Source organism: Ambystoma mexicanum, chromosome 8 (assembly GCF_040938575.1).
Source record: "Ambystoma mexicanum isolate Mex_15411 chromosome 8, UKY_AmexF1_1, whole genome shotgun sequence".
In the NCBI taxonomy this organism is placed as follows: domain Eukaryota; kingdom Metazoa; phylum Chordata; class Amphibia; order Caudata; family Ambystomatidae; genus Ambystoma; species Ambystoma mexicanum.
The window spans coordinates 167,194,225-167,338,403 of NC_090929.1; the positions used below are offsets into that span (position 1 = coordinate 167,194,225).

The 144,179-nt window shown below is 45.0% G+C and overlaps 1 protein-coding gene across 1 annotated transcript; it reads right to left on the reverse strand.

The window, feature by feature from the left end:
• Positions 1–59,222: 59,222 nt before the first annotated feature.
• On the reverse strand, positions 59,223–105,421 carry TMEM250 (transmembrane protein 250). Its single transcript, XM_069609561.1, has 2 exons — positions 105,287–105,421; positions 59,223–59,911 (listed from the first exon to the last, which is right to left on the reverse strand). The coding sequence occupies exon 2, from the start codon at positions 59,788–59,790 to the stop codon at positions 59,356–59,358; it is 435 nt and encodes a 144-aa protein (XP_069465662.1). The 5' UTR covers positions 59,791–59,911; positions 105,287–105,421; the 3' UTR covers positions 59,223–59,355.
• Positions 105,422–144,179: the final 38,758 nt, after the last annotated feature.

The window sequence follows — 144,179 nt, forward strand, 5'->3', positions numbered from 1 at the left end:
TGGGTCTCCCTGGTGGTTTAGTCAGGGATTTGTGGATTTTAGGGAGGATGTAAAATTGGGGTGTCCTGGGTTTTTCGACTTGAAGGAAATCTGCTTCTTTCTTCATGATCCAACACCTCTCCTGAGCTTTTCATACTTTCTGCTGGATTATTAACTCCAATTTTTGTGTTGGGTTGTCCTCCAACTGTTGTTAGTTATTCTCATCACTTAGCTGTTTCATACATTCCTCGATGTAATCCTTTCTGTTGAGGACCACCGAAACTTTAAACAGTAAAAGCTATCTGGCTGTTGTACCCGGTTTAATAGGGCCCATTTGACGTCAGAGAGGGGGTAGTTCCCACTAGGTTGACATGTTGATAAGAGGCCTGTAATTCTCCTTTTAACAATAGGGCCAGATAACAGGGTTTCAAGCTTTCTTCCCAATTAAATTGCGTGGCTAACCATTCAAAGTTGACAAAGAAGGCTCCCAAGACTTCTCCCTCATGATATGGTTGTAATACCCCATATGGAACTATACATGGGAGAGGGCTCAACCTTGCGGGTTCTAACCATTCCTGGAGTTGCTGATCTACTTGGATCTGGTGGTTTACCAGGCGTTCCAGTAGGGATTCCAGTCTACTAATATTGATATCAGGTTTGGCCGAAGAGACAGAAGGCCTCATTCCGAGTCCAGCGGTACCCTGCCTGGTTGCCGCTGGACTCGGAATGAATTACCGGCACCTGACTTCCTAGTAACACCAGGGGATTACTACCCCGGCAGTCTGGGAAGTCAGGTACTGGCAATTTGTAAGTCCCCATTACCATACAGTCAACTAGGACTCTATGGGAATGGGGACCACGAAAGCACTGGCACTGTTGTCAACAGTGCTGTTGCTTCCGTGACGGCTTGCCTACCGTGGCTGCTGTGGAACAAGCAGCTCTGGCAGGCAAACCCGTAGTGTGCCGGTCTGGAAACAACAGTGCCGGTAGGCTTACTGGCACCGTTGTTTTTGTCATGGGCGCTACTCTCGAGGGGCCAGGACTGGCCCAGCGCCCTCGGAAGCAGACCCGTCTTCCACTACTCCGGACCCAGCAGACCCCTACAGGGGCCCTTTGGACCGTGTCCTGGCGCCTTTGGCGCCAGGCTCATGAAGGGCTTCAGTCCCGGCGCCATAGGCGCCGGGCTCATATTGATAAACAGTGTAATAATGCTTGGGTGGACTTACCTGAGGCAGACCATGCTGCATATTTACCCAGAACAATCCAGTCTGGTTGAAGTCCCCAGCCATCAGGGCTGGGAGGAACTATTCCCTCCATTCAGGAACTCTTTTCTTACCTGGGTGGAACTGGTGGAAGAACACACACTGGAAGCACTTCTCTGCTATTTAAACCACGCCCGATGGAAAACACGTGCTTCGCGTTATTCTGCTGCAGCAGCAGGACGCTCACCGAGTCGGCTCCTGCATTCCAGGTCCAGAGTCATCTTCAGCTTCCGCGCAGCAACCTGTGGATGAAGAAAGACACAGAACAATACTTACCAGATCCCGGAATCCAGTCACCGGCAAAACCTGCAAAGAATAAACATAAGGTTAGAAAAGTGCAACTCGCCCGCAGCCGCGCCCGCTTACCTGATCCATCCGTGATTGCAACGGAGCTAACCGCGGCCTTCTCTTCGGCAGCTTCTCTGCACCTGAAAGGCAAAGGACATAATTAAAAAGGGGTTCGGGTGAAGGCAGTCGCATTCATCTTAACTTACCAGTTTTTGCACGCGCAGAAGCGGCCGCATCAACCGCAGCATCCCGGCACCTGAAAACTAGAAAAAGGACATTATTAGGGGTGCCATTAAAAGCGGCCAACGATCATTATACTTACGTGCATCGGCACGTGCAGCGGCAACGGAAAACTACGCCCACAGCATCCCGAGGCCTGAAACAAAGGAAAAGGGACATTATTGAGGTGCCCATCTTTTAAAGCCTAAAGACTACAGTATACTTACAGGCATCCGCTCGTGCAGTAACGGCGGCATCGCTCTTCGGCATCCCAGCACCAGTGCCACAACTAAAGCCGCAAAAGACTTGAGCCTCAACACTGAACTCATCCAGTGACGTAACTGGAATCCACGCACCCCTGCACCAGACGCAGGATGGAGAGCTCAGCATTTATACGCCTAAGGTGAGAGCTCGCCGAGACAAGTAGAAAGCTAGGCTGTGGGAGAAACTGGCGATTGGTGGGAGAAGGAATCCCATCAAACGGTGATTAACCCTTTTTCTTCCACCTGCAGAAAACTTACCCTGCATGTCAGACATTCGATAAGAGGAAGCCCAGTCCTGAGAGTCGTCCGAGCTCTACACTTCTCAATTGAAGAAATGATAGCAGCCCAGCCGGGATCAGCGCCTCCGTGGGAATCAGGTGAGCGTTACAGTTTTACGGACCGGCACACTTGTAATGAGGCCCAGAATTATCTGTTTCGACCTCTCCCCAGTCATTTGAGTCTCTCCTGCTATCGGGGTTCTCTAGGCATTCCACTTTCATGTCGGAATCATCTGGCAATCGGGAAGTCAAGGCAGTGGGGGTTATAGCTTCCACTAAGGGAACAAGGGATATTTTCCCTAGGGAAGGTTTTATGCCTAAAATGCCAATGGGCAGAAGATGGTCTATGGCCGTGGCCATATATTCTACGAGGAATGTAGTTGGTCTCTATCTTGGCAGTTAGTATCCAACTCCTGACACCATATCTGGCGGGTCAGAAGAAGGACAGTGGGCCTCATTACGAAGTAGGAGGTAGCCATGGTGCTGCTAGCACCATGGCTACCCCCTTGCCGCATTCCAGGTCCGGGTTCCCGAAATAGAGACTTACCGGGTCATTCCAACTTTGGAGGACCCGGTAATTCCCCATTCCAGGAACCATTCCCCATTCCCATTCGAGACCCCATAGGGCTCAATGGGGATGGAGCTAATAACGGAACCACAATTTGCGGTACCGTTATTAGATCTGAAGTCCCTTCACGGGTCCCTTCCTTAACGCCTGGTTTTACCAGGCGTTATGGAAGGGACCCGCTAAGGGACCTCGGAATAGGGTGGTAAGGGATTACCGGCACTGGTGTTCTTACCCCTGCCGGTATTCCCTTACCACCTACCTCGTAATGAGGCCCACTGACTTTTTGAGGAAATTTCAAGGAAGATTGTATTAAAGAATAATAGTAATGCCTAGCTTTCCCTATCTCTATGTGGTATTGCCTGCCTAACAAACTATCTAAGGTGCTTGTCAATCTATTGAATGTCCCAAAGAAAGTGTCCACAGTCCAAACTAACTCTACCACTACTTTAACAACTAAAGACAGGAGAATTACTCCATTCTCCTGGAACTTGCTTCTTGGAAGTTTTTTCTTCTTGACTTTTCTTAATATGATATTTTAAAATTGTTTCTTGTGACTTCTTCAACCAATTCATATAACTCCTTCAAGACTTTATTGTATTTGTGTCCCTTCTCAGAGGTTGGTTTCCTGATCATTTTAAATAGTCTCTTGCTACTTCTTTAACAGTTCATATAACTCTTTCAAGACTATTATATTTGTATCCCTTCTCACAGGTTGGTTTTCCTGAACCCTTAAGAACCGCTTTGATCTTTGTTGATGGACAATTCACACTTTTGTTTCCTCCCATCCTTTTACTCATATAGGGTTGCTTTCCCCTTCCACAGGGTAGCGATACCGAGTCTCTCGAATTCTCTCTTTTTAAGTTCTCTTCTTTTCTGCTAAATTCGTAGTATTCTTTCGCCTGACATTCTCTCCTTTTAAATAGTCTCTTGTGGCTTCTTTAACAAGTTTATATAACTCTTTCATGACTTTATTATATTTCTGGCACTTCTCAGAGGTTGGTTTTCCTGAACCTTGAACAACCACTTTCATCTTTATTGATCAAAGATTCACACTTTTGTTTCCTCTCTTTCTTTTTACTCATTTAGGGTTGCTTTCCCCCTTTCTCAGGGTAGTTATACCCAGTAACTCTGCAATTATCTCTTTAAGTTCTCTTCGTTTCTCCTTAATTTGTACTAATCTTTCTCCTTATATTCTCTGTCTTTTGACAGATATTCCACTCTGCCCTTCTCCTCAGGCATTGCTCTCTTACTCTTAATTTCTCTCACAATTCCTGTTGCATTGTCATATAGGAATGCTTTCCCAGGTAGTAATGTCCAGTCTCCTCAATGCTCTCTCTTTAAATTCTCTTCTTTTCTGCACAATTCAGAATGTTCTTTCTCTTTATACTCTGTCTTTTGACAGATATTGTACTCAGGCCATCTCCTCAGGTGTTGTTCTCTTACTCTTATTTTCTCTCGCAATTCCTATTGAATCCGTGTTTCTCTCGTTAAACACTCAGTTTTTCTCCTTAGGTGTTTGATTCTTAAACTCAAGGTCTCTTTCAATGCTCACTGTATTCAGGTTTCTCCTATCACCATCATTCAATTTTCTTACTGTCTTGTGGATATGACTGGGATAAGTATGAACAGTCCAATAGCGTTAACTGGTCTTGCCTGGGTTAACATCAACAGGGCCTCTGTTTGCTCTGGGTTCATTGCTTTCCTCGCTTTCTTGACTTCTCAGTATATTCTGGCGTCCCGAGCTCTGTACTCTCTCTCTGTACGAACTGTGTCAGGAGTCTAGCCGGAGAGCACAGGGCAAAAGCTATATCTCACAGTATGCACTGTAGATTAGGGGGGATTCCTGAGGCAATGCTAGCATATTACAGAAACAGGGTACATACCAAGCTGATCTGAGTTGAGGCAAGTATTCACAGGAACGGTGGGGGCATGAACTGTCTGTAATTAAAGAGACACAGAGAAAGCAAAGACAAGCAAATATACTGGGCAACACAGATAGCTCAAAATAAAGGGCATACTGGAATATGATAAGGGGTCTCCATGGATTAGAGAAAGCCTTTGGGATCGGTACCAGCAGATTACTACTAACAACTGTCATACAGCAGCCTCATGAGTTAGGCGTGCCAAAGAGACTGTTGTACTCACTGTAAGGGTAAAACTGGAGACCATATACTGAAGCAGGTAAGACTTCAACAGAGTAGGCAAAGGTAACGGAAGTCTTTCCCTTATCTGATCTGAACAGAGACCAACCCAGGGGTCACACTGTAAGCAGATACAGAGTAGAGGCACAAAAGTGGACCAAGATGTAAAACAGGCGGAAAGCAGCATTGAAAGAAATAACCAGGTACAGGATAGAGACACAAAGTACAAAGCAGAGACTGGAATATCAGAATACAAAAGGCAAAGGAATCAGGCAAGACAGGTCGTTGCCAACACAGCAAATACGAGGGGTTCTTGAATCTCAATCAAGCCTAGCCCTGGCTTCAGTAGCTCGCTGCACTGTATTGTACCTAAAGTCTCTTTATCTCTCAGCAGCCTAGCCTGCAGTAACTTGGAACAAGTGAATGCAATGAGGGCCTCTGCAGCTCTTAAAAGCTTGCTGCAAACAAAGGTATTTTGTATGCCTCCTCCAGCCCTCTGCCTCTTGGACAGCATACATGTACCAGAATGCATCTGCTGGTTTAACCCAAAGCCCGGATTAAAACATGAAATTAGATTGGCCCAAAACTGCATCAGTAAAACAGGTAAATGAATGCAGAGACAGTTTGTAGGTTTTAACTTCACAATTATGCCATAATAAAGTTACTGAATGTGCGCATGTAGCGGTTCTCTGTGGCAGGTGGGTAGGATCCTGACAGGCTGACAGCTCTGCGGGTAATAAGACGGTAGGTATCTGAGCCACCTAGTGATCTCTGTTGTTCTGAGGACCACCGGTCCACCACGGAAACTCTGTGGTCATGCCACCACCATCCACTTTTCTCTTCTTCGTACATAAAGGACGTTCTGCATCCCGTGCTCCGCTATCAGCTTCTCAGCAGTTTCGAAACTCGTGGGCCTCGTCGCCTACAGGGTCTCCTCCCCTCAGGTGTGGCTTCCCTGTGGGGCTTCCTTGGCTGCCTTATGTCTCTCTATGCCTCTGCCTGCTGCAGTGTCTCTCTCCACTTCAGCCTCTTTGTCCTTTATTTAAAAGGGAAATAATAATTTTCTGGTTGACAATAATATATGTCAGTTTTTCTTCCTCTCAAATCTCTGTAATGCATGTCCTTTAAGTTGCCCGATATTCCCAAGTAGGCCATTTCAGGATATCCTTTTGGGAGTACCTCACAGGAACAGGAGTCCTTGCCCCCACAGGGGACGTCCCTCTTGCCTCCACCCATAGGGAGGATGTTGCTGAGCAGGCTCACCTCCCTAGCCTGACACAGGGGGCTCCCCTTTGGGGACACGAGATGAATTCCTTTGATTTGTCACACCACCTAAAATTCAGAAAATTACAAAATACATGGCTCTTTAACACACTTTGCTAAACAGGAAACACTGCCGAAGGGAAACAGACAACAAGAGAAACACCCAAAACAACCAAAACCTAATAAACATAATTTGAATCCCCCATCTAAAGAAACCATTTTAAGACAGCCCTCCATAGAAGGATATGAACCCTGCCAGACCAAAATAACCATTGCACAGAAGGGCACAGATCACTAACATCACTTAATTTGTATATATCCGTGCTGTGTGCTCTCCCATCTGAGCCCTCTGATTAACTATACATCTGTCCTGTGTGCTCTACCATCTGAGCCCTCTGATTGACTTTGCATCTGTGTTGTGTGCTCGTCACCATCCGATTACATTTTTTCGTCCGTGCCGTGTTGTACCTTGCCTACCTGCAACCAATGTAAGACTGTTATCCAGCGGTATGGCCTCCCAACCGCAGTTCTCTCATACCTGCTTTGCTATAATTGCTTGCCAGCCCCTGAGGCGAGGCATTTCTATTCTAAACTTAACACCCTTGCCATTGTCATTTTTTATCTGTTGCATGTGCTTGCCTATATCGCTGATGTAGCCCCTCATCACCTGAGGCGTGGCCTTTCCAGGCTTTAGGTACTCCTACCTGTGTGTCATAATTGCATTCTGGTCCTCCTTTAATGCAGTTTACCTACTTGTTTCTGCACTTGGGTAACTTTTTAACTTGTTTTGTTTTATTGCACCTCTCACCTCCTCCACCTCTATGTTCAGCACTTGCACGTTCCAAATTGTCTCACGACCCAGTCAGAATGTCTTTGTTTGTATTCTTACCCTTACCCCTTCCCGCACTTCCCCTCTTCCACGTCCCCCCTATACTCATGCTTCAGCACTTGCATTTTCTGAATGTTTCAAGACCTCTTAAGATCGTTCATTTTTGCTTTATCCCGTTCCTCTTCCTCCCCTGTCCTGATGCACCATGGAACACAATTTTATGCATAGCGTGCATTATAAATAACCAATAAATAAATATAAAATAAAATAACCCTAAGGAAAACTTTCCAATATCCTACAAACTCCCCCTCAAACACCAAACAGTACAGACACATACCTCTACCGCAGAAGAAACCTAAAACCACCAAAAAATGCACACACTCAGAAACACCCAACAAGACACAACACGTCACAGAAAATGTAACAAATTACACCAGATCATCCCATACAAATTCACAATAAACACAACCTACCCCTTACCAACTAAAAACAAACCCAGCACACAATGACCGGTTTTTCCAAACTGAAGCTAACAACAGAACATCGAAGTACTCTAGCGCTTTCCAACTCTATCCCACTAACTAAAGGCGCCCCCCTCCTTCCTTTTCAGATCCACCAGAGAGCATGGAGAACATGAAAATGGCATCAATATGCAGTAAAAATCATAATGACATCACATACAGATATTCGGCAAATATGGTTATCGCTGGGTATACTGTATCTCAGTCCCAAAACCGCCAAACATGGCAGCTGATTCAATCGTAATAACTTGAACTTGCATCTAAGCTTGAATGGTTGGACATTCATGAGATATTTTGGGGGTTTGCAGAGGGCATATGTCACAGATATTAGGTTGTAGTTGCTTTTACCTTTTTCATTAGCCGAGATGTTTTGGTTGTAATCCCAGTGGTTCACCCTGTTGATAGGTTAGTTCTTTTAGATCTGAAATGATGCTGGTCAGGTCAAGCTACATAATGCTACCAGCACTTTGATATGTTGTGCAAAACCTCTAGTCATAAGGCATGTGGAGGTCTCAAATATCTTAGTTAAGAAATGATTTTAAAGTAATTTGCTATGCACAATCATCTTCAACATGAAGAGTAATCTTTTTACCTTAGCCATAGTACTTAGAGAAATAATGCTTTCAACCTTATAGAGTGGATCCTAACACAATCAGAGAGCCCAACACCGTAGGCCAAAAGACAACTTCTAATCTGTCCAACCATTCCAGGCTGGACACATGGGTGCTTTCTGTGCCATATAGAAGTGAGGGGATTAGGCTCTGTTGGAAGATCTATAATAATCCACCAAGGCTATAGCCTCCATGACGGAAGACAAAATCTCGTATTCTACATGCCTTATTTAGGAATCTTGTACGTCTATATACATGATCATTTAGGTCAAGTTATTGCCAGCAAAAATAACACCCAAATATGGGTATACACTTGATTTTTCAAATTTGATAGCACGCAATGTCCCTTTAGCAGCAACATTGGATCAACCTTTAGTGATTAGCATATATAATTTTCCTTGGGTTGATAGATAACCTGCTGGCCTTTGAATAAGATATGACAGCATCTACGGCTCATTTAATCCCTACACCTGTATTGTCCAATAGGACAATGTTTTCAGCATAACCCATCCAAGTTATGTGCTGACCAGCGATTTTTGGGGGAAAAGCACAGTTAGTGATATTGTCTGGAGAAGATACACCTAATATGGTGGTATTCTTTTATTGTGGTTAAATAGTGGTAGTGTTATCGTGGTAATGCCCTATATAGAGTGATAATGCTCCCCTCGGAGTATACCCTAAAACCTGTATTTCATCCCGGGACCTCACTAAGTGAAAGTTACCCGACTTATTATATTTGGATTTTGACAGTGTCACGTTTTTACCAGCAACTTATCTACGGGACTGGGCTAATGCCTTGATGGCAGATCTGCACAGCTGTAAACATGCTAAATGAAATATTGCACACTCACACACTTTCTAACCACAGAGCCCACAATAGATTAAATGATATAACCCAAAGGCCATAAAGATGTATCAGAACACGTAGTGACTTTCATAATGTGTCTTCATCATGACAAATAAACTTACCAATCATGCAATGCAACATTTACATGGACACATTTCTCAGTGCGAAAGTGGAGAAGCAAGAAGAAGGAAATTTAAAACCCCGACCTTGAATCATTGGACTTAGCAGAAGTTATGCTTAATAAAAAAAAACCCTTGTAGTTTTAAAACTGCATTCACTTTCGACATTGAAACATTACATATGGAATGAGTGCCCCCTTGCTAACTAACCCGCATCCATCCAGGCATGCCCTCACTTATCGACTGGTATATTCACCTTGATCCTTGCTCTGCCATCTCTATAACACCCCTGTATGTTGGTTTGGCAGCCAAAATCCGGGTCACGACCTCTGCACACTGTCAGCCCACAGGAATGACACAAATTCTATGCCAGGATAGCTTTTCCCCAGTCTCCTGCCGCATCCAAGGAAGTTTCTGAAGTTCTGCTCTGACAGTCTGACTACACCCACTGCCTCCCTTGCTTTTAAATGCTAACCCTGTCAATCAACATGTCCTGCCTCCCTTTCTGACGTGCACCCATCATCCGAGCTGCCTCAGTAATTTTCACTTCAACACAATAGCCTTGCAGACATAACTGCAACAACTGCTTCCTGCAAATACAATGGTACATATTTCAGCCTTGCAGTTTGTGCCATACTGAAAGAAATGACACAGCACGTTTTAACTGTGTTGTAGAAAAGCACCCACATTCAGTTCATCTCATCTGAGTCCATTTTGCACTGATTTGTTAATAACAGGTTACCAGTTATGGTGCAGGGGTTGTTAATTGATTAGTTCATGGTAGCATTTATGTACATAGTGCAAACCAGACAGATGATCTGTTGCCATGAACTAGACCATTTTAAAATGAATGCCATTGCCCAGAATGTGTGCCTTTCATTTGTAATGTGCACCAGCCATTCATGATGTCTATATTCCCCACATGAACCCCCTGCCACTATTTACTGCCTCCTCTGAGTCATTGCTCAGTGTGCCTACAGCACACACCTGAGTTAAAGCCAGTGGCATGTTTGCTATGTAGAGGTTAAAAAGTAGATGTGTGAGAACTCACCCTTGCTTCCAACCTACATTAGTTGCTATAGACTTTTAGAGCTATCAAGACAATTGTGCACAGTGGTATTATTATAATACAAGTATACGAATTTGAGTAATCCCAACAGAATTCCCCAATTGACTCATTTGTTCTAAAGACAAGATCTGTCAAAGGGTAGACTGTAGTCCACAAAGGTAACATATAGTGGAGGGTAAATCCCAGCAACAGACCTACTGATTAAGGACTTCCATGTGTATATATTGTGGCTGGTACAACAGCCTTTACGAATGCCTGTCTGCAATAAGTTCAAATGCTTATTATTGTTAGCCCAGTGATAAAATTCCTCGTGGATCATAGATGGCAGTACTTTGCCCAGAATGTCTTGCATCACAAGCAAACCAATAATTATCAAGCTCCAGTTCATCTCCTTTTTTGCACACCGGAATTAGAATTAATTTATTCCAGTAGGCGGGCACCACTCCATCTGCTAAGTCTTTATAAAACAATGTGTGCAATAAGGGCCTGCAAACCTTCTGCTTAGCATTAAGCACGGTGTTGGATAGGCCAAGGGCTCTGTAATTCTTCAATTTCTCTATATAATATTCTATTTTTACTTCAGATAAGTCCAAGCCAAATTATTTAACGTAGTCCAATCTAATATGTCTCCAGAGCTCTGGTTCCCTCCAGGCTGGACTATTGTAACAGCCTCTACCTCAATCTGCCCTCTCCTCCCTCTAGCCAACTAATCCAGAACAGGATTGCAAGATTTATCCTTAGCTTCAAGCTCAGGCACCGCATCTCTCCAGCCCTAAAATCTATCCGTTGCCTCCAACGTTCAAATTCAAGATCCTCTGCATCATCCACAAGGCTTTCTGGGGCCTGGGACCACGCTATATCCAACTTCCCCTCCCTAAATACCTCCCTTCGAGAGTCCTTTGTTCCTCTAGCTCTAATTCTCTGCAGGTTAAACATTTCTCCAATCAGATAATGGGAGGTAGATCCCTTTCCTTGGCAGGAGCCCACTCTGGAATGGCTTCCCTGCCCCTCTAACACTTGAGCCGGATCTACTTAAGTTCCGGAAACTCCTCAAGACTTTTCTCTTCTCCTCCTCCTTCCCTCTCCCCTTCCCTGGTAACGCCCCCCTGCTGCTACGACTGGTTGCCTGGTCTCTTCTGGTTCCTACAGGGGCCAGGTCCGCCTCCTACCAGTCCTCTACAGTACCCCATTACCAGCACTTGCCTTTGGGCACCTTCACCAGACTAGCCTACTGAGGCTGGCCCACCCCTGCTCCCCGCCGGTATGCGGTGTTAATAACGAAAAATAAATAACAAATGACATTTATTATGAAACATAAATAATGAAAAATACTGAATGTTTAAAAGAAAATATATGTGGGGGTGGGGTAAAGGGTAAATCTTGTCAGGAGGGGTTTGCGGTGGGTTTGTAGCAAGGGGAAACACTGGTTTGGGGGGGACCCCCCAAAAAAAGAAAAATAAATGGGTCATTTTTGTTATACATTAATTAGTTATTTAGTTAGTCGTTTATGAGACATGGCACCCTCCCTGCCATTGCCCTTACCCCTGTCTCTCTTCACACTTGCCCTCCATGGGCTCCCTAGCACTTACCCTGCCTCAGCCCTGCCCCCCCCGGCACTTGTTTATTGCACTTGCACAATCCGAATGTCACAAGGCCTAGTAGGACTGCTTCTTGTTGTTTATCCTTCCCTGCTCCCCTTACCCCTTTGTCTTTTGGTGCCTCTAAACACTTTCTGCTGCATAGGCACCATACAAATGTCCAAAAAATAAATAAAATAAATAATATCAGATTGTTCCCAAGTGCTATAGTAAAAAAGACTGCGTTAAAAAAGATAGACGGCTTATTTCATCAATTGGGTTAATTTGAGAGTTGTTAAGATTATTACTATGTTTATTTACTACTTAGCAACATTTACGGCTGTCATTGTGTGCTAAGGTATAGTTCATGATCTTCCAGCTAACTTCTTACTGCTTTGAAAATGATTGGGTGAAGGGATGGAATTGATCAATTAAGAATGTTGCATGCAGAAGATGATTCATGCCATGAAAGCTAAAAACTCTAGAAATATATGGGGCCTCATTACGACCCAGGCGCTAATGGGTTAACAGCGCCGTAAAAGGGTGCGGCGCCATTAACCTATTAGCGCCTAATTACGAGGTCCCTTTGCGGGACCCGACCTTAACGGCTGGTGTAGACCAGCCGCTAAAGTAGGGACCCGCAAAGGGACCTTGGTGCCAATTACGGTGCCGCAATTTGCAGCACCGTACTTAGCGCCTTCCCCATTCCCATTGAGCTCTATGGGGCAAAAATGGGAATGGGGAAGGGCCATGGAGGAAGGGGGAATTACCGCCCCACCAACCTTGTAATGGGGTGGTAATTCCCCCTTTCTCCATGGCGGAGTCGGTAACTTACCGGCATGGATCATGGTGCTAATAGCACCATGTTCTTCCGCCAGGGTCGTAATGAGGCCCACAGTCCTTATTAGGACAGGCAAAGGGAAATAGTGGTAAGAATTTACTAAACCCAATTGATGAGGACAGCTGGCTTAGACAAAACAACATATCAGCAAGTTGAGCCAGATGGACTGTATTTAGACCCTTATACTTATTGGGACGGGAATGATCCCATCTGACCCCCCTGGGCGCTTTTGGGTGAGGCGAGTCCCAATAGGAGACCTGTGATGTGCCACGGGCCAGGGGGTGTACTAAGGGGCCCTGCATGGTCATAATATTACGTGAATTTTAGTTGTTTAGACTTTGTGCGTGCATATAAACAGCCATTTTGTAGCTATGGCAGAAGCACAGGCCTGCATGGCAGTGCATTAGACACTGGACGCAAACCTGATGTAGAAATCTGAATAGGCCCAAGCGCTGATGAGAGACCTGCACTGCTAATGTCCACAAAAACCATCCTCTGTTCTAAAACTGTTGCCAATATGTTTATGCCGAGAAAGAATGTATCCTGCAAGGCCATGAGACAGTGCTAGGCGTCTTGCAGCACGTGTTACACAAACAGGCCAGAGCAAGCCTCTGACCCCCACCCAACCAACTACGAGGTATAGCCCCTACAACTGTCTGAGTCCCAAGACCCCTGAATTCTGAGATACCAGCTGACCCCAGGCCACCGACCATAAACCAAATCAACCATAAAAGATCTAAGAGAATGGTCACCCTATCTTTATTTTATAATGACATGATTTGTAATGCGAGGTAAAGGGAGGGATAAATTATAGTTCAGAAGTGAGGGTGGAAGCCTTGGAAGCCAGAAGACGTGACCAGGATGAGTGCAATGTGTGCGGTTCAGAGTGACCTTGAGACTCCCCCCCACCAGCCTATGATCATGCCAGGTGCCCTGTACAATGATAGAGTAGCACTGTTAGTCTAACGTAGCTAATTGTCTGGTCCCTTGAGACGATGATGGAAGGCAGATAGACAGGGCTGGGACCAATGGCCTGGCATCCCCTATGGAGTAGGCCGACCATGTATAGGGTCGCACCAATCAACCACGGAGGTTTTTAAGTATATGAATGACGCTGCGTCCCCTTTTAAGCTTCTGCTTGCACCCTTTTTGCTCAGAACGTTCCTGGGCAACATAGTTCTTTGCTGGCACACTTATTTTCTGTATAATTAAAACATGTTATCCTTGCAAGAATCTCTTTGACTTTTTTCCCTAGCAGGTTGTATTTTTTCTGGTGTGAGCGCTAAAGGGCGTGCCTTCAATTTGTGACCCCAACGTGATCCCAGTGCCCCCGTACCTGCAGAGGTGTCCCGTGCCCATCTACAGCGACCAGTGCCAAAAAACGCATATTCCCCAGTGGCCTTACAGGAGCCGTCTTTGCAGATTTCCGGTCTGCTCTTTGGGATGGGGCGCGGCTCTTAGGAGCGTGCAGGCCAGTGTTATTGGGGACCCGGTGACGGAGGAGTTCTGGTGAACACGCACACGTGAGTATAGCCTTGCCAGTGATAACAAGTAGGGGACAGGTGTTTCGGAGAGTGTGAATAGTGTAAATGCGTGGACAGTAACATTCTTGGTGTGCTGTGGGTTTGGTTTGTCTTATTTTTTGGTATTATTCATTTTTTTAAGGAGAATATTAAGGAAAGAAACATGGAATGGTAGTGAGCCTTCCCAAGAGTGGGGAGAAGGTGGTAGCACAGACATTGTGTAACAGAGGAAAAAAGGAAATAAATAGGAGCGCTGCATAATTAGTGGCCTCAGAAATAGAAGTCGTTCTTATTTTAGCTTGTTTTGTTTGTGTCTTTATTGTGTAGGGTGGAGGGCCGCATAGGGGCGTTTTTTGAAATTATTGGTGTGAGTCGAGTGTGTGAAGTGTGAGGAGAAGGGGGAATCGTTTTTTTTATTTTTTTGATGGGAGTGAAGGGATGATGGACTGACTTTTTGGAAGGACAGCAGCAGCGTGCATGTTAACAGAGGCATAGAGACAGTGAGATGTGTGGACCATCACAATGGGAGGATAGACACCCATAGAGTATATGTATAAAGCCCTGCCACTGTATCAGGACAGAATTGAGAAGTACCATAAGCAGTGGGTGACGGAGACAAGAGGAGGGGGGATGCCCTGCTCATGGCCAGAGCAGGGATCCCATAGCAAGGTAATGTTAGAACATATGTCTATATTTCTAACAGCTAAGTAGAAGAGGAAACAGTTACAAAAGAGGAAAGAGATATAAGATCTATGGAAGATGTTTGAAGATACAGATGATTTTGGGGGAGGAAAAGCACAATGTGATAGCACTGATGATTGTACAGGACAGGAGAGCAGGGCACCAGCAGAGCGCAGATGAATATATCCATTGGCAGCTTGGCCTGCGGTAGGTTACACCAATCTGACCTATGTGACCACTGCAGCAACAGCCCCACCACCCCCATATGCATCCCCTCCGTAGGTCCCAGCTCATTCTGATGCCAATAAAAGAGACCTAAAAGTGGCACTGGCAGCAACATGAATAGAATTGAATAGATTACAGGCAACACATGCTGAAGAAAAGCCTGATAAGCCAGCAGAGCAAACATCTAACGTATGGAAAGCAGGAGACTTTTTGTTCAGGGTAGATAACACAGCTATTAAAAGCGTGCATATAGAGAAGGAAGGGGATGAGAGGGAGGGGTACGAGAATTTTGGATCCCGTCGAGGATGGGTGGACCACATTTGATGTGTACGAAGATTATGAGGATGAGGAAGATGAACAAGCACCTGAGCAAACACCTCGGGTGGAGAGTTTGTGGGTGGGCAGGTGAAGGCACAGGTTTGGCTGGATGGCAGTGTCAAGAAAGAGAGGAAGTGGGAAAGGACAGATGGAGGTAAGACGGACAAGGATGTAGAGGCCCCTTATTCATAAGGGCACTGGCAGACCGCACTAGGTGTCATGGCCACAGATGGATAAAAACAATATGATAAAGGCACTCCCGCCCCTCACTGCGGGTGTGGGAAAGTGGAACTACACATTTGAAAAGCAAACTGACGGAGCACCCCTGGCGGTCTGCGACATAAAAAGCTTATTGGTAGCGACCATTGGAGACCAAGCTGGGGATGTGTGGGCGAAAGCAGGATACCCGGGAGTGACTTTGGGGAATGATGCACATGATCGAGCAGTGTTTCACAAGATTCAAGCAAAAGTATGGGATGCGCTACAACAGGCATTCCCTGGCACACCCACGCTACAGTCTATCATGCAATGTACTATGGGCAATGAGGAAGACCCCTCTCAGTTCATTCTTAAGGTTCAGGAGATGCGGAGAGTAGAGATAGGTAACTCAGGGGACCAATCAATGCAGTTTTTCTACTTTATCATTAAAAAGGGCCTACCCAAAGAGATGCAAAAGACACTTGACAAAATGTTAGGTATTGAAGCAAAGGGTGGGTCAAAATCCAAAGCATAATAGTACACCATTGTACAAGAATAAACGTGTGTGACAAGGAAACAGCTCAGAGGTGGCTGGCAGAAAAAGCAAAACTAGTACAAAATAAATTAGCTAAGGCCACTGTGGAGGCATCAGCATCGACGCCAGTACACACAGAAGTGGCAGGAAGCACCCAAAACTTTGCAAATGCTAGAATAGTTGTGGTGTGGTCGGAAAGAGGACAAGGACAGTGGGACGGGAATACACAGTACCCTGGCCCACAGTGGCAACAAGGAGGACAGCAACGAGGAAGAGATGGGTTCCGAGGATCGAGGGGAGGGGGATTTGGAGGGATCGGACCCAGAGGGGGAGGAATGGGGCCTTCACAATGTTGGAACTGTGGGAAGTGGGGGCATTTTTCAAGGGAGGGTAGGAGCAGACAGAGGATGGAGTTCCGTTACAGCCAACAGATTTATGGTCCACCACCCCAGGAGCCCCCACAAGGGACAATGCCCAGGATGACCTCCATAACAGACGAAATACATCAGGCTTACACACAGTTGCCACTGCAGACCCCAGGCCCACCCTTGCACCAGCAACAACAGCAAGCAATGCAACAATATACACCCCAGAACACTTTTCAACAGGCAGGTGGCACAAACCCATTTAATGGAGCACCAAACGGTACGGTCACCTCGTTTTAAGGTGCAGCTGTGGTGAGGGAAACCCCTTCTCATTTCCTGGGACAAATGCATATCCTGACTAGGACAGCCCACAGAGAACATTTCTGTGTCTGATCCTGTCAATGACGCTTAACCCCGAAGAGGAACCCTTGGAGGGACAGAGGTAAGAAATAAACAATTCATTCTTATGGTTTATTCCGGCCTTGAGAAAGCATGCATTAGTGAGGGAAACTGCCCATTATTGAGCCAAACTCTCAACAGGCAGGTCTTCTCTGGGGCTATTTCTATGGTTCCTTATATTAAAGATTTGGATGTAAAGGTGGAAGGGAAGGTGGTGCGTGATCCTTTATTGGATTCAGAGACTTCTCCTGTCAACCTGCTGGGCAGGGACCTGCTCAGTAAGTTGAACATGACAATCTCATTCACTGGTTAGGGTATTGTTTGCGCCACACCAGGAATGTGCGCTATGAGAGCGATGGTAATAATATACGCAATTGCAGTAGAGGTGATGGTCCGAGGGATACCTGTAGACCCAGACATGTTTATCTACGGAATGACAGTGCATGTGGAGGCAGTGCCACAAATTGCCAAGGGCTGTTGGAGAGTGCGAACAGATTTCAGTTGTGACCCTGTGGTGTCCCCAGAATTGTTGGCAGGTACAATCTTGTCCCTAAATCTACAAGGGTTAAGGGTATCTGCAAAAAAGAGTGGTTGTGCTAGGAACAGAGAGGCACAGTGAGAGTGGTGTACAGTGCGTTGCATCGATCCAACCGTACCCCTTAAGGGGGTAACAGATTCAGAACTTTTTGAAAACATTGACAGTGATGGAGAAATAATCTTAGAGATTTGTATCTCCTGTGAGATCATGGTGCAATACAGAATGGTGCAGTGCCCCCTTATGGCCATTGTGGCATTGACCCCTTTCATTGAGGCAGACAGAGTATGTACCTGCACAGTTGTGGACCACCAACCCACATGACATTGGGCTTTTAAAAGAAGTGACCCCAGTACACATTACACTAGAGACAGGAGCAGTACTACCCCCGGTGAAACAGGACCCACTAGAGGAGGGAATAAAAGACATGATACAGGCCCTGCTCAACCAAGGGAAAATAGTGCCATCCACATCACTGTGCAACACAGCGATCTACCCTGTCAAAAAGCCAACAGGGGGCAATTGGAGAATGATCCAGGATTTACGCCCCCTAAAGGATGTGGTTAGAAAGAGTTTCTAGTGGTTCCAAACCTGGCCACCATTTTGTGCAGTATCTCCAACAAAGCGACCCACTTCACAGTAGACGACCTGAAAACACCTCCTTTTTGATACCCTTGTACCCTGGCTCACAGCATTTACCCATGGCAGACAGTGCTACAAACACATTCATTTGCCCCAGCGGTACTGCAAGAGCCCAAGCATCTTCAACAGAATATTGCACGCTGACTTGGGGAACATTCAGGCACCCATCATGATCATCCAGTACGTGGACGGCTTGCTTGTGTGTAGCGACAGTGAGCAGAATTGCCAAAGAGACTATCACACTCTGACAACACCTGGCCCGCAAGGGGTAGAAGGTTGACAAAGCCAAACTACAGTATTACCAGAAGGAGGTGCTGTACTTAGGTCAATTAATATCAACAAACGGCAAAAGAATCATATAAGACAGATCGGCATCTGTGCGCGCCACTCCCAAACCTAGAACAGTGAAAGACATGCCAACATTCTTAGGGTTATGCAACTATTGCAGAGCATGGATTTTGGACAATGCAGCATATACCAGACCACTCCTTCATGCCCTCAAAGAAGCAAAAAGAGGCAATCACAAACTAGACAGTAGACAGGATACAAAATGTCAATGATTTGAAGGAAGTAATATCCACAGTCCCAGTTCTTGCCACACCAGACTACACCCAGGAATGTTACATATTCTCACATTCCAACAGCAAACTTACGACTGCTGTGCTCAGTCATAAGAGTACAATGGGCCACCGTACATTGACCTATTACAGTGGTACACTCGACTCAGTTATGCAAGGGCAATTCACATGCGATCCAGCACTAGCTGCAGCTGCTTTCACGATCGAAAAAAAGTTCCACAATCGTGATGCGATGCTCAGTCACTTGGTATGTGGAGCATTCAGTATCCACCATTTTGGAGAGATCAACATCTACCCTGCCCACACAGAGAACATCGGCATATGAGATTATCCTCTTGAGCCCAAACATTCATGCTCTACGATGTTAAACAGTGAACCCTGCCACTTTTATGACAGAACTGTGCACAGACAAAGACTTGCAAATACATGACTATGCCACATATGAAGGGGAGGAGGATGGCATTCTCAAAGCAAAAGATAGCCCCTGGGAGGAGGAGAAGGTACTCTCCGTTGATGGGTCAATGACAATTGATCAGGAGACAGGACAAAAACATACGGGTTGCGTAGTAGTGTGCCTCGAGAGAGGTGAATATGAGAAACTAGTGATGAAAAGACTACCCATGCATTAATCGGCCTAAGCAGCAGAGTTTATAGCACTAATTGAAGCGCTACAAGGGTCACAAGGTTGTCACCTAACCATCTATTCAGACTCAGCATACTGAGATATACAACAGTGGATGCTGGGTTGTCGCGATGGAAGAGTAGGGGTTTCTGGAGAGCAGACGGTTCCCCAGTGCAACATGCCGCACTGCTAGATGCATTAATTTCCACGTTGTCACAACCTTCTGTGGTGGAGGTCATCAAATGCGCCGCCCATGTCCTGATGACACCAACACAGGATCATCAAACCACACCATATACAGCATTGTCTGTTTCACAGCTTATTGAGCTGCAAATCAGAGCGCCAAGTAAAGAAAACGAAACGTGGTCCAAAAGAGGATGCAAACAGTCCCCGACCAATTTGTTATGGTGCCACGAATGCTCTGCTAAAGCAGTAATGCCTTATGAACTACTGACAATAGCTTTTGACCAACTCCACTACCCCGCTGTAAGGAAGGCTTGGTATCAAACAGTGTTGACAGACACAATTGATCACAGTTCAAGGGTATTTATTGAACTTCAATGGGTTGGTAAAATGCCTATCTAAACCTAAATCCAACGATGGGAGCAAGCTACGACCATCAAATAATAACAACGCAGACCTAGTGGAGTCTGTCAAAATAAAAGGACTTGTACTAATAAACCTTAGTTCTAAATACAAAATGGAGAGGTATAACAATGTTTGCAAAGGAAAAGTGTTCAAGAAATGACATGTCAGGATAGTTGAGCAGTTAGCTTCCCATCCCCACGTTTTCAGCACAGGGCAAGGTGGCACGTGTGGGCTTTGCACACACTCTAGCTTCTTGACCACAAGGCAACTGTTCAACACATAGGCATCAGGGCCTTCCGTCAAAGTCTCTCTCCCAAGGACAGTCTCTTATTGCAGAGGGCCTGATGCAGAAAACAAAACACAAAAGTTCCTTTACTTTGTCAGGGTTTCAATTTCACAAGTTCAACTGGTCTCCCTCCTTCAGGCTCAGACCACAGGTCCCCCCTTGTCCGGGCTCAGACCCCTTTTCTACAATGTTCACAATTTGGTCTCCCTCCTTCTGGCGCGGACCATGGATGCCCCTTGTCTGGGCTCAGATCCCCTTTTGATACCAGAATCGAAGACTTTTGAATGTGTCATGGGTTTTGCTTGGACCATCGCAGGACCACTTCAATTTACTTCACACAATTTACACTTCACATCGATCTTCTGCTTTTGTTTCCTTTCCTCAAGATACCGTACAGAGGCCTTCCATTGAGCACATTCACAGTGCCGTGCCACTCTGTCAACGGTATTGTATCTAATGTTCAAATGTTCAAATATTCAGCAGCAATTTAGCTTCACTCGCGTCTTTCATCACATGCATTTAACAATGTTCCTTCCAGCGCTCACTTTACAATGTTGCCGGTTGCAATCTTGACTTCAACACAGACCGGTCTCCACAACTCACAGGCTGTGTTGTTCTCTGTCGCTTCTTTGTTCTTGGAGCCAAGGATGATACCACGGCATTTGCTGCTCCTTCTTGCCTTGGTCAGTTATGCAGAGGGCCTTCGATATCTCTGACACACAATGCAGGATTCATTAGCCTTGTTTCCTGGTCTTACGTTTTCTGCCTTGAAGTTTTCTTGAAAGTAACAGTATCCTGTCAACAAGGTCAAGGGTGTTGCCCCTTTCAGAAACCTCTCGTGCCTGGCTGTCTTTCTCCCCTTTGTTCATCTGCCAACTCGAAACTGCTGTTCTTTCATGTATTTTGCCTCGCTCAGAGTGTGCTCTCCTGCTCCGCCTTTTATCGGTTTGGGGAAGCGTAATGGAAGTCAGGTGTGAGTGATTGTCAATAATTGCCTGCCCTCACCTGACCATAGTACTGGGACATGTCATGTACACGGCTTGGGTTTGAGACTATTTTCTCCCAGAGCGGGCTGTCCATGTTTGTGCAGGAAAAGGGGCGGGCGGGTGAGTTTCTAAATATCCCATCGGGTAGGATGGGATAATGGTGTTACAGGGAAGAGAGGGATACAGCGTCTCACAATCTGGTCTCCCACTCCCAATCCCCGAGGACTCCTCACCCAGGTGATCCTGTCACACTGGTCCACCCCCAGGGTCTGGATCCAAAGGCGATGGCCGTGCCCTGCCACCTGAGAGAGAGAGAGAGATTGGTGGGGACTAGCGGGTGAGACACCTTCAGGTTTCTCACACACCCTTCGCCTATGCGATGTAGCCGCATCTGTTTCACAATGAAACTGGGAAAGGAAATTGACGTTCTCTTGGTCTTTGCCTTTTTGGTGTTCCTCAGTGAAACAGTAGGGTTGCAGGTTTAAGAACCATTGCATGGCTTGAGGTTTAGAGTCCTCTTGTTGGCTTATCCATACTAAAGGAAAATGGTCTGTGACAAGGGTGAGCGTCCTGCCCAAAAGGTAGCATCTTAGATGAGTGATTGCCCATTTGATGGCAAGGGCCTCTAACTCTAATACAGAGTAGTTCTTTTCACGAGGGAAGAGTTTTCGATTACTGAATAGGATAGGATGTTCTAATCCATCACACATTTTTGTTAAAACTGCTCCTAACCCTGTGAGAGAGGTATCAGTTTGTAAAACACACTCCTTTGAAAAAACTACCACCTTTAGGGTTGGGTTCTGGCACAATGTTTGTTTTAAGTGGTTGTAGCATATGTCATCCTCATCAGTCCAGTGAAGTGCCTTCGGGTCAGGGTTCTGTAATTTTTCGGTTAATGTAGCCGTTTTATCCAAAATATTAGGAACAAACCTACAGTAATAACCAATCAATCCTAGGAATGCCCTGGGGTCTCTCTTCATCTTAGGTGTGGGGGTATCTAGGACAGCTTTCACTTTTTCTTGTTGGGGCTGGACACTGGCATTCCCTACAAAGAAGCCAAGGCATCCCATGGATGATTGGGCCAGCTTACATTTGGCTGGATTGTCAGTTAAGCCAGCTTCAGTGAGGGTTCTCATGATGGTATATAGGTGGAAGAGATGGTCTTCCCAAGTCTTGCTGTAAATGACTATGTTGTCAATATAAGCCCCACAGAAATCCGAATTGGGCTGTAGTATTCTGTCCATAATTTGTTAAAAAGTGGCTGGGGCCCCATGCTGGCCAAAAGGTAGGACTTTAAACCGAAATAGTCCTAGGGGCATTGAGAAGGCTGTTTTTTCTTTATCATGCATGGGGTCCTGCCAATATCCCATGGCCAAGTCTAAGGGTCGATAAAAAGATGGAACTTCCTAGTTTATCAATTAATTCATCGATGCGTGGCATGGGATAGGCATCGAAGGTGGAGATGGCGTTAACCTGTCTGAAGTTTATGCAAAACCACCAAGAATGATCCAGTTTGGTTACCAATACAATAGGGGAGGACCATAGTATTAAACAAGACAATATCGAGGTGGAGGCAGTGTAAGGATTTTATTTCCACTCCTTTAAGAGATTTACATAGTAAAGGTGGTTCTTTTGCTTTTTATCAGTTTGGACTATTTTATAGGTACAGTACCTCCTATGGACCATGCCATTTTGAGACAAGTTTATTTTCAGAGGTAGGTAAGAGAACTAATACCTTTTGTTCTACTGAAAAGATTCTTAAATGTATTTTCTTGTCATCAGTGGACTTTTATTGGGCCTGAGCGTTTTCCATGTGAGTGAGAATTAAATTTCGAACAACGTTCACATGCTCTTGTAATCGGGTAGCTATTTGTGAAAGGGGAATATGTGCCTCTTCTCTTTCTTCCCAGGTTTCCCAGAGCATCTCTTGGTTCTCTACCATTAAGTAGCCCAAAGGGGGAGAAAACGGTGGATGACTGAAGGGTTTTCCTCACTGCAAATAGGGCCCAGGGGACGATACTATCTCAGTCCTTTCCATCCTGATCTACCAATTTTCTCAAAATCATCTTAAGGATTTTATTGAATCTCTTGACCAGACCGTCTATTTGGGGGTGGTAAACTGAGGTTCTTAAATTGGAGATATGTAGTAATTCCTTGACTTTACTCATCAGTTTGCTCATAAAATTAGATCCCTGATCCATCAGAATTTCCTTGCTAAAATCAACCCTTTAAAAGAATGGTAAAAGGGGTTTTAAGATTTGTTGGGTTGTATAATTCTACATAGGGAATGCCTGTAGGTATTGGGTAGCGTAATCAATAATTACGAGGACATATTTACTACCCAGTTTAGTGGTATACACTGGCTCAATGATGTCCATCCCAATTCAGGAGAAAGGGACTTTGAGGAAAGGTAATGGATTCAGAGGGGCAGATAAGGGAATATGTGCACTGGTTTTCTGGCATATATCACATGTCTGGATAAAGTTATTTATGTCTGCATGGATACCAGGCCAGTAGAACTTCCCACTGATGTAAGCCTGGGTCTTGGTTTGTCCTAAATGTCCCCCTGTCAAATGAGAATGTGCAATCTCCAACACGATCTTCCGATGGGTCTTGGGTATTACTAATTGCACTTTACTTCTCTAGAGGTTTTCTTTCTATACAGTAATCCCGGTTTCATGAAGAAAAAGGGGCTTGCCCTTTCTTGTCCTTCTCCCACAGGAACCATCTGTATAAATGCCTCTGCGAGTGCTGGATGATTTCTCTGGGTGAATGCTAAATAGGGAAGATTGGTAGTGTAACGCTCACCTGATTCCCGCAGAGGCGCTGGTCTTGACTGGGTGAATGCTGTATCTTCAAAGGTGATGTGTAACACACGGTTGGCTCTTTGGGCTGGACCTCTGTGCACTGTATGTCTGACTCGAAGAGTAAGATGTTTGCAGATAGAAAATATGGGATTAATGAACTGGGGTTATTGGGTGTCTCTCTCCTCTTCCCTTTCTCTTCTCCTGTAGAACCCCAAAGGTTAACGCCCTCACCTTAGGTAAGTGAATGCCGAGCTCTCCATCTGCCTCGGGGCAGGGTGCCGTAACCAGTTTCTTCACTGGATAAGGGTGCAGGCCTCTTGACCTCAGAGGACTGCTGTCCGTCGTTAACTGCACGAACGGTAAGTTCTGGGCACTTCAAATGTCTTAAAAGTCTTTTGTAATGATATCTCTTGTTTTGCAGGGTTCCGGCGATGGCGGATGGCGGGCTGATGAGAGTTGAGGATCGAACCCGCGTGAGGAATAGAAGCGCCTGGAAGCACGTAAGTAAGCGCTTGTAGCCTGCTTCACGATGCGCACTAACTGTCCATTTTATCTTGCAGGTACAAGTTCGGAGCTTTAGAGAAGCTGAAGGGTGCTGGAATACCCACTGGATTCGGCGTGGGAAGGAGTAATGGCACGTGAGTAATAAAGTTGCCCAATGTCTTTAAACGCACCTTCTTTTGTCTTTCAGATGCGGGATGCAGCGCCGAAGGCCTCCAGAGCGTGCGAAGAGCTGGTAAGCTTTTGTCTTTCAGATGCCGGAATGCAGTGCGAAGACCTCCGGAGCATGCGAAGAGTAGGTAAGCCTTTGTCTTTCAGATGCCGGAATGCAGCGCGAGGCGTTGGTGACAGCCGATGGACCAGGTAAGAGATGCGCTGCCACTGAAGACCGTAGTGCTAACCTGTTCTTTCTTTGTCTTTACAGGTGCTGCTGAAGACTGGATTCCAGGATGGTAAGCCTTTGTTCCCTTAGGCCCAGGATCAAAAGCAGAAGACACGATGAGCGTTCTGCTGCAGAGAATGCAGAATAACGCAAAGCAAGATTCATCCATCGGGTGTGGTTTAAATAGCCTCCTGTAGTGCTTAGGTGTCTCCTTCCACAGCCACGCCTAGGTAAGAAAAGAGTTCCTGCTTTCCAGAAGAGTTCCAGTTTTCAGAACCTAGGGAGTGGCTCCTGCCACACCCAACAGGAAAAGTAGTCCCAAACAGAAGAGGATCAGGGGTTCAACTGGCAGGTAAGTAAGCAGCATGGTCTGCTGCAGGTAAGTCCACCCAAGCATTATGAGCCCGGCGCTTCCAGCGCTGGGACTGGGCATCTTTATGGCGCCAGGACAGGGTCCAAAAGGTCCCAATTGGGACTGGCTGCACTCGGAACCGGGGTTATGGGTCTGCTTCCAAGGGAGTCGGGCAAGTCCTGATCTTTTGGAAGCAGAGATCATGACAGGTAGGTTCTTCTTCCCTCTTTGCCGTAATGGTAGATGATTTGTCTACCTCTCTCAGTTTCGTCTGGATTACTTTCTTCCTTAAAATGGGGAAATAGAGCCTTCTCAAGAATTTCCTGTGCAGTTTTGTCCCCACAACGTATTTCAAATGGAGTTTTGCCATGATTATGTAGGAGAACCTTTACGTCTCTCCAGGGGTCATGATCTATGGCTCCTGCTAAAACACCCAGTCCAAACTTCCAGGCTAGGCCAGATTTTGGGGCAAGTCTTGTATAACAACCCTTAGGGGATTTTAGGTCTAGGGCCATAGGAACCATCCCTCTTTTCCCAGGAGGCATGGTAGCTTCTCTGCTAATACAAATGTCAAAGCCTATGGATTCTTTCATGGCGGTGGAGGGATCTCTGAGTATTTTTCTGGAACTTTAGGGTCCCCCAATTTGTGTCAATTGAGTCACATCCCACGGTTGGATCAATGCAAAGCACTGCACACCACTCTCATCCATGCCCGTCTATTCCTAGCACAACCATTTATTTTTGCAGATACCACCAACCCTTGTAGATCTAGGGACAAGATTGTACCTGCCACAAATTCTGGGGACACCACAGGGTGGCAAATGAAATCTGTTGGCACTCTACAACAGCCCTTGGCAATTTGTGGCACTGCCTCCACATGTACTGTTATTCCGTAAATAAACATCTCACTCCACATGTAAGGAAGGCATGGTATCAAACAGTGAGGACAGACACAAGTGATCACAGTTCAAGGGTGTTTATTGAAGTTCAATGGGTTGGTAAAACGCCTATATAAACCTAAATCTAACGATGGGAGAAAGCTACAACCATCAAATAATAATAACGCAGTCCTAGTGGAGTCTGTCAAAATAAAAGGGCCTATACTAGTAAACCTATTGCCAATCCTTACTTCTAAATACAAAGGGTGTTGGATAACAATGTATGCAAAAGAAAAGTGTTCAAGAAAGGATATGTCAGGATAGTAGAGCAGTTAGCTTCCCTTCCTCGGGTTTTCAGCACGGGGTAACGCAGCACGTGCGGGCTTCGCACACACTTTAGCTTCTTGGCCACAAGGCAACAGTTCATCACATAGGCATCAGGGCCTTCCGCCAAAGTCTCTCTCGCAAGGATAGTCTCTTATTGATGAGGGCCTGATGCAGCAAACAAAACACAAAGGTTCCTTTCCTTTATCAGGGTTTCACTCAGACCCCTTTTCTACAATGTTCACAATTTGGTCTCCCTTGTCTGGGCTCGGACCATGGATCCCCCTCGTCCGGGCTCAGATTCCCTTTTCTACAATGTTCACAAATTGGTCTCCCTCCTACGGGCTTGGACCATGGATCCCGCTCGTTCAGCCTCAGATCCCCTTTTGATACCAGAATCGAAGACTTTCGAATGTGTGATGGGTGTTGCTTAAACCATTTCAGGAACACTTGGATTTACTTCACACAATTTACACTTCAAATCGATCTTCTCCTTTCGTTTCCTTTCATCAAGATACCTTACAAAGACCTTTGATGGAGCACATTCACAGTGCCGGACCACGCCGTCAATGGTATTGTATCTAATGTTCTAATGTTCAAATATTTACCAGCAATTTAGCTTCACTCGAGTATTTCATCACACACGTTTAACAATGTTCCTTCCTGCGCTCACCGTACAATTTTGTTGCTTGCAACCTTCACTTCAACACAGACCGGTCTCCCCAACTCACCAGCTATGTTGTCCTCTGTCACTTCTTTGTTCTTGGAGCCAAGGACAATACCAGAGCATCTGCTACTCCTCCTCGCCTTGGTCAGTTACGAGAGAGGACCCTCAATATCTCTGACAGACAATGCAGGATTCTTTAGCCTTGTTTCCTGGTCTTACTTTTCTGCCTTGAAGGTTTCTTGAAAGTAACGGCTTGCTGTCAACAAGGCCAAGGGTGTTTCCCCTTTCACAAACCTCTCAAGCCTGGCCTTCTTTCTTCCCTCGTTCAACTGCCAACTCAAAACTGCTGTTCCTTTGTTTGTTTGCTACGCTCAGAGTGTGCTCTCGTGCTCTGCTTTTTATCTGTGTGGGAAAGCGTAATGGAAGTCAGGTGTGAGTGACTGTCGATAATTGCCTAACCATGCCTGACCATAGTATTGGGACATGTCATGTACACGGCTCGGGTGTGAGTCTGCTTTCGCCCAGAGCGGGCTGTCTGTGTAAAAGTGTTTGTGCAGGAATATGGGGGGGAGCGGGAGGGTTGAGTTTCTAAATATCCCATCGGTAAGGATGGGATAGCGGTGTTACATGGAAGAGAGGGATACCGCATCTCACCATCCAGTGTCTCACTACCACTCCCCGAGGACCCCTTACCCAGGTGAACCTCCCACAGTGGTCCACCCCAAGGGTCTGGATCCTAAGGGGATGGCCGTACCCTGGCCACCAGAGAGAGAGATCCGTAGTGACTAGCGGGTGAGATACCTTTGGGCTTCTCACACAGCCCACAGCTCGAAGCAGCACATTGCAGCAGACATACATGACAATTGGTTTAACCCCAATCTTCAAATGCACCTCACAAACCTGATCATACATTGCACCACATGTCAAACTTTTAGCACAGGCATGACGGTCCAGACCTTTGGGCCGTTCCGCAAGATGCACATAGATTATACCGATATGGGAGAAATGTGCAATGGGTCATGGTACTTGATTTTGTGGTCTGCCCTTTTTCACGGTGGGTCAAGGCAGGACCTTGTGCACACCCGGATGCCAAATGTGCTGCTGCATTTCTTGTCCCTGAGGTTTTCCCCCGATGGGGTGTGTGCGATGTGTTAAGATCCAATAACGGCACACATTTTTTCAATGAACTTTTTAAAGCGATCACAGCACTACTTAGCATTAAGCACCAGGTGTGTTCAATGTATCACCCCCAGGCCAACGGGGGCAAACTATCTCAGCTCTGCACCACACTGAAAAAGAACTGGGTGCACTGTCTGCCTTTGGCCCTCTTCAGTTTATGCACACAACCTAGCAAGGACCCCCATCTATGACCCCATAAGGTAACTGGTTGGCACATAAACACACCCATATCTCCTGTCAGGAGAGCATCAGATGCCCAAAAAGCAGCAGCGGTCCCAGGTGAAGAATTTAAAGAGTATTTGACAACCCTAACACGTGCCATTAAGTGCATCTCCCGACAAATTGCACCTCCCAGAATAGAGGACACAACAGATATCACACACACAGCGGTAACAGGCTCCCAGCATGCCAAACGGCTATTGCCTGAAGAACTGATCTACAGACGTAGTTTTGTCAGAAAATGGAACAACCCTAGACTTCCTGGCCCCAACGAGGTCATATTCTCAACCCCTCTTGATGTAAAAGTAAAGGGGCTCTCCTATTGGATACATCTTTCTGATGCATGCAGAGCCCCCCCAGTCAGCACCCAATCACCTTAAGTTCCCCAGCCCCTGCTTCCCTACTTCAGCGCAATTATACAGCCAGCTAGTTAAAATTCTATTTAACCCTTAGTATATACACAAACATACCTAGTCAGAATCAAATTAAAGTTGTATAAAATCAATCTCTCTCTCACTCTCTCTCTCTCTTCCCTCTCTCTTCCCTCTCTCTTCCCTCTCTCTTCCCTCTCTTTTCCCTCTCTCTTCCCCTCTCTCTCTCTCTTTCTCTCTCTTCTTCTTTCCTTCTTTCTTTCCTTTGTGTGCATTATTTTTTCATTTCAGGGAAAGAAGACAATGGAACCAGCAGCATTGGATACATCTGTACATATTAGAAAGAATGTTGGCTATCAGACTGCCTCTAGATGTTCCTATTCATAGACATGTGGCTTGCAATTTGGTGCAGCACTATTTGCCATTTTGATGTTTGCACTGGGAATTTATTGGGGAGCTGTTTTTATATGGGGAGCTCATATAAAATAAGGGGGAGAGAGGAGCACATATACATAAGCCACCAACAGCACTCTAAATATGTATAATAATAGTAACAAGCTTAATAACAGCAACAACAAATCAACAAGTACACCTGCATATATTAGCAAGAAAATGAGCATATTATTATTTTCCATTTTTATTTTTTTTTTTGCATAACATAAGTATTTATGATATTAGTAGTGGAAGTGCTGTTAGTAAACCCATAAAACCACGTAAAAGAAGGAAAAGGCAAGCACGAAGGGCAAAGTATGACGCATTCCATGGCCTAAGCCTGGATGCCATTAAAGATGCACGAACCCCTGAAATGTCAAATAGCTGGTACAGAGACATGTGCGTGTTAGTGAGACAAATAGCAAATGGCAGCTGCTACGTGTGTTTCCTGATCCTACACACGTCGGCGACACCCAAGGTATTAGTACCACAGAAAGTTAGAGGCACAGTGCCTGGTTCATCTTGCGTTATGAATGGTTAAAGGCACCTTCCAGGCACACATAGTATGATTAGAGCTTGTTGATCCCAACCCTCTGCAATGTAACGACAACCAGAGAGACATTAAATGCCTGCAGCAGCCATATTTGGTCATTGAAGGACTCAAACATATAAACAGCAAGTGGCAAGAAATCACACTTAGTTGTCTGACAGAAATACTATTAGGATCCAAGGAGGAACTTCTGGCTCGAGTGGAAGCAACCTGCGCACAAATTTGGACAGAGCACATCGCAAAATTGACATGGATTGTGGCAATGGAAAAACTGGTGAAGGTGCACCGAGAAGAAACATATGAATTTTTCTTCCACAGTGAAGGAACTATCTTTATCGGTTCGAATGAAAAGTGCAAGAGGAACCTCCTGATCCCAGAGCTGAAGGAGGACATGGCAGCTGTGATGAATTACTGGATTACTACTGGGTCTATGGCCAACAAGAGTACTTGTACCTCCCACCATCATGGAGGGGCTATTGTTCGGTGGCTACGCTGCACTCAGCACTACCAGTAATCCTAGAAGAACACTTACAAGGGGGGCCAATACCTGATACAGCCCCAACTGTTTCTCATGTGTTCGAGGACCAGAATCCAGTGCCGCCACCAGAATTTCGCATCCTCCCTGGGAAAAGCCAGTATGAGAAACTGCAAAGGAAGAAGAGATCATCAAACTATCAAACAAAAGACTCGGCCGCATTGCTTAGGGAAATCCCTGATGAATACAAATTGTTCAGCTCGGCAGAGACCTTCTTTGTCTCGCTCTTGCTTCCCGATGTACAGGCAGCAGCTAATGCAAAATGGCAGCAGATCATATGCTGGGAACTAGTCCAGTTGGCAAATGCCACCGAGCACGGGTTCAACATCATAAATGTTGAGCTGCGCACCGTGAGGCTGATGATGATGCAGAACCGATATGTCCTCGATGTGGTGATGGCAATGGAAGGAGGCATGTGTCAAAAAATCCGGGATTCGTGTTGCACATTCGTGCCTCTTGAAGATGCAAAGAATGGATCATTGTCTCACATAATAGCAGCAGCACATGGTCTGGTAGCTTGCATGAAAAAAGAAGCTGGAATCCAAGGGGATGATTGGTACGACGTCACATTTGATTGGCCCCCATCCTGGCTAGGAGCCATTGTGAAGATGCTGGTACCTGTCATCGTGTTCATCTTGGTCATCTTCTGCACCTGCCAAATTGGCCTCTGGTGTTGTGCCAAAGCAGTACCTAATAGCGCAATGATGATGGTGTCAATTGGGGTTTCAAAAGTACCTCGCAGTAAAAATGATGTAAGCTGACCAACCCACCCCCATATGATCCCCACCCCTCATGGAGACGAAGTTGACTGTTTGTATCACACCATTATTGTCCCACCCCTTGACCTGAGAATTATGAGGTATTGGTGGGGGATGTATTTATATGACACGCATGCCGGAAGAATATGCGCAAACAGGAAAAAGTTTGCGGTCAGTGTGTAGGGAATGGATACCAATAAAGGGAACCCCACCATATGAAGAGGCAGTAAGACCAGAGAATGTGTGCATGCATGTGGGGAGTTTGTTACTGTAGAAGTAACAAAAGGTGGGAATGTTGGTAGACAGAATAACCCCATCCCACCCCCCTAGGCGCTTTAGGGTGAGGCGAGTCCCATTAGGAGACCTGTGATGTGCCGGAGGGGGGACTACTAAGTGGCCCTGCATGCACATTTTAGATGTTTAGACATAGTGCATGCATATAAACAGATGCAATTATGTAGATATGGCAGATGCATAGGGCCTGCATGGCAGTGCATTAGACACAGGCTGCAAACCTGATGGAGAAATCTGAATAGGCCCAAGCGCTGATGAGAGAGAGAGACATGCACTGCTAATTTCCACAAAACCCCTCCTTTGTTCTAAAACAATTGCCAATATGATTATCCCAAGAAATAATGTATCCTGCAAGGCCATGAGACAATGCTAGGTGCCTCACTGCAGGCGTTATCCCAAACAGGCGAGAGCAAGCCTCTTACCCCCACCCAACCAACTTTGCGTTATAGCCTTTACAACTGTTCAAGTCCCAAAACCCCTGAATTCCGAGATACTAGCTGACCCTAGGCCACTGACCATAAATATTTAACCAAAAAAGATCTAAGAGAATTGTCACCCTACCTTTATTTTATAATGACATGATTTGTAATGCGAGGTACAGGGAGGGATACATTATAAGCCAAAAGTGAGGGTGGAAGCCTTGGAAGACTGGGATGAGTGAAATGTGTGCGGGTCAGAGTGACTTCGAGACTCTCCCGTACCAACCTATGATCATGCCAGGTGCCCTGTATAATGATAGAGTAGCACTGTTAGTGTAATGTAGGTAATTGTTTTTCGACCTTGGTTCCCTTGAGACCTTGAACCCAGCTGACGCCACGTAATGGAAGATGGACGGACGGGGATGGTTCTAATGGCCTGGCATCCTCTATGGAGTAGGCCATCCATGTATAGGGTCGCACTAACCATGCAAGTCGGTTTTTACTGTATATAAATGACGCTGTGTCCCCTTTTAAGCTTCTGCTTGCACCCTTTTTGCTCAGAACGTTCCTGGGCAGCAGAGTTCTTTGCTGGCACAACTATTTTCAGTATAATTAAAACGTGTTATTCTTGCAAGAACCTTTTTTCCCTAGCGGGTTGTATTTTTTTTGGTGTGAGTGTTTAGGCCCGTGGCTTCAAACTCCCTCACCTAACACATTACAGATAAGAATGGAGGACATTGAGTAAAAGATTAAGAAATTAGGACCATCGAAAGCCACGGGCCTAAATGGGCTAGCGAGTTTCGTGCTAAAAAGCAATCCGGGTCCATGGTCGCTGATCTTGGAAATTCTATTTAGAAAAATAATATTGGAAGGCAAAATCCCTCTATTTTGGCAAACTGCTATTTTAATCCCTGTCTACAAGAACGGTAGCTGTAGTGATCCCAGCAATTACAGACTACTGGCCACGTTAGATACAACGGGGAACATTTTGTTCCTTATTATTAGACAAACTATCAACGGGCTTTAGAGTTGAATCATCAACCACTCATAATATAAGATTGATGGATTTAATAAGTACGAGTGCTAGATGCAAAAAAACACCTGGCGTCTATGCCCTATTTGTAGATTTTAGGGCCGCTTTCAATTCCATCAGTAGAATTAGACTATGGCAAACATTAGAAAAGCTTGGCTGCCCTAAGGATCTATTGCACTTTATAAAATCTTTGTACAGTAATAAATCAGTGCAAATTAGATTGGCGGGCAATGATACTCTTTCAGCTTCTTTGAGCATTTTTACTGGGATTAGACAGGGGTGTACATTGGCCCCTCTCCTATTTAACATACATCTGACTTTTCACACTGTCTGAAGAAGGTCTCGAATTACCCCCCTACAGTGGGCGATGACCATGTACTTTGCCTCTGTTATGCAGATGATTTAGTGATGCTCAATCACATGTTCATGGGCTCTATCGTACATTTAAGGCTCTATGGAAGTATGCAGACGAGAATCACTTGAGTATAAACTGCAATAAAACAGAACTTATTTGGTTTACTGGCAGTAGAATTAGGCAGCATAGATGGAAGGTGGATGGGCCAAGTATCGAATACACACACCGTTATAAGTATTTGGGGGTGGAATTAAGTTCCTAACCAGCCTGTCCTGATTGCATTGCTGCTAGACGTAGTAAAGCCACTCTACTTCCATTGTTAATAACTAAATATTCTAGGCAGATGACTGGATTTACTATTGAAGGCACTATCCAACTGTACAAACCATGCTTTTGTCTTCCCATACTATATGGTCTTGAAAGTGTTTCTCTGGGCGGTCTAAGATGGCTGTCCAATATAAAGGGTAAATACTGGAAGTCTGTACTGGGTTTACCTCAATGCATTCCTGTAGAGACACTGAGGTTAGAGCTTGGCTTCATTTCCATGGAGGCACTAGTTTTGCTAAGAAGAGGAAACCTGTATGTGAAGACAATGAGCAGTCCCAGATGTTCTGCACTGCAAGTTATTAGTAAGGAAATGAAGGCAGAGCGAGTTGACAGAGCCTATGTTAAGAAAATAAAGGAGATGTTTGCACTCATAGGCTGGCAACCTGATTGGAGCCTCACCTTTTCTGTACTTAAGAAAAACTTTGTGGAGAGGCTAACAAATTGAGATTGGGGTCGTAATTTTCATCATTTATCAAATTTAAAAACATACTCTCAGGTTGTGTATATTGTGTATTCTTATTGTAAGCCCCAACCTTATTTGCTTCAGTGCCCTCACCTGCACGGTGTCGTCTCCTACTCTGTGTCGTTTCCTACTACAATTGAACATTAATTGGCTTCCTCTTTTAACCATCACAGGTCCTAGGGTTAACTTGCTCCCTGAAAGTCAAACTTGCCTGTCAGAGTTCCCTTGGACTCCTCATTGCAAACATGAGGAGACATTCCCGGTTCCCCAGGAGATTCAGCAATTCACGTAATAATGAGAGAGTTACTTTGTGTCCTCAGAATCCTTGTTCATCCAAAAGGATGCGTCCTTTCAGAGAACGCTATGGGTTGCCCTGGAAACGCTGGTGCCCATTGTATACCGGCAGGCGTTCCAGCCTATCGTGGCGCGTTGTGCGTGCGGTCAGCTGATCGGTATATTAGCCCCGCCCCGCTGCACGGCGCTGCTTCTGAATTTGTCATTTCTAAGCTGCATATTTTGGTACCTTGTTCCCCTGTTCCTCGTTCCCCTGTTCTACCCTTGGAGTTACCTTGCCTTGTCCTTTTGTCATTGTTCATTGATCTCTGTTGCCGACCCGGAACGTCTCAGGACTGCAACCGCTTAGCCCTTCAAGTCTTACTTGCTCGCTGCAAACCCGGAACGTTATCTGGACTGCCTTCATCTCATCCTCCACGTCTTACCTGCATACCGCCAAGCCAGAATCTTCCCTGGACTGCATTCGTTTCATTCTTCCACGTCTTACCTGCATACCGCCAAGCCGGAATCTTCCCTGGATTGCATTCGTCTCAGTCTTCCACGTCTTACCTGCATACCGCCAAGCCGGAATCTTCCCTGGACTGCATTTGTCTCATTCTTCCACATCTTACCTGGTGGCTACTGAACCGGAGGACTCTAAAGAACTTTAAAAGACCTCAGCGCATCAGCGCTTGGATCAAAGTTAGGCGTCCTTGTGCCGGCGGGAATAGAAAACAAGACTGTGTTCCCAGAACTACGACGCAACTACAGCAGTCTTCTCTTCAGAATTACAACAGAACTCAACCAATCTCTTGGTAAGCTTCCACTACCTGGTTCCTTCTTGTTTTGCTACATTGTATTAATAGTCATAGTAATAGCTACATCTCTTGCTTCAGGGTGCTCACCTATCTAGCTTGGAACTTATCAGTCCCATCCACCATTCTTGCTTGTGAGTATCAGCTCATATCTTGCCTAAGTATTTAATTGTACTGAACCATACATATTAATACTTGGTTACTTTTTCTTGCAGCCAGCTGACTAGGTACTAGAGTGTACCAAATATTTTCGGGCAATACTCACCTCAATCTGTTCTTTCGTACTCTTGAGGGGTACATTGTCAGAAAGACTCAATTGCATCACGACGTGTCAAGCCACCACTGCGACATTAAGTTCTTGGGCCCTGACATTGCCGAATATGTGAGAACCCGAGTGTGTTGGAAACGGCAATACATGTCTCATCTGAATGTGCAGACCTAGGCCCTAAATACATTCGCTTTTTAGGCCCATTTGTTTATGATTTGTATTCAATTAAGGAGCCGCCATTTTGGATGTATTGTTCAAATTCAATGAATGTGAAATTGCACGTGGCGCTTAATCAAGTTTGGAAGATTGTATTCTCTAAACTCACTTAGGCGATGTGATGGCATGTACTGAAACTGAGCCAACCATCGTTTGCCTGTAATATGATGATTTGAAATGTTTTATCAAGTTTTTAAAGCTGCTTTTAAATGAGTCAATTGTTTTTAAGCATATTAATAGTGTACATTATTTTGTAATTGTGAATGTTATGTGTAAAGTTCTTATTATTAGAACAGTATCACATTATAATAAATAAATACATATGATTTGCCAGTTAACGTTGTATATGTCTCTTAAGCCCATTTCTGTAAGTAGTTCTTAAATTCTTAATTATTGATGCCATATTGCTATAAGGTCCCGAGAACCATGCCTAATGAATCCCTTCATACTACATCTCAGTGCTTGCTTTGTCTGGTGATTATTGCATCATATTCTTGTATGATCCATGCGGGCTCTATGAGAACCTAGCAGACCAAAATGCTTTGTAGGTGATTATATCCAATTGTAAATCACCTCTAATGAGCAAGTACCCGGTAACCGAAGTCCATCACAAAGCTTAACGGCCACATATTGATTCAGGGCCAATCTGTTATTATGGGTTCAGTCGATTCTATTTTTCCCCTGATTGATCAGAGTCTCACCTATCTTAGCAATGAGGGAATCAGGCTTATGGTATTGAAGATGTGAACATAATATAGCGTGATTACTTAACCAAGTCTTCTCAATATTCAAGGCAGAAACATTCATCCAGTCATTAAGGGATATAAAGAACCACTCTATTCAAGAACTCTTGTCTGTTACCCGCAGCCCTGCCATTCAGCATTATCAGTCCATTTGAGGCCATAAAATGTAGTCAATCGTTTCCTTGGTTATTTCCACTAGGCGTAATTAATTGGGCTTCAGGCAATCTGTTGTTCCCAACTAATGTATTTATAGTGGTACCTTCCGCCACGCCACAATGGGCATTTAGGTAACCTCCAATTAGGATGGTTACTTGTGACTGTTGTTATTTGCCCCTCTATATATTTCATAATGCTATCTGTAAAGGCCCCACCGGGGGGTTCATACACCTTTATTAATGGACAACAATTCGTACTGTTGGTATTCAATCATACTACAAGAGAATGTGGACAACAGGAAATAGAAACTTACTTGGCAGCAAGATGGTTTTGTATAGCCAATATAAGTCCGCCAGAGGGTCTACCCAGTAGGCCACGAGTCGCAGACCAAGGGAAAAGAGAAAAGAGTAAAGCCGTCAACATCCATGGAATTTACTAACCATGACTCCTGTGTCAATAACAATATTATAAGCCCTGAAAACATCAGGAACTTCATGTTTCGCAAAGAAATGGCTATTACTGCAAGAGTTCCAGGAGGCAATGCTACGGATGTCATAACTAGTGTTAGGGATGAGCCAAAGATTTATCCTGTAGAACATGGGGTCGCCAATGCCAATCATGTTGATCATTTTCGGCTACTGGTTTCACCTTAGGATTGGTATATTGGACTCTTATGCTTCTATCTGAGCATTTTATCTGGCTGTTTGATTTATAATTGGTATCTGCTAGAACCAATGGTTTGTTCTGCTTTTGACTAGAAGAGGCAGTCAGATGAATGAGCACTGGACTCATAGGGAATGTGTTAAAAAAAAAAAAAGAATATGTTAGAATGTAATCAACTACATGTGATATGTAGGAGCTCACTCTGGTAACACACTTGGCATTAGATTCAACACATTCTATGTAATCTATTTCTTTGGTGGACATAGCTCTCAGGGAGGGATGTTCACCTAACAATGATAATATATGAGCACATTTGAGATATCCAATATTAGGGAGAGCAAAGACTGCACGTACATCAAAGGATTTAAATACAGAGACGCTTTCCTTGGCGTTTGCTTTCAAATTATAAACCTCACATAAGTCATATAGGGGATGTTACAGGTCTACATGATTTGCTTATACTCTTAGTATTGACCAAAACAGATTTTAAATGTAACCCTAAGAAGAAGTTATCCACTGAGGGGTCTCCATCCATTGGGTCATTGATCACAGTTAATGAAGCTATGTCTTAATGATCAGGAAGTCAATACCCCTGTTTCTTCTATAGGAGCAGACCTTGCCTGTTTGGGATCCTTTAAAATCCAATTGTCTAAGTTTGCCGTTTGTTGTCTTTTCCTCTTTCTACTGAGAGACCTACCCGGATTACCGCCAACACCGGATTCAATTATGTCAAACGTCTCCGCAATTTCAATAAGAATACAACTAGTGTTCGTTTGAAGACTTTCTTTGTTAGCAGGTTGTTTTTTTATGCATTTAGTTTTTACTTTTTATTTTTAATGTTCTTTGTGTTGCCACGAGTGCTTGTTTTACCTTTGTTTTTTTTCCCCTTTCTCTTGCACCTTTGGTCAGCTGCTTGCGAATTACGCAACCAAGGGTCATGGTCCAGTCTACCCATTGCATGCTTGTGCTCCTGAATAATCAGACCATCAACCACATCCAAATGGACTAATCCAGTAGGTGTGCTAGGAGTCATGGACATTTCTAATTGAGAGTCGCTAACATTCTAGTGCTCCATGTGTGGTACAGTCATGTACTTCCTTGCTGCCGGGTTTCCTCCCCCAAGCGTTTCTACTTTTAAGGTGTTATGTGCAATGTTCTCTGATAATTTACATTGTCCTAATTGTGTATCGCATATCATGAAGTGCGGTTTTATAAGAGTATTCAAAGCCAATGTTATGGCATTGATATGCACACTTGTAAAGTAGAAGATTTTACAGCTGTAGAGGTGACATGGGAATCACCCTGGCGTCGATCGCAAGTACCTTGACTTCTCCAAACCTAGACCACTACGTGCGGTGATGGGCGCAGTACAAATGCTGCATAACATAGAATGTCGTATTAGCTTCATTGTGTGAAGGGTCATTACCGGTTGTACAGGGCAGTTTGCTATACAGATTTTAAGCCATATTAAGACAGTGTACGTTTAGAGTCGAATGCACTACTTATACAGCTACGTTGAGAGACTGTAGCTTCTCTGCAGTAAACTGCCAGCAACTGCAGTGACTGCACTCCCTGTAAGTGCTCTGTGGCCAGGGTCAGTATTTGAAGTCTGGTATCGAGAAAAGTTCTGTGTAGAAACCGGTACGCTTATGCCAGCCAGCAAGATCCGGGCTACAGTAACTGCACTCCCTGTTTACAATGCAGGGTTCCATGCCCAAGTCAACATTTGAAGGCTCGAAGTGAAAAAAGGTCAGGGTAGAAACAGGTACGCCAGCCGGCAAGATCCGGGCTGCAGTAACTGCACGCCCTGAGATGAAGCTATAGTGGCTTAAGTTTCTCTTTTTCACCACCCGGTGGTCAGTGCCATTACACTCCCACACTGTTAGGAATCTGAGGAAAGGCACAGGTCGGCGCTTCTTGCTTTGCAAGAGGCGATAAAATACATTTCCCATGAGGCGCTGGGAAGTGTGTAGTTCTGTCGCGCGCTACAACAGCTGCTCATTAGCAGCAACTGTTAAGACTCGCTGCCGCCTGTGCCTCGGTGCAGGTAATTAATGATTCTCAGCATGGGCGGCGGCAGTTTAGGAGCAGGCATGCGGAAATTCTCAGATGCCGAAGGACTGATGAAGCTTCCCCGGGCCGCAACGGTGATGAACAGCTGAATAAACACGGGCCGCGGCGGTGAAGCGGGCTCCGTCCCAAAAGCTTCAGGCATCGCTCTTCAGGGTCCGGATGTCCTTGTGAGACATCCGGACCATCAGTTAAGTGTTTTTGACCCCAGTGTTCATATTCTGGAGTTGCTATATGCTTACTTTGTTTATTAATTGATTACTTCAACGCGGCAGTGAGTGTGTGATGTAACACGCCCTAAGATACATGCCATGCATTAGACATGCCATGTGGAGAAAACATGCTATAAAGCTCCGAACTGATAAAACAGGGCACTGGAAAAGATATAGAGACTATTCAAAGCACACGTATGGGTCCACACAGTTCAAGGGCATGTTCTTGTGTGTCTTTTTTCCTAAATCATTGTTTGTGGCTTCATTGTGCCCGACGGGCCATGTGTCTCGTGTCTTCATAAAAAGGGACACCCCTTTGTTTGTGCCATTTAGCTTGTAAGCCAATCTATGTGTGTTCAAGAAATGACTGTCCAAGTCCTACGTTATGTTCAAGCCCTACGTTATGTTCAAAGTCCATGTTCTAGGTTATCCGCTTATGTTCTGTGAGGTGCAAAGTGGAGTTTAGAGAGCTCCTCTGGTTCGTATGTAGCAAGGTCATTACAGGTATAGGAGGTCAGGCTAGGTGTTCAGGAAATAGAGGTACAGGTTCAGGAATAGCGCTGTATTGTATGTATTTGCTGGTGTATGTTCCCCTCCTTTCCTTTGTCACTCCATCCCCTTTTCCCTAACTCCATCTTCCCCCCCATTGGCTGCCACGTGACTTCCTGTGATATCAGTTTTCAGGCGCCCGTGCCAACCACGGTGGGAGGGGTCAATCTATTTGGCTTCTGTGGTTCGGAAGAGGGGATTGAGACCCCTATTCCCTTATAAGTTTGACACACAAAGCACGTGCCTCAGTAATGGCGACCATTGAGACACAGGAGAATTTCGCCTTGCTGAGAGACACGTAAGCATCAACATTTCTTTGTGGCTCACAACCTTTTATATCACTGACGCAGTACATATTCTGTGTTGTGTTCTGGAAAAGTGTACATACATGTAACCTGTGTAGACCCTAGAGATAAGATAGTATCAAAAAAATAGAAATATAATTTCCATTTATCAAATCGACGGATGGCAACATTTTCTTCCCTCATGTTCTTTGATACCCTTCACTCTACATTACATTTCCTAATTTCCATTTATCCCAGAATTTCCAGGACACACTTGTATGCTTCATTTTGAAAATGGTTAACATTTTCAAAATTAACCATCCACGTGTGTCCTGGAAATTCTGAATACGCTGAATGCAGTGTAGGCTTATTCTCACATGGCTTCTTACCAAGTGTTCTTGAGAACTATATGGGGATCACTTGGTGTAATAGTTCTAGAACGTTTGAAAATTGCATTGCAGAATAGGGCACAGTACAATGGGCCAGACCGGTCTTTGAACGGCAGGGGCTTCTAAGAGATTTCTTTTGGTAGCGTCAGAAAGGAGCAGAGTGTGATCTTAATGTGAGACTCTCTCCTCTTGTCCAGCCATCAAAGGCTTCAAAAAGAAGGCTTGGTTTTGATGCGTTTATAGTGCAAAGAACACATGCACTGATTTTACAAGTTCAAAGAACACACTTGTGCATTACTTTAATTAGATTTGATTAAAGGAACACAATTTTAGTTCAGGTTTTCTTATTTTCTGTTTGTATTGTTAAACATTACTTAAGAAATTAATGTTGAACAAATTGTGATTGTTGTAGGGAAAGTGACAGATGCAATGGCCACAGTTAGGGACAGAGGTGGTATTGACAATTCACTGGAAAATGAAAAAAATGTGTAACTTCTACCCTAGAAGAAGAGTGACACAATATAGTATGAAGAACAGTTATTAATTAAACCAGAGTAGACATGTGGGACTCAGGGTACATTCTGGCTGCCAATATAATGGCAGAGGAGCACTAAGATCAGTCAGTACCACACATGACTATTACTAAAACCACTGTATAAAAATGGCTACAATGAGATGGGACATCTCGGTTTCAACTTCCATCAGTTTACTTTACAATCTCACAAAATAGACTATCTGATACATCAACTAGAAAAAACATTTGATGTGAAAAAGTAGCTAACAACAACTTGGAACAGTTATGTTCTACTGCCAAAATAGAGAATGGGGAACACATGCATATCAAAACACCAGATAATAAAATCAATGGTTTAAGAGCACAATTAGACATACAACTTAATAGGAGTATCGACCTTAAACAGCAAGCCAAAAGCCTCCATCAGGAAATGGTCACTGCTGATCGTTTGATCAGAGGATCGGAAACTGGTAAGTCAGAAGCACACTGCTAAGTTTCTCATTGCTAGGAAATTGCTGAGATAAAGGTTTCTAAAACAAATTCCGTGGGGAAGGTACTAAAACCACCCATGGGACAAAAACAAGTTAAAGGCTACTGAGACAAGGTCCCCTGCTGGTATTCGGGAGTGCCTAGCGGGGTGATCCTCTGCAGTACTCCCTCCTTATAGAAGAGGACAATCACCTGGCGGTCATGGCTCCACCATAGAGAACCCCACGGTCACTTTGCCAGGTCAATAGGGGAATTAATGGGATAAAACGCTACCACTCTCAGAATTCCCTACTGGGTTCAAGTTAAAACCTGGATTGGATGTCAATAATGCAACCAGGGAGCCACGAGAGAAACAATTGTAGGGAGTTCCATGGCCCAGAAGGCTACGAGAACACCAGGGAATACTTTCCGAACCCCGTCACCCATGCTTTCCCCTTAGAACAGGGGTCTGCAAAGCTGTGGTTCACAGCTATTCTAACAGTAGAAGATGGGACTGGGTGATTTATTTTAAGAAAGGGTTGCAACATTTGGACCTTGTGCCCTTACTAACACAGTCAACATACTCTGTCATAGGGGTGAGATGATGGAGAGAGGGGTTGGCCTGATATTGGAGAACAGAGCATTTTAGACAGCATGTCCAGTTAAACAAACTGGCGACTCACCCTGATCATAAGCCTCTAGTAGAAGTATTGGCATTTAAAGGAATGTTGCAGGCTATGCAGGAGGTACAGTAGGTACAGTAATACTATTTATCAGGCAAGAATAATCACAGAAAATGTTCCTTCAAGGATGCCAGCTAATGTGGATGGGATTGAGAAAGGGGTTTTGGAGAATGTGTGTTGGCAATCTGTGTGTCAAGGAAAGCAAACAGTGTTATGTGAATTAGAAACAGATTTTAAAAAGGAAGCACGCTGATTATGGAGAGTGAATTATTAGTGGCTATGCATAGATGTTCAGAATGAATGAGGATTGCATAATTGTTGGCCTTGTAGATATTTGGATTACAACCAAAATGTCAATTAATCGCCTCCACGTCTTCTTCGGCTTTCACCAAGCCCATAAGTCTAAGTCTGACTTTCTGAGCCCAAGAGATAAGGTAGAAGGAGAAAGTACTTAATCATATCAAGTGACCATATTTAAAAGGGGGCAAAGGCCAGTGGATTTGAGCAGGTTACATCTAGCAAGGAATTGGACTTCATGGATACCATATGTAGGATGAAAGGATATCCTGAAGAAGGAAAAAATGGTCTTCAACATGCATTGAAAGTTGATCCAGGTACATTGTATGTTGCCATTTGCATCCTTTTCACAAATATCGCTTTATTATCATTAAAGAAATTGCCTGGTTAGGTCTTTCAACAAGGTGACTTGTGATTGTATGCAACAAGCTGTTGAAGAAAGGCTTCGATTGGAAAATTGATAATAAGGATCTATTGTAGAGCATACAAATGTCCCCACACCGCACCACATCAGTCTCCCCATTTAAAATATTAAGAGCAAGAATGTTAATTCCAAACGTGCTCTGACTAATGAGAAAGCTGAGGAACGTGATGAGTTGCAATGGACAATCGGAGGAATATCCAAACTACATTAATTAGTTATAAGGAAGAGCATGACTGCAAACCTACAGAATGATTTTGAGGTAGTGAATGTCATTAAAGTTTGCGGGGCACAGAATGAACAAAGGCAGGGATTGAAATAAGGATTTGTTGAGGAGGAACTAAAAGCAGGTCCTGGATATCAAACTTCACCCACTAAGCAGGATCTACCTGTGGGAAGGAGGAGCTAGTACCTAGCAAGTTACACATCTAAATTCCAGACAAGGAACAATATAACCTCTTGTCCATCATATATGAACCATTTAAGCAACACGCCCCGAGCCGCAGGGGCATTACAGAGTCAGGTAATGCCCCGAGCCCATAGTTAACGAAGGCCCCGGGGAAATACCTGGCTCAGTAATGCCCCTGCGGCAAGACCGGGGTACTAATAGCATTCTTTTTCTGGTCCGAAACACTGCAGCGTTTCGGAACAGAAAAAAAAAGTTTTAAAAAATGGCTGGCGGGGAAGGGAAAATGGAGTCAGTTTTCCCTTTACATGGTGGCCATTGGGAGCGGACGCGCTGGGGCCAGAAGTGTTCCCAGCACATTCTCTCCCGAAAGAGGACCAAAAAGAAGGTAAGTGGGGTTGGGAGGGCGGGGAGGGATTGTTGAGGGTGGAAAGAGTTACCTGAGTCCCGGGGGCGGGGGTTGGTACCCTCCAGCTGTGTTGAGGCTCGGAGCGGGGATTACCCCATTACGAGCCTCCTCATTGGCTGAGGGGCTGCCACCCCCTCTTGAAGATTTGAGGGATTCTGCGTCAGGTAAAGCCCCGGCGGGGGCCAAGCAGATTGCATGCAATAATCTGATTGTCCCTCGCCAGGAAATAATATGGCTTAAATGACTCCTAGATGCCACCAAATGCTGCTTTAGGTACCTTCCAAATATCCAGCGCAATGTCACATAGGTATGTTAGGTATGTTTGTATGGTATAGGTTTTCCTGTGGATTCCAAAGTAGTTCCTGCCAGCAGTTGGTGTCAAGCTAGCCAGGTTCTTGTAGGTTCCTTCAGGAGCCAAACAGCTCTCTGCTCCTGCCAAAGATTGGTCAAGATTTGACTCCCAACCAAGAGTGCCAAAGTGTTTCAAAATATACTTGCAGTGGGGAATAAAGTAGTTGGGGCAATTAAGAGGTTGCCTAAGTGTGAAAAAGAAAGGGTATACGATGAAAGTTGCAAACCCACTTTTATGAGAAACAGTGTAAACTGACGTAGAGTGGAGTAGTCAGAAGTGGGTCAAGTGGTGACTGTAGTGGTAGAAGCTGTGGACGTGTTGGATAATGGAAGTACTCAACCAGCAGTGCTAAGCAGAATGAACGGTTGCAGAAGAAAGAATCTAACAAAGGAGCTCTTCGTATGAAAGTTGGGAATGCTGAAATGGAACATTGGAGTCAGTTATGTACAAATACATATTTTGTATTTATACACTTTGTAAATGCTGCAACTTCAAAAAAGTATATGGTTTATTCCTTCTTTGAGTTAGGAAGGATAAGGTGCCATAACTGGAACTATTATGCTCGAGCCGAACGCTACAATGTCAGGACTAACATGATTAGTCAAACTTGGACGATCAATGCCCCCCTGGGACACCATAGGAATGACCTTCTGAAGGGTTTCCATCTTGAACATCTCCCCTGATAAACACATTCAGAGCCTTCTTGTCCAGGATCAACCCGAAAGCCCCTGATGGCTTTGGGACCAGGAAGATGATGGAGTAAACCCCCAAACCCCCACCTTGCTTGGACCGGGGAACCAAGACAATCCCCCTCTTTGTGATCATTGCAGACTGAACAGGAGGGGCTGTAAAGTCTATAGGTCCCCCCTCAGAACCATCTGAATTGCCTAAATGTCCGCAGACCACCTTGCTCTCTAATCTTGATTCCAGCCTTCCTTCTGTCCTCATCCTCCTTGACCTTTCCTCTGCTTTTGACAGGTCAATCACAACATCCTGATCAATCGAAAACTTGGGCATCACGGATCAGGCCCTAGAGTGGTTGATATTGTTCCTCCTGGACTGAACCCCCCCCCCCCCCCCCCCCCAAGTCCAACTTGGGTCCTTTCTCTCTACCACCTCTCTCTCCATATGTGGTGTTCCTCAGGGATCTTCCTCTCCCCCTGGATATTCAATGTCTACCTGGCCCCTTTGGCCCACCTGTTCTCTACCTTCTCCTCCAACCTTCAGTTTTATGCAGATGACACTCCGTTCTCTTTCAGGCTTCCCTCAGCCTCCTCTCCTCTCTTGCTCATTCCTGTCTATATGCAATTCAGGATTGGTGGACCTACAAAGATCTCTGTCTTAACGCCAGGAAGACAGAGATCCTTCTCATTGGGACCCCGGCTCCTGCTTTCCCTCTCTCACTCTGGCCGCCCTCTTTGGGCCCTCTTCGTTCGCCTTCCTGTAAGGCAAAAGGCCTTGGTGTCATCTTCGATTCAACTCTCTCCGCACATCACGGACCTTGTGAAGAAGGCCCACTACCAGCAGCACCTCCTAAGAGGTATTCTTCATTTTCCTACTTTCCCCCCAGAAGCTCAATATGTTCAAAGCCCTGGTTCTATCTAGGCTGGACTACTGTAACAACCTCTTTCTCAATCTGCCCTTGTATACTCGCTGCCCTCTACAACTAATCCAGAACAGGACTGCAAGACTTATCCTCAGCTTCAAGCCCAGGGACTGTATCTCTCCAGCCCTAAAATCTCTCCACTGGCCCCCGGTGGCGGCAAAGATCAAGCTCAAGACCATCTCCATCGTCCACAAGGCTTTCTGGGGCCGGGTCCTGCAATATATCCAACTCTCCCTTCCAAAATACCTTCTTTCTCAAGCCCTTTGCTCTGCTACCTCTAATTCTTTCAGGGTCAGACGCTTTTCCGGGCAGAGAGTGTCTCCCTCTGAAATGGCCTTCCTGTCCCTCTGAAACTTGAGCCGGACCAGTTGAAGTTCCGGGAGATGCTATAGACATTCCTTTTCTCCTCAGCTTTCTCCCTCTCCCCCCTGCGGACCTACCTGCTGTGCCGACTGGTTGCTTGGCTACCCCAAGAGTCTCACTGGGTACCAGGCTCCTCCATTATCAGTCTCCACTCCACTGCCTCCGGGCCTACCGCGCACTTAGGGGCTGTAACTGCAACCTCTACAACACCCTGCCTCTTTGCACTTACCCAGAGCTGCACTGCCCTGGCTGCACTCACTCGGAGCATTTCTGCCCCGATTGCACTTCCCCTTCCCTCTCCCTGGCACTTCCTTCCTCCCTCTTCCCCCTGCACTTTTGGGCTGTCACACTTGCATGACCTGAATGACACAGTAAGATTGTTTGTCTTATCCTCCCTCTGTCTTTCCCCCCCTTGTCTTGTTGCGCCTAGAAACACATGTGTACAGGCATGTTATAAATTACATATGAAACCCCCACCCCACCCCACCCCCCCCTCCCCCCCCCCCCCCCCCCCAAGTCCTGAAAAAGAGCCGGAGTCTTCCTCCCACTGGCCATCTGTGGTGGTCAGGACCTCTGCGTCCAAACCAGTGATTTTGATTTGCCCCAGCCAGCCGTAAAAGGGTTTCTCCTTACTGCCAGCCGGGAAGTTTCAGGTCTTGGAGCCTAAACCTTTAAACTTGGAGGACGACAAACTCATCTTTCTCAATTTGTCTGCATGTTTGTTGGCACTAAACACCATTATGCACTTTTGTCTTCCAAGGCGTCACCAAACAAGTTGTTGCCTTCAAAATGGATCTTGAGAGCAATGGACTTCCGAGAACACTCCAACTTCCAATCCCAGATATGGATGTGTGGCCTGGCCGCAACACAAACCCCCATGGCCATAGTGGACTCTCTCACAATGTCCAATGCCAGATCAGACAAAAGCTCCACCTGCTTCTGCAGCTCTGCCAACACCAGAGCAAAGTCAGTACCTTCCAACCTAGCCTTCTGAAGATTCATTAAAAATAAAAAAAAATAGGACAGTTTCCGCCATGTAAGATACACAGACATTAGCCCCGAGAGCCAGATAGACCCCCCTATGAACCTTCTTCAAAGCTGCGTCGGGGGTTCCCGTCCACAGGATCCCGTGCTGCAGAGTCTTCAGCTGCCATAGAACTGCCAACCTGGCTGGCCAGGATGTCATCAACCTCGATAATACTCAGCAGGAAAGACTCTAGAGCATATTATTTTGACATAAAACAGGGCATAGAGATATGCTCAGGGTCCTTCCACTCAGAAAGAATATTGTCCTTGATATCAGAAATGAGGGAGAGCCCCATCTTTGGCATGTGTTGTACTTGTGTACTGCAGAATCGTCAGGTCAGTGGAACCTCTCGGGGCCATGGGATCGGAAAACCCCATTGAATCCCAAACCTGGGACAAGACCGTCTATACCTCCTCCCCGTCCAAATATTTTCCCTTAGCCTCTTCTTCAGAACTGGCACAGAGGAGGAAGAAGAGCCCTCTTAGGAGGAAGAGGAAGAAGGGGACCGCTTTCCCTTCCTGCAGTCCTCATGTTCCTTAATGGCCTACTTCCTAAGCTCCCCAATCTCCTTCTCATACTGGAAATACTGCAGGTCCAACTTCTTTTTGGCGGAACCCTTTTTCCTAAAGCCCGCCCTCATCAGCACCAGAGGACGAGTCCGGAGCATGGGGTTTCTTCTTCTTTCTTTTCCCCATGTGAAGTCAGGAACAACCCCATAGATGCCAAGCACAACAAATTGGGACTTGCAGCTGCAATGCACACGGGCCAGAGGACGCGGGAAACTGATAATCTAGCAACCACCAGGATACCGCTTTCTCCCTTATATGTGCAATGTGTCGACCATAGGAATATCGGGACAAATCAGATCAAAATCCAAGACAAAGCTAAAACCCTAGGAGTATACATGCACGCCACAGTGAAATCAGAGGCACACGTGGATGGAGTAATAAACAGTGCCCAATACCATCTAAAGCTACTGAGGAAGGCAAACCTCTCCCGTCTCAAAAGAACAGGATAGTCTTGACCAGGGCAATCACCCTTCCCCGCCTAGACTATTGTAATGCCCTTTTGATTGGGGCAAACACTTGCAGCATTAACAAACTACAGGCAATACAGAATTATGCTGTGCACATCATTTATGACATTCCTAGGAGAGAACACATCATCAGCGCCAGAAGGACTTTACACTGGGTACCGGTACAAGCTAGAATACGTTTCAAAGCACTCACCCGGTTGCACAGATGTATCCATGGAAACGGCCCAACATACCTCAAGGATAAAGTCAAGCTTTATATACCATCGAGACAACTGCTCTCCAGCAACTCAGGCATGCTGAATGTGCCCAGAAGCAACAAATGTAGAGGCATGGGAAGATTCTTTGATCTACTCTCAACACAAGCATGGAACTCTTTGCCAACAATGCTGAGATTAGAAACCATACAGCAACCTTTTAAGAAGCAGCTCAAGACCCTTCCGTTGACTAATCCCTCCTCATGCACCATCCCCTTCATGGTCACCTGGGGAATTATATGTCGTCCCGTTTTTTAGTCTGATGTGTATGTGCAGCACCCTGATGCCTGCAGGCTTTTGGTGCTAAACACACAAATAATAACCACAACATGGCGGTGCCAACCGAGGAACCGGCAGCATTCTAGCAAGCTGCCCAAGGGCCCCAACAAAGTGGGGCAGACTCCCCTTGACCCCCACCATGAGCAAAGCTGCTCTTCTCCTCACCGCTTCCCTGGGAACGGATCCCGAAGCATAATGCAGCTCCATCTGGCCCCCTCGCCCCACAAGGAGTTTGCCATCTCATATGCCCACATCCGCACAGCAAAAGGGAGCACAGAGAGGCCTGGTACAGTGCTCCCTGCTCCAGGAAGATCTCCTGGGTCCTGAAAATAACAGTGGGCTGTGGGTTAAAGGGAGGTAAGTAGCCTTGGGGGCGAGGGAGACATAGGATTCCTGTTGGGGAGGAGGGGCCTCATGGCATAAGTACTGTGATGAGGAAAAGGGACATGAAGGCAATTAATGCATGTTTGAACGAGTAAGTGTATTGGTGCGTGTGTGAATAAATGCTGTATGAATGAGCAAGTGAATGAGTGAGTCAATGGGCTAGAGTTGGGTGCCGGCCAGGCAGCAGATTTGGAGGTAGAGAAGGGGCATTTTATACTGGATATACATAATAAAGCAAGCATGGCACGTGTTATTACATAGTTAGACTGCATTTTGGTGAAGCCAGTCTAGTCGCCTCTTACCACTGCATGACATTTTTTCTGGGCATCTATGATAAAGCAAACATGATAAGCGTTATTACATGCCAAAAATGTTTTCTTATTATGGTATTGCGCTTTTAGTGACTACGCCAAAAGGAATACGTTCTTGTGTGTGGATACTGACATATATTGGCAGAGCCAGCTTTGACATGTCTTCTTATAGTATCCTTACTGTCATTATGCACAAAGCATATACGAGCATGTTCTTATTTGGAAATACTGGTATATATAGATGCAGCCACTGCTGTTTCCTACATCTATTGAATTGTTTTGATGAGTTACCCTATAAAAACGAATTAAGACTGTCTGGTTGTTTACCCAGTGTTTCACAGAAAGTGTGCCATTTTAACCCATTGTACAATGGTTGGGTCGCTCACGCAGATTTGTGGAAAATATTTACACCTCGTCCCCAATTCAAAAAAAATCCACCAGTCGCCGAATCCCTGCTCGCTCCTCTCTGGTCACTACCAGAGTCCATGGAGAAACAGAAGAGCAGCATGCTGGTAGCGACAGAAAAGACGTTTGGGTAGTGGGGGGATGCAGGTACGATGGACATTGAGAAAACTGGATCGAGTTTGCAGTGTCTCTGGCAACTTGCTAGGTAAGGATCTCTGGAAAGTGTCCCAGCAAGCATAGTGCCACTGCTACATGATACCAGGGCAAAAACAGCCATGCTTTAGTGATCCAGATTTTAAGGGCTGTCCTTCCCAGGGTAGGGAGGGGCTGTATGCAATTTGCATATGCACAAGGTGAGATCCATTTCCCACTGGTGTCTTCTGCAGCCAGAATGGTACTGCATCATCCATTACCTCTTCGTCCCAGTATTCACCTATGAGGCTCCGCCGCCAACACAGGAACTTCTTTTCATGGAGGTATACATACCCTCTACTTACTCACAATCTCCAGTTTTTTTTTCCTCCTGTCTCCGACAGGGACTGCTTCTCCTTGGAGTGGGACTCTGGGGAATGACGTTGAGAGTCCTCCTGGGCGACGTCTTCGGCTGGGTGTCGGCATTCACCTGGTGAGATGGTGATTCCTGATCCCCCTGCGGGGCGTGGGGTCCAATTGAGTGTGGGGTCAACCCTGGTCTCTCCTAACGACCTTGCAGGATCTTGGAGACGGCCGGTTGTCTGGGGAGGTGCAGGCAGCCCCTTCAGTTTCCCACTGGTCTGCTGATGTGCTTCTGGCTCCGATGGCACAGGGAGGGGGCTGGTATGCCCTCCCTGTTGCCGATGAAGCAGTGCCTGGCTTCTCGCTTCTGCCGGCTTTCCATATGGAGGGTGCTCCCGGCTCCCTATGGGGCTTGGGGCTGTGTTGGGTTTGTGTGTATGCTCCGGACTCACTGTGGGGCTTGGGTTCCAGTGGCGCTGTCGCAACGCCTGCCCTGGCGCTGTCACGTTGTGGAGGGGGATGGACAGACCTCGCTGCTCTGTGGTCCCCGGCAGGTGGCAGGGCGCAGGTGGGGGTCCATGCCCTGGGTCTCTACCTCTTGTCCAAGCAGCGGGTTGTATGGGCTCCTGCCGAAAAGCCACACCTGTAATCCCAGCTTTTAGCCGGGGTGTTGAGGCTGTGGATGGGGGTTCGCACCTGGTGTGCGCTGTCCGCTGGTTATCTGCACAGGCCATTCTCGGCATGATACCCGATGTGGTGTACACGGGCTGCTGTCGCACATGTCTCACTGTGGTGCAGGCAGAGTGGGTCGCATGAGTCCTGTCATGGTACAGGCAGGGTGCATATGTGGCCAGACCCGCTGCATGCTGCAAGCCCGGGTCATCCACTTCTGGTCACTCGTGCGGTTGCAGTGAGCCGGGCCAAACAAAATAAATATAAAAATGAACACATGGTTTGCCGATCCTTGCAAGTGAGCTTATGGCCCTTGAAGCAGGTAGCGTGTCATGCAGTTGGATGGGATTCAGTGCAACTCTTTACACCAAATAATCAAACCCCTCAGGAAGATACCAAAGGTTTCTTTTTTTCAGTTTTATTATCATTGTCTAAAACAGTGAGTTACAACAGACATCAACGGACGTCACACAACATTTTTATAGCAAAAACTCATACGTGACGTCATACTACGTGGCAAAAAAGCAAAAACCTACAGGGGGTTGTGGTTGGCTCAAGGGGAACATCCAAGTATACTTTCTATAAGGGGTCAGGTTGTGGTTGGATGTCTGTCAGGTGGCCATCTCATGCCCACCCCTAGTGCAAGTCATCTTGAACAGTTATTAGAAACGCAGTATATCATTGGCTCTCAAACTAGAAAACTCTTCGTTATATGGCATTCTACAATTGGTTGGCATGCTTGTGACCTACTGGAACTTTTGATTCACTAGCATCACGTAAGCTCATACCACAGGTGTCACGCGGTGGACTTGACTGTACCTACCCACCCAATTAGCCCAATATCTCTCATCATCCATGCCCTCTGCCATGAAGATTGCCTTTTAACTTGTCCTTGCAATGTATTCTCATCTCTGGGTATATAAGGGAGTACGGGCACACACTTAACAGTTCTGGTCTGCATGCCCAACTCCTATTTCCATCCTTGGCATACGTGACAGGAGACCACAATTCAGCCCATTTTGCAGCAATTGTCTTGAATTAATAACCTTGGCACCCATGGTGTTCTTTCTTTGCACCTCCACAAGGGATGATTCGGTGTCCCACGGTTTCTGTTCTTCAAGGATAGATAACCAGTTCTTGGCTGTTCCAGTCTTGACATCGGACCAGACTGCCCATGCTCCCAGCTACTTTTCTGCAGCAACACAGCCCTCAGCCCTTCTCTCCATGGGTTTGAACTTACTAAAGTTGTGGCCTCAATGTACAGTTTCTATATAATGGCAGCTTTGCCTGGAGTCTATTCATTACATATAGCCAGCTTCTATGATCACTTAGTCTACTTGCGTTTCGGCATCTGTACAGTTAATGAACAGTTTGCATTTTCTGCAGTGCTCTTCACACGTGCAATCCTCTTTTTCACATACAAAAGTTTACTTGATTCTTTACTTCATCAGTTTCTATAAAGGTCCATGCATCTCCAGCCTCTCTTAGGTGGTCACACTAGTCTCTTTTGACGTCAACACTTCTCATTTTCATATTCCTTCAGAGAGCTCCTCCAAGAGAAGTACTTCCTGAAGATGTATTTGGCTGCTCCTCTACACTAATATGCAGGGCACTGTGATAATATGGCCCTGCCCCTCCTCCCCCCGTAGGTGGACTTGTCATTTACATGGGAGGGGGCGGTCCCTGTGCCTCCACTGGAGGTGTCTCCCAGCTGCCTGGTCTGTGGTTCTGTTTTTGCTCGGACCAGTGTGACCCCTGGGAGTGGTTTGGTGGGTGGGGGAAATATTGCTTCCCTCTTGGAACTCCTGGCCTTCCTTCACTGGCGGGAAGCTGTACGGCGGACTGTGCCTTCCGCCAGGGTCTGAATGTGTTCTTGTTACTGCTTGCGAGGTCTTCAATTGCTCTGCCAATAGAGAAGCAGGATTGACCCGGTGTTGGTGTCGGCTACGCTTACCTTGTTGTGCCAATCCTGGGTCTCCACCGAAGATGTCCTGTATACATGAGGTTTTGCCTCGAGTGCTTTGCTACAGGAATGGTATGACAGTGGGTCGTTGTACTGCTACGTCCCATCCGTCTTCTTGTCTGCTGTGGATCAGTGGTTCTCTCTGGTTGATTGAGCCCTCTGTGGTTCCCGATTATCGGGGAGGGTCTCCCTTGTTCTTGTGGCATTAGCTGCCTTTGTCTCCATCATATCGCATGCTCATACCCTCTGAATGAGGGGACTCCCCTTCTGGGGTTGCATACTGTACGTGCATGTGCCAGATGTGTCATTTCACTGCCCTTGGTGCAGTGTGGGGGGGTGCTGGCTTCCAGTTGACACGGTTGCATGTCAGAGCTGTTGTGGTGTTCCTGTCTTTTGTTAACCCTGCAACCAGACGTTTTCCAAGTGTTGTACTTCCAACCTTCATTTTTAAATGTACTTCGTTTTAGATGTAATCTCAGTTTGACCCGGGTGTGCACACTCCCTCTGTGCGGATGGTCCTATTCCTCATGGCCAGTGATATCACTGTGGTGGTGAGGGATTGCACTGGATCCCGGAGTCCTGTGGTTAGGGCATGGGATTGCTCTGGGAAGGTGTGCTATTTTAACCCATTGTGCAATGGTTGGGTCGCTCAGTGTGTCCCAGTGTTGCGGGGGGGGGGGGGGTCCCCCTGCCCTAGTAGTACTGTGGGCATCAGGCATTGCATGTCTGCCTCTCGGCTGGCTGGGTGCCGGTGGGAGCCTGCCAGTTTTGGCCCTGTGGGGTGCCTGTCTGGGGGGGCCGCTTCTGTTGGGCCTTTCATTTGCCTGTCTTTTTCTCTCCCGGCATGTTCTCAGCTGGGGGTGGGGGCTGGTGCCCTCCCTTACTATCCTCTCTGCTTTCCAGACCTGTCTGGGGCGGGTCTCTGTGGGTTGCTCCTCTGAGGCCAGTGGTGGGCTCAGCCTGTGGTGCTTTGGTCTGCTTGGGGGTTTGCCTCCGGCTTCTTCTTCTTCTTGGGTCTGCCTGTTGTCTGGTTCAGGTGGTGGCTTCTGCTCCCTCTCTGTGCAGTTTGGAGGGTGGGGCTGGCTGTGCGTCCCCCTCTGGCTTCTGGCAGGACTTGCTGTTTTTCTTGTGGCCTTGTGGCTGCTTTTCGGCCCTGTCGCTGGTGTTTTGGTTGGCCTTTACCTCTCGTCTTGTTGCCGATTGTGGACTCTGGCCGGTGTTTCCATGCTTGGCTAAAGGCGAGGATATATTAGGGTTCCGTCCTCGCCCCCTTGTCCTTCCTTTGTGGGTCCGTGCATTCCTGACAGGCTCTTTCTCCTGGGACCGCCCCCTCTTCCCTCCTCCCTGCTGTCCGGCTTTTCTGGTCGTTCATGCCCTGCGGCTTGGTTGTTGGCTGTTTCACCCGCTTCCCTTGCCCGTCGGTGTTCGCCAGCCTTCCCTCATGCTGCCATGGGATTAGTTGGGCCTCCTTTGGTGCTGGGTTTAGAGTGGGCGACTGTCTCCTGAAGCCGGGGGTTTCTGGGTGCTCCCTCGGTTTCCCGAGAGTGTGGGAAGTTGGAGGGGATATGGTCCTCCCCTCTCACCTGCACCTGGTGGGAAGGGGCCTTTGTCTCCCTTCGGAGGCAGCAGGGTGTTGCCTTTTTTGGCTTGGGCTGTGGTTCTTGTGGTGGTATACTTCCGTCGGTCCTGTGGTTCTGCCCTTCTTCTGTTTTGGTATTCGCAGTGGTGCGGGGTGCCTTTCCTGTGGAGGGGGTCTTCCCGGCTTCTCCATTCTCCTGTGGTGTCTCCATTGGGTGGGCCGTCTGTTCCTGCACATAGGAAGTCTTTGGACTCGGTGCTCCGGGCTGGTGTTGGTTCCCTGGTTAGGGTTCTTTGTCTCCCGGCGTCCCTGGCCTTGCGTGTGTAGGGTGTGGCTGGGCGGGGTAGGTGAGCAGCCTGCGCAGTTTTCTCGAGGCCCTTCCTCTGGCGTTGGTTCCTGGCTCTGTCCGTCTTCGCCTTGGTGGTCTGCGGAGGTTGGTCCTTATGGGTGGTTCTCCTGGTTGCCTTGTCTATTACTGGGTCCCCGGTTCCAGTGGTATCGGGTAATATTGTCCCCATAAAAAAATGTTGCTGGGAAACGGCATAGGTGACATTACTTATGGGGACAATATATGGGGTAAATAGGAGCAGGGGTGTGCCCCGCGCCATCTAAAAAATATAAATTGGGGGTTGCAGGGGTGTCGCTGTAGGTTCCATATGAAAATGTTGCCAAACAAAAAATTGTGCCATTCTTGCACGTCAACATTTTTTGCGGGGATATTGTCACATGGAACCATTCCGGTATGGGTGGCTCCCTTCTGGCGCTGCAGGGTGCCTCCTCTCCTGTCTGTGGCCCTGTGGGTGGTCCTTCACGCTCTCCTGGAGGGTTGGGGACTGCCCTGCATGAGCTGTGCTTCGATAGGCTGTTCGTTGGGGTTTGGTTTTCTTCCCAGCTTCCTCTGGGTGGGTGGTCCTCATTGGTTTGCGCTTCCGACGTCGGTCCATTTGCTCCTTTTGCCTGTGTTGTTTTTAGGTGCGGGCTCTAACGGTTGCTTGTCCTACATTGTGGTTTGCGGGTTTCCTTGGGTCCGTTTCTGGCTTCCCTGGCTTCTGGGCGGCCTTGGGAGTTTCTGGACGTAGTTTGCCGAGTGGTTCACTTGGTCCTGGATCCTTGGTGGTGTTCCATAGGCTGGACTTCTTTTGTAAGGTGCGGGGGCTTAAGTGGTGCTCCGCTGCCTTTTTGTTGGTTCCTTTCTGCGTTCCGTGGGGTGCAGCGTTGGCCTCTTGGTTTGAGGGTCTCATTGTGGCCATTCACTTCTTGTTGGCTTGGGTATGCCTCATAGGCGAGTACTGGGACGAGGACAAGGGACATGGAGGTTATGCTCAGATTACTAACCGGTAATCTTCTTTACTCCTAGTCCTACTCTCCCTCGTCAAAGTACTGCCAACCTTCCGTGCCCGCCCGTGGTATGGATGCTCCTATGATCTGATAGGCTTTACAATGAACTAGGTATTGTGGCCAAGTAGGAGATATATAGCTCCAAAAAACACAACAAAGATTATGTCAGGGAGGAGGAGCCTCATAGAGGAGTACTGTGATGAGGAAGAGTGGGACTAGGAGTAATGAAGATTACCGGTACGTATTTTGCGCATTAACAGCTGTTTAATACTACAAAAGAGGGGAAGAGAGGCTGCCATTCTGCTGTAAATTGGCGATGGGGAGTGTAACAATTGTGCTCTTGCATTTCCAACTTTTATTATATTTTTAGTTGGTAGGCTAAGAATGCCAGAGAATTGTGTTTGCATAGTTTTTAACTGGTTCCAAAAGCTATGAAAAGACATACGATTTGGCTGTGTGGGTTCCTTTGGTTTCCTGGTAATTTTCTACTTTCTTGTGGCGACTGGGCTCTTCAATCGGAGAACATGTTCGGACCACAGCCTTGGAGGTTAATCCAAATTCCATTTCGCTTTGCCAGTGAGGTGCGAGACTACTTCAAATACCACTCAGTTCCCCTCATCTCCACGTGCACACCTGCAACACAGCTCAAAGTCCACCTTTACCCATCTGCACTATTCCTTACAAAAAAATTCTAAATCTATTGGTCACTCCCAAACACCATATGGCACACTATCAGGAATATTGCTTTTGGCAGAAGTAAACAGTTCTCTGGTCAACGATATGCGCAATTAAACATTACCCCCTTAATGGCCACACTCTGTCCCTTACGACTGAGTAGGGTGTTGCATATCCCATCTAAATCTCCATGCCTCCACCCCCCCCCCCCCACCATTTGCCAGAGTTACACCCTTGATGTTGTGCACTCAGTATAAAGAAATAAGAACACTGGCGTGTTACAAAACATATGCACATGCTGCAATGAAAAGCAGGATAAACGGAGCACAGTCAATAGCAGAAACCAGTGCACAGAAGCCATCTGCTGAATTAGAAGATGATTAGAATCAGCTTGTCTCGATTCTTTTATTATCAGCATGTGTTTCAGCTTGGTGTAGTTAATATATATCTTACTTCAAAATGTCTGCCCAAACCCTGTGAGAAATTGACTCGATCGTTTTTTTTTCAGTGCTAGAGTTGCTTGTAGTTTGGCCTCGATCATACAAGTTCATTATTAAGCAGTTACTTTTCAGACAGTCCGTTTGCAGTGTCCTACTCACGTCTTCCATTCATGTGCCGCGGTGAAGACGGTCCCTTTACTTAATGCCATTCTTCATGTACACCAGTTTGAGCGCCAGCTGCCAACCGGGAAGATTGCGCACCATGCATAGGTCTGGAAATTGTGATATTAGGGGATAGTGCACCTACTCGCACCATACTTTTCATTTCCTCAAAAACGTCTCCTGTCCCCCATTTGGTATCGTCATGCAATATGTCCCAGGTAAACCATGTTACATGGCATGACACACGTAGTACCAACAAAGATATATCAGATGTTCGAATAGGAGCAGCTAGTGCATAGCTAGAAAGATGATGGGTCTGACCAGCCCACATCGCACCTGTTCTGCAATCGTCAGCCTAAAGCAGTCCGTATTTGAAAGAAAATCTCTATTGGTCACCTGGTTTCTGAAAATGCTGAAGCCATGCCAGTATGACATGGGCTTCATGTAGCAAAAACCACTACACTCTGGCGTTCCTGCAAGTTGACGAATTCTTCTTTGCAATTGTATAAGCTCAATGTAGATCATTTCTCTGGTTTAATTAAAAAATGTTAAAAAAAGCAAACACTGACAGTCTTCCCGAGATGCTTACTGGGAAAACCAGCTAGAAGTCGGACCCCTCCCCCCGCCCGACCCCCACGTTTAGCTTCTTCACTAGTACCACAAAGCTAGTCAAGGTGTCATAATAGACGTTACATGATTCCATGTGCTACAAGTCCTTTCTTTGGCAGGCCTGACAGCATTTCTCTCTCAATACTGTCCCTTTCATGGTATGTATTTCAACCGACTGTAGCTTGCTGATGTTCTAGATAGGCTCTGAGCCCCTTTGGCTAATTATGCCAGAAGGGAAAAGGTCATGCCACACCCTAGGTAGACAGTGTTGTGCCACCACTTCAGGAGCGATTAGTTGTGTACCGAAAAGAACAGCCCTGAATGGTTCCGCTGTATACGCAACTATGTTGGCAAGCCAGACACCCATCTGCCCTAGACCGGCGTGTCTTAACTTGGAAGCATTGAGTTGGTTTCCTTGTTCTAGGCACCAAGTCACCCTTTCTGATTAGATAATCCCTCCCAAGTGGAGTCACCCAAAACGTTGGCCAGGTAGAGTGGTGGTCAATGTTTTCACTATATTTCCTCCTGAGGCACATCTTCTTGGCTAGCGTGTCCAGAGAAGCCCAGCAGAGCAGAGGTGACTGTTTAGTCTGACCTGTAGCTCTATTCGTAGAGGCAAATGTTTCTCTCTCACATGCCCTAATTTCTGTACTCTTAGGCACACAAGCTAGGAATCCATTAAGGATGCTGTGTTTGCTGAGTGGAGGTGCGGTCACAGGAAGGTCTGAGAATTATGTGGCTGTCCGGACTTCAGTAGCCAGGTAACTCAATTGTGTGACGTATTGCCTTGGTCTGTGCTTTGTTCCGTTATTTTCACGAACAGAAAGCATGTGACTGGATATTAGGTCTTGCACTTTCCTGTAAAATGTCATAAAGGTTCTTGTGCCTGTATTTTGTGTACTCCCTGGAAGGCTAACTCTTCGATGCCTCATGTGAGGTTGGGTTCTGCTCCACAGCAAGATACTGCAGATTTGCCATTAGCAGACTTGTGCTGCCTGTAATGCACGACAGAAAGACAGACACTAACCAAGAGACATTGAGACTGGGTGCCAATATGACTAAATAAAAAATAAAAAACTGTAATAGTGTCCGATAGCCTGGGCATGTGAGCTAGCTGTAAACCACATGGACAAACAATTATTTTAAGCAGTGGTAAAGTATATAACAACCTAGAAAGGAGTCAGGTCACAATGTGGAGAACTGAATAAAATAAGCTGTCGAAGCCATCTTTGCAAAATTGCTCCTTATGGTTATAGAACTGTAGTTTTTTCAAAGTAGGAGACTGAAACTAGATGTAGATCATGTTTATTCTGACAAGCCATGGTGTTGGAACAATTGCTGCTTCTCTCTCAGTTTAACCTTCCTCTCAATGTTAAAGGATAAAAACTTTCTTTGATGATACCTTCAAGAAAGGCATTTGAAAGAGGATATCACCAGTTGCTCCAACCCTGCAAATATTAACAGTTTCATGCACATATAAAAGAAATATGTATATGGAATTAAATGACAAAGGGGATATGTATATTCAAATGTACAATAATAGTTTGCCTGCATTTGGTAATCTTATTTACATATCTACAAAGACCATAAAACACCACCCAAGGCCCCCTACTAGCAGCATGGTGACTTGGATTCCATAAATAAGCAGTTCATTCAGAAGGGCAAAGTCCACTCGCCGGTGCCCCAACAGCAAGAGGATGATGGAGAATTTGTATTGGAAACGTAGAAATACTCGCATTCCCAGGTACTGAAGGCAAAACAAGACAGAAAGCGCCACCCACAGGATCGAGGTGAAGAGACTGCAGCTGAAGTACAGGAGGAAGCGTATGAAGCCATACATCCATCGAGACTTCAGGTAAATGTCAAAGTTGCTGTACTTGGTGCGCACAAGGTTAGTCGTCCTTATTGGACTGCAGGCTGCATGCAGGCAAGTTGTGTGGGGGCCGTGGAATGAGCGAACCCGCCGAGGGATGGGGATGACAGGCATTGGGCACCCCACCATTCACAGAGTCCCATGGGAGGATGCGCTGGGACCATAGCAGATGTTTTCGATCAACGCTTCATGGATCCAAATAGCATCCTAGGTTTCCAAAGACTTGTTTAAATGCCAAAGTACACCCATCCTACAAACAACAAAAAACGATTGTTACTTTAGCTCAAACTCCATACAGAAATAACACATTTTAAGAATGGTCTTTTATTGGTATGCGCAGTAGTGGCTTTCCTTTTATGTAAAGTGTACTTTAGCTTGTTCTGATGTTTATTTTTGTATGCGCGATATATCTTTTTTTAAATTGATACAAACAATAAAAAATAACACTTCTTTTAGTAGCACCACACTAACATTTAGCTAGGGCTCATTTCCTTTTGCTCATAAAACATTCAGGGTTTCAAATTTCTGGGAGCTATTTAGCTTCTGAATAGGGCCTAAAAACCCTGGTTGGCTGGACATCAACAGCCTACCAGGAGCTACTTCTTGCTACCCAAGCAAAGTAGTGCAACACAAACATAGCCATCCGACATTTACTATGTATCTGGGAATTCGCATAACATGTGCATTATTAAACCTATAGAAGGCATGTAAAGCATGAATGGTCAGGTGTACTGGGCACACGTGTATAGTGTATTGTCGTTTGAAATTTAAAGGAATGGTTCGGTCAGAAAATATTATTGTCCTTATGGTTCGGCCATGTGTTTTTAACCATAAGTCGATTGATCGTACAAACATTTCCTATGCACCTTACCCGAGTTTTCGTCTCTTGAATACAAGCAAAATCAGGCAGCAGGGCACAGCCATCTTGTGATAATCTTATCACTTGCTGCATCGCCCTGGGTGACCTGCGTTTGCAGCACTAAATCATATCCCCCGCCCCTGAGCCTGACATCACTAGACGTGTACCGCCCATTTCACAACGCCAAAGCACGTCCCGTGTCAACATTCTCTGCTCTTCAGCGAATGACGTGTCGCCATGGCAACAGCAGGAAGCCTCTTTCCTCGATAAGTATAAAAAGACTCTTTCACAACACACAACAGCAGATTTCCTCTTCCATTCCTCTCACTGTATTTCTTTGAGCATTCTGTGACTCGTTTCTGTGCTCTGGTCAGCTACCTTCGTTGCTTGTAGACCGTGTGAACAGATACCAGTACCACCGCTATAAATTATTTTCGTTTGTTTACCACACAATGCCAACAATGATGCCCTATCTGTACGAGCCTGAGTATTCCAAGGAGGAATTACTGGAAAGAGAAAGATGCGGAAATGATGGGGCTTCGGACGACAGTTGGGAGGACGATTCAGCAGATGAAGAGCCTGGGCCTAGTCACATGGACGGTGTTTCCACCTGGTGTACCTGCAATTGGTGCGCGCTAATGCCAACTGAGGAGAACTGCTGCTGCTGAGGCAACTCTGGATGGTTGTCCTACATATCGCAAGGCGATCCACAGCTGCAATGCGTTACCGAGCAGCCAGACTTCAGGGCAGCCTGCCTCACACGGTCCGTGTTGAGGATTTTTTAATGGTGCTTATGCATGAACTTCGCGCAACAGTTCGCCCTCGTAATCCAAGTAACCAGCAAGTATAGTCTGGTTGAGATGTTAGTTAGGCCACTACCATTTCATGGTCGTCTCCTATATTCTCGTAACTTCAATATATCGTTGTCATATCCGTTTAGTCTTGCAATTCTCTAGTAATAGTCGCAAAAGTCGTTCAATATTGTGCAGTGTCTAGTTAGCATTTGTCCTGGCAGAAATGCCTTTGGATACAAGAATTGTCATTGACAACTAAGGTTTAATACACTTATCTTGGTCATTTAAAAACAGTTTCTATCTTTCTTTTTTACAGGTGGTACAGGCTGGTGGCCTATTGTTTATACACATGGTGACTTCATGGGAGGCTTGGACACTGTTTGACGAGTAATACCCGCCTGTGTCGTTGGTGCCATTAGGGAAACTTTCCCCAGTGACAGCGGTCAGTACAGGGGATTTTCCCTCACTGTGCTGCAACCAGACCTTTACAATGTGTAGTAGTTTTGTGCCATCAAAATAAGAAACCAAATAAAACAATGTTTTTTTCAGTTTTTAAGTGAATCAAGTGTGTTTCCATTCAGCAGTGTTCCGGTGCCTTGTCTGCACGCCCCAGGCCAATCCATCCCCCCTCCACTATCAAAAGCAGTTCGCACCAGTGGATTCTGCGCTGGCAAGGGGTGCCGTCAGGGGCGCGAACGGTTAAGGTGCCAAACACCATGTACACTTCAAAGCTATCTTTCACGCAGGGGTCATTGTTCACATGGCCTCCTCAGAGCCCGTGTCTCCATGCAGGCTCCCCTTGAAGCAGGCCACGCCCCTGCAATACACAAGTGCGTCTCCATTCAGCAGTGTTCCGGTGCCTTGTCTGCACGCCCAAGGCCAATCCATCCCCCCTCCACTATCAAAAGCAGTTCGCACCAGTGGATGTGCGCTGGCAAGGGGTGCTGTCAGGGCGCGAACAGCCAAGGTGCCAAACACCATGTACACTTCAAAGCTATCTTTCACGCAGGGGTCATTGTTCACATGGCCTCCTCAGACCCCGTGTCTCCAGGCATGCTCCCCTTGAAGCAGGCCACGCCCCTGCAACACACATAATACCACAACATATACACGTCATTCATTCACAAACACACCCCTTTTTGTTATTCTTTATAAACCACTTGATATTTATCATGAGAACATCTTTGAGCACTGCAAGTCAACTCGTGAACGTGCTACTCTGCTTCGAATCAACTCGAGTGCTACCTGTGAACCTCCCACTCTTCTTGCTGAATCGCTTTGTTGGTCAAGGTAAGGGCATGTATCCTAGTCATATCTCCTTCATTTGTAAATTTATATCTATTTAGAAGTAACATACTCAGTAGAGTTTCTTTTGCTATGTTATCGATATATCCATTTTTATTAGTGTCAATTGGCATCGAATTGTATCCTTCGCGGACCGTGTCTATAGTATAAGCATGTCTCCTTTTCATGCACGATAGAACATTCAAGGGACGAGTAACATGTTCTGATTTTCAACACATCAATGAATTGTTTGTGAAAGTTATCCTATAATACAGCCGCCCACGCTGCCCTGGTTTTGCTGCGGTGCCCAAAAGAAAGCGTGCAATGAACAATGTATGGTCCAATTCCTTCTTTCTCACATTTTTATGTGAAATAATTTTCGAATAATGTTGACCTTTATTTTGCAGAATTTACAACAATGCCTGCATGTTCTATTTTCCATTGCCCTTCGAAGACCCATGACAAATCTGAAGGCATTACAATGCATGTATTCCCTAGGACTGTTGATCGAATAAGAGACTGGGTCAGATATTGCAGATATCCCCCGGAAGAGCTTGAAAGTAGAGTCAAACAAGTCTTGGAGGACAAGAGGGGTCATCGATACCGCATCTGCACTTTACCCCGAATATGTACGACACATCCTTGTACACAAAGAGGAATCAACTGAGAACAACTCGAAAATTGCTCCCAAACGCTATTCCGACTTTATTCGTGAAAATGACACCACGGGTCAGTCACACTTACGGATTTAGCTTTACGCCTGTATTTTTCGGTGTAAATGTCACTTATAACACTATTTATATGATTGAGTAGCTGTTTAAATAATTACTATTTTGGTAAACATCAGTCCTTGTTTTTGAGAACCCTCATAGAAAATTGATTTATGGGCACAGATAACTATACTATATTATGCATTTACATAAGCATACATAATTTTCTCGTATTCAGTCTCCTTACATGCCACTTTTTAATGTTGCCATTTCTAAATTGAATAATACTTTCCCTTTACAACTCCATGACTATCCACCGAATATGAAGCAACAAGATTCAACATCCATGTCTTGTCTGGAGTCAACAACCAATCCGAGCACGTATCAGGTAATCTTACCCAACTATTCTGTTCCAGACTGGTTTATGCACGGAATTTTAGATAATGTGATCATATTTTCGCAACTTATCATTGCTTTACACCATGTTTATCGTGGTTTGATATTGATATGTACCTTTGTCGTCTTTCCAAATTGTGTCCAGTTTCCAATATTTTAATCCATACTAATGCAAGTACTGTGTTTCAGGGAGATGCTGGAGCGTCCTCTACATTTACATTATCCCTTGTAGTTGTTCCGGAACCAGACCTTGTAGTTGATCCGGAGCCAGAGGTCTGTCGGTCTAATTATATGTGTAATGCAAATGACTCATTTTAAAATGGATACTCTTTTCTAGGGATGTATACAAGATCTGTATATTGAACAGGAGGCACGTGGATCTGAGACGGTGCGCCAGCTTGCTGACAGTGATGTTAGAGTAAAGAAGGTTTCAAAGAAAAGAAAGAAAAATAAGGTTAGTTATAAACAGTTTATATTTTTGGCAATTGTTTTGTGCTAAGGCCTCCATTTTATGATTTTTTTAATGTAAATTTTACAACACTGTATATTGGATTTACACGGAACATCCCTTTTCCTCTGTCCTGTAGTTGTCCGATGGAATACGGACTATGCAGAAACAGACAGCGATACAAATTACAGATGCTGCTTGCCAAACTGTTTTCAACAGGGAGGAACTATTATTTGAGGCGCGGCGTGTTCACACTCGAGATGCCTATGTCCAATGGCCAGAAAATGAATTTAATTTGACCGGCGAATCCAGCAAAGTGTCTTTGGACCATTGCTACAATGCGCCTGCTCCGCCAGATGAAGGTGAAAGTGAATTTATAGAAGATAGTTTTACATTACTCGATGAGCACTTGACGCAATCAACACCGCCAAAAAAATGACCCCCAAAAAACAGTCGACATTGATGTTTTCTCCTATCCATGGTCAAGTAACAGATGTTGAAATGACAGAGACTGAAGCATCAACACTATTGACCGACAAACTAGACAAAGCTATAGACTATAGTATGTCCACAATGGTTCAGTCTGAAACAACAGTGTTGCCGGATGACAGTCTAATAAAAGAGGCCAAATACATAGTATTTGACAGCAGCTTGATGGAGATTATAAAGATGCTGAAATGTGTGCATTCAGTGGAAGGGGAAGTATGTGTGAAGCCATTGGTGAATGCGACTTGTCCAACTTGTGTAACCTGTGAAAAGTTACATAAAACATTTTCATGGTCCGCTCAACCGATGCTGGGGAAACTGCCATCTGACAATCTACTGTGTGCAGCAGCTTTACCTTTCAGTGGCTCTAGTTTCACAAAGTTATCCAGTTTCTTTCAGTTTGTGGGACTGCATTTCATTTCTAAAACGCAATACTACAAATACCAACGTGATTATTCCCTGCCATTAGTGAAGCTTGGAAAATTGAACAATTGGCTATTCAAAATACCTTCTCTGACAAACAGTTCAGGCTAGCCGGCGATGGACAGTGTGACAGCCCCAGATTTTCTGCTAAGTACTGCACCTACCATTTTCAGGACATGGAAAGTAAGAAAATTGTGAGTTCGGTGGTCCTGCAAGTGTCCTAATGTAAATCCTCAAAGGCCATGGAGAAACTTGGTTTTATAAAATCACTGGAAGATCTACAATCGAGTGGAATGCAAATCGACCTCATAGCCACGGACAGGCATGTTTCATTAGCCAAGACAATGAGAGAGCAGTATCCAAATATTAAACATCAATTTGATGTATGGCATGTTGCCAAATCAATCAATAAAACAATCTCGGCCGCAGGGGAAAAAAAAAAAAAGGTTTTCAAAGTATTTCACAATGGTCCCAGTCTTTCAGCAACCATCTTTGGTGGAGCTCCAAAGCATGTGATGGGTCTGGAAATTCTACTGGAAAAATGGCGGTCACTAATGCACCACTTTTCCAACGTTCACCACTGGAGAGAAAACCAACATTTCCACCAATGTGAACATGGCCCTTTGTCCCCAGAGGAGGCACGGAAGAAAAAGTGGTTGATCCCATCTTCACCTCCACACAAAGCACTTGAGAAGATTGTGTTTGATAAAACTCCAAGTGATCTGAAGGGAATTACAGAATTCTGTCACACAGGAGATTTGGAGGTGTTCCACAATATGTGCCTAAAGTACAGGCCAAAGAGATTGCATTTCGGCATCCGAGGGATGAAATCTAGGACTTTACTAGCGGTATTAGCGCATAACGAGAATGTAGGCCGGGAACAATCTAGGACTGCAGGAAATTTAGGGATGCTTTGCTACACTATGGCCTTTACGAAAAGAAGCAAAAAAATGGGTTGTCAAACCAGTATATGAGAAAATCGATTTTGTGAAAGATCTTATTATTAATGTCGTAGAGATGCATACTCATGGAATTGCGCACAAATCTGTTCAGAGCACACATACATTGCAACAAAACATTGCCAACGTGCCATGTCCACCCAAAGCAGAGCTCGTTCAATCGTTCAAATCCCGGTACAAATGATTACCATCTGTTTTTATTTTTGCCAAAAATGTTTTTATAAAGTGTCCAAATAAAGTATGCAATTTGTCTTTTGAAATCTATCCTCTTAGTCCGTTTCTTTAAAAAAAATAAAAAATAAAAATAGTACAATTATTACAATTGCTTTCACATTTCACAGTTGAGTCGAGCTACTATGGGACCTTCATTTTTCGTGTGAACGACCAATGTATAACAGTGTGTAAGAATCTTTGGGTTTTGGCAGTTGCCCTGCCATAAAGTTCCCCAAACAGCTGAATATCTGCTCGTCACACAAAAGGGATTAGACCTAGGCTACAAAACATTCTAGGCACGCAAGAAGTACGGACTGTGAAAACATGCCATGTGGTAGGAGGCCAGGAGATAAGCAGAGGTGGGCCTATTACTAGACACATTTTGGCTCAGTTTTTGTGTTGCATTGACTTTAATTTGGGAGTAGGCGGCATTCTGTCATTGGCAAGATTCCCCTACCCATCAGCAGCGCCACCAACAACGAGCAGCGACAGCCCCCAATTTTTTCATCCTGTGCCCGTGCTTCAAAATTCATGTTCTCATGGATGCGTTGACATTGCATGTTGCAAAGTAATAAAGTATGTTCATTGTGAGTGAAGGTCAGCAGTTTTGATTTTTTGTTTCGGAGCTGGGAGGCCCACAGCGCCCACGCTCAGTATAAGGTTCTATTGTTCTTTGACCTTGAGAGACAGGGACCATTCCGAAAGGGATTGAATTGAAGGGGGGGTTTAATAACAAAAGGCTGTCCATTCCGAAACTAGACCTAGTTACATATAAGTTCAGTTTATGAAAAATCGTTGACACGAACGGAGGAGTCTGCATTACGCCAAGAGAATGGAAATGCTGAATATAATGCAAGTTTCTCTTTAGGCGATTTTATACCAGAACTAGTCTAAATACGAATAGCTGACCGTTATTGATGGGTCACATTGTACTTGTTCATTCTGTGTGGCATATTGCAATGAAGTGCTAGTACAACCTTTGTGTGCTGGGCTATCTACCGGGCACATGGGCAGGCCAGCATCGAGACGCATGTAGACCACCACTGGTTTCTCCCTGGTTCTACGCTAATAAATCATCATATTGTTTGTGCCCCTCAAATTGTTGCCCCAGTTTACGCATTACGTTTAGAGCTCAACATACTCCATTGCACTATCCTCGAAGCAAATAGCGGAGTATTTTGATATTCCACATTGTATTCTCTAGGTTCACATTGTGTCACATCTGCGCTAATAAAGAAGATTATTAATTGTAATAAAGATCGGATACTGAGACATTACTATTTTTATGTTTTGCAAACAGGTACATCGTGCCATTCTGCGATTGTCATCTGTTCCAGACCCCGACCGATGGATTCTTCAATCGCCAGCTGCAGCTGCATGTAAATCACTGGATCTACTTAACCATTTTTTGGGACGATCGCCAAGGTCCAATATGGCCGTACACGGTACCAGCGATTAGGAGCAACATAACCTTTACAGTGGTCTAGTGCCAAGTTGATGCACCAGCCGTGCGACCGAAGTGCTTCATTTAGACAAAACGAACACCCTGTGTACCAAAAAGGAACAGCGCGTGACTCACGATTAACATTTGCGGATCGAATATGAATATGTCAGACGCTGAATGTTATCGAAACATTTCATGTGAAATAAATGTACTTCAATGGTATGAAAAACGGAGTGGAGACCACCCCATAGCACCCAGTGCTCACTGCTTGCCTCCTGCCTGGAGGCTAAATTCGGTACTTGAAGTTATATTCAATTGTTAGTTGTGTTAGATAATTCTTGAACTTCAGCATAATCATTAGACTTGATTCTTTTTAGAAAAAAGGGATTTCAGCCACTTCATTTATCAAAGTTTTTACTCGGGTACTTGTGTTCAAATCACACAATACATTAGGCGTTTTCCCAATTCCTCTACCAAAAATCACAGCTCTTGCCAATGCATTTCGGTGACTAGCACCATCTTCAGGGCTAAATTGCAACATAAATTTCATCACGTAGCACATGTGTATAAATTATGGATCATAAATGTTAAATGTACATACCAGCAAGGAGATTGGTTTCATCACATAAAAGAAATACAAAAGAGAAAAAGTGCAACGCGAACGTTGGTGTCATTCTACATGCAGACGTCGTTACCATTTATCTTTAGTAAACGTGTGAATTCAGCCATGTGTGAATTCCATTACATTAGCTGTCTCGTAAATGTGTAAACGCCTCATAAAAGTTGATACATCAATGCAGTGTTTCTGTTAAGAGAGGGAGAAAGACTATGAGCTCTCTAGCTTATTCAGTGACCTTAATTGCTCGTGTGGAATGCCGTGACTCGGCAGAACCTCTTACCTTGACTCTGCTCGCGAGTGAACTGCTCGTAGAACGGGCTGCAGCTGCGCGTGCCCGTGCATGGCCTAGTAACAACGTAACCAAGGAGCTGACGGCCCCGCCCGTCTTCCGGGACAGGACAGGCGTGCCTCCCGTCCCACCTCCTCGCGTGGGGGCGGGTCTATCTCCTTGGTAACCCTTCGTGACACCTTCACATGAGGCAATTAGTCTAAGTTCTCTCCGTGCTTCCTAAATGTCAGAGTTTATTGAAACGATGCGCACCTCCCCGGTGCTCGCCCCCCACCCCCATTCAAACAAGCCAGAGTTGCCGGCATTCGAGCGTGTGCGGAGAGCAGAGGAGCCGCGAGCTGACATATCCCAGCGTCTACCACTGTGTATCACTCTAGTCCTATTCTCATATTGTATGAATGGTTATCGTGATGTTTCCTAGATTGCGTCAAGGTTAATATCGTTTTCAATCAACGCGTCGGTACTTTTCACAATATTACAGAATAAATATCTTGATCCAAATAAATGTACTTTACCAATTGTACATTCTTGCTGTTTCCTGTTAAAGTACAGTTTCATATTCCTAATTGTGATGCACAGTGCTGTGAGACGATGTGTGTTGTTTTCCGGGTTCCGCGTCTAGTCGCGTAGGTGACGACTGGGCACGTTTGGCTACGCTGCCCAGTAACATCACGGAGAGAGGCAGAGAATATCAATGATTTAGTGATGTCAGGCTCAGGGGCGGGGGATATGATTTAGTGCCGCAAACGCAGGTCACCCAGGGCGATGCGGCAAGTGATAAGATTATCACAAGATGGCTGCGCCCTGCTGCCCGAATTCGCTGTGTTCAAGAGATGAAAACTCGGGTAAGGTGCATAGGAAATGTTTGTACGATCGATCAACTTATGGTTAAAAACACATGGCCGAACCATAGGGACAATATTATTTTCTGACCGAACCATTCCTTTAAATTTGTTTGTATACCATGTATTAGTGCCTCATTACAATGCTGCAGTAGTGATAATGAGCAAGCATTATCACATCACAGAAAAATAAGTGGGAACGGAAATAAAGATTTCGTGGCAGTAAAGAGAAAGTAACAGATGTAGTGGCAGAGTTAAGATGTAGAGGCAAACATAGTTAAAGACTAAATGAGAAGTAGCGGCAAGATGGAACAACTGACATACAAATTTAAAAGAAATGAAGGGTGAACGCAATTTAAAGACAATGTAAAAAGTTTAAGACATGTAAAACAAATTGGCAAGATAAAGAGGGTTAACAGAAACAGTCAGCAATAGAGTGCAAGTGAGAGGAACACAGCAATAGAAAGTAGTTCAACATCTGCATGCCACAGTTTAGGGGGGGGGGCAAATTCAGTCAACTTTCAGGCACTCCATTCATGAGGATGGACTTTAATAGCTCATGGGTCATGCCCACCAAGTTCAGGTCAGAGGAAAATCTTGACACCATGGAGCTACTTCCAGCTCCTGCTCCATGAACACCAATTTCGACAACAATTAAATCAACTACTTCCTTGAACATTTATCCACTCCCGTCCCGAGGTTAAGAACTGTAGGTCTGGGCATTACATTCGCCATATTCATACACAATTATTCAAACAAACAACTTTAAAAAAACATTGTTCTAGTACACAGAAAAAAGAATGGTAGATGTGGCTAGAGTTTTGTATGCAAATTGGTCAAAATACACTGGCGATGAAAACTAAACACGAAGATAACCAACGATGATGTTTAATTACAATTAACAGTTCTGACTGGAAGGAGATTACTGCTTCTAAAAAGCAGTAGAAGCAAAAGAATAGGGTGAACTATATGCTAAAAAGTAACAACACATATACAAAACCAAAAAAATTCCAATCACATAATTTGCATTTACCATGTCAATGTTTGCTCAATGCACCAAAATCATTTTAGGCACCAGGCAGGATCGAAAGAAAGGGGTACGAGGAGGAAGAAAGAGAAAGATAGGATTTTAGCAAGCCGAATAGATGAAGACACTGAGAAAGCTAAAAGCCTTGAAAGAACAGAGACGAGGGGTGGAAGAAATGGGGAAAGAAAAAGGGCGCAGGGAAAAGGGAGCAAAGGTAAAAGTAGAGGGGCGAGTAAGCAAGCAGAAGGGGCCACAGATCAAGCAGAGGAGCTGCAGAATATTGAAGCTGGACAAGGAAGGGAGCAGAGTATGTACAGAGATGACGAGGAAGGTGAGCGTATGCTGTAAATAATATTTAACGGTTACCAAAAATTCTGCTCAACAAAAGTGGAAACATGTTGAGCAAAGACTTAACAAAACTGTCAGCTTCTCCCTTTTTCGTTTTGGCTATCAGGTAAAACCATTCCAAGGGAGTACAGATGGGAGGGAGAGGAGATGTGCCGAGGTGCACACAGCTTGAGGTTGCTTGGGCATTTACCCATTTCCTGCCCATGCCAACCCCTATGGCCATTGCCACGAACAACTAGCCCCAGCCTGCCCAAAACACACCCTCTGAGATCTCTCAGTGCTAGCTCTGTCAAGCAGTGACATGTACATAACCTGCCAGTGTAATACCCAAGTAGTCTTCTAGGCGTTAATGGCTTAATTGCTGCGATTATTGTGCTACTGGTTTAATAAAAATGTCTCAATCTGGTGTGCATTCAGCCACTTCGTTTATAAGCAGTATGTGTCTCAACGCATCTGTAACTTGCACTGAAATCCAGTTTTAAGAAAGAAAAATTGGCAAAACCAACAGTTTTAGCTTTTGTTTAGGTATCAGATAAGTATTTGCTAGGCACTGCCGTCATGCTATCATGACAAACAAGGGGTAGTATAGCTCGGTGGCAACGCGCTGGTCTTGGAAGCAAGATGACACAGAGCAAAACAGATTTGAATCCCGGCTCCGCGCTTCGAAATCACTTCAGTTTTAAGCGCTTTATAAATAACCAATTATTTTAATAATGCACAGGTACTCGCACCATTTTCAACTGTAGCCAGTTTATGGCCATGTAGTACCAATATGTTAGTGCCTGGAAAAAACGATCCCATACTTACACAAAAGCCAAAACTGTTGGCATTGCCAATGCATGTACATACTCGTTCACAAGTTACTGTGTCCAGGGAGGTCATCAGTTGGCTTTGTTCCCATAGAAGGGGATTACCCGCACCAGGCCTCAATATTTACACTAGCCAATACCTAGTGAAAATGTACTCTTGTCGAGTAAGAAATAGCCATGTGCATGTGGAAAATTGAGGGGGCGGATTTATGCCTGACATTTTTACTCCAGACACAAATTTTTATACAGTACATCATGGCACATAACTTAGACCGACAATGGATCCCATTACCCAATAAAATGATAACTACATCAGCTTTGAGATAATGAAGGGATAGGTAAGCCTGGCCATAAAAACTAAATGCTGGGATAGCGGGATGCACAAACTTGTCAGAAGCCTATGTTTAATTTGCTATCTTTATCTAATCCCTTGCAGTAGTTCCAAAGCTGTATTTGTGATACATACTATTCTTTCTATAGTATAGTATCCAGAAAGTTGCACCTGTAGTTTAGAATAGGACATCTGAGACACAAGATCTAAAAACTGAAGAAATTAATTTGCACGGACAGGGCACAAATGCATTTGAGCGCTGCACAAGAAAATATATTACATGGCCTGTTGGTGAGGTTTGGTCATGGGGGAGGGGGGGAAAGTTATAGGGGGACCCTAACATTTTTTTTTTCCCTTAGACATAATGGGAAAAAAATCTTTGCTCATGCCTACAGCCCAAACCGCTAGATGGATTTTCACCAAATTTGCGGCAGGAACAGCAGCTTGGATCCGAAAGCGTTAATTTGGTGTAAATCCGTCAAGTAGTTTTTTTTTTAAATGACCAAACATAAGGCAAAAAAATTAGTGATACTATGTCCGCTCAGCAGACACACTTCCCTGTTCGCTCCGCGGACAGGACTCCGATTGGCTTAAAGGGCAACATGGTGTCCGCGGACATCGGACGCACCCGCGATTGGATGGTGAAAAGCGTGAAGTGCGGCACATTTTCTCGATGCACCCGCCATCTTGGATTCGAGCATATAGCCGGTATCCGTGGACATTGCAGTAAAAACATATGAAAAAAACACAACATTGCACTTGTCAAACTTATCAAATAATCTCTGGGGAGGAGAGGGGTGATGAGGATGGGATGGGATATGGCTGCAAGAAGCAAAAAAACAGGCGTTTTTAACCGCGAAGGTCTGCAAACAGTCCGGATGTTCACAAACAGTCCTGTGAGGTTCGCGGACACCTCTGCATTACAGGGTTGGTGAAAATCAGTTCCTGGATGGCTTATAACTTTGGCGCCACTTAATTAAACTGCATGAAATTTTGCACTCATATTCTTGACCTGGTTCCAAATGTGTTTGGTGGGATTCTGTCAAGAGAGGGCGAAATTAGAGGGGGGTCCAAAAATAATATAAAGGCTCATAAATGAGGTGCCATTTGATGAATCTACACTTCAAATATCTAGGTATAAATATTTTTGTGAAGTTTGGTGGGATTTTGTAAAGAGGGGGCAAAATTAATGGGAGGTCATAAATTATTTTAAGGCTTATAAATGTGGTGCCATTTGACAAATCTGCCCACAGGTGTGCAAAAAACATTATAGATCTAGATATACATGTTTTTGCAATATTTGGTAGGATTTTGTCAAGAGGGGAAAAATTAGAGGGGGGAGGTCACAAAATATTGTAAAGGTTTATAAATGTGGTGCAATTTCACAAATCTACACAAATGTTTGCAAAAAGATTTTAGATCTAGATATAAATGTTTTCATGAAGTCTATATGGATTATGTCAAGTGGGGGCTAGGTTATATAGGACTATTGTATGTGCATACATTTGACACTTCGAAAAAATAAAACATGTAGATTTCCAGCAAACTTGTGGAAGGAGCATTGGCAAGGATCTGAAAGCATGGTTTTGCAAATGTTCCCGTGTTTTATTTTTGAACATGTGTCATAATGTAGGTACAAAAAAATAGTGATATACCTTTTTGGTGACTGAGGTATAGCCGGTAGCCATGGGCAGTGGCCAGAGTGTCCCAGTCATGGAATAAGGTCATGATCTGGACAATCTGGCTACAGGCCATGACCATGAGGGACAACACATGGGGTTAAAGTGGCCATGTCCATCTGGGACCGGTTTTGTGGTAAAGTTGTTCGTAATTGTGAGAGGTTTGAAAGGGAAGAAAAATGTGCTTGTAGTAATATGGTCATAGGGTTTTCTCTTTGCCTTCTGCAGGCTGCCATGGAAAGCTAAGAGGTGCCCTTTATGGAACCCCACCTTCCTTTTCCATGATGGCCACCTTGGAAAAGGATTTTCCTTCCTACACCGGGACGAAGGAAAACTTTTTTGGCACCCCAGGTTCCCGCTTTGGGAACCTAGGGTGCTAATGGCCTTCATTCCTCATTACAGGGCTGGAATAGGGGGATAATGGTCCGGAGCCCTCGTTATCCACGCTCGCTTCGCTTGGGCTGATAACTTGGGCCGCTGGACCTGTATCCACCGTTCAGTCCCTGGAACAGGGGATTAACACCACAATATTTCCATTAGCATAACACAAAATGCAAATGAAATGTTGGAAAATCTTATTGAGTCTATGTACTTTACTGAGAAATGTAAAGTAGATGGAGTCTATACTTTTTTTTAGTTCTATTTTTTAACTGTGAATGGTGGTTCTTAAAGGAACATTTCTTTTGTTGTTTTTGGATGTATTATTTTTTTTGACAGGAGAGCTAAGAATGAAAGGTGGGCAGGGAAATGAGGGGAGAGGCACCAAACACTAATATGGAGGGGCAGGTGGACAGGGGAACGTGTTGCTTGTGTGTTATTTCTAAGGTAGGGGGCAGTGTTTCTCATGCTCCTTGATTACAGCAGTAGTGGTGGCTCTTTGGGAGGAGGGGTGGCAACAGCTGATGCCATTTTAAGATAAATAGCAATTTTGCTAAAAGTATGTACTTTGTACTAGATTGTTAATGGATAATGAGTAAGGTAAAGGTGTTGGAGCTGTGCAAGGGAAATTTTGAAGTTGAAAGTTCCTAGATCAGTAGGTGTTGGAGCTGTGCAAGGGAAATTTTGAAGTTGAAAGTTCCTAGATCAGTAGAAAATGCAGTTCCGAACTACCTGCGAAGCACAGATCTTATCGTGAAGTGCGGACGGGTTCTCGAACATGTCATCATGCCGCATGCCAGCGTATGGTCATCTGGCACTGCCCAGAAGGTCCACAATGAAGTCAGATGTCCGTATACGCCAACGGATGCAAAACGTGTATAGAAGTGTTAAAAATGATTATAGAAGGTGGGAAATGGCAGAGTTTTAAGGTCGCACTTTGTAAATTGGACACAAATATTGTTATATTGGGTAAGTATGAGATTAGTAAATGGTAGGAAAATAGCATGCACTGGTAAAAACCCACTGGTAAACTTCACTGTAAAAACATTGTTGTTAAAAAGGGATGTCATGGTTAAGTTGCACTAAACCTATGAAACTCAATGAAAAAAACTTTAAGGGGGCGTTATGGTTACGAGTTTATTACACATCCCCCGATAATCCCTGATACTTTTTTGCCAACATTACATTCAAAAACCCTGAAAAGTAAATGCACATGCGATGTCATCAATGATATTTGTGATCGTCATCTTTGATGCCCTGGGTGTTAGTCTTAGCAGTGCACGGTGGTGGCACGAGTTATGGTTGCTTAGCTTATCATAACTGGCGAATTTCAGGGGTTTTTCAATTTTACTTGTAACCATAACATCCTTTTAACAACTTTTTTTTACTTAATTTCATAGGTTTTTAGTAGCACAACTTAACCATAACGTCCCTTTAACAAAGTTTTTTCATTGAATATATACGGTACGTCGGAGGCACCAAAGGTAAACTGAAATTGAGGGTGCTACAGCACATTAGGGCAATCAAGAATGCTGATCCGACTTATCCAATGGCCCTCCATTTTAAGAACAAACATGGTGGTAAATTAGAGGGTTTTACCTTTTTTGGAATACATACAGTAACCAAACCACTCAGAGGTGGCAATCGCGAATTAAGACAATTGGAAACTAAATGTATTCTAGACCTCGAGACAAAAAAACCCAGGGGTCATAACCTCGATGAAGAACTATATGCCTTCCTGGGCACATGAGGTTCTTTATAGACTCTTTCTCGTGCTTGCTTGGATTAGATTTCATACGCATTTTATTGCGGTTATATTTTTTCCAGGTATAGATCAGGTTACATATATTTTCTGTCATGCCTTCTGCTATGGAATGTTCAATTGCATTTGTGTACTTTATGTATGAACATCTCACTTCATCATTTTTGATTTAATAGGTGTTGCTTCTCTTTCAGATGGAGTGTTTTTAAATATTGTTTGAACTTTGTAGCTGTATAGGTTTTGGTACTTATTTCAAGCGCCCCTTTTAACACAGAGATTATTGGATTTGTTTTAATCTGCTTAACTGTTAAGATTTGTGATAATTCACAATGGGTGCAACATATAGTGATTTTTAACTGCATTTGTAATACCCTTTTTTTAAAGAATGATGCATGAATATGGGCCAACATCTAATTAATATGACTTTTAGGCATTTTTAAGAATATGGATATTCGATGCACATAGCACTTTATAAAACAGCAATATTTGCACACACTTTGCATTTTATAAGAGGAGACCTTTTCGCCCCCTTAGTATTAAAGGTAAGCAGCCCATGTATGCACTGTAGACTCTGAGAGATAAACTAATTAATAGAGATGCTCTTTATTGTATAATAGGGAGGATAATACAATCCATATACAAACATCCGACTATGGAGCCTTATACTTATAGTTGAGTGACATGCATGGACGGAGAGCACTATGCACTTTATTTTTTGCTGCTATGTAAACGCACATTTTTGCTGCTATAATGCATTTTGCACATATTTTTATATTCTTATTTTTGCGAATTTCCACAGCCCAATTAACTTTACCCACATGCCCTCTCTTTAAGCTCTACCCATGCCTGCTGTACTACACATGTAGTTACAGCATCCAATAACCAGGATGAATGCATGAATTGCAGCATATTTCTTCTTGAGCAGGAGATAAGCATTATAGCCGATTAACACCTTGCAAAGGCTGCCTTTTTTTGATTTTTATTAAGCAGCCGCGGGCAGTACTCTATTTTTCTCATTCCTACGCTAAGTAAATAAACATCAGACGCACAAAAAGACAGTTGAAATAAATAAATGCCCTTTACGAAAGTTGTTTTATATATAACGGCATAAATATTGTTTCTACTGCATACGTTTTGAAATTGTGAATTTACTCTAAAACATTTCAGAATTGTCTCATGCTTTTCGTGTAAATGCAATCTGTCTGCACCTTCCCATGTGAATTATATACTTTGATTGTTTAAAGGTGTCCGCTTGACAAAACATGCAAAAAAGCGGCAACTAGCAGGTAGACACTCTCTATGTACAATCAGAGAGTTGTCAAGGTTTAAATCTTTGTCCATCATCTGCGTTGCCTGTAACCTACGTGATCAAGCGGTTTGCATACCGCGAAACGCGTTGTTCTTTTACTAGGATGGTTCCTTTTCCTGATGCATAAACATCAATAAAGAAAATACAGAGGTGTTTTCTATCCTCCTAACTGCTGCAGGGACATTTCTCCCCTTGCAGCTGCACGCACGCACGCACGCACGCACGCACACACACACACACAAAACAAAAATAATTAAAAACCATGCGATACAAAATGTTAATACACAAAATCATGAACACATCTAATCATAAGAGCAGTAAAAACAGTTAAACAGTTGTCCACAGCCATGCATTTTCCTCAATTTAAAATACTCTGGAATCTTGTTTAAATGGGGTGGCAAGGAGTTAAAATGACACTGCTGCACTTGAAAAGGACATTTTCAAGGTGGACGTACGTTTGAATTTGTCCAGGCTGTGAAGGCCTCTAAACCCTCCAGAGATGTTCAACATTCAACCAAATAAACAGGGAGTTTGAAAATGGGTCACTTTGTAAACAATACATAGCAATTTAAAAATAATTCTTGCTTCCAATGGCAGCCAGTGAAGAGACTATTTGAAATGAAATTAGGCTAACGTAATTATGTCTAGAGGGGCACGAAAAAAAGAAGAAAAGAAAAGAAAAACAAAAAATCCCAGAAATAGATTTTCTAAAACAGAAAACCTGAAGTCGTCAACCGCTTAAAATTGTATTTTACTGCTCCTGAACCTTTAGTTTCTACTTTTTTTTTTTTTTTAAATGTCCAACAAAAGCTGGAGATGCCGCTAAAATAGCTATAACATCAAACCTGCCGGAAAAACACTACTACGTTGAGGATGAGTTCAGGATAAATAGGACATAGCTCGAGAGCAGCTGGGTGCTGTACAGAGGGTGGGTAGCCAGCATTTGGGCTGGTATCTTAGCGCAGTACTGTCAGTTGAGGTCTGTGCATCAGCATCTACATCCATTGGAATTAGTCCTTGGCCAGGTATTGTTGAAAACACTTTGGTCCTTTTTCACAGAGCGTTCTCCAATGGGGTTTTGCCATTAGAACATGCTTCTTTGAATTAGGCCCATTGTGTCTGCATGGGTAAACGTCAAGGCTACTACATGAAACTGGTGCCACTTCACTATAATCAATAAAAGAAGTGCGATTGGTGGATGGTTGCAAAATGTAGAGGAGCAGACGAATGCCTCTGCAGAAGTCCCGCCTGAAACGGTACCATGCTTAACACCAATAGTTGTGATCATACCACAACGAGTATTCGAGAAAATATATCCATTAAGAATGCCATACCAAATGTATGCCCGAAGACATGACAAACTCTTGGAAGAGGTCCAAGAAGGAATATGAAAACAAGCGAAAGAGAAGCTGGTGACATCACAAGAAGTGTGTAACGCTCACCTGATTCCCGTAGAGGCGCCGGTCTTGACTGGGCGTATACCGTATCTTCAAAGGTGATGTGTAACACACGGCTGGCTCTTTGGGCTGGACCTCTGTGCACTGTATGTCTGACTCGAAGGGTAAGATGTCTGCAGATAGAAAATATGGGATTAAGGAACTGGGTTATTGAATGTCTCTCTCTTCCTCCCTTTCTCTTCTCCTGTAGAACCCCAAAGGTTAACGCTCTCACCTTAGGTAAGTGAACGCCGTGCTCCCCATCTGCCTCGGGGCAGGGTGCTGTAACCAGTTTCTTCACTGGATAAGGGGAGCAGGCCTCTTGACTTCAGAGGACTGCTGTCCGTCGTTTACTGCACGAACGGTAAGTTTCGAGTAATTCTAATGTCTTTAAAGTCTTTAGTAATGATGTTTCTTGTTTTGCAGGGTTCCGGCGATGGCGGATGACGGGCTGAAGTGAGTTGAAGATGGAGCCCGTGTGATGAATAGAAGCGCCTGGAAGCACGTAAGTAAGCGCTTGTTGCCTGCTTCACGATGCGCTCTAACTGTCTTTTTATTTTGCAGGTACAAGTTCGGAGCGGCTGCAGGGTGCCGGAATACCCACTGGGTTAGATGTGGAAAGGAGTAATGGCACGTGAGTATTAAAGTTCCCCAATGTCTTTAAACACACCTTGTTTTGTCTTTCAGATGCGGGATGCAGCGCCGAAGGCCTCCGGAGCGTGCGAAGAGTTGGTAAGCTTTTGTCTTTCAGATGCCGGAATGCAGTGTGAAGACCTCCGGAGCGCACGAAGAGTAGGTAAGTGAAGAGCTGTCACTGAAGACCGTAATGCTAACCTGTTTTTTCTTGTCTTTATAGGTGTTGCTGAAGACTGGATTCTGGATGGTAAGCCTTTTTCCTTTGGCCCAGGATCAGATGCAGAAGACACGATGAGCGTTCTGCTGCAGAGGATGCAGAATAACGCAAAGCAAGATTCATCCATCGTGTGTGGTTTAAATAGCCTCCTGTAGTGCTTAGGTGTCTCCTTCCACAGCCACGCCTAGGTAAGAAAAGAGTTCCTGCTTTCCAGAAGAGTTCGAGTGTTCTGAATCTAGGGAGTGGCTCCTGCCCCACCCAACAGGAAAAGTAGTTCCAAACAGAAGAGGATCAGAGGCTCAACTGGCAGGCAAGTAAGCAGCATGGTCTGCTGCAGGTAAGTCCACCCAAGCATTATGAGCCCGGCGCTTCCAGTGCTGGGACTGGGCATATTTATGAGCCTGGTGCCACTGGCGCCAGGACTGGGTCCAAAAGGTCCCAATTGGGACTGGTTGGCACTCGGAACCTGGGTTATGGATCTGCTTCCAAGGGAGTTGGGAAAACCCTGACCTTTTGGAAGCAGAGATCATGACAAAGTGAGAGCGACGCACTAAGAAGAGTGACTGAAGAAGAGATTGTATGGACCTTAAAGAAACTGATAACCAAATAAGGAATTGAGTGAACATCCTTATGCAGAAAAGAAGACTGCACGTGTGAAGAGCACGGCAGAAAATGCAAGCCGGTTAACAACTGTACAGATGCATCAACGGAAGTAGATCAAGTAATCTTAGAAGAAGCTAGTTATACGTAGTGAACAGACTGCAGGCAAAGCCGCAATTGTATAGTGACTGACATCATTGTCACAATTTTATTAAGTTCAAACCCACCGGAGAAAGAAGGAATGACAGTTGTGTATGTCGTAGCAAAGAATTAGCTAGAGATCGCAGACTTGAAGGGTGAAGCTGTATGGCCTGGTATCAAAGCAAAAGCAGCCAAGAACTGGTTATCTATCCATGAAGAACAGAAACTGTGAGACGCAAATCATCCAGTGTTAAGGTGCAAAGAAGGAACACGACGAGTGTCAAGTTTATTAATTCATTACTGCAAAACAGGCCGAAATATGGTCTCCTATCACGTGAGCCAAGGATGGAATTAGGAGCTGGGCATGCAGACCAGAACTGTGATAAGCGTGTGCCTGTACTCCATTTTATTCCCAAGAGAAGATAATCTACTGCAAGGCTAGGTTCAAAGACAGCCTTCATGGCAGAAGGCATGGGCGATGAGGGGCTAATTGGGTGGGAAACAGAGTCATGTCCACCTCCCGGCACATGGGTATGAGCTTATGTGCTGCTAAAGAGCAGAATGTTCCAGACATGGCACGAGTGTGCCAACCAGTCATAGAGGGCCATATAACGAAGGGCCTTTAGTTAAAGAGCCAATAGTATTCTGTGTACTTAATAAGTGTTGAGGATGACTTGCACTAGGGGTGGGCATAAGTTGTCCACCTGACTGTAGAGACTCAATCACAACCCGTTCCTGTATAGAAAGTATACTTGGATGTTCCCCTTGAGCCAACCACAATCCCTCGTAGGTTTTTCTTATTTGCCACTTAGTACAACGTCACTTATGATGACTTTTTAGGACTTAAGCGTATTTTTATATGATTTGTGCTGAGAGCTCAGGTGCACGTCCGTTGATGTCCGTTGTAACTCCCTGTTTTAGACAATTGATATAACAAGTTTTCTTTTTTTTTTTTTTTTAAAGTCGAATGAGACTTTGCCAACTTCCTGAGTCGGTCTGATTATTTGGTGTAAGAGTTACTATACATCCCATCCATGCATGACAGGTTACTGGTTAAGGACTATATGTTCACAAATTAATCTTAACCGCTGGCATTGCTCTAGGCAACCTTTCACACAATCTTAGTTTTTCCAGCCAGTTTGCGCCACTGTAGAAGGGGTGCAGTGGGATAAACCATATCTATATCAATTTTGGTACTACCGCCAATGGGAGAAGTCCAGTCTGAAGTGTTATGGAACAACCCTACTGAATGGAAAGTGCAGCAACTCCAGGCATGTTTCGGCCTCATCAGTGAGGTGCAGCTTCATTCCATAAATTGCATTCCCTGCTTGACTCGCACCAGGGAGATTGGGTATCAACTGGCCTAAAAAGAAAGCAGCCCCCTGAAGTAGACGTCCCTTTGGTCCTCCCATACAGGAATAGTTCATACCCAACCACAAACTATAAACAATTGAAAACAGCATTGCTCAAGCAAAGGACTGATGGTCATAGAGCAACAATGGAGACGCTAGAACCTGGCCTTCTTCCAAACAAATTGAAGAACAATATACCTACATTACACACAGCAGGAATTCTTGGATCTGGCATCATTTGTCCCAAGAGGCTTGCACGTGGGAGCACACTGGCAAGGCTAACATTACTGCATGGTAACTAATTCTTTCTAGAGGAAACTAATCTCAAATAAGATACTGAACATACAGTTTCTTTCACTGGGTTTTCACTTTAAAAGTGGATTTTTGTACGTTTCTGACAAAAGTGTGACGTGGACTAGCCCCGCAGACAACCACTTACCATTTCACACTAACCCAAGAGGATTTGTGTTATGCATTTGAGTCACGAAGGAAGTATCAGACCCAAATATACATACATATCAATACATGCAACCACACATTCATAGGAACCTTCTCATCTTGGCTGCCTCACCCTGCCTGGAGAATTTTTTATTTATTTTCCATTGCCGCACACTATAAAAAAAACAACAAAAAAAATATTACGCGTAAGTAAGCGCATTTCGAGCAGATCTACCTCTGTGTCAGTTCCATAATGCAACAAAGCTTCCTAATCCGGTGCAGAGTGAGCAGGTGTGGCCAGGGTCGGACTGGGACAAGAAATAGGCCCGGACACCCAAAAGAAAGTGACTGATCCCTCGCCTCAAAAAAGTGGCCCACCCCTCATCTCAGAAAAGTGGCTTGAAACTATCATCCGTGAATCGCGTCAATTCACGACTTTACAGAAAAGGCTACTTATGGATGGTTCATGTGTTACATTACAACACAACTCATGAAATGACGTAACTTTGCATATAGTTCTGTGATAGTGTGCACAGCTCCGAGGCGCAGGAGTGGCATGAACCAACCTCCCCCACTGCGGTTTTGGGACCTGCTGCAAGTAGATATACATTTCATACAAGAATGGATCACCATATGTATCATTAATATATGTGTGTATAGATCCATATTGTCAAATGACTGAATGCAAGCAGACGTCCAAGGCCAAATGATAATATGTTATTGTATAGCACTTACGCTTAAGATCTTTTTTATAGAACAAATATGCATACAATATCACCCAACCTGTGTTGGTTCTCGTTTATCGACCTCAGAAGGATGAAAGGCTGAGATGGCCTTGCTGGGATTCGAACCTGCAGATCACAAATTGCAGCAGTGAGCACTCAACCCACTTAGCTATCATATCGGCTATAGTGAAATGAGCAATTATTCTGTAGTGGATACCATTAAACTGGTAAATGAGATTTAACACCAGACCAGTTAAGTTCATCTGCAGATCGGCTGCAAATTTGGCCACATCTACTTTTCAGGCTTCAGAATCAGAGGTTGGCCCAATAGGGAAAGGAGCGCACTCACAGGACATACCATACTCTGAGCACTCGTTATCTCATCATACAAGCAAACAAACATCCTGTACAGCATGCCAGGGAGATGGGAAAGACAGACACATTACAATGAAGTCAATGGCCACTTGATGTGCTATGGTCAAATATTTCTACACTATACACAAGCTTTTAGACACAAGGATTTTGTCAAGTGACTGAGGACACTGAGATGGAATGTCTTGTGATGATCGTAACAGCGATAACGGCAGAAAAAACATGCTATTCCTGCAACTTGATAAGAGCAAAATACATAGTCCGAAATGTCCCCCATCCTGACCAACCTTGAGAACGGAGAGCTGGGATTGCATTCAAGGAGTATTGCCCAGATCAGTGCTTAAAATGGAGGATTGTGGGGAGGTGGGAGGGGAGAGGGAGCAGCACTCTGCAATCGAGGCTTTAAGTGGGCAGGGGCTGAGTCCCAGCAGGGTTCAAAAACTGCTCTTACTCCGGGACTCCCGACCCATTTCTCCTAATCTCGCTGTCTTTATCCATTGTCGTAGTTCACGATTGTGTCCCTTTCTATTGGTCTTCGCCCCACTCCAGTCATTCCTTCTTGACCTCTGGGCATGTCACCCTCTCCTGAACCTGCATCTTGGGAGAATGCTGCACTAACACCTCTCGGTCAGTGATGATTCCAACCAATATCTCATTATAATGGTTCACTCTTAAGTCATTAACTGTAAATTCCCTGTTGCCAGTCTGTGTCAAGCTCTCAAAGACCCCCCCCTCAATCACAGATTGATTTGGCCTCGTTTTCGCACAAGGGTTTTGATGTACAAAAGCTGGGGTGCTTTGGGGGCCCCATCATTTTCTGCTAAGGCACAGCAAGATTAATTGGAATGCACCAGAGTTAAACAGCGACGCTGGGAAGTTCACCCTCTGCGCAATGTAGGTACTTGACTACTTACCACCAGAGCTCTAGCCTGGACACATTTTGATGCTGGCTCTAAAGCATGCAATTGCATAGCATCTACTGCCAAAGTATACAAATCACATAGTAATAAAACTCAACAATGCATACATCTGTACAATGTTAAGTACAAAGAGCATCATAGCAGATTTATTTACGCACATCCTAAATGGACAACTACCAGTCCCAGAATTAACGCAACACTGTGAAATGTCTTGCATCACCTTACTTTCAACACTTAAATACACTCAATAAAAGGCATTTTGTGGTACAGTCTAAGTTTTTGACACACAACCATCCAGCGTGTTACATGGTGTTAAACATATTTAAATAGGCATATGAAAGCGCTCCGTTTCTTCGAATGTTAAACTTGCAGACATCCTAGCTATAAACAAAGCTTTTCAAGGAGTTATATGTTTTGTTCACTTTCTTGTTGGAGTAAGACCGCCCCCACCCCCTTTGGTAGGTAACTGTAGTTCAGCAGCAGCACAGTGCAGGCACTCAACATTGCCAAATAAGAAAAGTGCAGGTACACAGGGCCGGTTTGCAGCAGCCCATTTTAGTACCTCGCAGAAAACAAACCCGGATGAAGGGGAAAGGAGTGATGGGAGGAGTTGATGTCAGTTTATGCAAGAGGCTGGAGTATGCCATGGTGACACTGGCCACAAGAGCCGTGCCATGTGCTGCTGTGAGTCATCACGTGGCAGCGAAATCCAAAAGGACAAGGCGGCTGGGATCCCCTTTAATGAATCCTAAGCAGTAGGATAGACCATATGGGGCCACATTAGGGGTTTTTCATCATTAGCAGACATGACACCGCAAACCTTCACTGTGCCAGCACGTGGAAGACATGCAATCAAGAGTCATGCAGGCACTCCAGTTACTCCCCAGCTGGGGGCATCAAGTATTAAGGCGCGGCGACTATTGCATGCAGTAAGGCTTTGGGAGGAGGGCATTTCTACTATAAAAGCAGGCATGTGGTTTGAAAATGGGTTTCTTAAGCCACAGTTGTGCAGAGCGGTAGCACATGTGGTATTCAGAAATACCGCGCATCCTACTGCTATTCTCGTAAACATGCCCATAGTCATCAGAACAATGGAAAAAAAGATTGCAAGCAGGCAGAAAAGGCCAGCACTTTCACATTAAAGGAATGGTTCGGTAAACATTTTTTATTGCCCCTACGGGTCGGCCATGTGTTTTTAAGCCTAAGTCGCTCGATTTTAGAAAAATTTCCTATGGACCTTACCCGAGTTTTCGTCCATTAAACGCACGCGAAAACAGGCATCAGGGAGCTGCCATTTTGTGATAATCCTATCATTTCCCCCATCGCCCTGGCTGACCTGCTTTTGCGGCACTAAATCATTTCCCCCGCCCCTGAGCCGGTCATCAGCAGACACGTACCGCCCATTTCACAACGCCAAAGCACGTCTCGTGTCAACATTCGCTGCGCTTCAGCTAATGACGTGTCGCCATGGAAATGGCAGGATGCCTCTTTCCTCAATAAGTATAAACAGGCCATTTCACAACGCACAGCAGCAGATTTTCGATTCCATTCCTCTCTCTGTGTTACTTTGAGTATTCTGTGACTCGTTTCTGTGCTCTGGTCAGCTACCTTCGTTGCTTGTAACCCGTGTGAACAGATACCAGTACCACCACTATAAATTATTTTAGTTTGTTTAACACACAATGGCTACAATAATGCCCTACATGTACGAGCCTGAGTATACCGAGGAGGAACTACTGGAAAGGGAAACACGCAAAACGATGGGGCTTCGGACTGCAGTTGGGAGGACGATTCAACAGCTGAAGAGCCTGGACCTAGTCGGCTGGACAGTGTTTCCACCTGGTGCACATGCAATCGGTGCGAGCTAATGTCAACCGAGGACGAGAACTGCTGCTGCTGTGAAAACTTGGGATGTGTGGCCTACATTTCGGAAGGCGAGCCACGACCGCAATGCATCACCGAGCTGCCAGACTTCAGGGCAGCCTGCCTCACACGGTCCGTGTTGAGGATAATGATGGTGCTTATGCACGAACTTCGCGCAACTGTTCGTCCTCGTAATCCGAGTAACGAGTAAGTATACTCTGCTTGTCATGCCACTCCCATTTCATGGTCTTCTACTATATCCAAAATGACATATACATATCATTGTAACGCATGAAAGTCGTTCAATAGTGTGCAGTGTCTAGATAGCATTTGTCCGAGCAGAATGCCATTAGTTACAAGAATTGTCATTGACAAGAAACGTTTATTAAACTTATCTTGTTCATTTAAAAACAGTTTGTATCATTGTTTTTCACAGGTGGTACCGGCTGGTGGCCTATCGTTACTTTACATGGTGGCTTCACGGGAGGCTTGGACACCGCGTTCGAAGAGTAATACCCGCCTGTGCCGTTCGTGCTATAAGAGAAAAGTTCCCGAGTGACAGCGGTCAGTACAGGGGATTTTCTCTCGCTGTGCTGCAACCTGACCTGTACAATGTGTAAAGTCTTGTATTTTTGTGTCATCAAAATAAAACACCACATATATTTTAACAACGGTTGTTTCGATTTTTTAAATGAATCAAGTGTGTCTCCATTCAAGGATGGACGTCAGACATCTGTGCTCCGAATGGGTGAAGGTCAGGTCGCTGTGAAGCAGGGTGGTCGCTATCTAAGCTAACATAATATATTCTCAATAATGCATGCACTAAATAAAACTTGTGCAAAGTCTTTCAGTTGGTTATGTCTCTATAAAAGTCACACATATCTATACTATCAATCAACATTGGATTATACAGGCCTTAGGTTAAGGGTCTTGACCACTATAATACACAGTTTAGAGTGTGGGTCTGTGCTCACAAGAATCTCCGGTATGTGGCATTTGTTATTGATAGGCAACGATATACTGCAGTAGGGGTCTAATGTTAGTTGGGCATCATGGCGTGGTCAGTGGTCTGGCACATGAAGAGAATACCTTGCAGGGACACAGGGTCAGAATGGCAGTAGGTTTCCACTGGCGAGGGTGCGTTGGCAAGGACACGTTTGTGGCGATAAACGAGCTATGTGCTTAGTTCAGGCTGGTTCACATGCAGGACAGTGATCTCAGAGGAAGAGTGATGTGTTACATTTATTAGTTGTTGCAAATACCTCTGGAGTTTTCCAGTCAGAGTGTGAATGAGGGTGGGGGCCATGTGCTCTGCACAGTGAGGCCTGGTCACCAAGATGGAGTGGAAAGGGGGTACAAAAATGGATGCCCCGTGTCCTGCTCAGTGGTCCCATCTACGCAAATGTCAACCAAAGTTAACATCACATAAGGGCAAGGGGCGAACCCACTACTGGAGGCACTTGGTCCGAGTTTCTACTGAGAAGTAAAGGATGAGAGGGGTCTGATGGCCCCTCGCTCCCACACACTTGCCTGCATGCCCACCGGCCCATCCATCCCACCCCCCTCTATCAAAGGCGGTTGGTTCGCACCCGGGGATGAGCACTGGCATGGGGGACTGTCACAGGCGCAAACGGCTGAGGTGCCAAACAGCATGTACACTTCAAAAGGTATCCCACGCTCAGGGGCCATCGCTCACATGGCCTCCTGAGACCCCGTGTCTCCAGGCAGGCCTCCCCTGAGGCAGGCCGCCCCCCTGCAAACCACATAATACCACGACATACATACGTCATTCATTCACAAACACACCAGTGTTTCTAATACTTTATAAACCACTTGATATGTCTCATGAGAACATCTTTGTGCTTTGCAAGTCAACTCCTGAACCTTCTACCTGAGAAGCACTGAGATCTATGCTAATCTGCTCGTCGTCGTGCTATCTGTGACCGCTTCGAGCAAAATCGTCAGGGTGCTACCTGTGGCCATCTACCTGTTCTCATGAAAACTGCTGCTCGGGCTTCTGAATCCAACTGTTTGTTGGTCAAGGTAAGGCCATGTATCCTAGTCATATTTCGGTCATTTTTACATTTCTATCTATTTGCAATTACAGTACCCAATAGTGCTATGGTCATTGGTCTCATTGCTATTGACTGGAGTTTCAATTGTTATGCTATCAATAGATCTATTTATTTTCATCTGTGTCAATTGTCATCGAATTGCATCCTTCGGGGGTCCAGTCTATAATGTAAGCATGTTTCCTTTTCGTGCAAGACAGAACATCCGAGGGACGAGTCACATGTTCAGTTTAGTCACATCATCTAAAAAATGCTTGTAACTTATGCAAATACTAAGCCGCACATGATGAACTGGTATAGTTCCGGCGACCAAAACAAACCTTGCATTGAACATGGTATGGTTCATTTACTTTATGACATCTTTATTCATCAAGGTTTTATAATAATCTTGATATTTACTTTTCAGAATTTTCAACAATGCCTGCCTGTTCGATTAGCGGTTGCCCTTCGAAGACCCATGCTAAATCTGAAGTCAGTACAATGCATGTATTCCCGAAAACTGTTGATCGAATAAGAGAATGGGTCAGACATTGCGGATATCCACTGGATGAGCTGGAAAGTAGAGTCCAACAAGTCTTAGAGGAAAAGAGGGGTGATCGATACCACATCTGCAGCCGGCACTTTTCCTCGAACATGTACGCCACATCTTGGGTAACAAAGAAGAATAAACGGCGAACAACACGAAAATTGCTCGCAAACGCTATTCCAACTCTATTCGTCCACATTCCGCCACTGGTGAGTCAAGTGTCCGGATTTAGCTTTAGGCCTTGCGGTAGTGTGTAGGTAGCCGAATGGATTAATTGATATTTTAGGTGTTGTGTCCCTCGTTATACTCCCTTGTAATACTTTCGATATTGATATGAGTGTATAGCTTTATGAATAATGACATTTATCAATACATTATTTTTCGATTTTATAACCCCCAAAGGAAATCCATTTATGGGCACAGGGAACTGTACTATATTGCGCATTTTCAATAGCATTATTCTCAAGTATTCTGTCGGTTTACGTGGCAATTTTTTTATATTTGCATTTCATTAGCAAACAAAAATTTACCTTTACAACTGCTTGACTATCCGCTGAATCTGAAGCAAGAACATTCTACATCCGTGACGTGCCCTCAGTTATCAACCGCTTCTAGCGCGTATCAGGTAATCATACTTGGCTATTCCGTTACAGACTTGTTTTATGCATGTCAAGTAATAGTTTTTATGTATCGTGTGATTATTTTACCAATTGTTTGGTTAGTGCTTTCCAAATGATATACACCTTAGTTGTCGTCCCCTGGTGTTTGTTTTCAGTTATAATTAGTGTTATCCATACTAATGCAAGTACTGTCTTTCAGGGAGATGCTGAAGCTTCCACCACATTGACAACAGCCCTAGATGTTCTTCAGCAGCACGAGGTATGGATACTGACAGCTCCATCGACCGTGATCATCAGGACTGGAACACTTGTCGTTTCATTGTTCTACACCATGTTTCATTTGTGGTTAGCCATTGATATGTACCAGTGCGGTCGACCCCAGGTATGTGTTGTGTTTTCAATATTGTAATCCTTACTAATGCAAATACTATGTTTCAGGCAGTTGTTGAAGCGTCAACCCACGCACTTGATGCAGAGCCTGACATTCAAGTTATTCCAGGGGAAGCGGGACCATGCGGATATGAATCAGCACAACAGATTTCAGAAGTGCGCACCACATTTACAACATCCATAGATATTCTTCAGCAGCACGAGGTATGGATACTGACAGCTCCATCGAGCATGATCATATAACGTGATTCCATTTGCTATACTTTCTACCCTATTAACGCAAGTACTGTGTTTCAGGGAGACGATAGAGCTTCCACTACAATCACAAGATCCCATTTAGATGATGCAGATGTAAATAAATCGGAGAAATAAGTCAATTAAATCTGATCATATTTAAATATTCCTTGATACTTTTAGACAATGCAACATGTGTGGTTATATCTTTATATGTACCTGTGCCGTCGACACCAAGTGTGTGTTATGTTTACAATATTGAAAACTATACTAACGCAAGTACTGTGTTTCAGGGAGTTGCTGATGCCTCCTCTTCAATACAATCATTCGTGGCAGTCCATGCAGAGCCAGAGGTATGGATACTGACAGCTCCATCGAACTAGGTCATCAGAGCTCGAATACTTGTCGTTTGATTGTTCCACACAATGTATAAATCGTGTTTGGCTATTGAGATGTACCTGAGTGTTCGTCCTCACGTGTGTTTTATGCTAACAATATTTTGATACACAGTAATGAAAGTACTATGTTTCAGGGAGTCGATGGAGCCTCATTCTGTGCTGTCTATGCGGATACAGAAAATATAGTCGTTGCAGCGCAACAGGAAGGGAAGAGATGCGGAACCGAATCGGAGCTACAGCGTGCAGATGTTGAAGGTCGAGTCAAAAAAGTTGCAAAGAAAAGAAACCAAAATAAGGTTATTTACAAACAGTTCATAGCTTTAGAATTTTTTTTGTGCTGGGGACTATTTTGTGTTTTTTCCAGTCAATTGTACTATACTTTATCTTGTGTTTAAACTGAACATCCCTTTTCCAATCTATCCTCTAGTTACCCGTGGGTGTCCGAACTATACATACACAGTGAAGTGAATGAGAGATGTTGCTTGCCAGACCATTTACACTATAGAGGAACTATTAATTCAGACGCGGCGTGTTGAGACTCGAGATGCTCATGTCCAATGGCCAGAACATGAAATTAATGTGTCCGGAGAATCCAGTAAAGTTGTAATGGACCATTGCTACAGTGCGACCGCACCACCACAACAACATGATACTGGATGCATTGAAGATAGCTCTGAAGTAGTCGCAGATCAATTCACACAATCTACACCCGCCAAAAAATTGCCACCAAAAAAGCTGTCGACATTGTTGTGTTCTCCCATCAATGTTGAAGTAGCAGATGTTCAAATGACAGAGAATGAACCAGCAGCAGCATTCACCGACGCATTAGAACTTGATAGCAGCGATATTTCTTTCAAATGTGGTGATATGTCCTCAACGTCACAGGCCGAAACAACTTTGCCGCCGGATGACAGTCTAATGAAAGAGGGCAAATACATAGTATTTGACAGTTGTTTGATGAATATTATAAGTATGCTGAAATGTGGGCATTCCGTTACAGGGAAAGTATGTGGGAAGCCATTGATTCATGTCACTCGTCAAAAAAAAGGCAGTAACGTCAAAATAAATGCCGCCTGTAGATTAAATCATATGTTCTCATGGTCTGCACAACCGATGCTGGGGAAACTGCCAGCAGGCAATCTACTGTGTGCAGCTGCATCACTTTTTGGTGGGTCCAGTTTTAGAGTCTTTCTTTCAGTTTGTGGGACTCCCATTTCATTTTAAAAAACGCAGTACTACAAATACCAACATGATTATCTGTTTCCGGCCATTAGTGATGCTTGGAAAATTGAACAATTGTCTGTAGCAAGTACATTCGAAGGCAAACGATTCAGGCTATGGATAGTAAGAAAATTGTGAGTTCGGTGGTCGTGCAGGTAACACAATGTACATCCTCAGTGGCCATGGAGAAACTAGGATTTATAAAATCTGTGGAATATCTACAATCGAGGGGAATGCACATCGACCTCATAGCCACGGACAGACATGTTTCAATTGCCAAGACAATGAGAGAGCAGTTCCCACATATTAAACATCAATTTGACGTATGGCATCTTGCTAAATCAATCAATAAGAAAATCTCGGCTGCAGGGAAAAAAAAAAAAGGTTTGGAAAGTATTTCAGAGTGGTCCCAGTCTATCAGCAACCATCTTTGGTGGATCTCCAAAACTTGTGAAGGGTCAGTTGAAATACTACTTGTAAAATGGTGGTCACTGATGCACCGCTGGTCAGAAGACCTACATTTCCACCAATGTGAACATGGCCCTTTGTCCCCAGTGGAGGCACGGAAGAAGAAGAAGTGGTTGATTCCATCTTCGCCGACACACAAAGCCATTGAGAAGATTGTTTTCGATAAAACTATCAAGAGATTTGAGTGGACTGACAGAATTCTGTCACACAGGAGGTTTGGAGGTGTTCCACAATATGTGCCTAAAGTACAGGCCAAAGCGCTTGCATTTCAGCATACAGGGCATGAGACATAGGACTCTACTTGCTGTCTTGGCCCATAACGAGAATCTCGGCCGTGAACAATCTAGGACTACGGGTAATGTAAGGATGCCTCGCTACACTAAGGCCTTTTCAAAAAGAAGAAAGCAATGGGTGATCAAACCAGTCTATGAGGAAATGGAGTTCGACTTTGTCAAAAGCCTTATTGTTGCTGTATTAGAGAAGCACAGATATGGAATTTTGAACGTTTCTGTGCAGAGCACTGATCCATTGCCACCAAACATTGCCACTGTGCCATGTCCACCCAAAGGAGAGCTGGTTGTGAATTACAAATCCCGGTTTAAATAATTGTAATACGATTGTCTTTTTGTAAATAAATGTATTGTACAGTGTACATACAAAGTATGCTAACCATAACCCCTACCTTCACCATCCTGGGTGGCGAACAAAATGGGTGTCATCTTTGAATTCTCTCTCTATTCACCTCATATTGCTGACCTGGTCTATATGTGTATGTATATATTTTTGTTGATGTAACTAATTTTTGCAATCTCATGTAAATGCTGCGCACTGTTAACCGAGGGGAGGCTTGCGTATTGCAAATAATAAAAACAAACAAACAATAAATCTCACTTTCAACTCAACTGCTCGGGTACTTTATACTTTCCCTGACCTTCCCCCAAAAATTAAATGTCTCCATAGTTATGGTTCTTTGGGGCTGCAAAGCTCGCAGACAAGGACAAAATTGGGGGCCTTAGAACGCGCCAAGCGAGCCGTTGCAGATGGTAGAGATGCAAGTTTGCTTTTGCACATTGAGGCGCAGTACATAGATGGATTCGAAACTTCAAGTTCTCACAGATGGCTTTACTACGGGATGTTGCAAAGAAAGAATGTATGCTCATTTCTAGTGAAGGTCAGCGGCTTTGATTTTCAGCTCGTGGCCTGAAGAGGCCCACAACTCGCACTGGCAGTATAAGGTCCTATTGTTTTTTGACCTTGGAGAGACAGGGACCATGCCGAAAGAACTTCATTTGAAGGGGGGGTGCAATAACGTAAGAGACGATAAGGCAGAAAATTCTGAAACTAGACCGAGTTTCATGTTAGTTCAGTATACGAAAAATCGTTGTGAAGAGCACAGTGGGATTTACGAACTGCATTACGCAGAGACACAATGAAAATTGCAAATATAATCGAAGTAACTCTTTAGACGCTTTTATACCGGAATGAAGAAATAATGAATGGATGCATGAATAAATGAATGAATGAAGAGCTAGGAAAACGTTTGTGGGATCGTCCTTGTAGCGGGCACATGGGCATGCAGGTCCACATTCCACACGCATGTAGACAAACAGTTGTTTCTCATTGTGTGCTAATCTCGATTTATTTTGTTACTTTTCGCATTGATTTTAGAGCCTAACATACTCCATTGCACTACCCTTGCAAGCAAATAGTTTCAGATCGGCCGTAATAAATAAAATGAATAATATTAATAAAGATCGGCTGGCGAGACTAATTATAATTTTTATGTTTTCAAAACAGGTATATCCTACCCTACTGCCACCAGTTTCAGAACCCCGCAGACGGCTTCTTCAACCGCCAGCTGCAGTTTCTTGTCAACAACTGCACCACTTTGACGATCTTATGGGACGATCGCCAAGGGCCCATATGCCCTTACGCGGTACTAGCGGCTAGAAGCAACATATCAACCTTTACGCCGGCCTAGTGCCTAGTTGATGGAACAGCCTTGCGGTTCACCATGCGACCAAAGTGCTTCTTTTTAACGAAAACCAACACCCTGTGTACCATAAAGGAACAGCGCGTGACTCACGATAAAACGGAACAGTTTTTGTGGATAGAGATAAAAGAAAATAAATAGCAAATCGAGTTAATATGGCAATTGCTGAATATTCTATAAACATTTAATGTCAAATAAATGTACTTTACCAAATGTACCGTGTTGCCGTTTGATTTTAAAGTACAGTTTCATATTCCAAATTGTGGCGCGCTGTGTTGTGAGTTGATCTGTGTTGGTTTCCGGGTTCAACTGGGCGCGTTTGCCCACGCAGCACAGTAACGTCACGGAGAGAGGCGGGGAATATGAATGTTTTGATAATGTCAGGCTCAGGGGCGGGGGATATGATTTAGTGCCACAAAAGCAGGTCAGCCAGGGCGATGCGGCAAGTGATAGGATTATCACAAAATGGCAGCTCCCTAATGCCTGTTTTTGCGTGCGTCTAATGGACGAAAACTCAGGTAAGGTCCATAGGAAATATTTCTAAAATCGAGCGATTTAGGCTTAAAAACACATGGCCAACCCGTAGGGGCAATAACAAAATTTTACCGAACCATTCCTTTAACTGGCAGGGTGTGTGTAAGCTACACAACCCCACTCATGTCTCCTCCAATCTTAGAATCCTGCCTGGCAGTTTGTGTGCACCCTGCACTACCACAACCAGATAACCCCAAATATTGGAAGCCTTGCTATGTGTCAGTAGGACCTGGGCCTGACAACTATGGAGGGGGACGATGGTGCCCGTGTCTACACAGCCTGCCCTACCGGACCCAACTCACCTGCAGCCTTGCACCCCTTGGTGCCACATGTCTGCTTCCGGGCTGCTGTCGGTGGCGTTCTCTGGCTGTATGAGGCATGGGGTGATCTTGGCTTACCTTGCCTGGTGGGCCGACTCACCCGCTGCCCTGGTCCTCCTGGTGTCACCGTCAGTCTGCGTGCAGCTCTTTGACTGCTGCCCCAGTCCAGTCAGACCTGTCTGAGTGCCAGCAGGGTCAGAGGCCCTGCAAAATATAGTCAGTCACGTGACTGAGGCTGGAGGTGGCACAGAGTCTCGGCGGTTGCTGCAGCCGCATTTTGATTGGCACAATCAATGGCCCACCGCCTGTTGTGTTCCGGCTGCCCCCAGGCAAGCACAACAAGTGGTTTTCAACTTTGCAAAGTGCAGCAAATTTGTTGCTTCCTGCAAAGTTAAAAGAAACTTAAGGTGCACGCCGGGCCCACTGTGCCATGGGCCCAGCCCAGCCTGCAGGCAGCCTACAGCATATGTTGCGTGGCGATCCCCCCCCTCACCGCTGGCCCTTTCGTGGCCAGAAACCAGCTCCCAGGGGCAAGCCCACATCAAAATGATTTCGGCCCGGCCACAGGCCCAATCCGACCCTGTGTGTGGCAGGGCATCATTAAATCACTAGTGGTGCATCAAAAACAGTTCCACTTTTTCAAGGTGGGGCATCAAAAGAAGAACTGTGTTCACATGGCTAATCGCGGGTATATTATTTTATTTGGCAAAAGGCTTGGGTGGCTAGAGTAGGAAGGCGACCGAGTTAACATAGACTAGACTATTGGTGAGACAGCTAAGGGGAAGATCACCAACTTAGAGAAAATAGGGAGGTTCTGAAGGACGAGGCTAGTCAGTGGGGAGCATAGAAGAGGGGGGAGCTATGTGATGACATCACTACACTGAGGGACAGGCACAGTAGCTCAGGATTAATCAATGCAGAACATTTCCCAAGAAAGACCATGGTGTTTAGTAGGGCCACGCCTCTACACCAAACTCCTTGGGGACACGCCAGACCAACATTGGCTCAAACTTACAGGCAAACCTTGCTAACCCACAATAAAAGAGACCTGGGGAAGAGCCCTAGCAGGCAGTGAAGTAGTGAATCCCTGAAGCGCCAATCTGCCCAAGAACCATGGATTTGCAGTCCTGGTAAGCCCACGACTGAGACAGAGTGGCTGAGAACAAGATGCAGAGAGAGGGTGAGGGAGGAGCAGAAGAAAGAAAGATTTTGACATTCATTAGAACCTACTTTTGTCTGTTTCAGAGACAGCTCTTAAAATTGTGTGTACTGGTTTAAATGGAGTAGGCCGTGTGACGGACCCTGTCGACTTTTGCACTAGCCATCATTATGTATTTTAAATTAGATGGGCAATGTAGGTAGATCAGTGAGATGTCTCGGTGTTCCCTATGAAAACCTAATTGCAGGACAGGTATGGTGTGTATTTCACACCTCCTGGAGCTACTTTAAAAATGTCTACTAATGGGTTTTAGCGAACTACACATAAGAAATTTCCTCCTGTTCCTCTTACAATGCCAGTTAAGTAACCTATGGGAAGGCTGGAATGTGTAGATGGCAGTTCTAGGTCTTCCAGCACAGTCCATGTTTTGAGAAGTTTCTAGACGCCTGGACCAGGACGGTGAACGTGCCGATTCTAGTTCCAGGTCTTGTAGTAGCTCACCTCACTCCTGGGGAGTTATTCTTTTATTCAGGATCAGTGAGGATGAAGGGAAACAAAAACAACCCCACAGATTCCAGAACATTTAGTGTGGTTATCTTGTGCATGTGAAATGGCACTGATAAAGGTCAGTGGTGCACAGTATAAAACCTAGTAAAATAATAAAAACTGAAGTATCCCACGCTCTATAAAGCATCATGCTCACTTAGTAGTGTGTCCTGTAGATAGAAAGGCTTCTAATTGAATCAACTTTTCAACATACATAACCCTGCCCTTACTCTCGCTGAGGGACCCATTGCCTAAGGTATGTGGCTCAGCACTGCACCTTTTCAAGGTCAATACACTAAAAACCACCAAGTGCGGTTTTGGTAATCAAGTATGTTCAGCTCGAAGAAAATGCAACCACTATGGTGGCGAGTTCTATAATATAATTATGAAAACAATGCTTTTTCCAAAGGAGTTAAAGCTCGCCGTGACACTAAAAATCATCCTGAGACTGAATGCTATGCATATACCCTTACACCTTTTGATTGTCAAGAGTTCAAATGATTTCCTAAGTAAATTAGCAATCCTATATACACGTCCTTAGGGAAGTGGAAGGGTTAACTGTGTAAGCATACTATGCACACTAATGAGTTTATGACTGCAGACAGAAAAACAATTCTGCACAGAAATCCAAGATGAAATGGACACAAGTTTAAAAAAATAATTGAAGGGGAAAAAAAAAAAAAAAAAAAAAAAAAAATTTACAAAAAAAGCCACGGCTACAATCACTTTTTTTTTATACAAGTCAGATAATGTCTCATATGTCAAGATATACTTTGAAGGTCCTCTATATCACTTCAAAGTTGTCTCCACCTCGCTATTTTGTCCTGTTGAGGACGGGATCAAGAATTTAAAAAAATCATAATAAATAAAAGACCAAAAAGGTATGTAAAGGTAGGACCAAGGAACTGAAGGTGAATAAGCAGGGTACAAGTCTGTAACTAAATAGTGAAAGGTGGGTATGAACAATAAAGTTAGAGGATGATAAAGCACTGCCAGCCCTTTTTAGTTTTGGCTATTGTGGGGCAGTGAGAAATGGCATACGAGGAAGGACACAAGGCTTATAGGTGTTTGATTATTTACCCAGACACTGACTGCCCATGGTCAGGATAATCCCTATGGCCATACCCATCCTTTTCCTGCCCAAAACATACCGTCCCGGGATCTCTTTGAGCTAACTGTATCAAGTCTTACCATCAAACACAGTGCCTTCCAGTGTTTTTTCAAAGCAGTCTTCGGAGAGTTAATGACTGTAAACGTGCAACTGGTGTAATAAAAATGTCTTAACCGGGTCTGCTTTCTGCAACTCCATTTATGAGCACTATGCGTGTCCTTTCTTTACTGAAGTCCTGTTAATAACAAGGATTGGCAAAGCCAACAGTTCAGGCTTATGTATGAGTATTACGCATTTGCCAGACACTGCTTTTATATGTCTAGGCACTGGCACCATTTTCCACCTCCTACCATTGATGGCCAGTTAATACCACTACAGCAGTGCCTGGCAAATGCCTTTGCCATGCCTACACAAAAACCAAAACTGTTGGCATTGCCAATGCTTGCTACTAAATAGGTTATACCTGCTGAAGCTTTGCAGAAAACGATTTCTGTTACAGGATTCTTAGTGAGTCGGCGTGAAGCATTGCAGAAAACTATTTCTGTTACAGGATTCTTAGTGAGTCGGCGGTAACCCCACCAACGGGTAAACATTCTTTACAACGCAGAAAACATTCCTTGCCAAATCCTGATGTTATCAGTACACTTGAAAACACACCTATTGGAGAAAAGTGTTAACTGAACCTTTTCAAATTAACACAGGAGCTTCAAAAGAAGCTCACTGGGGAGGGGCTGAAGTAAAGAATTGAGGAGCAGGGGCAAAGCAACAAAAACACAGCTAAACAACTGGTTATAAGGCATCAAACCGAGAGCAGGAGCTAGCCTCTTGGGAACGATGAGCTAGTTTACAGCATGCTGCAAAGGTAACTTCGACCTTATAATATGAAAAATAGACGTTGTTTTCCGTTATATACGACCCATTATGCTTTGAACATTTTCTAGAAGTATCTTTATGATCTACTACAGACATTCCCAAACGCATGAAGTGAATCCTACATAGGTATGTTTGTAAAGCACCAACTGGCTGGGTAGGCCTGGTAGCTCCTGGCGTCAAGCTAAACAGGCTACAAGCAGGAGCTAAATCGCTGCCAGCATTTTCAATCCCTGCAAGGACAGCAAATACGAACAAGCAAGTGCTAAACTAGGCCTTGCTTAAGGGGAAAGCAGACATTAGCCTGCTGCATCTGCTTCACTACGAGAGTGGGAGTTGGCTAAGGTGTTGAGGACTGGTGGTTGCTTCAAATCCTGCTCCTAGTAAACTCTTGAGTGGCACCTTCATGCGTCCAGCTTTCAGTATTGATCGGGTTGGTGGCGGGTTTCTTAATTCGGGTGATTTAACGCTGTAACCTGGGTGTAGAGAAGTCGCGAGAGCCCCGCTCTCGCGAGATCTCGCGGAACCGGAAGTCCCGCCCCCGCGCGCTCCGCGCGCATTACGAGCCGGGCCGAGGACGCAGATAGAAGCGCCCTGCCGGCTCCTCTGAGAACGGGGCCCGCAGCTCAGTTGAGGACGTGAGCTGCACTCAGCAACTCCCAGCCATTCCAGGCCCTTTGGCCTTAGTTCATAGAGACACGCAGCTTGCGTGTATTTGGGGCCGGCTGGAAATTCATAAATAAAGCCCTTCCAGTAAACCAGCAAGTCTCCTGTCTTCTGTTACTGCATTATACAACATAAATTGGCGACGAGGATCACCACAACCCACGAAGAAGCATGCAAGGAGCAACGCCACCGCCACCCTTCCTCCAAACTCCAGGTAGGCCTGCCATTCCGTGGCCACAATGGCAGCCCCTATTCATGACCTACGTGGAAGCACTGGGTGGAGCAGGGTTCTAGGTGGCAAGGCGCAGGGCCATGTTACTCAATGCCCTGGGGGTAGAGGGACAAAGAATTTTCGAAAGTCTGACCCCGATCCCGGTTGCTGGCGACAACGACGACGTGTTCAAGGAGGCAGTGAGGAGAATCATTAAGAGGTTTGCCAGCAAAGAAAACACAGTGCTGCACAGAATACGGTTCTACGGTCGGAAGCAGGAAATGTCGGAACCAGTAGATGATTACGTCACTAAGCTGAGGGAACTAGCGGCGTTATGTAACTTTGGCAACAATGCGGAAAACCTCATTTGTGACATGTTGACCGTTCACACGAACAGCAGGAAAGTCCAAGATAAATTTATCATTGAAAAGGAACTGCAGTTGGAGAAAGCAATCGAAATTGCCAGAGCAGTCGAAGAAACGGCGGGAAGACGGAAGGAGCTCACAGGAGCCCAGAGCTCCGCTGAAATACAGGCAGTGGGCGTCCATTCAAAAAAAGAAAAGCCGACATCGGACATGAGAGATGTGAAAGGAAACAGGAAAGAACCCCTCAAGTGCCACAGGTGCACCAGTACGAAGCACTTAGCGTTTGACAGAGAGTGCCCAGCCAGAGATAAGGAGTGCTCCGTCTGTAAACGCATTGGTCACTTCTCAATCGTGTGTCGATGGAGAAACAGGAAAGTCACCAGTCTCAACGCAGAGCGCATCATGGAGAGAGAATCATCCTCAGAAGATGAAGGTAGGCCCACAGTTATAATGGTGAACAGCACAAGAGCCAGGAGAGAGAAGCCCCATTGCACGATTAAAATAGACGGCAATGAAACTAGGGTCATGGCAGACTCAGGTTCGGATCTAACCATCATTCCCCTGAGGACTTACAAAGAAATGGTGGGAAAAGAAAAAGTACAAGTGCTGACTACGCGGCACAAGCCCACAGTTTTTGGGGGAGCGTCGATTGAACTCTTGGGGTACATAAAGGGCAAAGTCGAATTCAAAGGGAGAGTGGCAATCACTAGAGTTTACTTCAGCCATGAAGGTCCAGCAGTGTTAGGTTGGGACGACCAAGACAAACTGAAAATTAGACTGGATCCCAGCACAGAGGATCAGGTACTGTCACTCGGTGCAAAGGACGGACCTGTGGTCAAAAACGATTATCCTACATTATTCTCAGAGGAGCCGGGGCACATTAAGGGTTTTCTCCACAAAATTGTGCTCAAAAGAAATGCTGTCCCAGTCAAGCATCGGGTGAGGCCGGTACCTGCCACAGCCAGAGATGCCCTCAGAAGACAGTTGGACAAGATGAGGAGGGAGGGGATCATAGAAGAAATCGAAGCATCCGAGTGGTTGAGCCCGGTGGTTCTCATAAAGAAGCCCCAATCCCAGGAATTGAGGGTCTGCATAGACCTGCGCAGCTTAAACTTGGAAGTCATCACGGACAATTACCCCCTTCCAAGCATCAATGAACTCATTCTACTAATGAAAGAGGCCAAGATATTTTCAAAACTCGACATGAGAAATGCATACCACCAAATACAGCTCCATGAAGAGTCAAAACCCCTCACGGCATTCATCACTCCGTTTGGGACATACCAATTCACCAAAATGCCGTTCGGGTTGTCATCAGCAGCATCGGCTTTCCAAAGGATGATGGATGTCCTGCTACGCAATGTTAAAAACGTAGTGTATTTCCAGGATGACATCCTGGTGTATGCAGGGGATGAGCAGACCCACGACTCCACGTTGAGAAAAGTTCTCAACAAGCTACAAGAAGCAGGCATCCGCTTACGCCATGAAAAATGCATGTTCAAGGTGAAAGAGGTCGAATACTTAGGGTACCTGATCTCGGAAAAAGGCATCAGTCCAAAACGGAACCTCATGCAGGCCATCAGTGGAGCTCCAGAACCCACCTGCAAAGAAGAAGGGAGGTCATTTCTTGGACTCGCTGAGTACTATGCCAAATTCATACCAAAGTTTTCAGAGACCACAGCACCCCTCCGCGACTTACTCAAAAAAGGGTCGGAGTTTACGTGGCAAGAACCGCAAAAGATTGCGATGGGAAGCATAAAACAGCACATCATGGATGCCCCATGTCTTCAACCATTTAATCCAACGTGGGAGACAGTCATCACCACAGACGCCAGTGCGTATGGACTGGGAGCAGTATTAACTCAAAAGAAAGGTGACACGGAACATGTGGTAGCCTTTGCGTCGAAGGCGTTATCGGAAGCGGAACAGAATTACTCCACCATTGAAAAGGAAATGCTGGCGTGTGCATGGGCAGTGGAACATTTCAGAACATACGTGTGGGGCACAAAGTTCAAGCTGCTGACGGATCATAAACCGCTCATCCACATGCTCAGCCCTGGAGGGACCAAAACATCCACACCCAGATTAGCACGCATTGCAGCCAAACTGCAGGAGTACACTTTCGAAGTCCAGCACATTTCAGGTTGGAAATGTACGCAGGCCGACTGCATGTCGCGGCTGCCGGAAGATAAGGATAAAACAACCACATTCCTACATGGGGAATGCATCGTGGCATCCGTCATGGACTTAAGAGCACCCGACTACCTAGAACTCAGTGAAAGGCACTGGGAAGAAGAGGATGGGAAGGACCCCACCATGACCAGGATTCGAGAATGCATCAAAGAAGGCTGGCCCAGTGAAAAGGTGCTGCCCGAAGGCATGAGACCATATTGGAAAGTGTCGGATGAGCTGTCCGAAATCAAAGGGATCGTCATGAAAAATGATCAAATCATTCCCCCAATAGGTATGAGAAAAACCATTCTCTGCCGGGCTCACGCGGGACACCTCGGAAACACGATGACTCGCCGCAGAGTGAGAGAGGCCTACTGGTGGCCGTCCATGGACCAAGAAATTCGCACCATGATAGAGAGGTGTCATGAATGCTTAAACAGCGACAAAAGACTTAAGGTCCGCCAGGCACCCCTGACACTCACAGAAATACCCGAAGCAGTATGGTCCAAAATAGGCATCGACTTCATAGGACCCCTGGAGGCTATGTCGCCGGAACATAGGTATGGCATAGTGCTGGTGGACTACTTATCGAAATGGGTGGAGGCAGAGTTTGTCCCGAATATAACCACCAAGACGGTCATAGAAGTACTCACAGAAATTTTTCAAAGGGAAGGCCTCCCCAAGGAGGTGGTTACGGACAACGGGGTGCAACTGGTCTCTAAAGACATGGAAGATTTTCTAAAAAGAAATCATATCATTCAAAATAAAGCTGCCCTGTATCACCCTCAGGCCAATGGGCTTGTAGAAAGGGCAAACAGGTTCATAAAGGGCGCCATCCAATTGGCAACAGCTTCAGGAATGGACCCGCTCAAAACCACCAAAGAGGCCATAGCGGCCCACAGACTCACTCCAAATGGCATCACGCAGGTTTCCCCGTTCAAAATGTTGAGAGGGAGGAGTGCGGCGTCCACGCTGAGTCCACCATGGCTATCGAAAGTACGAGAAGATGAGGCTGTGGACATGTCAGAAGTAGTGTGGCGAATCCAAAGCAGTAAGGCACGCATGAAGTCATGGAGTGATGAGAGAAGGAGGGCCAGACAAGCGCCAGACATAAGAAAGGGAGACCTGGTTAAGATCAGACTACCAAAGAAAGATCAAATCACAGGGTCCCGATACAGTCGACCCTGCCAAGTAATTCACAAAGGAACAAACTACATTCGCACGGAAGACGGGCGCACATGGAACGTTGAAAGAGTAGCACTGTACCAGAGGCGGCAAGAAAGAGAGAGGTCTCCGGAGAGATCACTAGCAGGGACTGAGAAGAACTATGGGAGAAGCGAGGAACGCGAACATGAAGGAGACGACAGAGAAAGGTTAGAACCTGAGATCGAACCGGAAGAACTCGAGGCAGACCCGGAACCAGAGCAGCAAGAAGAGTGCGCTGGAACCAGGGAGCGGCCCAGAAGAGAGCACAGAAGACCGGTGAGATACAATGACTATGCTGTACAGTGACTCTATTATCATTTGGAAAAAGGGAGGTGTGTAGAGAAGTCGCGAGAGCCCCGCTCTCGCGAGATCTCGCGGAACCGGAAGTCCCGCGCGCATTACGAGCCGGGCCGAGGACGCAGATAGAAGCGCCCTGTCGGCTCCTCTGAGAACGGGGCCCGCAGCTCAGTTGAGGACGTGAGCTGCACTCAGCAACTCCCAGCCATTCCAGGCCCTTTGGCCTTAGTTCATAGAGACACGCAGCTTGCGTGTATTTGGGGCCGGCTGGAAATTCATAAATAAAGCCCTTCCAGTAAACCAGCAAGTCTCCTGTCTTCTGTTACTGCATTATACAACACTGGGTTATCCAACAGCTGCGAATTAAGGGAGCGAAACGAGGCTGAGGCCACAGGCAAAATACATGATACAGGTGACCACGGTATCACCTCCCTTTCCATCACTGTACATTGCTGCCGGCAAAATTAAGAAATGAACTGCCATGTACTATCGGAGTCCGTTCCCGACTAAAACAGCCCAGCTCCGTTTACTTTGCAAAGGGCTTTCAAAGGATTTGGAACAATAGTCTGCACCAAGATATCAACAAAAATAGTAGGAGGGACACGACGTACTCTCCACGTATGCTCATTCAATAAGAGTGTCTTGGCGACACCCTTTGGTCATTACTGTTGCTCCTGCTCTATTAATATAAAGTTGTTCCCTGTCGAAGTGCAAGAGTTTGGATCGACATATGTTCTTGCACAGCTGTCTTCCACCTCAGATATGTTACAGGTGCTTCGAGGACATCGGGTCTGTCTCTGTACGACTCGATCTGTACCTCGCAGCCTGTACCATCTTAGATCTTTGCAATGACATTTTTCCTTGTAAAGATATTTCCCATTCAACGCCCCCTCCAGGATCTGGTGTTTTGAGATGGCATAAGCATATGATGTGTGGCTAACTCCTATTAAATATTTATGTCTCACATGGTGCAGGTGTACGTTTAGCAAGCGCGAATCTTAGGAGAGCCGAGTCGGCCTTTGAAGGTTGTGAGCAACATTAACTTAACTTGAATAAGAACAGCTATTATTACGGCGCTTGGAAGCAGAGAATGCTGCATAAAAGCGCCATTTCGTTTTCAAAAAGCTATTTATTGTGCTTGCACCCACATGACTTCTGTCTCGGGTTTCTTAGATGCGCTGGGCTGTCACGCTCCACGTCCTCGAACCTATTCCTGTTTTCCCCCCATGTCCTCTAGTAGTGCTTGCATGATATGTTGCTCTCTTATCGGAGAGTAGGGCCTCCCTGCCGATATCCTAGATGGGTTGCCACGACAGTCGCCCATTCCCTCAGGTATCCACTCGGTGCTTTAGTGTACAAGTTTTACAGCTGCCTCCGATTCTATGGGTGCTTTTAGTCGGTCATCCGAAATATCCTCCCACAGTTAAACTCCACAGTATCCGCATAGGAGTCACAGCTGTCCTTGTACAGTTTCCGTGAACCTCCCCCCCAATCCCTCGGGTGCCCTGTATCATCTGCTGGGCGTATGGCTCTTACATTGCACATCTGCCTCGCATCTGGAGTATGCTAGATGCTTTGGAACAAAACCATCCTGCCCTTGGACAACGACCCGACCCCAAACCGCTCGGTGTGTTTGCTGGGGTGATTGGCTCGGCTGACGGTTCCTATCCACGAATGGCTGACATGTGCATGGACACATTATCCATTCTATTTGAGAGACTGCAGTCCAGTACTGGTTTTATCTTTGCATGTTGGGACTTGCAGTCCGGAGTTAAAATAATGCCGGAATTCAGAATGCAAAATTGAAACCAGTACTGGACTAGTGTCTACCAAACGGGAAATATAACTTTGCCACAAACGTTGCCAGCCCTTCTGCTCACCTGGGTGTTTTGTACAAACACATGTCCTACCCTTGCCTTGCACAGCAACCCTCCCACCGGGTAATAATCGTTCAAGAACGTTGGGTTATCATCTGTCCTCGCCCATCCCCACCCGCTGGTATCCTCTAGTGCTCAGCTTACACCTGTCCTATCCACATCTGCTCCACTTTGTGCGCTCTGGGCGGACACCTATACCCTGTGCACAATTGCCCATCTCCAGGCAATCCCTTTCTGGACCGACGCAGCATTGTACGCACCTTTTTTCACTGATGCGGGAGTCCACGCTACCCTCTCTTCACCCGGCAGCTGGTAGGAGAGGGCGGCTCCTGGGCAGGCGGCGATGTGTATTGCGCCCCCCATCGTTTTTTTTTTTTTGCCGGCCGGTGCCCAGCACCAGGGGGCGGAGTCTCGCCAAACCACCCGCCCACACAGCGAAGAACAGCGATGGCACCTTGTATTTCCTGGTTTCCAGGGCTAAGGCGGACGTCACACACCGAGGAGCGTCGCTTCCGGTCTCGTGCTGTCAGTGAGCAAGCGTAATAGAAAAGGGACTAGACGAGACTAGAACTCCCCGGGGGCCTGTGCGGGAGAAAGGAAGGGAGGACAGACCAGTTTAGAAAGTTCATCACATGGTGAAGCCGAAAAGGGAAAAGAAGGACCTCGGTAAAAATAAGCTCAAAGAAGGGGAGGGATAAAATAACTTCCTTACTAAGACTATAATTTAAAGGATATGCATAAGCAGTCATATGGTGAAAATACTAGTAATATATGTAGTCATCTTTAAAATTCTGTATTATTCCGGTTTCTTTTTGATAATCCACTTGCAGTGGGTCTACTGCCACACCCTGTCTCTTGGACACGCATCTCTTGACTTCTGTCTTGTGTTCCATAGTCATTACAATCCCTTGCCACACTGTTACTATTCCATAGCTCTCAACTCACCTGCTTTTGGCAGGTGTCACCCGCCTTGAAAGCAGATGAATCGCCTGCCAAGTCCCTTATACGTCCGTTCACTTCTATGGGCCTCTCACCCGCCAAAAAGAAAATCGGGTGTTTTCACCCACCTTGCTGACAAAAAAGGTTGAGAGCTATGCTATACTCACTAGTGCTTGGGCATTCAGCATCCTTTTGCACCCACACAATATCAATAGACCACATCTTGCCATCCTCCAACACAACTGATTTGCTGGAACTACTTTGTACCCTCTGTGGTGGTCTGAAACTGGATTCACCTTTCATTGTTTTTTTAGGTTCTTTGACAGACCCAGTCTCCTTTTCATAGCTCTCAACTCACACGTAAAGGGCTGAATCACCCGCCAAGCCTCCTGCACGCCCATTCATTCCAATGGGCGTCTCACCTGCCAAAAACAAAATCGGGTGATTTCACCCGCCTTTGCAACACAAATGGTTGAGAGCTATGCCTTTTTTGAACATCTTTTCCTTTACACCATTCCTGCGATCATAATATTCTTTATACTTTCCCTGTTTCTCAACAACTCTCTTTATGATTTGTTCAATGTCCAAATGCACATCCCTTGCTCCTGAAAACATCCAAGCAGGTCTCAGACGATTGAAGGCTTGTCTGCCCCTCATCATGGTGAAGGGTTCAACCTCTGTGGCAGTATATGGAGTGCTCCTATATGTGCAGAGGGCTTCCTTGAGGGCTTCCTTCCATGGAAGCGAGTTGGAGACAGCTAACTGAACCACTCCCTTCACAAAGTTGTTCATCCTCTCAACAAGTCCGTTTGCTATAGGATGATATAATGATGTCCTTATGTGGTCGATTGCTCTTTCCTTAAGAAACAGTTGAAATTCCAGTGAGGTAAACTGTGGCCCATTATCTGACACTATCTCTTTGGGGCCGCCTTCCCTGTTGAAAATTTTACTGAGAAAGTTCAGGATTTTTTTTTGTAGTGACATTATCTTCCACAACTCCCCACTCAACCCACTTTGAGGTGTAGTCTACTAGAACCCCAATGTATATTTTAACAGCCTCCAGGTTTTCATATGGCCCCATGATGTCTATGGCTAACTTGGACCACACTTTATCGGGAATCTCAACGGTTTGTAGAGGTGTCTTTCTTACATTTTTTGTTTTGTCACTCGTAGCACATGCAACACAGTTCCTGACAATTTCTTCAACTTCTCTCCACAAACCCGGCCACCAGTATAAACTCCTTACCCTTCTCTTTGTCAAGTTCCTGCCCAAATGTCCTTCATGGGCCAAAACAATTATTTTGTCTCTTATTCTCGCTGGAGGAATCACTCAATCTCCTCTATATATGTGTCCCGAATCTATCCAAATTTCTTCCTTGATTCGAGCATAGTCTCCTAGACTTTGGTCATATTTGTGCCAGTTATTTTTTATCGCTTCCCTGATATTCTCCTGTTCCTGATCAACGTCAGCTATGTTTTTACATTCTTCTTTCGTCACACATGGATTTATGGTGGCAATGATGTCTTCACCTCCCAATTCTTTCTCTATTTCAGCGTTGGCCCTTGTACATTCCCCTGGTAATCTGGATAAACAATCAGCCACAGAGTTCAACTTACCTGGTGTGTAACATATGCCAATATTGTACTGCATAATGCCGAGAATCCATGTCTAATCCTTGGTGATATTAAATGTGGCATTTTGGATTGCAACACATGTACTAGAGGCTTGTGGTCAGTCTTGAGGATAATAGGTAGCCCCCATACTAGGTTTCTGAAGTGTTCTAATATCCACTTTACCCCCAAAGCTTCTCTCTCTTTTGTTGAATAGTTCAATTCTGCATCTCTTAAGACTCTTGATGCAAATGCTATTGTCACCAACCCTTTGTCCTGTAGCTGCTCCAATACGCCACGCAAGCCGATCTTTCTGGCATCAACTGAAATTATAGTTTTGGCTTTACAATCAAACATTCCTAGTGTCAGGGCTGCATTGATCGTGCTTTTTATTTGCTCAAATTCACATTTGCACTCATCTGACCATATGTATTTCATGGATTTCTTCATAAGCTTTCTCATATTTTTAGTTTTGTTGGTGTAATTATTCACAAATTTGGAGTAATATTCAGTCATCCCCAAGAAACATCTCAATTGATCTTTGTTCTTAGGTTCACTGATGCCCAAAATAGTATCCTTCAATTCTTTTTTCGGACTAATCCCTTCAGCGTCAATTGAATGACCTAAATATGACACCTTGTTGCACTTGATCTTACACTTTTCGAGTTTTAAAGTGAGACCACTTTTTTGAATTACCTGCAGCACACCCATCAATTTCGCCTCATGCTCCTCTTCTGTGTTGGCAGATACTAAAATGTCATTCTGAAAGCAGTATACACCTTCAAGACCACCAAATAGGAATGACATCAGTCTTTGAAATACCGGTGCGGCTGATGCGAGGCTGAACAGCATCCTCTTAAACATGAATGCGCCCAGTGGAGTGACAAATGAGGTTAAATTCTTAGACTAATTTTCTAAGGCTATCTGATGGTAAGCCGAGGACAGATCCAGATTGCTGAAAAACTTCATGGTTGTTAGCAGTTCTCCTATATTCGGAAGAGGTTGTCTGTCTATCCATATACTTTTGTTGAGGTCTCTGAGGTCCATGTACATTCTTATGGATCCATCCGGATTGCTAACTAACACTATAGGCGGCAACCATTCCGAGTTCTCAATGGGCTCAATTATATTTTGTTCACACAATTGGGAAAGTTCCGTCTTGAGTGCTTCCTTCGTGCCAATGGCAACTCCTCTTGCCCTGTGTGCAATAGGTTTGCCCCTTTCTTAAGAATTATCCTGTGCTGGAACCCCTCTAAAAGTCAAATTTTTTCACTAAACACTTTGGGGAATTGCTTTGCCAACGTAGCTTTGATGTCATTATTGTCCTTGAAAATACTCAGAATGGGAACTTCTTCTCCTGGATGGATCCTGACACGTAGGGCAACTTGTTCTTCCCATCCAACCACCGACAAGCCATTTTTAGCTACGTAAAGTCTACAATATGTTTCCCTTTCACGGAAACACAACCTCACCCAGGTACAACCGATGATCTTAATGGGGGTTTTACCGTAACCCGTTGCTCTTACTCTTGTGTATTGCAGTTTCTGCATGTCACCAAACAGCACTTTGACATAAGTCTCGACATCGACCATGGTAAAAGGATACCCAGTATCCACCATTATGGGTAAAGATATGCCATTTATTTTCATGTCAACCCATGGTCCACCATTTCCTCTCACTGCAGTGACCGAGTATTTGCACCTTTTGTGCGTTATCACTTCTGATTGTCAGCATGTTGTCAGGCTCAGTATTCTCTTCAACCACACCCACTGTATTTCTTGGTGGTCTGTTGGATGAGTACCTGTTGCACCTTCCACTTCTTCCACGGACATTCTTACACACCTCAGCAAAATGACCTGTGTGACCACATTTGTAGCATTCCACAGCTGCAGCAGGGCATTCTTTCTCTGCGTCATTGTATTTAGACCATCCACATTTTTGACATCGGTTCTGGGTCAGATTTCTGTATCCAGTGTCTCTACCTCTCTTTGAGTAACCTCTGGAATTATTAGTTGACATTCTCCTAACCATTGCTACTAGAGATTCTTCAGAGTCTCCTCTTGCTTCTTCTTGGGCCATCCTGATTTCTTTATCTTCAGGTTTATCAAACCTCTCTCTCATACAGCGATCACCTAATTCCATAGTTCTGGCGATCTCCACAGCTTGTTCCAGTGACGGGTCTTTCGTTTGCCACAATCTCTGTTGAATGCGTGAATCCGCCACGTTCAACCCCAATTGGTCCCTCAAATATTCTTCACTAACTCCTGTAAACTTGCATGTGGACATGAGACCTCTCAGAGCCGCAATGTAAGCATCTATGGATTCTCCCTTCATCTGGCGTCGCAAAAATAATGTGTATCTTTCCAATATAATGTTGGTTTTATTTCCAAAATGTCTCACCAATTTGCCTAAAGCGCTTTCAAATTTGTGATTATTATCACCAGCTCCACCCTCTGTCCCTTCTAAGTCAGGAAGCGCTCTGAAAATTCTTAATGCTTCTGCCCCAATGCAGTTCAGTAGGGTGGCTTCTTTGAGGTCATCGCTAAACTTACTACCTCCCACAGCCCTTAGGTATACTTGGAAGCCATCCACCCACTGTTCCCATGGGCTAATGGGATTGCCAGGTAGTGGGAGGAGCTGTACTGGAGCTGTGATGTGTTGCATAATGTCAGACAGGTGGGGTAATCAACTAAAATATCTTGGGTAGATTGGCCCTGCTTAACAGTTCAGTGGGTACTGTTGTTGTATGGTATCACTAAACAATTAAGTGTTAACTGGGCCAGTTATTCACAGTACACTTTCATGCATTGTCTTATTTGGCGCATAAATGTGCTTTTGGCAATTGTTAGTGGCTTCCGTATTCATTGATCATCATGTTTTCATATCTCTTTTATTAGCAGTGTACAGCCTCTTCAAGATGCATTGATCAGCATGCTTTCATATCTCTTTTATTAGCGGTGTACAGTCTCTTCAAGATGCATTCATCAGCATGCTACACGTGCTTTCCTTTTTTTTTTGTTAAGCTTTGTGTGCTCCGTTATGTACTTTCGTCTCTCTGTATTATGGTTACTATGGTAACCTCCATACAGTTACAATGTCTCAAAATGGCCACCACGTTGAGGCACGCAATGAGGTCCTTTCCTCTAATGCATTCGTCGTTCAACGATTGCTCCGTGTTTCGTATAATGCACTTGTCAATGTGGGCGTCCAGGCTGGAGAAATTCACTATATATTTATTTCCGTACTCACAGCAATTTCAATTAGCCTTTTTCACGCACACTTGACGCTGCATACCAGAGCCTTGGACTGCCAGTCATCCAGTCACAACGCCGCACAAGGACTTCTCTGTGATATATGGTTGCTCAGTCTTCTGTGCACAGCTACGGTGGCAAACAAAACTCCAGGGGCTTCCCTAGATTAAGGTACCCTCGCCTCCAATTGTTATAAAGTATGCACACAAGTTACTGTATGGAAACAGGTTTATTTCTAAACCCCCCGGAGTATGACCATCCAGGGTAAATGTACAAAACACAATGGTTCTGGAATGGCTACACTCCAGAACCATTACATCATTGGGTTCCACACACTATGCAGTGTAACTACGTGTGTGTGTGGAACTACATAACACTGGGCAATCCCGTTCGCTGAGGTGTTCAACTGTCCCGTACTATGTTTGCAGCAGAGGCGCAACGAAACCTACAGTACATTTAGGGGCGGGGCTTACCCTTCAAATGTTGGGAGAGGTGCTAACTTCAGAGATGGTGGGGAGGGGCAAACGCGCTTGGGGGCATCTAACTACTTTATATTCTCATGAGGCTATTCTAGTGCAGCTTCATTGTTATAAGCAGTTAACTCTATCTTTTAAGTGTGAAAGCACCCACTTAAGGGCTACTGTGAGAATGAGCGGTCTCCTATCCCTTGGCTACCCTTCCAATCACTCCCCTGGCATGCAAGTACTAACCCCTCATCACGATTTCAAGTGGCTACAAATGGTTACCAGACATTTGACCGAAAAAAATTGGTCGACTGGACAAATGGTCGAACCAATTTGGTCGAAAACCAAACGGTCGAATTTTTTATTTTTTTTTATTTTTACCCATTTTTTTTTTTTGGGGGAGGTCACCCCCAACCCCCTTTTTTTTTCTAAAAAACCCTTTTTTTCCCTAAACTACTACCTTAAAAATATATATATAAATAAAAAAAAATCGACCATTTGGTTTTCGACGAAATTACGGCGACCAAATGTCCTGTCGACGAATTCTTTTCGATGAAATGTCCGGACACCGCTACAAATGTATGCATATGAATACTGATTTTCCATTACTAGCGTTACAGAAAGTCACGATTCTATTAAAGACACAGAGGCGAAGGATTTTGCTTCTCTCTCTTTACTGATAATCTGAGCAGCAAACCAATATATAACAGTAAAACCACAAAAGAAGAACAACACAACCAACTACATTTCCCACAATGTCCCAAGGGTGTAGTTTCTTCTTTTTATGTCCATGAAACTTTCAGGTCACGTGACTCCATCTACCAATACAATCCATCACAGTCCTATAACCTCTCACGTCTTCCTGTGTCCCTCCTCTTTCTTTGTCTGCGACCTGTGAAATCCTTAACTCCTGCGCCCCAACCAGTAAACGCAGTTAGTATTTAAATTCACGATCCTGTATTCTTCCCTTCATTACCTGCAATACAAATCAAAACTGTCTTATACTGTTTCGGGGTGGGTAATCGTAGTATAATAATCCCATGATATTTACAATAATCACAACAGTAACAATCCTGATACAAATTTACATTTTACCGACATTTACATTTCATATATGATTACATGGATGGGATAAACCTTTGCCTCTGTGTCTTTAATAGAATCTTGACTTTCTATAACGCTAGTATGGAAAATCAGTATTATATGTCAAAACCAAAGGCTCAGATTATGCTTGTTCAAAGCTTACCTACCACCAACGTAGACATTCCTTCTATGGGTCTAAAATAGAAATGTTTAAACGTTGACTCCTTCGACCAGTCAGCTGCTTTGAGAATATCCTCTAACTTAACCGCTACATTAAATGCCTTTGATTGCCATGGTCCCTCTAATGGAGTGTGCCCCGTACACTTTGGTATCTATGCCCGCCTGGGTCATACACCATCGAACCAATATGGCTAAGGTTGTTCCGGCAATGCCCTCAAATCGCTTCCTTAAAGCGATAAACAACAGAGAAACATTCTTGGGCCTAAGTGAATTTGTCACCTCCTCATATCTCTTCAAGCACCTGACAGGAAAATCATTTAGGCTGATCTGGGAACACTGCATATGACACCAAATCTAAAACCGTCTTCGTTCTCCTGCTAACCTGGAAGGTTTCCCCTTCTGGGTTGAACAACTTCATGTCTATATCCAAAGCTCTGACGTCCGACACCCTCTTACATGAAATAAAACATAGTAAAGTCGCCACTTTAGCCGACAGAGCCATCCTCGTTAATCTATAATTATCCTGCCATCCATTGAACATGTTCAATACCAAATTAACATCCCGTGTCTGTGTGTATCTCGGTAAAGGTGGTCTCAACATCCTCACCCCTCTGAGGAGTCTGCATACCAGGAGATGCTCACCCACTGCAACATTATCAATCTTCAGGTGTCCTGCAGAAATGGCCGATCTACAGGTATTCACTGTCCTATACGCCAATTTCTGAGCTGCCAATGCTGCTATAAAATTCACAATCTGAGTGACATCTGCCTCAATGGGATGAATCCGTTGTGCCACACACCAGCTAGTCGATCTTGACCACGCCAACCTATATGCTTTCCTGGTACCTGGTGTCCATGTCTCTTCAATGAACCTTGCAGCTTCTCCCGATAGGCCTGGCTTCTGCCAGGTGTTCCTGAAATCATCCAAGCTATCAACCTCAACTCTCCTGACAGGTTCAGTGGGTGACACTAATGTGCCTTCGCAAGACATTTCCAGAAGATCCGGAAACCACACTTGGCGTCTCTAGTCTGGCGTCACCAAAATCAACGTTGCCTGTTGCCTCCTGGCCTGCGCTATCGTTCTCGGGACCATAGCGAAAGGAAGGAACACATACTCCTTCTCCGGAGCCCATGCCTGTAAGAACGCGTTTGTCGCTGCTGCCTCTGGATCCGGTCTTCAACTGAAAAACCTCTCCAAATGCCTGTTCAGCCTGGATGCAAAGAGGTCTGTATTGCACAGTCCCCTCAACTCCATCAAGGTCGGAACACCGACCTGTCCAACCTCAAATCGCTGGCATCCCTCAGATGTCTTGAGTTCCAGTCCGCGACCACATTCACATTCTGCAACCCCGGAATATATTCCACTGTGACACTGACCTTGTTCCTTAGGCACATGTGCAAGAAGTCCTTCGCCATTTCCTCTAACAGTCTGGACTGTGTACCTCCTAGCCTGTTTATGTATTGTACTGCTGAGATGTTGTCCATCTTCAGCAGTACACAACAATTCATTCTGTCCTGGGTCCAACACCTCACAGCAAAGGAGCCCGCTAGAAGTTCCAAACAATTGATGTGGAGCTCCAGTTCCTCTCCCGACCATCTTCCTCCCGTCATCAATTCTCCACACCAAGCTCCCCATCCCCAGCGGCTGGCATCCGACTCTATAACCAGGTCCGGGGCAGAGCCAAATATTGCTCTCCCGTTCCAAGCCTCCATGTGGTCGAACCATCACCAGAGTTCTGTCCTCACCTCCGTGGAGATTGGCACCTTCTGTTTGTAAGATAACCCCTTCCTCAGGTTTTGAATCTTGAGCTGTTGCAGTGCTCTGCAATGTAACGGGCCCGGAAATATCGCTTGAATGGACGCTGCTAGTCTCCTTACTAACCTTGCTAACTCTCTGAGCGATACTTCCTCTTTTGCAATCGTCGACCCGATCTCCTTCTTGATTGTATTCACCTTGTCCCTGGGCAGGCTGAGCATTGCTGCCTTTGCGTCCACGACAAACCCCAGGAACTCGATCACCTGAACCGGAACCAATACTGACTTCTCCCGATTTATCAGGAAACCTAACTCCGGTAACAAGCCCGTCATCTGCTCCGCTTGCTCGATCAACCTCTGCTTGTCTTGACCCATCAGGCAAAAATCGTCTAGGTAAATTATTAACCTGATACCTTGCTCTCTGAGAAAAGCCACCACTACTCTCATCAGCTTCGTGAATGCCAAAGGAGCCGAAGCCAGTCCAAATGGAAGGCAACTGAACTGCCACTTGTGTTCTCTCCACCAGAACTTTAAGAATCTCCGGTCTTCTCTTGTCACTGGAATCGTCAGGTACGCGTCCTTGAGGTCAATCCTGACCAACCAGTCCTCTCTCTGTAACACATCTCTGAGTAGTTGGATGCCCTCCATCTTGAAATGTCTGTATATCAGAAATTCGTTCAGGTTCCTTAGATTGATCACAGGCCTGTGCTTCTTCTTGCCCTTCACCAGGAACATGTTGCTCACCAAACATTGTCCAGGATCTAGCACCTTTTCGATCAGTCTTTCCCTCTCTAACTCTGAGATCTCTCTGTCTAATAGATCTTCCTCCTCTCGTGATAGCCTTATGGGTCTCGGTTCTATGCTATGGAATGGCTCCCGCCAAAACTCTAGCCTGAACCCTCGGACCGTCTCTCTGACCTATGCATCTCCTGACAACTCGGACCATCTTTCTGAATATAGAGCTGTTCTCCCCCCTACCAGTGGGGTCCCCTTTACACCTTTGTGTGTGCTTGTTTCTTTATACCTTCTCACCTGTGTCAGCCTGTTAGCCTCTGTTGCTTCCCCTCCAGCTTCTACCCCTGCCCGTTCCTCTCGATTGAAATAAAGGGTTGGGTCAGCGTTCCTGTTGATTCTTCCACTCGCCTTTATTGCTGGCTTAGGACCTGGAGGATGAGAATTGGCTAGCCGAGCGGCCCCTGCCTCTGCCAGCCCTTCCAAAAAACATACTGCCGAACACCCTCTTGAGCGAGGCGTGCGCCTTGTCAATAGCTGCATAGGTGCAGGCGAATTTTGCCATGTCCTTAATAAATGTATCTCCAAACAGCTTGCCTTTACTGTTGCCGGCTGACTCCACCGAGGCCAACTCCACCAACTTAGGGATTTTCACCAGAATGGACCTCCTTCTTTCCGTCGTATGAGCGTTATTGGCATTGCCCAGCAGGCAGATAGCCCTCTGAGCCCAGCCTGCCAATATTTCCGGATCTACTCTCCGCTCAGGCTGCTTGTCCTCTGCCATCTGCCAGATTTTGGTCACTGGCCCCAGGACTATCCAGGAGTTTGTCCTGGCAGACCTCCAGGACCTATCAATTCCTCTCCTGATGTCTCTGCCATAACGCCCCATAAATTACATCATTTTCTCGTCGATTTCAGGCGTCTCCGCCATGCTATCTGGGACCCCGGGCCTGGGGCATTCCACCCTTAGCTTACTTCTGGCCTACTTGGATAGTGCACACCTTATCCTCTTTTTTATATAGTTACCAATCTTGGCGTGCGGTCCCCATTTAGCTAACCTGGCATGGATAAGGGAATCAGGGTCAAACACCTCACCTTTCTCCTCTACGTCCCTTTTTCTCTTTTTTTTTGCAGCCTTATGCCTTATGGGGGGGCTTGAAGAGGATGTATCTGCTCCTTGCATGCTATCTACAGACGTTTCGTCCCATTCCTCTTCCATTTCTGTGTTGTGTTATGTTATGTTTATTGAGTTTATATAGCACTTTACTCCAAAGCGCTTTACAGAATAACAACAGTACATAAGAACAAAGAAGAAGCATATTTACAAACTTGAAACAAACCAGTGGTACACTATATGGAACAATTAACTCTAGAAGAGGGGGGAGGGAAGGGAGGGTTGTGTCCTCTGTGTAGGACTCATCCTCTGCATAATCGGTGCCTCTCCTCCCCCAAGACCTCACTCTCTTCCTGCCACCTCTGATCCTGTGTGGTGAGCCCAGGGGGGTGGGGGGTCAGGTTGCTGCGCACCTTTCGGGACTTCTTTCTTACCCCATGCCCCTTGTGACTTCTCTCTGTGGCTCCTTTCCTCAGGGCTTCCATCCCTTGCGAGAAGGAAATTAGATCCTCCACCAAGCTCCCGCCCCCACACTTGTCCCCAGCACAGATTGTACTGCTCTCGCTGTATTGGCCGCAGACCACCGTCTGCTAGTGTGGGGTTCCTCAGCTTCACTGAAGCTCTGCATACTGCAAATGGTGGGTTACCTGCAGGAGACCTGGGCCTGCACCCGTCTGGAATGCAGCTAGTGTGTCTGGGTTCTGTACTCACAGGTTTTCCTGGGACTGTGCCCGTTGTCAGGTGATTAGCATTTAGCAGTTTAGTTTTAGGCAGCTGCCTCTGAACCTGCTATCAGCAGATTCTTTCCCACAGTTTCTTCTGTGGCACTAAATTCGACTGCCCACCAGATGGCACTGTTTAGCCACACTCCCTAGCTACTCTTGTCAGGTATTTGTAAAACTGATCGCAGGCTATGCCTTCTTTCTCAGATCTGCCGCCAGCCCTAAATCACTGTCACTCTCCTCGAACTCTCCAACTACCGCTACCACAGATTGCGGAACCTCTTAGGCCCTGTTGCGCCTCTGTGTCGTCACGCAGCTAATAGTGCCCCCTCTGCCTGATTAGAGGAGCTGCGCCGCTGGAGCCCCAAACCCCGTCGCGGCTGCAACCTCCACTAATCTCAGGGCAATGCGGATATGCTCTGCCAAATCCTGCCTAACCCCTAGCGCGCGGGTGCTCCCCTGTCCAGGACTCTACACCATAAAACACTACTATCAAAATCACCACACACTTCCAACTTCATGTAAATAGAAAGGCACTTATCTGGTTGCTCGAGCAGCAAAGAAAGAGGAGGGACACAGGAAGACGTCAGAGGTTATAGGATTGTGACGGATTGTATTGGTAGATGGTATCACGTGACCTGAAAGTTTAATGGACATAAAAAGAACAAACTACACCCTTGGGACATTGTGGGAAATGTAGTTGTTGTGTTGTTCTTCGTTTGTGGTTTTACTGTTATATATTGGTTTGCTGCTCAGATTATCAGTAAAGAGAGAGAAGCATAATCTGAGCCTCTGCTCTTGACATAGAATTATGAATGCAGGTGCTGAGAGTGAAATGCTTTACTTTAGTAATTGCAGGGCCTTTGTCCGGCCACGCTCTTTAGGTCAGTCAGGTCGAGTCAACGTAGTCCAAAATTTCAGGGTAGTGGGGGCGATGAAGCCAGGTTAGCTCAATAGTGTTGCGTCACTGTATAGCACTCTCCCAATTTTGGCGCCTCTGTCCGACGATCTGCAGAGTATCTGTGTGGAACCCGGGATGTCCCAATGTTCTTTATTCCCTCACCAGAGTTGCCCCCCACACCTCCCGAAGCTCCCATTCCCCTCCCCTCAAAGCCTGGAGATTCAAATAGTGCATTCTAATAACAAACTAACACTAGAACCACAAGGAAACACAATAATCAAGAATGCTTCTTCCTCCTACACATGGTAAAAAGGATCCTACCATTCCTCTCCTTCACTCATAAAACACATACCATCATCACCCTCATCATGTCCAGAATAGACAATGCCAGCAGCCTATACCTTGGAATGGCAGAACACCTGCTGAAGAAACGGCAATGTATCCAAAATGCAGCGGCCACACTTCTCCTTAGACTACCACAAAGGGACCACATCACCCCAGCGCTAAAAATGCTACATTGGCTGCCAACCAAACAACAAATCACATTCAATACAATGTGCAAAACGCACAGAGCAATCCATGGCCAAGGAGCAGAATTCCTACAAAAGAAAATAACCATTTACCTACCGACAAGAGCACTCATATCAATCAACGACATTTGCCTGGACCCAAAACCATATACAAGAAAAAACGTGGGAGGATCATAATTCTCCCACCTCGCAGCAAAAACATGACACACCCTCTCAAAAGAAATACACAATATGTCTCGGGAGGATAGTTCAGGGGCAGCAAGATGACGCGGAGCAACACAGGTTTCACCTAAAATTCAGAAAATTACTTAAAACTTGGCTCTTTACCTCAGAATCAGATGGAAACGACTAGAAAAAACAAAGACGCCACTGGAAATAGAACACGCCCCAACAAGCATACATGGCGGGAAGAAGCCGAGGAGGTAGTGAGCCCAGGATTTACCCATTTCCCCCCAAAAAACCTACGTTAGGCATCATCAAAGGGGCAGGCACCTTGGCTGCAGATGAGGAAGCATTAACCAATAACTGGCACCCCAGGATGCCTTATAGCACCTGGATTTCGGAGGGTGGGGACCACGCCCTAGGAGCTCAGGGAGGCAATGGCAGGCACACCCCGTGACAACCTAAGAGAAAACCCTTCAACCATACCCATCTCCACCCAGGGGTGGGGAGAGGCCTTTGCCACCTTCCTGCCCACAGACTGCTAGACAGTTACAGAGATAAACCACCACTATGTGCAGAACCCAGTGAATGACCCAGCACAAAACGCCCCAGTACATTGCACGGGCAGAGCCACCTAACACAGATGTCCGAAGCAACAACGTAAGAAAAGCCCTACTAACCCAACTGCTAAAACCTCATTTTTCTGCATACACCTCAAAAACTCAACCACATTTTTTCACAGCAATCCGCATGCAATTCACTACACTGCAATAACAAAACAACCAAATGGCAGCAAAAGCCTTGTGTGCGCCAAAAACCTACAAAAAGTCTGCTTCAGCACACAAAAAGATGGATGCACAACCTGCCACCCATGGTGCATGTGTGGTGGGATAGAGCGCACACTACAGCACATATGCCAGTGGGCTCCGTGACCAGCAAACAGAGTGCAGAGGGAGAAGCAGCACTTTGCAATTGAAACTCACAAATGTGCCTACACGTGGCATTTGCTTTGGTGCTAAAAACTCCAAAACGCCTATTACACAACTCTTCTCAACATCCAAAATCTTGCTCGGCGCTAAAATTCATGTAGTCTTATGAAGCATTGCGACCATACAAAGTTCTAAATGTGAAGAGCAAAACATTAATCAGACAAACTGTATTGTCTGAAAACTGACAGCCCCTGTCAGAATCTGGGCGCAGTACTCTCGGCTACCTGAATGACAGCTGTCAGATGAGTTACTGATGAAACTTGAAAGTGATCCAAACTAAAAAGTCTGCCGGATCAGCAAACATAAACAGGATTGTGGCTAAAAAGAATACAGATCTCAGTTGCTTTTTATCCCACAGAGTTAAAGCTGAGAAAAATGTATTTATGTTTGATGCAACACGTTTGGCTTTTCCTGGATTTTTAATTAAGAATAAATTAGCTTGGGTGAGCTGCAACCCTTTGGAAGTGGACAAACAGGTTTCTCCCAGGGGGAGGGATATCCTCTCAGCTGAAACTCACGGGGAGATGATAATTGTGGGGTAACCCAGACTCTTGTCTACAGAAAAAGAATGAACAATAGCAGGCCCTTCAGCCCAGGAAACGGAGGTGTGAGAGCGTCATAAATGGCTCCTGGAAGGAACAAACAAGGAGAGGGATGCTCCTGGACTCCAGGGAGAGAAAAAGGGGTGTACCATTGGCTGTTAAGCATGAACAAAGAACAATGTTTAAAGACTCATAACTTGTGATTCAAAATGGTGAAAAATATACCAAGGACATATCTGTTAGTCAAATTTTTGGCTGCACGTTTGAAGAGGCGGCATAACCATGTAACATGTTCTGGACAGGAATAGCAATATATGTGGTTTTATGTGAAGTGTATGAATCCTAGAATTGTGAACATTTACACACACATTCCTATGTTAAACACACACATTTGTGGACATTTGCATAAAGTTTGGAAATTGTGTTCATAGCAAAAAGGACAACATTCTGTAGAAAGTTGAGACAAGACCCCACAGCTATGGGATTTTGAGGAACAGATGCTACATAAAATATGGTATATTTGTGTGTGATTTGTGTAAAAGTGACCAATGTAGAAATGTGTATTTAGTAAAAAATCCGATTTTGAGACCAGTAGCTAAAGGGAGGTTTCTAAGAACTGTAAAGTAAACTATAAAATGTGACATCATGCGACCTTGATCCAATCACTCAAATGCAAGGCGTAGATTAAGTTTTGATCCAATCCTAGCTCACAGGGGTAAGCTTAGCCAAGCCGGCCCATACACCCATTTTGTGATGTCATTTTAAAGGATAAATAGAGACAGCTGACAACACATAGGGACTGACAGATCCACTCACTTTCCTGATTTCGGCGAAGCACTCTGATCGAACATTCTACATCCAGCTTTAAACATCTTTCCAGATCCAGATGCCAAGACTCTTTCAAGCAGTAGAGAACTATTGACTTTCTGCAAGGCCTAAATCTTCAAACTTATTCTTGCAACCCAGTGAAGAACTAGTATCCTGAAATTCTCCGGCTTGCTACCACTAGGCTTGCCTGAGGAACCGCAATCCAGCTGATTGAAATACCCACAGACTAGAAGGGCTGATCCTGTGCAAATCCATTGACCAGCCTAGCTGACCCGATTTCGTGCCTGATGTGCTGTTCTTCCTAGACCAGATCCAATCCATGACCAGAACTCACGATCCAATTTAATAACTTATCCTGCGAGTATTAATAGAAAGAACTGTGACCCATAGTATATTTGCATTTTCTGATCCCTATCTCAAACTCATCCTATCTTTCAGTCAGAACCAAAGTATTGCTAGAACTATCTTTGCGCTTACTCTTTTCTCATCTGAAGAAGTAGAGTATCCACAACAGGAAGGTTATGCTGATCACATGACTGTAAGATCCATCTGTGGCATTTGCTTTTTCATAGTCATAATCTATTGTCTCAACCCATCTGTCATTTTCAAAGTGCATTTCTGTTTTCCATTCTCATGCCTATTTTACAAAAACGACCTTTACTAAAACCTCTATAACTCCCTCTGTTTTATGATAGAAACAAAATTTCAACTCCTACTTGTACCTAACATCCTTAGCAATCAGAGTGATTCTCCCTTTGTAGCGAATATCGCATAAGAAAAAGTTTGCCACAATTTTACATTCTGAGAAATTTTACACGTGTGAAATAGCTTTAAATTGTGTCCGAATTGTACTCTGAGATTTCCATTGTTTTCTTTTGACTAAACCATTGCTTGTGATTGTGTTCAACTGTTCCAGGCGGCTCCCATAGAAATTTATAACAATTTAAGTATTTTTGACCACATTTGGTGTTAAGGCTCAGTCAATTCCAAAGACAATTTCAAAGCCATACTGACAGCTGCAAAGTCAATTCCTTTTTTCTCTTGTGTTTGAAGGGGTAATGTGGGACTGATATTCTGTTTGATTTGTGCTATTCCTGAAGACCTGCTCTCTCCTCCCATCTCTTTACATTGCCTATTGGGGGGGTTGAGGGGTGTTGCAGGGGGAACTCCTAACCATAGTGCCATTTGTTCTACACCAATTCAAACGTATTCTTTTCTGTGCTGCATTTGTGTTTGTGCTCATTACTTGATTCCTAGTGTATTAAAGACATTACTCAGTGTTCTGTCACCCCATTGGTGATTGTTGTTACCTATTAAAAGATATTGTGAATACAATTCTAAATACATAAATAAATATTTATCTTTGCAAACTAGCCCGATTCCTGGTTTAGTGTGACCGGGGGGGTTCCAGGAGAAGGGTGTGATACGAGTGGTATATCGTTCAGAATATTGAATTTATAGATAAAAATAAATAAGGGTTTCAATTGTGCACTACACGCTGGGCGTGATTTGGTGCATGCCGGATTGAAATCACTTAGAGCTTGGGGGCTTGTCTGCGGGATCCTGAATTTGGCATACCACTCATGACAGTCTAACACAGCGTGCTAGCCGACGGGGTACATACACCTTGTTGGGTTACTATATTGTGCTACACTGTACAAGCACCCCTCAAAAGAAATACTCAAAGGAATTGGGCCTTTTTGCAAAAGTAAAAGAACCCTGAGAAAGTCAGAAGGAAATTATTATTTCCACAATGGCAAACCCAGTGGAAATATTTTTTTCTAGGGAACACGTACTGCACAAATAGTTTGTCAGGGGTGAATGGCCAGAACAGGACAAACTGGTATGGCTGCAGGGAATAAAACAGCAAATCACTGAAATCAATCTTGATACCTGGCAGGACAAGGGGCCATTACATCAAGCACTTAGCAATGCAAAATTGCCAAAATAGCGGCCTACCTGTACCTCCACATAGGAGTCATACAGGAAAATTACGCAGACCATGTAGATATCACAAAGAGGCAAGGGGAAGCACTGCAGAAAATCCAGAACAATCTGGACTCTGCAGAGCAAAGGCTCCAGGGTAGCCAAGAATCTGAAACAGAGGCTAGGCAGTATGCCGCCAAACTCCAAGAAGATCTGAATCTCTTACTGCAAAAGAATGCAGAGTAAGGCGCCCAGACACAGACACTGCAAAAAGAGTGTCAAGAAAGGTTATACTTTCTACAACAGAGTCAACAAAAGCTGGAGCAGCAATTAACCTTTAACAGAGCATACACAGAACAGATGGTCACTTTAGAGAACCGCATAGACAAATTAAAAGAGGAAAATAATAAATTAATTATTAAAGACCTAGAATCCCAAGCAGAGTTTGATGAGGAGCGTCAGAAAGCTGGGGCACTTAAAAAGCAGAGGGATGACCTGGCTGCACAGAGGGCGCTCCAAGTCAGGAGAGGGACGCCTTAGGTCAGGAAGTCAGCCAATTAAAAACAAAGTTGGAAGAAAGTAAGATGGCCCTTCAGGAGTTTGGGGAAATCAAAACTGATTATGAAAAGCTGTTAGGGCACACCAGGCGGGTGGAGGATGTTTACGCAAAGAAGAATCAGGCCAGTAAGGACCAAATTAAGGAGGTGAGTCTCCTGCAGCCACAATTTACCCAATACTCTCAATGCAGGCTGGAAAAGAATGACAGGCTCCACAAACAGATAGCCATCCAAGAACAATCATAGAGACCTGTAAGGCCTTAATAGAGGAACAAAAGGGTGAGATTTTGGCATGTCATCAGGGAGTTGGGGCTGAAAGAGATGAGGTAAGATGGGAAAGAGAAACCCCTGTGCATAATCTCAGGACCCCTGACATCAGGGACTTCAATCCCTTCAGTTCCATGGACTCTGCCTCCCTCATGTCCACTGGCTCATATGAACCAAGGGCCATGGGACGGTAGACTTCAACACAATGGGAGATATGGGACTGACAGATAAGCGCCTCCCACAAATGGATGGACGGGCATCTATGTACAAGTTCCCAAATATTAGGGCCACCCTCTCTGATCAAGGAGACTCCAGTGAGGGGGGAATCAGGGAACTGGATCCTCAGAAAAATCACCTACCAAGAGATCAGTCAGTCACATTTGGCGGGGAATTCAATGAGACTAGGCCCACAAAGAGCATTTTAAAAACCTCTTCCCAGCTAGGACAGTGGGGGGGGGGGTTACTCAGCCAATCCTGGGAGCAAGGGAGAGTCAGAAGACTCTTCTGAGCGCCACAGGTTTCAAGAGACTAGGCCCCCACATTCTGCCAGCCATTCCCAAACCTGCAGAATCAGGTAGAGCCTAGAGGATCAGACAGCCACCTCTGGGAGCAGTGCCTCTGAGTCAGAGGATGAGTGGACAAGGGTGACCAAAACTGAAAAGGCCAACAAAATTAAGAGAGCCCTATTGAAAGATCCCCTGAAGCAAATCAAGGCTATTAGGAACGTCATAATGCCCTACCATAAAAATGCCAAATATTCAATTTGGGAGCATCTCGAATTGTTTGAGCAAATGATGGAGACTTTCCACCTGAAGGACAGCCAAAGCTGTATTCAGTATGTCAAGTGGACATTTTCACCTGAATACTCCAGCTTGCTTACGGGACTGGAGGATCAGAACCATTCAAGATGGTCCACCTATAGGGCGGCCATCTTAAAGCACTTTTCAATATACAGAAACCCTCAAGAGGCCCTCAAGGCGGCCTACAATCTGCAATGTTGGGAAGACCATGTCCCACAAGAATTTGTCCAAGAGCTGAAACGTGCCTTTGCGCAGACCACCAGGAGGGTGCGCACAGACAGTAGGGAATTTATCAATACCTTCCTTCATGCCCTCCCTAAATACATTATGACCCAGCTGGTGAGGGAGTTTCATGAGAAAAGATCACTAGACTGGGTCATTGAACAAGCAACCTGCATCTAAGAATTGCAGAAGCCAGTAGAAAATAAAAGCGCCAATAAAAGCCCAAAACCAACTAAAACCCCTGCTGCTGCTGCTAAGGTGGCAGAGGTGAAGGTTGTCCCCATTTTAGATCTGGAGATGGGGGGGGGGGCTTAAAACATTCCTGTGCAAAATCCCACAAATAAAAGACCCAGAAGGCCCTCGGGCCAATCCCAAACAGGGAGTCAGGGAGGCAACCCCACAAATGGGACCCCTAACTCTCCTGACTACATCGGCCCCGTTACAAGGGCAATAGACCCATCCTGGGCTATGAGTGGACTCCCCCAGCCCAAGGGGGGGGATCCAACCAGGCAGCCATAAACCCAAGAACCTTCCCTCCTCACTTTCCCCAGGAGGGCAGTAATCCCCCAAATGCTGGGTTGAATTTCTTTCCCCGGTACCCACCAAACACCAACCCCCAGAACAACCCTTCTTTCTTTCCCCACTTTCCTGAGCCCAGACGACCAATCCGGGAGAGGGGAGGCCAAGGGTGGAGGGGTACCAAAACTATCCCAACCAAGGGTATTATGGGAGAAGGGATAGTTACCCTTCCCATGATCAACCAAGGGTAGACCAGAGGACCCCGTACCAGCCAGAGCGGGTGTCCCAACTGGAGCGCAAGGTCCACAACTTGGAACAGGATCCGGGTCACATGCTGAGGGCTCAACAGAACCCTCAGATGAGCATGGCGACTCAGAACTCCTCAAGTCAAGGGTCTGGTGCTCCAGAGCAATGACAGGGAGAGAACCCCGACAACCCACTGGTTCCCAGGGAGGAGGCACAAGGTGAAGGGGGGTGTAAAGCCTTAGAGGAAGCTTCCTTCCCCACTTGTGAAAAGCCCCTGAAAACCCAGGAACTGGAACAAAAATCTCCTGCCCCCAAAAATCTGCAACCTAAAGAACAGCCAGCGGGGCGGAGAAATAAAGAGCCTAAGAAGACCCATTTTGTGGAGGACGTTCGAATCTTCCAATTTGAAGGAGAGGGATCCCCAGAGGATTCTGGGAAAAGGATCTTCTCCTTCAGGGATGGGGAAACTCCTCCCAAAGAAAAATGGGTCCCAAGAAATCCTGATCAAGACTGGGTATATGTGGGGACTGAGTTTAAACTGCCCATTATTGAACCCCAGAATGCCCAGCAAGAAAATCACCTTGTTCTAACCATTTTTGGTGACTGCCTCCAAAAAGGGGGGGCAGCCCAGAATCAGAACCAGGGGAGTCCACAACTCCCCCCATCTCCAACTGTCACCTTTTTCTTACAGGTTCCCAAGATCCCAAACTACATCCTGCTCAAATCACCCGCTACAAAAACGGGCATTATCTTTGCCCCCTTGAGGAAAAGGAGGGATGCTTTTATGGCCCGGTCCAAATACAGGGGCAATGTACATTTTTGGCACTGCTGGACACTGGATCCCAAGCCACCCTTCTGTCAAAAAGGGCCTTTGATCAGCTGAATTCGGGAAGGGGGAGAAATACCAAATCCCTCTCATCCCTCTTCCTGGACAACTTCAGAACTTCGATGGGAAATTCCTGTTGAGGGGACTGCGGATTTAGACATTAAAAATGGGTGACACAAGGTGAAGCACCCGGTCATAGTTGTGATTCCAGAGGGCACACCATGTTTACTAGAGAATGACATCCTGCGTAGATTGTCTCCCCTCATAGATTGTTTTAATTTTATTGGTCGGTTAGTTTACACAGAGTGTCAACCATGTTAGTTTAAATGGCACATGCCACATGGTTGAACAAAAACCTGACCAAATTGAATTCCATTTCCAAAATAACCAAATCCCTGACCTGACAGTAATTGCAGTAGGACAACAAACTGGTCATGGGAAGTCCTCTCTATTTCTGAAAATCAACCTTGATACTCTGAAATTCTATACAATTACAATCAGAAAATCCCACTCCTATATTCCAAAATGATGAGAAATCAGCTCAAAGCTTGGCTGACATTCAGAAAATTGCAGAGCAGTTGTTCATCCCTATTCAGTTAAATGAGGGGAAGGACTCTGTTCTCGCCGGAGGGTGCATGAACAACGGTAAGAGCTTCATCAGCGAGGCCATGTTCCGAAAACTCCCAAAAGATCCATCCATTCCCATATTTAAATTGATAGACAAATGGGAAATGGACCTGGAAACACTCAATTCCAAACATCTCCTGCCTAGCAGGTGTATGCTCAAAATTTCCATAGGTAACAAGAGCATAGTCCATAATTGTTGGGTCGTGCAAAATGTCCCTGCTGCATTTTACTTAGTCAGTGACATTCTCAATCGCTTTTCCATTAGTTTGGACCTAATAAACTTCAAAGCCTGGTCCCAATTAGCGGATAATCCCATAGACTTTGATGACCCAGAGAAAGCATTTCGGTCAGCTCAACTGCTGCCATATGCAGTTGAAAATCAGATTGAAAAGGAGGTCACCATCCCAGAACGGACCTGACTATTCCCACTTAAAGTGAAAATTAAAAGAGGACAGAAACGGAAAAATCCTGATGCCTATGTTCACCTCAATGCCAATTTTCAACAGCAAGGGTTGGGGTTAAACCCAACACCACTAGTCAATAGAGAACACAACACCATTCCAATAGAGGTGGATAACAGCGACCTAAAGAGTATCACTCTGGGCGCAGGCACCATTATTGGAATGGCGGTTGATGACCAACATTTTTCCATAGATTTAGGTAACGAACTGATAGGACCGATTCCCAATGACTGTTTTGACTGTGATATCGACAATGACACAACACCAGACAGGATCATCACCCGGCATGGGGGGAATTTCCTGGTGTACTCTTCCTGCCCTTATGATAAGGAAGATGTGACCTGTGACTTCAGGAGGGTTGAGGTGGTCTTTCAAGTCCACAAGGACTGCCTTCCCCACCTGAAGCATCAGTCCAAGTCAGTACTGTGACCAGGGACTTCTCCACCCAGCTGGAGGAGGCCACTGAGATAGCCAAACCAGAAGTCTTTCCAGGCTTCAGGCAGATGGTTGAAGAGAGAGTCAACCTAGCTGATGCCTTTGAGACTCTGGAGCAAAAGCAAAAATTGAAACAAGTTTTCTTAGATTTTCAAGATCTCTTTGCGGTGGACTCCTATAACTGCGGTCACACTGACATCCACACAACCACAATTTTCACTGACCCACGCATGACTCCAGTGTTTGTGAAGCAATATCGCTTGCCTCTCGCATCAATGGAGTCCCTTACTGAAATAATTAAGAACCTTGAGTCCCGTGGGATAATTCATCCAGTCCACAGCACCTTCAATAATCCGGTGCTGGGGATTTTGAAATCAAACGGCCAGTGGAGACTCTGTGCTTACCTAAGGGAGCTCAATAAACGGGTCCATACTTCTCGGTGACCTCTTCCCTACATTGACCAAGGGCTGGCCCAGATCCAGAGGTCAAAGGTATACACTGCCATTGACCTGACTGTACCTGTCAGTAGGGAGGACTAATACAAGCTGGCCTTTACCTTTGGGGGGGGGCAGCAGTACACTTGGACCCGGACTCCCTTCTGATACATCAACTCCAGCAATTAATTTAACATCTTTCTGCATAAGGCCATGCCCGACTTGGGTGAAAGGGGTAACCTGGCCTATTTAGATGATGTTCTAATCAAAAGCTCAACTGTGGAGGAACACATAGTGGAGATCTGTTATGTTCTGACACAGTTGAGGGTTGCCAGAGCAAAACTCTCTTTCCAAAAGGCACAGTGGCGCAGGACCCGTGCCAATTTCTTGGGGCATGAGATCACTTCTGGAGGGTCTCTGTGCCCAGAAAAAGAAAGTAGAAGCACCCCAGAAAAGAAAAGACCCCACAACTCTGCGGGAACTAAGGAGCCTCCTGGACTGACTAATTACAGCAGAAAGTTCATTGAGGATTAAGCAGAGATCACAAGACCCCTGATCCATCTATTGAAGGGGGGGTTCAAGTGGGAGTGGGGTCCAGAACAAGCTGAGGCAGTAAGACAACTCAAAAGAAGCCTCTCACAAGCGCCTTGCCTAGCTTACCCTGTCAAAAACAAGGAGTTCTTCTCGGAGACAGGGTTCTGAAATACATACTTGACTGCAGTATTATGCCAAAAGCATGACAAGGTCAATAAAGTGATCTCCTATGTGAATAAAACTTTATCCTCTGTGGAGGAAAAATTCAACGATTGTGAGAAGGCACTCCTGGCAACGGCATGGGCATTGGAGAATTACCGCCCGTTTATCCAGGGAAAACACATCATAGTGGAGACTCCACACCAGGCTCTGCAATATCTTCAAAGTGACAGAGTCCGGGCTGGAAATGTGAGTAATTCCCGAATTACTTCCTGGATTCTGTCAATGCAAGGCTTTCCTGTGGAGGTCAGATATGGCCAAAACAAGAAGAGTCCCCTCGCGCAAGGTCTGGCTGACTTGCATGATTGTGCCAGAGAAAACTGTCTCGAGGACAAAAGTCTTAAAATCAAGGACAACATGGAGGGATACCTTAATTCCTCACACAAAGTCTATGAAGAAGACAAGTGTGAGGGAATGCCCACTGTCTATGTCGATGGGTGCTCCTACCATGTTGACAACAATGGGGAAAAGGAACTTGTGGTCGGTGTAGGGAATGCATGGGTGAATGATGCCCCAGAAACCTCCGCTGGGTACAAAATCGGTCCCCGAAGTAGTCAGAGCTGATTGCTGTGCATCAAGCCATCCTCACTGCTGTCCAACATCAACTCCACAAACTGGTCATAATCACTGATTCAGATTATGTACGGAACAGGTTGGTGGACCACCTGGTTAACTGGAAAAGCAGAGGCATGCTCTGTGCTAATAATAAACCTTTAAAACATGGAAAGTTAATACAAAATATTGATGATCTAGTCACCTCGAATGGGATGACGATTTACTGGAAAAAGATTAAGGGTCATTCTAAAGTAGAGGGACCAGACAAAACTGGAAATGACCCAGCTGATCAGCTGACCATAACCAGAGCTATCCAAGGGGATCTACTCGAGATCGAGTCCCTGTTGGGGGAAATCCAGGTCACTGCTATCACTAGGTCCCAAACAAGTGCTCACAATGAACTCTCAACTGCACAATGGAGTAAGATGCTGACTTGATTATGGCTCAGAAAAGGGGTCCAACAATTGGTAAGTTTTATCAACACATTGAGGACCCTGAGAACTTTCCCCTGACGGAAACCGATTGCGTTGGGAAAGAGGACCTCAGAGTGTTGATGAAATATCCAAAAATGTTCCGAATCCAAGACGGTTTGTTGATGAGGAGATCCATATCTGGCCATGACCAGTGGGTGGTCCCTACCTCGTTCTGAAGACTGAAGCTAAGTCACGCCCATGATGCAGCCACAGCCGGTCATCGGGGGTTTCATACGGCATTAGAAATCTTGCGAGAGGTTGCATACTGGCCACACATGGGGCAGGACCTCGACCAATACTTGAAGGGGTGTCTTGTGTGTGCACAATTTCAGCCAACATCACTCACACTGTGCTCCCGTCCAAAAGAGGGGGATGACACTGCCTTGGTCAGATTTACAAGTCGATTTTATCGGGCCAGTGATTGGCTCCTCTAGAGGGAACAAGTACATGTTGACCGTAACATGCTTGTTGACTAAATGGGTGGAATGTCTCCCGGCCCCAAATTGCAAGGCAGAAACAGCAGCTGTCCTGATGATCAATCACATCTTCTTGCGTTTAGGACTACCCCAAAGGATTGAGTCAGACTGAGGTAGCCACTTCACTAGCGAAGTGAGGACAAAGATGTGGGAGAAATTTGGGGTCAAAAGTAAACTACACATTACCTACCGGCAGTCTTCTGGTGGTGGAGTTGGGAGGTACAATAAAACTATTGTGAGCATATTAAAAAAGTTTGTGGCAGATTCTGGGCCAAGTTGGGACATTCGATTACCCCTTGTCCGAATGTCCATCAGATCTACCCTTGTTCTGCAACAAAAATGTCTCCATTTGAGCTGATGACTGGACGAAGGATGGTGCTTCCCCAGCATCTGCTCTACAGAACCCAAGAGCAGACCTTGATAAATGCCTCCACAACTCATTGGTATGTTGAGAATCTGAGAAAACACCTTCAACATGCTTTTGCCTATGCTCAGCAGAATCTAGAAAGATCTGCAGACAGTATGAAGACCCACTATGATCTTAAGACAACTAAAATAGAATACCAGTAGGAGACTGGGTCTATTTGTACAATTTCCAAAGGAACCAAGCCAAAGAGCGCAAATTCCTCCCAAGATGGCAGGGTCCTTTTGAAATCATGGACAAAATCTCACCAGTCACCTACATAATCCTCATCCCCAAGGGCAGTTTGACAGAAGGGGAAGACAAGTGGATTCACATAAACCAGCTGAAGAGTTCCCATCCCAGGCATACTTTGCGGCAAATAGAGGAGCCAACCAGAAACCCATAGGGGGAAAATCCGGAGACATAAAAGAATTACTAAATGTTCACTGTGTATGTGCGAGAAGAGTTTTAAGACCATTAGTGAACATAGATGGGGAATATTGCCAATGTTAACCAATGCAAGTGTCTTTCCCACTGCTGACATCACCAGATGACGTGTGGACACAGTAGTGGGAAAATTTCCATAACCATGATATGTTCTATCTTCTAGCATCTGGACTAAGAATCATCCCAAGAATTACCAAGGAGGACCACTCGGGGACCGGGAGGAAAGACCCAAGGAGGCCGGAGTGCCGCTCCATACTACCAACCAGGACCAGCAATACTCCCAACCAGGACCAGCAAGGAGAGCAGATTGCCTCCAGCACTGACGGGAGAAGCAACTGAAATTCTCCACATAGAAAAAAAAGAACATCCCAATCTCTCGAATACCACTTGACGGGAGGTCAAAACCAAGTCGGGAGCGGAGCTGTGTGGGATGTATTGACCCACTCTGCTGTGCTATGCGGCATCACTCTGATACTAATGGTGCAAGAAACAGCAACAATGGCGGCAACCCTTGTGTGCGCCAAAAACCGTGTGCTTCAGCACACAAAAAGATGGATGCACAACCTGCCACCCATGGTGCATGTGTGGTGGGATAGAGCACACACTACAGAAAATGTGCCAGTGGCTCCGTGACCAGCAAACAGAGTGCAGATGGAGAAGCAGCACTTTGCAATTGAAACTCCAAAATGTGCCTACACATGACATTTGCTTTGGTGCTAAAAACTCCAAAATGCCTATAACACAACACTTCTCAACATCCAAAATCTTGCTCAGCGCTAAAATTCATGTATTCTTATGAAGCATTGCGAACATATAAAGTCCTAAATGTGAAGAGCAAAACATTCATCAGACAAACTGGATTGTCTGAAAACTGACAGCCCCTTTCAGAATCTGGGTGCAGTACCCTGGGCTACCTGAATGACAGCTGTCAGATGAGTTACTGATGAAACTTTAAAGTGATCTAAACTAAACATTCTGCCAGATCAGCAAACATAAAAAGGATTGTGGCTAAAAAGAATACAGATCTCAGTTGCTTTTTATCCCACAGAGTTAAAGCTGAGAAAAATGTATTTATGTTTGATGCAACAAGTTTGGTTTTTGCTGAATTTTTTTATTAAGAACAAATTAGCTTGGCTGAGCTGCAACCCTTTGGAAGTGGACAAACAGGTTTCTCCCAGGGGGAGGGATATCATCTCAGCTGAAACTCAAAGGGAGATGATAATTGTGGGTAACCCATACTCTTGTCTACAGAAAGAGAATGAACAATAGCAGGCCCTCCAGGCTAGGAAACAGAGGTGTGAGAGGGTCGTAAATGGCTCCTAGAAGGAACAAACAAGTAGGGGGATGCTCCTGGACTCCAGGGAGAGGAAAAGGGGTGTACCATTTGCTGTTAAGCATGAACAAAGAACAATTTTTAAAGACTCATAACTTGTGATTCAAAATGGTGAAAAATATACCAAGGACATATCTGTTAGTCTAATTTTTGGCTTCACATTTTAAAAGGCGGCAGAACTGTGTAACATGTTCTGGACAGGAATGGCAATATAAGTGGTTTTATGTGAAATGTATGAATCCTAGAATTGTGAAAATTTACACACACATTCCTATGTTAAACACACACATTTGTGGAAATTTGCATAAAGTTTGGAAATTGTGTTCATAGTAAAAAGGACAAAATTCTGTAGAAAGTTGAGACAAGACCCCAAAGCTACAGGATTTTGAGGAACAGATGCTACATAAAATATGGCATCTTTGTGTATGATTTGTGTAAAAGTGACCAATGTAGAAATGTGTATTCAGTATAAAATCTGATTTTGAGACCAGTAGCTAAAGGGAGGTTTCTAAGAACAGTAAAGTAAACCATAAAATGTGACATCATCCGACCTTGATCCAATCACTCAAATGCAAGGCGGAGATGAAGTTTTGATCCAATCCTAGCTCACAGGGGCAAGCTTAGCTAGGCCGGCCCATACACTCATTTTGTAATGTCATTTTAAAGGATAAATAGAGACAGGTGACAACACAGAGAGACTGACAGATCCACTCACTTTCCTGATTCCGGTGAAGCACTCTGATCCAGCATTCTACATTGAGCTTTAAACATCTTTCCAGATCCAGATGCCAAGACTCTTGCAAGCAGTAGAGAACTATTGACTTTCTGTAAGGCGTAAATCTTCAAACGTATTCTTGCAACCCAGTGAAGAACTAGTATCCTGAAATTCTCCGGCTTGCTACTACTAGGCTTGCCTGAGGAACCACAATCCAGCTGATTGAAATACCCACAGACTAGGAGGGTTGATCCTGTGCAAATCCAGTGACCGGCCTAGGTGACCCGATTTCGTGCCTGATGTGCTGTTCTTCCTAGACCAGATCCAATCCATGACCAGAACTGACGATCCAATTTAATAACTTATCCTGTGGGTATTAATAGGTTGAATTGTGACCCATAGTATATTTGCATTTTCTGATCCCTATCTCGAACTCATCCTATCTTTCAGTCAGAACCATAGTATTGCTAGAACTATCTTTGTGCTGGCTCTTTTCTCATCTGAAGAAGTAGAGTATCCACAACAGGCGGGTTACGCTGATCACGTGACTGTAAGATCCATCTGTGGCATTTGCTTTTTCATAGTCATAATCTATTGTCTCAACCCATCTGTCATTTTCAAAGTACATTTCTGTTTTCCATTGTCGCGCCTATTTTACAAAACGACCTTTACTAAAACCTCTATAACTCACTCAGTTTTTATGATCGAAACGAAATTTCAACTCCTACTTGTACCTAACATCCTTAGCTATCAGTGTGATTCTATATAGCGAATATCGCGTAAGGAAAGGTTTGCCACAATTTTACATTCTGAGAAATTTCACACATGTTTAATAGCTTTAAATTGTTTCCGACTTGGACTCTGAGATTTCCATTGTTTTCTTTTGACTAAACCATTGCTTGTGATTGTGTTCAACTGTTCAAGGCGACTCCCATACGAAATTATAACATTTTAAGTATTTTTGACCACATTTGGTGTTAAGGCTCAGTCAATTCCAAAGACAATTTCAAAGCCATACTGACTGCTGCAAAGTCAATTCTGTTTTTCTGTTGTGTTTGAAGGGGGAAGGTGGGACTGATATTCTGTTTGATTTGTGCTATTCCTGAAGACCTGTTCTCTCCTCCCATCTCTTTACATTGCCTATTGGAGGGTTGAGGGGTGTTGCAGGGGGAACTCCTAACCATAGTGCCATTTGTTCTACACCAATTCAAAAGTATTCTTTTCTGTGCTGCATTTGTTTTTGTGCTCATCACTTGATTCCTAGTGTATTAAAGATATTACTCAGTGTTCTGTCAACCCATTGGTGATTGTTGTTACCTATTAAAATATATTGTGATTAAAATTCTGAATACATATATATATATTTATCTTTGTAAACTAGCCCGATTCCTGGTTCAGTGTGACCGGGGGGGTGGGGGTGGGGGATTATCAGGAGAAGGGTGTGATACGAGTGGTATATCATTCAGAATATTGAACTTATAGATAAAAATAAATAAGGGTTTCAATTGTGCACTACACGCTGGGCGTGACTTGGATGCATGCCGGATTGAAATCACTTACAACACCCATACACGTCAATGGGCTCTCACCCGCCAAAAACAACATCAACTTTTTTCAAGGTGAAGAGCTATAAATATTTCAACAACAAAAACACATCAATGGGCTGTAGTGTAAGTTTTCTATATGCAAATGTGCAGTGGGAAAGAGGTATCCACTTTTTTTGGGACCTAATACGTTTAAATAGATGCAACTTTGTATCTCCTGTGCACTTATCCGATCGACAATATATCTTTGAGGAATGTGAAGAAAAGGAAAAGTCTGCTTAATTTCTAAAACATCACAACATTTTTAACCTCTTACTTGCTAGTTTATAGGTATATTAGTCTTCCACCGCCCCAACGGCTCCCATTATTCTGTGCTACATTTGTTGCGAAGCCCTAAAAAAAGTGCAGTAAGGGATGCGGCCCTGCTACGCGACAGGCAGCACTGTCCCCCATGAAAATAAAGCCCATGGGGACTGTGCTGCCACCCACTCAGGCAAGGTGGTGGCCTGCCACTCTGGTGGGACTCTAGGGGGGGTGACTCTCACTTTCAGTGTCAGGCAGCCACTTTCTGATTCACAAGGGGTGGCTGAAGGTGTAGGGACCATTTCAACAGAAAGACCCTGGCGCTGGACCTGCTTGGGTGCCCATCACTGCACTTGGAGTTACTACCGTTTCTTAATCTAGAATCCAAAACTTAAATCCTGGTCCACATGCTAAATGGCCCACCCCTTCTCACTTCTGATGCTAGCTAAAGCTTAGCATGTTTAGTGGGTTGGTAAATAACATTGTATTTGTTGGTTTATTTAGTTGTTATATTTGATGTGAAACAACATCTTAATGCAAACTAAATAGTTCAGGGTTTGTGCTAGAACTGTTAACATCCAATGTCCAAGGCCCCATATGATTGAGAATGCTTGTGTTGGGAAAGAGAGAGGGTCTTCTCAACTCCCTAGGAGATACCGAATGAGAAATAAACGCTAAGGGAGCATATCCAGAAAGCAGGGGGCTGCACAAAACGAAGGGTGCGTAATCCTCTTAGCACATGCATTACAAGCTATATGGTAGGTGCGGATTTAAACGCCATCTTGGCAAGCAGCAGCCATCTTAGAAGTTAGGCCCAAGTGTGACGAACAGCATTTTGTGTGTTGGTAACAGGCCCCTTGCATGAGTGCGAACATCACCCCCAACCTGACCAGTTCTCACAGAGTCCACAAAATCCTCCATTGTTCTGAGAAAGTTACAGGCCCTAGCGCCCTGGAAAGGATGCACCCTGAACAGTGATGCGAAGGGAGCAGAGCTCCTCTTCGCAGTACCATCCCACGGGACATATAGCAAGGCCCTCCTTCCCCCAACGATTGCTACATGAGAAATACAGCTTTGCCATTCTTTCATCCTGTGATCCTGCATGCCATGGCACTGTCCAAACCCAGACCACCGCCCATAAAACTTTTACACTCTTCGATCGATCACTAAGATCACAAGGTAAAGCTATAGCACATTTGGAAATGGGTCACTTGATTTATGCAGCCAGGTGCAGGGTAGCATCCAAACTGTAGCCTAAAACTAAGGAGGAGGACCTTGGGAGTTGCTGATCTGTCTGGGAAGTGAGTGAGGCAGCGTGTGAGTTAGTGTGACCTCGGGTCTCCCACCGAGCCCATCCCTGTATCTGCCAGGTGCTCGTTACAATGATAAAATAATATTGTTTGTGTTAGTAGCCAATTCATTGTTAGGGCAACTTCACCTCAAATCACGAGCCCAGCAACACCCACGTGGATGGAGATGAACAGATAAGGATGGACCAATGGCCTGGCATCCCATATGGAGCAGGCCCTATATGGGTAGAGCTCATCCATTTAAGATTGTAGAATTGTACTGTATATGATTACGTCATTATTCACATTATTTGTGGTTTTGATGTGCTGCACGTCTCTACGGAGTGCAGAATGTGCGGCGGCAGCAGAGTTCTTTGTTGATGCATTTGTATTTTGGGAGCAATCAATACTTGTTATCCTTGCAAGCATGTCTTGGGCCTTTTTCTCTAGCGGGCTGTATTTTTTCTGGTGTGCAGGGGCGTGCCTTCATTTACTCTTGCCTCTGAAAATGATATGGCCCTTAAATCAGAAATATAAATACTCTAGTTAATATGAAAGCCACCAGTCCCTAAATTCTATACTCTTAGGGTCATTATAACAAAAAGATTGCACAAGGGCAAATGCCGTCATTTGAAAGATTGTAACTTTCATGTTTTGAAAAACATAAGGGTACTGAGCTAAAGACATTAGTGCAGTGATTTGCCTACCCAGATCAAACAAAATTGAAAGCAGAACTTTTCTTTCACGAAATATGTATAGTGCACACATACTTGGAATATCTTTGCTGCTCAAACTCCAGGTAAGCTTGATACCGAAGACTGCATATCCAATCAAGTTTGGCCCCCCCTTTAAGTACTTTCTGCACCAGACAGTCAGGTACCTTCAATACCACCTCCCTCAGAAAGTCATGCATCTCTTTCAAACACTCTCTGTGAATTTGGACTTGGGTGTACCCTTTTCTATCACCCTAGATATCGACAAAGTCACACTGATCACCCCTTCCAACAAAAAAATCTCCTCTGACCTGTACATCTGTGGGCACCCACTCCTATATGCTAGCATTGAACCCCCAAAAAGTTTTATGGTATCATGACAACACATCCACTCTTGTTGCATAAACTAAATAGGTTGCTTTGGCTTGGTACCTTAAGGAGCCATTGCAAGTTTACTTTAGATTGTGATAATTATTGCATAGAAGGCTTGGTTAACAAACAAGAAATGTAATCATCAAATGAATCATTCACTGGCCAAAGAGCCCTCGATTATATCCCCACCAGGATATGAGGATGGCATGAATAATACTATCAGTAAAGAATTGACGCAGGATTTGGGCAATTATTATAGAACAATGAACTCTATTATTAAGTAATGTGATCATTCTTGACAACGGTTGCAACAGAAAGATTCCAGCATATTGTCCAGCGTAAAGTCTACGGCCTCACGAATAGCGATAAGAAGCATCTGGAATTTGATGTGGGAGATATCTGGTGCTATGTATGAACAATGCAATTGTCACTATTTGTTATTTCTTTGAAATCAGTGAAGCCAATCCAATTAACAGAGCACACTTTCTACAGATCATTGCGGTCGTACCACAGCCGAGAGTTCTCAACGGACTTTGAACATATAAAATGTTTAGAGAATGGTGTGAACAGCACCCGTGTTCATTGGTAAACAAAGAGCATAGTCGCTTTGATCTTTGAAAACATGAACAAATTAATGAAAATGGGGTATGAGATTACACTGGACTCTGATGGAAAAATGCACAGCATAGATTCAATGCGAAAGGTGGATGAGTTATAATAGCAACAAGATGTAATGATAAATGTTTAGTGACGTGAAGATGCATTAGTAAGGCTTGGAAGCCAAATATATTGATGGCCATTGGCTTTGGCTCCTGAGCATATTGCAAACCGATATGAAAAAGCATCCCTGATACTTCTAGCTACATTTGTTGGAATACCAGTGGCCATCGACATTGGATGGACAAAGAACAAGCATTAACAGATATTTTTTTTGACAGACATTTTAATATTACAAGAATGCTGGCAGAATTCCCCTCCCAAGATAGATGGTATATCGGGGATTCTGGCTCTGGCAGTTAAAGGAGCTCAGAACCAACCTCTGGGTGGCCCTCTTATAGGTACTAATATCCGTAACTTGATAGAGAACATTAACACATTCCTTTGCTTTTTGTTCCTTTACGGTAGATTCCTTGTAATTGTTTGACAGATCCTCTTCTTCTGTCATGCCTGATATCTCCATCTTCCAATCTCCTTGTACTTCCATTTCTCCTGCTTGGTACTGGTATGCTTTGGAGGAAAAAACATTAAGAGATATGTCTAGAATATATATACAAAAAACAGGCCGATTAAGTATTAATTCACACAATTGTTTCCCTTTTCTGTTTTTAACTTTTTTTTTAGGGATACAGTGTAGCTAAAACATTACCTCTCATTCTCATCTTGCATTCACAACATTCTTACTAACCTGTGATATATAGTTTCCCATCCTTTATAGTGTCAAAACTCTCAAAAACCTACATACTTACCTGTGAAAGTATTTAGTTTCTATTTATTTAATCTTGTCGTGCCTCTTTCCTTTTTACCCTTTTCCTGAAATGATTCCTCAATCTCTTGAATCCTGAATTTTGAATGACATGGTTGGATTTGATTTACATGTACAAACTTCTCAGTTACATTATCTCCATCTTTTATCAAGATTTGATACACCACTAGACATATTTTATCGATGATTTTAAATGGGCCATTCCAGGCGATCATGAAGTTTGCCTGTTTTGATCTGTTGTTGGCAAAATTGAATCGAAATACGTGGTCACCAATCTGGTACTCTTTTACAGATGCTTTCTTATCATAACATGTCTTGGCACTGTCAGCGGCCTTCTCCATGCTCTTTCATGCGAATGCAGAAGCATGTTGGAAATGGTTCCTCAAATTATTCACATACTCATGAATAGCGGAAGTGTTGATCAGGGTATGTTAATTGGTTTTATACAATGCATGTTGTGGTAATACCATTTTCCTTCTCAACATCTATTCATATGGACTTAGATTAGTAGTTGTGGAAGGTGTTGCTCTAATAGCAAGTTGCAAATCCTAACTAGGCCCTGCTTCAGCCACACATTTCTTCAGTATGCTCAGAGTGGTTTGATTTGTTCTCTTGATGCCCCCACTAGATGATGGTCTGTAGGAAATATGTCGTTTTCGCTTTACACAGAAAATTTCACACATTTTATCATCACTGCAGTAGAGAAATGACTGCCTCTGTCTGATTCAATCCTTTGGGTAACGCAAATCTAGAGAACATTTGATCTACCATCAATATTCCAGCTTTTTCTGAGGAACAATTGGGAGCTGGTATGCATTCAACCCGCTGACACAACTACGTGATTGTCATTGTGGAATTGTTGGTGTATTAGGTTGTACATGTGCCAGCACGCTAGACCATCTCTTTTAACACTGGTCTAGTTTTTTCCAAGATGGCTCCTGCGTCTTCCGCATAGCATTTATTCTACAGAGATTGCCAGCACTGCATGTTGGAACCCTTTTCTCTTTGGGTAAGAAGATGTTGTTGTTCTTCCTTTCTCCAGTCTTTCCGCCTCTCTGCCTTCTCCGGTTCCTGCCCTTGCCCTTCCTCTTTTTGTCTGCCTTGTCCGCTCCTGCTTGCATTACCTTCTTGCTGCCTTTTCTGTTTGCTATTCTCCTGTCATGTCTTGTGGATTGCCATTCGGATTTATTTTTCCTTGTAGTTCTTCCAGCTATTACCATCCAGCCTTATACTACTGAGTTTTTTTTCTGCCTACCTGGCTTTTTCCCCTTTGAGGTCTGTTCCTCCTATCTTCCCCTGTCGTCGTTACCTGTCTCATCAGGCGACACTGTGGAGGCAGGTAAAGAAATACCATATCTCTTCAGTGAGTGGCTAGGTGGTAAACCGAAAGGAGCCAGGAAGAAACAAAAGGAACAGTCAAGAGGTGACGCCACCACCTCAACAGGCGAGACCCACCTGGTCATCATGCATACTACTGTTAGAAAATAATTATTCTCACGGGCAGATCTTTGCACAGGGCCAATAAATTTGTCTTGGCGATCAGTTCATGGCAATGTTAATCCTCTTAAAAAAGTTTCACTAGTGTTGAGGAATTAGGTTGGAATTGGGCACATACCAAGCATATACTAGTACAAAAGGTGATGTCTTGTGAGATGTGTGTCCAATATGCAAAGTCCCTCAAAATCTCAAACATCTTTTGTGCCATCCCATGTTCTGCAGTAATAGTGTTGTGTGCATGGTGCATCATCAGTCCTCTGAAAGACATGGTTATAACTCACTCAGTAAATCCAGATATGGGCTTCCATATCAACAATCCAACTTGTAAATGAAATAATTTCTTTGTCTTCACTAGTACTGATAGCTCTTCTCTTCCAGTACAATTGTCTTCTGAAATCGGATTCTTCTCAGGATCTTCAACATAATCATAGAATATCCGTTCTATTGGATCCTCTCTTTGGGCCTTTATTAAGTCTTTGGCTGGAGAATCACAACTCCAATGAACCACTGCGAGTTACTTTGGCTTTTTAGACTGTGGCCGCGTAACAACTGATATCTGTCTTTCCTCTAAAAGATGGTCCTTCTTTTGCCAATTTATCAGCTAAATCATTTCGCTGTTTGTCGATACCTGGTACTTTTGAATGTCCCTTAATTTTCCTCCAATGTACGACAATGCAATTCTCAGTGACCAACGGATCAATTGTTTTAATCAGTTTTCCATGTTTTAGAGGTTTCTTATTGTAGGTCAACATTGCCCTGGCCTTGTAGGTTGGGAGATATTCTACAAAGCTGTTCCTGACATAGTCTGAATCTGTAAATATTACCAATTCTTGTATCTGAGTCTGTTATGCTGTGTCTATGGCCTTATAGATCACAACCAATCCAGCCACTTGACTACGTCTAGGAAAAATGTTGTTTCCAGCATATTGAATCTGATTGCTGACCTAGAGGTTTCCGATTCCCGTGACTAATTATTTTTCTGAATTTAGATTTGTATGATATGCACAGCCATCTACATAAACGACAGATATGTTCTTGCAAATGTCTTCATCAAAGGATTTGTGTGAGTACCCCAGTTAGTCGTCAATGTTATCATCACATTCTAATACTTCAGAATCCCCTATTTGTGCACAGTTATGCAGTTATGCCAACCCTTGAGCGATTAGACTCTTTTTATTCTACCCATAATCATTCCCTACTGGAAAACCCTGCATTGATAAAATCCAAGATATGATCCTAGTGTTGGGATGAAAATGAGCCAGCCCACCCTCCTAGGCACTTCCAAATAAGACAAAACCCATATGAGGCGATATAACGTAAAAGGGGGGAGTAATCCGCACCATCAGGCGACATACAGAGGCTCTGTTGCAACTAGAAGTAGATATGCGGCACTAGAAAACCCATTGCTCTAGACTCAATTTTTGTACTAGGCCTACTTGGGGTAACTTGCAGGCCTGCATAGTCCACGTTCCTGGTTCACAAGACCTAATTTCTACACAGCCTGCCAGCTCTGCTTGACACGGAAGTCCATTTCCCTCTTGGCCCTCTGTGAGACAGTACCAGGTGAGACAGTACCGGTGAGACAGTACCAGGCCCCAGGATTTGTCTATTCATCTCCTCTAAACTGCTACCGAGCACTTGACCCCCACCCAGCCAGCCAGGTGTCGGCCACACATCACTAACCTGACCCCCACTCCCCTTGCTCTCTGATAAGCACCTGACCCCCAGGTCCTAACCTCCATAAAGCACCCACCAAAGATCCAAAGCTCATAGGACTGTATTTTTCCCTCGTAACAACACATGTCCAAGCAACATTAGATGCAGAGAAAGGTAACTCAAAGATCAATCCCCAAAGGGGACGCATTAGGTGCGAGGACTGAGGGATCAATGGAGCCCTGAATGTATGGGTCAGCATGACTGTATCTTATCCTCCCCTCACCCGGGCACCCCTTTCCTGTACCACCCAGGTGCCTGCCATAATGAATGAATAGTATGTCGTAATTGTTTAGTTTAAATAGGAAACAGTGTATTTCATGAGTGCGCTGACCTTCACCGCAAGGATGACCCCAGCTGACTCACGTGGAGCCAGATGGACAGAGAAGAACAAGCCAATTAGTGCTTGGCATCCCCTATGGCGGGTAGGGTGCCTCCAATCAGGAGCAGCAAAATGTTTCATATAGCTATGACGTGTTTTGTGCTTTTAACCCCATGTTTTTTGATGCAAGGGCAGAATGCTCTCGAGCAGCAGAGTTCTTTGCTGATATCTGTATTTTGTACGACTAAACCTTGTTATCCTTGCAAAGCTATCTCTTGGCCTATTTCCCTAGGGGGTTGTATTTACTCTGGTGTGTGCGTATTGTGGGCCTTGTGGCGATATCAGTTGTCCACTCCAGAAGGGTTGTTCCCACCTACAGTGACCGGTCCCCCAAAACGCATACGCAGCAGAAGTGGTCCTTGTGGTTGCCAACTTTGCAGAAATCTGCCTGCTCGTTGGAGCTGGGTACGGCCCAGGGAGAGGCCCAGACCTGTGTGGAATACCCGCTAACGGAGGCTGTCGGAAGAACGCGGACACACGAGTATAGATTGCAAGGAATAACAATGTCTGGAGAAGGAGATAGAGCGGTATGGTAGAGGGGAACACGCAATGAATGAAAGTGGATGAATAACGCAGATTTTTTTTAACTTTGAGGTTTTCTACATATGGCCATTTTTTATTCATTTACTAGTTTTTTTAGATATACGGATGATATAAAAGAGGAAGGAAAGGGAACCTATCCGAGCGGGGATAGAAGGTGGTAGCCACAGTCCACTGTCCCGACCAGTGCAGGAAAATAAGACTACAGTGAAAATTAGAAGCCCTGTATAGTTAGAGAGCTCGGGAAAAGGTAGCAGTTGTCGTTTTAGCTTGTTGTTTTCAGTGTACTTTTTTCACATGTGTGGTGGAGGCACAGGAGGGGAGTGTATGGTGTGAATGAGAAGTGAGTAGACACAGTTGTGGCGGAAGTGAATGGGGATTCTCTAAGGGGAAACAAAAAGTTACACATTTAAACGTATACATTCTTTGATATAACTATAATTGTGACAATATCATTTGACAGTACAGAGATAATTGTGACGTGCATGTAATAAGGGGTTTTTGATTGACACCATATGACTTAATGGTGTGGGTTGATGGGGAAAACTGATCAAACATAGAGGTGACACGGTTTATACAGAGACAACGACCATGGGGACAGACACACCCCTAACGCACATATGTAAAGCCTTACCCCATACAGCAACAAAATCAAAAAATACCACAGTCAGTGGGTGATGGAGACTAAAGGGGAGGGAATGCTTCACTCCTGGCCAGAGGAGGGATCTGCTGATAAGTGTGCGTTGGACCATATGCTGTGCACGGTCCGGGCTCATTAGGCTCAATGACAAACCTACTAAGCCTAGTATGTTACTGGGAACAAGCGATTCCTTCCGCACACTCCTGCTCTCCATGGCGCCATCTGACACTACATGGCCACCTGGGTTTGTAATCCAGCCTAAGACCCCAACTACTGCCAGTGTTGATAGTCTTCAGTCCGGCATGCTTAATACACGCTCTCCAGTAGCACATGCTGCGCACTGCCATGACCTTGTGTCCACCCACCAATTCGACTTTCTTTTACTCACTGAAACCTGGT

What these genes read in the sequence shown, in the direction of transcription:
- TMEM250 (XM_069609561.1), bottom strand. Translation starts at nt 59,790, where the DNA reads ATGGTGGGGTGCCCAATGCCTGTCATCCCCATCCCTCGGCGGGTTCGC.